This window comes from Rhineura floridana, chromosome 4, assembly GCF_030035675.1.
Source record: "Rhineura floridana isolate rRhiFlo1 chromosome 4, rRhiFlo1.hap2, whole genome shotgun sequence".
Taxonomy (NCBI): Eukaryota; Metazoa; Chordata; class Lepidosauria; order Squamata; family Rhineuridae; genus Rhineura; species Rhineura floridana.
This window is the reverse complement of record NC_084483.1, coordinates 103,343,227-103,487,405: the sequence shown is the minus strand read 5'-3', so window position 1 is coordinate 103,487,405 and position 144,179 is coordinate 103,343,227. Positions and strand designations below refer to the sequence as shown.

The window sequence follows — 144,179 nt, the reverse complement described above, 5'->3', positions numbered from 1 at the left end:
CAACTTCTAGAACGTTTGCCATTCCTTCCTTAGTAGAACTAAGGAAATTTCCATTTGACTGTCATTTCACAAGGGTTGTAAAGCTTATGAAAGTCTTTGAGTAAAACTGTATTTTTCTGAGCTTTTTGTTTATTATTTATTTATTTATTTATTTAAGATCTTGCCCTTCCTCCCAGAAGGAGCCCAGAGTGGCAAACAAGCAACAAAACACTTTAAAAAAACACTTTAAAACATCTTAAACATATTAAAAGCAAAACATATTTTAAAATAAACTTTTAAAACATTTAAAAAACCAATTCCAAAACAGCCACAGTGTGGGATAAGGTCTCCACTTAAAAGGCTTGTTGAAAGAGGAAGGTCGTCAGTAGGTGCTGAAAAGGTAACAAAGATGGTGCCTGTCTAATATTTAAGGGGAGGGAATATTTAAGGGTAGGTGCCACAATACTAAAGGTCTGCTTCCTATGTTGTATGGAACGGACCTCCTGATAAGATGGTATCTGCAGCAGGCCCTCACCAGCAGAGTGCAGTGATCGACTGAGTATATAAGGGGAATGATTATCTTTTATCTATATGAAAATGTAGTGGTTATAAATATATAGTGGCCTTCTTTTGGGGTTTGTGGTTCATTGTACACTGCTTTGAGCTTTCAGAAAAATGTTTTACCCTCCCAGGCATAACCCTAGAACTCAGGGACATCCAATGAAGCTGAATATTGGAAGATTCAGGACAGACAAAAGAAAGTACTTCTTCATGCAGCGCATAGGTTAAATTTTGGAATTTGCTCCCACACGAGACAGTGATGGCTACCTACTTGGATGGCTTTAAAAAGAAGATGAATTTATGGATGATAAGACTATCATGGCTACTAAGCCTTATGGATATGTTCTACCCCACTGTTCGAGTATGCCTCTGAATACAAGTTTCTGGGGAGAGTTCTCTCGCTCTCAGGTCCTGTTTGTGGGCTTCTCATGGGCATCTGGTTGGCCACTATAAGAACAGGATGCTGGACCAGATGGGCAATTGGCTTATGCAGCAGGCTGCTCTTATGTTCTTATAAGCTCAGCACCTCACATTCCCAATACATTTTTTACTGCATAAAAAGTGATAAAAATATCAATTTTATTATGTATTATGTGGGGTGATTGTCCTGATGCGCAACCTATACTCTGGACAAGAGGCTACTGTAAGGACAGAGTATGGAGAAACCGATTGGTTCCCCATCAGAAAGGGTGTGAGACAGGGTTGTATTTTATCACCCTATTTGTTTAATCTATATGCAGAACATATCATACGGAAAGCGGGATTGGACCAAGACGAAGGAGGTGTGAATTTGGAGGGAGAAATATCAATAATTTAAGGTATGCAGACAATACTATACTACTAGCAGAAACCAGTAATGATTTGAAATGAATGCTGATGAAAGTTAAAGAGGAAAGCACAAAAGCAGGACTACAGCTGAACATCAAAAAGACTAAAGTAACAACAAGATTTATGTAACTTTAAAGTTGACAATGAGGACATTGAACTTGTCAAGGATTATCAACACCCGGTACAGTCATTAACCAAAATGAAGACAATAGTGAAGAAATCAGAAGAAGGCTAGGACTGGGGACGGCAGCTATGAGAGAACTGGAAAAGGTCCTCAAATGCAAAGATGTATCACTGAACACTAAAGTCAGGATCATTCAGACCATGGTATTCCCGATCTCTATGTATGGATGTGAAAGTCGGACAGTGAAAAAAGCAGATAAGAGAAAAATCAACTCCTTTGAAATGTGGTGTTGGAGGAGGGCTTTGCACATACCATGGACTGCAAAAAAGACAAATAATTGGGTGTCAGAACAAATTAAACCAGAACTGTCACTAAAGTGATGAAACTGAGGTTGTCATACTTTGGACACATCATGAGAAGACATGATTCACTAGAAAAGACAATAATGCTGGGAAAAACAGAAGGGAGTAGAAAAAGAGGAAGGCCAAACAAGAGATGGATTGATTCCATAAAGGAAGCCACAGACCTGAACTCACAAGATCTGAACAGGGTGGTTCATGACAGATGCTCTTGGAGGTCGCGGATTCATAGGGTCGCCATAAGTCGTAATTGACTTGAAGGCACACAACGACGACAACAACAACATTGTAATAAGAAGCTACTACAGTTCTGGATCTCATTTTATGTACCTGTGAGTCTGAGATACTAGTCTGTTATATAGACTAGGGATGTAGAACCTCAGGCCTGAGGACCAAATGTGCCCTCCAGACCTCTATATCTAGTCATTGTGACTCTTCTTAGGCCACACCCCTCAAGGGCCCCGCTCTTCCCCATCCTCATGTGCTTTTTCCTGTCCTTGAACTGCGATGATGCCTCTTCCTTGCTTAGATAGAGAGATGTGTGCAGGGTGAAGGTGTATGTAGAAACCTCTCACTTTTACTGTGCAAAGGAAAAAGTCAAACCTGTTCCTCTACTCACTTTTTTCTCATCCTACTCACCACTGTCATGTGATCCCCCAAATGCTGCCCATGAGGAAAAAACAGGTTTCCTATCCTTTTGTACAGGCAACAGACATTTGCCTGAACATGCCAATGCTTTATCCATGGTTGAGGGCAGGGATAAACATGTAAGCCCTCTCCCCAATGTCCCCAGATGTGTGGGTTCCTCTTCAGACCTTCACAAGTTTTAACACAAAGGTCTGAACAGATTTTCAAAGGGTACCAACACACTTGCAGTTTTGCTGTCTTCAGTGCATCTTCTGTAGCGCACTGCATGTGTAGGTGAGACGTAGTATGAGTCCAAGAGCCGTTTAGAACAGGAATAAGACAGGCCAGGCAAGTTTCATGTAAGAGTCTTTACTAGGCAAAGACATTAGAGACATCTTCCTCCATTGACAATTCTTCCCCCACACCCGAGATCCTGCCAGTTCCCAGCTTATCACACACTCAGCTAGCCACACTGACCTTGATTGTCTGGAACTCTGTTCTCACAGTTTAACCCTTCTGCTTCAGGTTTCTCTCTCTCTGCTAAAAACCTTGTCTGTGAGTCTCACAACCTGCATCACTGACCAACAGCCCCCACCTGAGACTTGCAGACTTCAAAACATCATGTTACAATTATTACATTTCTACAACATTAACTTTTCATTACAAATACATTTCAGTACATGGATTCTTACAGTTTCTATTTACAGTTTCAGTTCAGTTCAGTTTCTCTTTATTCTTTATTTACACAAGTTTCACAGATTCATGTTTGCTTTTATTTGATGATACAATTATATTTCATTCTTCAACACAATACTTCCACATTAGACCCATTGTTTCTTTATCTATAGGCCCCTCTTTTTCCCATTCCTCTGGAATTTCATCTGTTTCATTATTCTGTTGTGTAACATTAAATGCAAATCTCTGAGGAGGTTGACCTTTCGTTTTTCTCTCTGATCTCCTGACATTATCTATTTCCATTTCTTCCTCACTTTCAACTTTAGTTGGACCAGCACTCGTACTTGGCATTTCTGTATCATGTGTTGTCATGTCTTCACTTCTCAGCCTTTTAACAGTACGTTTGCCACTCTGAATCAAATCTGTTAATGCAGTTTTTAATGGAATTTGCTGCCCGAAAGGAACATCTGCAGCTTCCTGTTTGTTTTCACTCTCTAAGATCACTGTTTGGCTGTGTCTCCAAGGTTTATCTATCACTTTTATGTTTCTGCTTAACACTACTTGTTGTTTCTCAGGTAACCAAACTCTGTAATATGAATTCTGAAATCCCAAAATGCGTCCTGCTTGTGCTTTTGAGTGTTTTGCAACATGTACCCAGCATTTTGCCCCAAAACGTTCTATGTGTGTCACCCTGGGTTTTCTCCCAGTCAGTTTCTCATAGGGAGACATGCCTATTGTTCTGTGCATTAGGCGGTTCTGAATATAAACAGTGTACAGAATACATTCACCCCAATAAGTGTTATTCAAATCAGCATCTGCTAGCATTGCTCTCAATGAATCCTGCAATGACCGGTTCCTCCTCTCTGCCGTGCCGTTGGAGGATGGGCTGAAGGGAGCGGTGAGACTATGAATTATTCCCTTGTTTTCCAAATATGTTTGGAATGAATTACTGGTAAATTCGCCTCCTCTATCTGATCTGATATTTTTGATAACAGCCCCATGTTGTGTCTCTGTTTTCTGAATGAATGCCTTTAATTTCTCTTCTGCGTCACTTTTCTTTTTCAATAAGAACACATGTGTAAATCTGGAAAAATCATCCACAATCACTAAATAAAACCTTGCTCCACCTTTTGAGCACTGAAAAGGACCAGCTAAATCCACATGTATAAGCTGATAGGGTTCTGAAATCGTGCTTTCACAGCTCTTATTTACTGGCTTCACAGTCATTTTTGTTTTATAACATACCTCACACTCATCCACATGCTCACAGTGTGTTAACTTCAAATCTTGACTATATTTTGGGGTGTTTTGTATCTTTTGAAAATGTCCGTGTGCTAATTTTCTGTGCCATTCATGGACACAATTCTCACGTTTCTCTTTATTTACTGCTATCCAAGCACACATGTCTTTATCAATCTTGCATTCAACTATAAACATTTTGTTCTGTAATTTCCCTTGCATGCATATTTCACCATCTTTTCTCACAAAACATCTATCCCCTTCAAATGTAACTTTACAACCTATTTGAGCCAATTTTCTCACTGATAGAATGTTATATTTTAAACCAGAAATCAATAATACATCTGTTAAAATTCCCAAATTACCCATCTTCAGCATTCCTCTTGCTGTCGCGTCCTGAGTAGATCCGTCAGCCAGATAAAGCTTCTCCTGCGTCGGCTTTGAAGTGTAAAATAAACTAGAGTCTGTGATTAGGCAATTAGACGCTCCACTGTCAAGAAGCCACTTAGAGTTAATCAGTTTATTGCTTTCCTTAGAAACAAAGTTCACGCTTGCCCTCTGACTTTCAAAGTCTCTGTAATTCCTCTTCTTTAAACAATGTCTCTGTATATGCCCACGTGACCCGCAAAAATAACATGTTTTAGTCTCTTCCCTGCTTCTTTGATTTCGTTGTACAGACACAGTCTCAGCCTCTTTTAAGTCCATTTTCTTGTTTTCTTGTCTCCTACACCATTCTTGTTGAAGTTTCTGTTCCACAAAGTCCAAAGATAGAGTCCCGTCAGGTTGACTTTCAAGACCAGCAACCAGCACGTCCCATTTTTGATCAAATGAAGATAACAGGAGATAAACCATCTGCAAGTCATCATGATGGACGCCTCGATCTTGCAGGTCTGCATTTAATCTACGAAATTCAGCCAAATGCTCTTCCATAGTCACATCATCAGTAAAACGCATCTGATAAAGCTTCCGTGCCAAACACAGCCTGCTTCCCGCAGTTTGCTGTACATGTGCAGCTCTTAACTTTTCCCACATCTGATTAGCAGTCGGCTCATTACTCACCAGCAACAGTTGTGAATCTGATAGCCCCAGAGTAATAAAAGCCTTCGCTTTCTCGTCTTGCTTCAGCCACGCTGCTAAAGGAGCTGCCGGAGGGGGGTTTTCCACGACATCATTTAAATCCTCTTTAATCAGAACTGCTCTCATTCTCCACTTCCAGCTGGAGTAATTTACAGCATTCAGTCTCTCCATCGGCATCCCGGAAGACAGATTTACAGCCATGTTGCTCACTCTTACTTGCCTCTCACTTGCGTTTGTTTCTCTCTGCAACAATGCCACTTCACCAGCTCTCGAACCCGCTACAACGCCTCATAATCTGGGCCCATAACCCCTGTAGCGCACTGCGTGTGTAGGTGAGACGTAGTATGAGTCCAAGAGCCATTTAGAACAGGAATAAGACAGGCCAGGCAAGTTTCATGTAAGAGTCTTTACTAGGCAAAGACATTAGAGACATCTTCCTCCATTGACAATTCTTCCCCCACACCCGAGATCCTGCCAGTTCCCAGCTTATCACACACTCAGCTAGCCACACTGACCTTGATTGTCTGGAACTCTGCTCTCACAGTTTAACCCTTCTGCTTCAGGTTTCTCTCTCTCTGCTAAAAACCTTGTCTGTGAGTCTCACAACCTGCGTCACTGACCAACATCTTCACCTCCATTTTTTGAATGTGGGGACACATGACACTAGTAAAACTCCTTCCCGTTTACTCCAAAATCTCAGACATTGCAGCTCCAGCGCACTTTATCTTGCAGTCAGCTTCACACACACTTCAAAACTGATTGGCCATCAACTTCGTTTTCACTCCAGGTTCAATGCAAACACTTCTCTGTAGGTTCAGGCAGACACAATGATTGGCCCAACCCTTTCCTGTGGGTGGTCCTAATCAGCAGTGCGGAAGGGAGCTGTGTCCAACCATGGGCAAATGCATTTTAACATGTTTTAAACTGAAACCAGAGAAAATATTCTGGCTGCTTTTGAAGCACCTAGCATATCTGCAGCCTAAGTGTGTTCTGCTGAAGGTACCAAAAATGAGAACAGGTTTGTATGTGTATTCAACGGAACACGTTTAGGGACCCTCTTCAGATCTTCATGTTGAACTTGTACAAGTCTGAAGCCCGCACTCCTGGGGATGGTGGGGACAAGGTTTGCATGTGAGCCACTGCCCCTGTTGAAAGCCTTCAAGCTAATATTGAGTATGAATCTGGCTTTAGTCCAGATAGCAATCCTGTGATTAATTCACTAATAGGCAAAAAATCTTGGGGTTTAAGAACATACCTATAGCCAACAGATCTCTCTATCCAACTTGAAAAAGCAGGGAAATTGGGCAGCTATAGTGAATGCCCTTCACTATCCAATTCTTCCAAGCTACACAGGAAGTGGATTGGATTGTGAAAGACCAACCCAAATTGTGTTTGCATTTTGACCAATTTGTAGGACAGTACAATATCTCAGAGAGAAGGTCAGGTCTCCTACTCCACTGGTGCATTCACTATAGCTGCCTAATTTCCCTGCTTTTTAAAGTTTGATATCTGTGGGCTATAGGTAAGTTCTTAAATAGCAAGTTTTTTTGCCTATTAGTGATTTCTATTATAACAGCATTTCTAAACCACTAACTCTGTGTCTTTGTGTGTATGTAGGGATTTGGAGAGAAATTAAACTGAGTTCACATTTAAAGGTGCATCTATCAAATGTGCACATTCTGAAACAATATGGGAACCAAAACACAGCGTCCTTCAAAATTCCCACTTATCCAAATGTTGTAATGCAGTTCTCCAATCAATGTTTTAAAATGCATATATTAGGGGAAGTGTGCATAAAATGAATATATTAGTGAAAATAACATACAAAATGTGTTATATTAGGAGAAATTGCTTTCAAAATGTGTACATTAGTCAAAATTGCATACAAAATGTGTTTATTAGAAGAAATTTGCATGAAAATGCTGTTGCATTTTCACGAGGATTTTTAAAGGAAAAAACAAATTGCTGGAGAAATGTGGAGGACTGAATTTAAGACTGGAAAAATAAGAAATGGAGAGAACCATAACTGACAGCTCCTTTCACTCCTAATATGTAGGTATACAATAAAATAATTGAAACATCATAAAATTACAAAATCATAAAACACAGAACAGTAACCCCCAGTGAAACATTGCTTTGGAAGAGCGATGTCTGGAAGCTCCCTAAGTGCAAAGCTCTCTGTTGAGCATCTAAACCAACTATTTAAAGTTCTTAACTTTAAAAAGCATCTTTCTCACGTTGGTCTCCCCAGCTGGTTATTTTGGGTGAAATTCTAGTTCCAGAATTCCTCAGCACATCACCCTTTACACTTTATTATGAGTACAAAAAGAGCATTATCTGTCACAATGGGGCTCAAGGTTTACAGGTGCTGGGTTCAACATATATTAAAGTGGATGTGCCTCCCAAACTGCAAAGAGATGGGTCACTTACATTCATCTTCATAGACTATAACTTTGCTAATCACTCGTATTTCCTTCCTCCTTCCCATGTAGTCAAGTTAGCACCAAAATGTTGTTTTTATTTTACCATGCAAGAAAATATGCCACAGGCTGTCTTCTGGAAGTTTTGTGAGAAGGTGCCTTTGTCTTCAACTAAAGCAGATTAGGGATAAACCTAACATTGAAATATTCTGGAAAATTTTATGAGACAAAATAATTACATGTTTGTCTTCTAATCTGTTAGCAAGACAGCATCTGTCAGTGCTGTCTCTGGGCTGTAGTATTTATGCAGCTGTCTCCTAAACATTATGCATTTTTTATTAACCACCACAGCTCTTTTTGAAAAGCAAACACAACAGGTTTCTCATAATGAACCTAAATGATATAAGAATCGCAAGATACATAAGATCCTTTCATTGTGTGAGATGGTTTAAGCATACAACTTCTCCACAGCATGGCATGCTACTTAACCTGCCAAATCTAGTGTCCCTGAAAGGTTTGGGGTTTAAGTCTTTTATTAGTGTCTTTTCCTGGGGTGATGGGGATTATATATGTCTCTGTGCTTGAGGTGGGGTGCTGTTGCTTTTTGTGGGTCATCATGCCCATTCTGGTGTGTGAATAATGATAAGAAACATTATGCCTAGAGGAAAACTAGGCCCACCATTTTGTGTGGATTTTGGAATAAAAACAAGAATTACACTGCTGACTGTAAAAAAATCTTCTTAATGTCAATGTGACTTGTGTGATGGTCACATCCTTAGTAACATCAAAAGTAATGTTACAGTTTAATACGTTTACGGCAGCAGAGCAGCTCACCAATCTTCTGCTTTTTCTTATTCCCAGAGAGCATTTTAGTGCTTTTTGAGAGCAGTTTGTAACTTTGAGCTTTAGTCCACTAGAGGTAGATGCATGAGACTCTTGGCTATTGATTTCCTCCTCCTCTCCTCAGCAACTGCAGCTTTCTCTGACTCTGGCTGCAGCTTTTTACCATAAACCTCCATCATCTTGAATTCGATTATCACTTGCACATCTGATAGTCAGCTGTGATGTAACCCATAATGCAAAGATGAATCAAAATAGTCACTGGACTTTTGGCAGAAATCTCCTTCAAATTATTGACTCCTTGCTTGCAGTGGGCTGGTCACTCACACAGGTCACACAATGCACAAGTCCAGGCTTTTCGCATGCACTTGCAAATCACCCTCAGTGGCCCAGTTCTCATGACACAGTGAGGCTTGTTTGTCTTATCCCTGCAGGTGTATGGAAAAACCCAATCCCTGGTTCAGTATTACATTGCTCCAACAAACCATGATCAGTAAGCCAAGAACAAACCTTGGCTACAGATGGTGGTTTGTTAGGAGTGAAACAAACTAGAATCCCTGGTTCAGTTGTAAGGCTAAGCCAAGGACTGTGGTTTGTTTCTTCCAGCGGAAGTGGAGAGGAACAAAGTGACTGAGATCAGAGCATTCACAGTAAAGCATTAACTATGGTTTACTGTAATGTGCAAATGAGGTCAATGTGGATTGGTACTGGTGAGCTAAAACCAGTTGTATTCATGGTGGCACTTCCACCTGAATGTCTCACCAGAAACCAATATTTACAAGCAATTTTGCTCTGGCGGCAAAGAATCTTAGAGCCAGGCATATTAAAGCTTCCAATTAACTTAGACGCTAAGTTTATAGAATTTTTTTAACTAAATATGCGTGTATAGTACTACTAAATGTTTTTTGTATTTTATTGATGTTTTTTAATGACTGTGTTCCTTCTGTAACAGCCAATGGCTATGCACAGATTTAATAAACTAAAAAAAAAAACTACAAGCAGTTTCCAATGGCTACCACACACTCAATTGATTCTATGAATTAATACTCATTTAAGCTGAAGTTGGAATGTGCATAAGCCTTTTTAGGGTCATCCACTAGCATGCATTAGGCTAATAGATAAATATTTCAGCTTAGCCAAGTTGTGAGTTAGGTTTGACTTCAAATCATTATTATTATTGGACTTAAAGCTTCTACGGGTTATAGCTATCATAAGAAGGAATGAAGAATTGGAAGGGGCTGCTAACCTCTTTTGAACTTTCTGGATAATAGGCTAATAACAATGAATAGTATATAAAAGTTGTAAGTAAAATACATAAATAAATTTCAGAATCACTGTGGCCCTTGGGTCTATCCAGTTCAGTACTAATAACATGGACTAGCAGGATTCCAAGGAATAGTCTTTTCAAGAGATTGAATTTTGGACCTTTGCATGCAAAGCATGTGCCCTACCACTGAGCTCCAGCCCTTCCCCTGTTTTAGAAAAAGTATATTTTTAAACTGTTCTATTCAATTCACTAATGAATACATAGCACAATAGGGCAGATCCACACCATGCATTTAAAGTACATTCAACATACATTTGAAGCACATGAATCCCCCTACAGAATCATGGGAACAGTAGTTTGTTAAGGGTGGTGGGAACTATAACTGAGGGGGAAACTACACTTCCCTGGATTCTTTGGGGAAGTCATGTGCTTTAAATGCAAGTTGGATGTGCTTTAAATGTATTGTGTGGATCTGCATTACTTCATAAACTTTTTCTGGATATAAATAATTTTAATTAAATGTTAAAATGGAAATAAACTGCAAAGTTTACTGGGTGACCATGGGCTACTCACCATCTCTCAGCCTAATCTGTTCCTCAGGATGAAAACAATAGAGGGGACCGTGGCCACCCCAAGAAAGAAGGGCACACTTGCAATGTAGAGGAAATAATAATGTACAACCATAGTGTGAAATCACATATATATCAGGACATAGTATGAAGAAAAATTCATATAAGCATGAATGTCAAAGATGTTTATTATTTACACAACCTGTAAAGATATTTATAGTGCAATCCTATGCATGTTTACTCAGAAGCAACTCCCAATGTATTCAGTGAGACTTAACTAAGCAGGGAAGCATGCACAGAAGTGCAATTCACTTACCCAACTCAAAATTCAGAATCATGCCACTTTAAGTTGTTTTGCAACTGTTTAATAGTTGTTTTATGGTTATTGGATTTTAAATGGCTTTATTTCTTGTTGTGAACTGCCTTGGTTTCCAACCCTACCTCACAGAGTCGTTGGAAATATTCTACATTTACACACATTGGAGATGTTAAAAAAACACTCAATATAATAGTTTACTGTCAAAACCAGTTAGTCATGGCAGAACATTTTTTTAAAAAATCAGTATTAGTTTCCTACCAAATAAAAGCAGTGACACGTAACTAAGCCCTACCTAATTGCTTTTAAAAAAAAGAATTGGAGGGGGAGAGAAAGTTTTACAACACAATCCTTTGCTATGTTCACTCAAAAGTCCCAATGATTTACAGCACAATCCTAACCATGTCTACTCAAAAGTAAGTCCTACTGAATTCAATGAGGTTTACTCCCAGGTATGTGGAATTAGCATTGCAGCTATATTCCCAGAAAAGTGAGTATAGGATTAAAGCTTCAAATTGGGAAGGTTTTCAAAACAGGCTATGAATAAGTCAAATGAACTGCCCTCTTCAACAGTCCAGTAAAATTTAAACTTGTTTTACACATTATAATTAGAAAGGTATAACACATTGTAATGGTATCACAAGCTACAGCATGTACACTTTTTAAAATTTCTATTCAAAAATTATTTGAAAGATATAAATGTATAATATGCTATTTTTGTAAGTAGTTAAAAAACCCTGCATCTACACTTTTATTATGATCATAACTGACCATTTTTCAATTTAAATTGTTTACTGTGTATGCCTACCAAGATCCTGCTGTGATCTTCTGTTCTAGTGCAGTCCTATGCATGTTTACTCAGAAGCAAGTCCCAATGTAGTCAGATTTCTTGTACAGAGAAAGTATTCTTTATGCTGCTGAAAGCTATAAATTTACTGAACTCCTGATGTACAGACAAGCAGGAAAAGGAAACTGTTTTCAGAACTTGGAATAGAGTTTAGCTATTGCCTGGGGGGTCAACAAATCCCTTGTCAATCACAACCCTGACTTCATTTATTGGCTAAAAACCTGAAAAGGCGGGGATTAGAGCAGCCAGTATTAACGTAAGTTGTGAGGGTGGCAGCTGACATTTTGGTGTATATCCTTTGAACCAGACCACCTAGAAACTCATTTTTTAAATGAAATTTAAGGGCCTGGAGATTGGAGTGACTCACCTGGAGACCTGGAGAGGACCCCCAAAAATGAATCTCCAGGCAAAAATTGGAAACCTAGCAACCCTAGGTTTGGGGGACATTTTGGAAAGGCCTATGAGCTGTGGCCTATGGAGGTAGTTGGGAAACTGGTCGAAAATGGGTGAAGGTAGCTCTCACAAGCAACTTCCCATTCGCACATTTCTGTTTGATTTTTGGCAATCTTTTCTCCCACTGCAGCCCAAGGCCACATCTCAGGTCTTCTTGAAGTCCCCCCAACCCTCAAGAGGGAGCTGCAGTGGGGAGGAAGCAACAGGAAATCCTCATTGCACAACTGGACTTGTGCTGCCATAATGGATTCAACACAACAGTTCTCTACCGTTTCTTTAAAAATGAAGCTTAATAAAAATATTTGTTAAAACTAACTAAACAAATTAAGCTTCTTGTCATACATTTATTTATCTGTGATTCTATTATGCTGTATTTTAAAATTGTTGCAACCTGCCCTGGATTCTTTGGGTGAAGGGCAGGTAATAAATGTTGTGGTGGTGGTGGTTGATGCTGATGCTGCTAAATAATTTAATATGAAGATCACCAAGTAGTCTCTATTGCCATGATAAAAGTACCATGGCTAATTTTAATTATGTACTTAACATTTTCCTCAATTTTCATGGTTTGTGTTTAAATCTCATATAAAATATCCTTTACTTATTTTATTACAAAAATAATTTTCTTTTACTCAAACTTATACAGCATAGCATATTTGGAACTGCTGCATGTGAACTACATTTGGTAGATTTTTATCACTTGGATGTGGAAAACATCCAGGAACATTTTAATTTTGATTTAATTGCTGATATCAAGACTGGGAAAATTAGGCTTCCTATTCAGATTATAGCTTTGGGGGTTGCTAAAAGGCAGGGTCTGGCTTCTGCTGCTTTCCATTAGAAGGAGGATTGAGCTGGACAGAAATAGAAATAATAATTAATGCAAAGAAGATTATGTTCTTGGGCTCATATCATCTACAGAACATCCCTCAAGGACTAGTTGGGGTTACTATGGTTTCATGTGCTGAGAATTCCCAAGACCAACATTTAGTTCAGGTCAAATGACATGTTGCATGGCAGATGATGTGTAGATCTGACATTTTTTTTCAAAAAAACTCAAAATTCCATGTGTGGCCTGAGGATGCTGCAAGTTTGAGCAGGGAAGGGAATAATGAGGGAAGGAGCTTTCTTTTCCTCTCCAGATGGTTTGTCACTTACAAATCTGCCAATATGATTAAAAAACATTCCTCCTGAACATGCAAACAACTTCCCCTACAGTTATGTCTACAGTTTTTAGCAGAAATATAGTCAGAGGGGAAAGGGTTAAGCAGCCAATTCCCCCACTCAGACTTGCAAATTCCCATGGATTTCCTTCATCTAAAAAATGGGAGGACTCTTACACATGTAATGTGTAGTCCAGCCTTCCCCAAACTGGTGTCACCCAGATGTTATTGGACTCCAGTTCCTATCAGCCCCAACCAGTGTGGCCAATAGTTAGGGGCGATGGGGAATGTAATCCAACAACATCTGGAAGGCACCAGGTTGGGAAAGGCTGGTCTAGTCTAAAGCTCAAATTAATAAAAAAAGAGATTGTTCAGGAGGGAAGGGGAAAGCCATGATGTTCAGATCAGCAGTCAAGCAACCAATGGAAGAACCATTCAGTCAAGCAAAAGAAGGACAAATGGGATGGACAGAAGGAACTGTTTCAGAATGACTCTGGCTACTCTCTGTCATATACTTCTAAGCTGGGTGTGGTGGTAGACCAGGGCCTGTGTTTCAAACACAAAGGAAGTGGATTCTGCTGAATCTTTTCACCCTGGGGTGGCCAATGTGGTGACTGTGGGTGCAATGGAGCTCTTCAGGACTTCCCCTGGTGCCCACTAAGCCTCTGCTCCCGGCTCACTGCTCTATTTGTCATGACAAGGCAAGAGAGGTTAACTTTCTCCCCCTTAATAATTACATGGAGGAAGAGTAACCTCTCCTTTCTCTTTCAGATCTATGTGCTTTTCAAGGCTCAGATAGGCTTCTGAGAAATGAACAGAATTTGGAACAACCCAAGCAGGTAGGAAGTAAAGAGGGGAAAGTAATAGAGAAAAGGAAGCAATCTGGGAGGCTGGGAAAGATGGAGTGATCAGTTGGGAGATAGGGGGGAGAAAGTGAGGGGTTGCAGGAGTCAGAAGAGAGAGAATGAACTGAGTGCAAGAGAGAGAGAAAGAGCACATACACACACACACACACCAGATGTAGTAAAATGGATCCTCTCAAAACTATACCTTTTATACAGATTTCCCACCACCATAAAATCACAGACCACATCCATTGAAATTCACACTTAACCTAATTTTGCAATGCAGTTCTCCAACCGACGTTTACAAAAATGTGTATGTATGGCGAAAGTGTGCATAAAAATGAACAGTGAAAACACCACTCAAAAATACTTTATATTAGGAGAAATTGCTTTCAAAAATGTGTACAATAGTCAAAACGTTTGTAGTCCTACTGGTTATAGCAGATAGTGGTTAGGTGGGAAGAAGCACAACGGGACAGTAGAGAACTTTGAGACGTATTTTATAACTGCTATTAGACATATTTTACAATTGTTATTTTGTGTTTGCTTTTTTGTTCTGCTTTTGATGAACTGTATATTGTTTGAGATTTATTGTTCGGTTTATGTTTATAATGTGATGTATGATTTTCTTTTATTTTTGTAATTGTTATATTTTGTTTTTGAAGATATATATATTGCTTGCGATTTATTGTTCAGTCATGTTTATTTAAAATGTGATATATTCATTTTCTTTTACTATCAATTGTACCAAATGTGATGGTATATTGCTTTTATGTTGTAAACCGGCCACAGAGCTTCAGCTATGGGGTGGTATAAGAGTGTAACAAATAAGAAAATAAATAAATAAATAAATAATAAAATCACCATCAAATCATTGGAAACATTTGTGTCCACAGATATGGTGATGTTTTTGTTGTCACCTTTGGCAAAAGCCATGAAACTCCATAAGGATTCCTGCCTTAGATCGATGTTTTTGTTATACTGACAAGCTCCAGATCGATGATCTTTACTATGCAGGCTACACTGTAACTCAGCCTTTCCCAACCAGTGTGCCTCCAGTTGTTGTTGGACCACAATTCCCATCTTTCCTGACCATTGGCAATGCTGGCTGAGGCTGATGGGAGTTGTGGTCCAACAACATCTGGAGGCACACTGGTTGGGAAAGGTTTGATGATAGTTTTGGGGGGATCCTATGTAAAATTATTCAAATTCAAGAGTATCTTTTTAATTCTACTGGATCTGACCAAGAACCCTGTGTGTGTGTACTGGAACACAAGCAGCTGGATGGGGTAGTGCCTCTGGCACTCTTTCCCAAAAAAGTTGGCAACACCTCCTTTAACCTTTTAGGCTTCAATTGAGTTTGATGAATAATTTATTTTTCTGGCAATAGATTTGCTCAATCATTCTTTTACTCCCACGTTGTTCTTGCTTAATGCCATTGTAACTTCTAAGCTTCCAGCAGAGTTTCTTTTGTACCTCTATTAGATGTTCAAAATATCTATCCCAGGAAGAAACAAATGCAGAGTTGGATATTTTCTGTCACTTACACACCCTAATTCCTTTTTGTTAGTTTTAATTATCATTATTAAAAAGGGTAAGTAAGCAGGCTTGGAGACCTGAATTGAGAGAGAATACTGAATGTTTGCAATGTTTGCAAATTCTCCATGTCATCACAAAAATATTTAAATATACTCTCCACCTTGTAGGATCAATGCTGTTCTAACTTGTCACAATTCCCTTTTTATGCTTTACATCTCAGTTCTACAGACACTCTTAGCATGACTCCCATCTTATTGTAATCAGTGATGTTTTAATACTGGCAGGTCAATGAGAATAACTGGAATCAGTGGAGATTTTTATCTTCTCCAGACATATTGGTCACATTTTAGTCAGAGCTTGGAAGATTACTTTTAAAAAGTAATAAATTACAGTTACAGTTACATGGCCCCAAAAAAGTAGTAATTACAGTTACAATTGCAGTTGCTGTGAAAGTAACTGATTACTTTACTTTTACTCAAAAGTAATTGCTACAATTACATTTTAGTTACTTTAAAGAAAAAATTGCCTACATGGTGCTGGTCTTGGCTGCTGCACATCTAAGTAGCCTAAAACAACATTAAAAATAAGCACACACACACACAGAGGGTAGTAGAATTTTCCTCCCATAAGATTAACATAATGTCATAACAGAATCTCACATCCCCTCACCCCACCCCCAGCAATGATGATACCCCAACACACATATTTTTTCTATATATATATTGCCTCCAGCTCTTTTCTCCTTCCACTCCTGTCAATTTGTAAACAATTGTTTTCTCCATGCCGTCTCGCTCTCCACCTCCTCCCTCATTGCCTCCTAAGCACCCACAGAGCATGAAGGAAGAACAACGCTGTACAGAAGCCCAATTTGAAGCACATGATTTTTATTCACAAATCAAAGAAGCAGAAGACTTCCCCTGCTCCCCCCCCAAGTAATGCACAGAGGAAATGCTGGAAACATTACAATTACTCCCCAAAAGTAATGAAGTTACTACTCATTCTATTACCAGCAAAATGTAATGAAGTTACCCACTCGTTACTCAAAAAAGTAATAAATTACAAGTAATTCATTACTTGTAACTAGTTACTTCCAAGCTCTGATTTTAGTGCACAGCTATTTATCCATAACTCCAATTGAAATTAGTGTTATTTAAGCATACCACGCTCTATGCTAGAATGCAACCATATGATTTATGCAGTTAAGAAAACATAGAGAAAATGCCTTATATTACACTATTGGTCTATCCAGTTCAGTAGTGTCTGCACTGACTGGCAGCAGTTTGTCAGGGTTTTGGACAGGGATCTGTCCCTGCTCTGTCTGGAGATGCAAAGCATGTGCTCTGTTGCTGAGTTATGGCCCTTTCCTTTTAACTGCATACAGGTAGTGTACACACCATACATTTAAAGTGCATGCCCCCCCAAAGAATCCTGGAAACTGCAGTTTACCATCCTCCACTGATCTACCATTCCCAGCATCCTTAACAAACTACAGTTCCCAGGACTCTGTGGGGAAGCCATGTGCTTTAAATGTATGGTGTGTACACAGCCTGTGTAAGTCCCAATAATTTAAATGGATTCTGTGCATATCTTAGACAAAAGCCCAGTATAACAAACAGGCTGTCTAGTCTTCTAAGTCAATTACAAGGTAGGGCCACTGAGATATGCCCTTTGTATAATTTACACAAGAGTAGTGCCACCACCTTCCACATTTTAATACCTTAGTCTGAAAACATGGTAACTCAATACAGTATCTTTAAACAGAGAGAGAGCAACAGAGCGCTGCATCAGTTCTACTCCTAGAAATTAAGTAATGTTAGGCAGAGCAGTCATTGTGGGCAAGACCATCCAAGTAAAGGAACCTTATTCAATTCCAGTTGTCTTATACAAGATTTATTAATCATTCAAGAACAAAGTGAGTGAGATAAAATAAAACAATCAGTATTTTCTAACTAGTGCTTACACTGGATATAGATTTTAAAATTAATTTCAGTTTAATTAGTGTCATGTTTCAGGAAAGGGGGACCTGGCTTGGGGAAAGCCAGTATTCTATCAAACAGGATTCTGAGTCTCTCAGGCTTAGCACTGACACATGACACTGATATTAAACCCACTGCTTTGCTTGTGGAAGAAACTTTAAGAGTTGTAAATCTGAGGAGACAGGATCCCAGGGAAACCATTATCTTATTTTTATGGAGGGATAGGGTTCTTCACAAGACGGTTGAGGCATTACATTCCATTACTCCATAAAAGATGACCACATCCCAACTGATCATTGTGTTCCACAGGAGAGGACATCCTGCAAATACCATTCTGATAGGCGATCCATTCTGCATGTTGCCAGAACTGGGCCTTTAGTGTGGTGGCACCTACTCTTTGGATTGCTCTCCCATTTCATATCACACAGGTGCCTTCCCTATTATCTTTTCAGCACCTACTAAAGATGTTCCTCAACCAATAAACTTTCTAAAATCTTTATCCCAGATGGTATCCACACTGAATTTGCACTGATTTTATGTATGTGCTATTGTTGTTTTAAATGGTTTTTATATTTATCATTGTTTGTTTTTAAATTGTTTTATATATGCAATTTTAAACTGTTTATATATGTATTTGTTTTATATATGTTACTATATTGCAAGTTGCTTCAGGATGTCTCATAAGAAGTGATTCATAAATTAAATTATTAATAATATACCTACTGACTTGCCAATTGCAGCCTTAATTGCAGTTAATTGCTGCATTGTGGTCTGTTGCTTTATTTATTAATTTTTGATTACTACAATTTATTATTTATTTGTTAAAAGCATTTATATCCATTTTCCTTTTTTAAAAAAATGCTCAAGGTGGCTTACCATACTGGGAATTAAAATGATCAACCAACAAAAATATTCTAAAACTAAACTTATTAAAAGCAGAAAAAACCAGCACATAAAAATTCATTGAATTTCCAGAGAGTACAAAAACAATCAACAGTCAAAATAAAAAAAGATCCTCATGAGGTGGCAGAAAACTATACAGTAGAGCACCGCTTTACAGCTATTCGCTTTACAGTGATTTGCTAATACAGCGGTCTCAATTAGACACAATTAGACTAAAGCCCCACTCATATGGTGCTTGTTCCACTTTTACGGCAGCTTTCAGGCATCGCACGCCATTCTATTCAATGGGTTCCGCTTTACAGCTGTTTTCAACTTACAGCGGGGGTCCAGAACGTAACCCGCCATATGAGTGGGGCCCTACTGTAGTTTACAAAATTAGTTACATAACTAGTTACAAAATTGCCATGATTTACATTCCTGATGTCACCCGTTGCAGCTCAACGGATTTCTCTTGAACTGCAGTCCATTCTCTTTTCTGACTTGGCTTTCCTACTTCTCATTTCTTAATCAGCAAAGTCAAAACCTATTATATTCTGGAAATCAAGTGCTGATGGTAGTGCCACATCTTTGCTCTGGGAAAGAGTCACGGTTGGATTGATTAATGGTTCATTGAGAATGTAAAGATGAAGCATTGCTAATTTTTAAAAGTATACATTTGATTGCTTTTTATGAAACTAATGCAAAGTTGAATTTAACTGGCAGATAGCCACTTCAGTTCAGCTGAACCTTAATTCACACACACAGGACTTTAATTCATTTCTGTTTCTTAAAAATTAAGCCCCATGGGATTGCTTGGAATTCTACTAGCCTAATCCATAGCACACTCACATCAAAGTACTTGGATAAAAAACTGATTTTTGGACAGTTCACATTACCATATAGGGTGTGCCAGGAATGTGGTTTGAAGGGATCTGTGCAGAGTTCTTTGTACGGTTGACAAGGTTGGCAGATTGATTCCCTGCATGGGCATGCACAGTTTATCATCATTCAACTCACATTTTTTTTGCCACTTGGCAAGAATGCTAAAGTGGTTTGTGTTGTTGTGACACAATTGTTGTGGAAAATGTATGTGAGCTGGATGCACTGAAAAATAATTACATAACTTTTTTTGGTTTGGAAAGCTGAGTGTGATATTAAGGAGACCCAGACATTATGCAGTAGATGGTCAGATGGGCAGCAGTTGAATTCTAACTGTAGAGACATGGTAGATAATCCCCTTTTTGGAAGTAAATTTCCTACTAGATTTATGTTATGGTGATTTTTCTGAAGACATTTCATGTACTAAAAATGCAAATATGCACCAAAAAAGGTATTAGTGCAAGCCTTTCTGCAGTTCAGTTCTAAAAATAGTTTTATCTGCTTGCTGCCTTGCAGGTAAAAAGGCAGCCTATACATATTATAATAAATAAAATACAAATAAATTTTATTTATTTATTAAATTTATATCCCACCCTTCCTCCTAAAAGGAGGAAGATGAAGTTAACGTGTTCTATCTTCAAATGTTTATTTCTAATCTAATATTTTATTACTACTGTTTAAAAGTCTGAGCTGAGCAGTGTTCAAGCTGGCATTTTTTTTCCAAGCCAGTGCATGTGTGTTTGAGTGACTAGCAAAGAAAAGCAAGCCCCTTCACTCATTCAACTGGGGAAGCAGGGTTGCATCTGCTCACAGCTGCAGGCTTCACCCCACAGAGCTGCTCAGATGAAGGTGAGAAAGAACCTACACAGGGCTGGTGCCAGAGGGCGACCAGGTCGAGCCCTGGCTAGGGGCCCCTGGGTCCCAAGGGCCCCCTGAAGGGCCTCTCCTTAGAGTGGGTGGGTAGCACTCACTTAGGGTGGGTGGGTGGCATCAGCTCCTGACCCTGCCACGGATTGCGAGAGGGAGTTCCCAGGCACTCCCCTACTGCCACGCAGGCCTGTGACACCCACCTGCATTCCCCACCTACGTCTCCCTTGATCTAAATGCTGGTTGCACTGTGGGCACAAGCCTGCCATCAACCAAGATGGTGGTTGAGGTTTCTCTAAGGGGCTCATGCCCCTGCCACCATCTTGGTTGATGGCAGGGATGTGCACGCATAGCATGTATGTGTGCCATCAACCAAGATGGCAGTGGAGGCATCAGCCCCTTAATGAAGCCTTGGCCGCCATCTTGGTTGATGGCAGGCATGTGCGCACAGCACGGGCAGCATTCACTAAAGGAAAGGTAGGTAGGTGGGGCATGCATGTGGATCCCGGGGCCTGGGGCAGGCTGGTGCTGGCCCTGACCCGACACACATACAAACAATGTCCATGTAACTTCAGACCCCATTTGAGTATCTGTAATCACATGGACTACAATTTGGCAAGTTGTACATGCTTAGGCTCTTTCACACCTTCACCTCAGCATGCACACAGGGCAGGAGAAAGAACAGCAACTGCAATCCTATTCCTTGCCCAACAAGCATATCATTGGAATGTGCAGGAGGGGCTAGGCAGGGATGGGGAACCTGTGGTCCTCCAGATGTTGTTAGATTCCAACTCCCATCAGCCTCAGCCATCATGATCAATGTTTGATGGGAGTTGTAGCTCAACAACATCTGGAGGGTCACAGGTTCCCCATCCCTAGGCTACAGGGAAAAGAAGCATAATACATTATGACTGAAGAGCAACCTTCAGAATACATTTTGAAGCTGTTATGTAAACATAGGAACAGGTGGTTGTTGTTGCTGCTGTTGCTGCTGTTGCTGTTGCTGCTGCTGCTGTTGTTAATAATAATAATAATCTTCTTCTCCTTCTCTGAATCAGCATGGGTGTGTTTGATAGCTGGCTGCAACAGTGGTTCATATGATCAACAGAAAATAGGCTTAGAACAAACTACCAAGGAAGTTGTGTAACATTCTGGGTAATCTCTGAAATAATGAGACTCCCACAGCAATATGCTGTGACTGAAAGGAAGAATCCCTGAAGAGACTTCCCAGTTTTGTGTGCAGAAGCTGAGCTAGAATATATATACCATAGATCAGGAGAGGTACCACAAAAGCCCAGAAGATACCAGCATGATTAACAAGCAAATTATTAGAAGCAAAAAGGCTTCTTTCAGAAAATGTCTTGCCCAAATGAGGACAACGAAAAGGAACACAATCTTTGGCAAAAGAAATGCAAGCAGACAATAAGGGATGTGCACAAATAAATAAATAAAAAGCCAAGTATCGTATTCCTAAAAAATAAAGATCAACAATAAAAAAAACTTTAAATACATTAGAAATAGGAAACTGACTAGGGAAACAGTTGGACTTTTGAATGACAGGAGCATCAAAGGAGTAAAAGGAGATTGCAGACAAGCTGAACGAATTCTTTGTCTTCACTGCAGAAGACATGCTTGAACTAACTTTCTCAGATAGAAAACCTGAGGAAGTGAGGTAAATAGTTCCAAGAAGAGATGTTCTAAGCCTTACTGACAAATTAACAATGAACAAATCATTGGATCCAGGTGACATCCACCCAAGAATTCTTAAAGAACTCAAACGTGAAAATGCTGATCTTCTAATGAAAATATATAACTTGTCCTTAAGATCAGCTTCCATACTTGAGGACTGGAAAATGGTCAAAGTGATACCATTTTTTAAAAAGGGATCTGAGAAATTAATTAATAAACTTGAATGTTGAAAGATTCAGGACAGAAAAAAATGAAGTATTTCTTCTTCACACAGCACACAGTTGAACTATGGAATTTGCTAGAACAAGATGTCATGATGGGCACCAATTAAGGTGTGTACTATCTCCAGTATGCCTCTCTGAGTACTAGTTGCTGGGAAACACAAGTAAGGAAAGTTTTTTTGCACTGATATCTTGCTTGCAGGTTTCCTATATACATCTGGTTGGCCACTGTGGGAACAGGATGCTGAACTAGGGCCTGTGGTCTGGCAGCAAATGGCATTACAGAGTCAGAGAAGAAGCATACTGTGTTACTCAGTGTCTGTGGGCCGGACACTTTTGAGCTAGCCCAGGCCCTCCTAGCACCAGCAAAACTTGCTAATACATCTTATGAGGATATCCTGAATGCTTTATAAGGACATTTCTCTCTAAAACTGTCTGAAATAGCACAGCGTAATTTTTTCTACAAACAAAATCAGAGAGTGTGTCACTGTATGTTGCTAAACTTAGATGCATGGCAAAACACTGCAGTTTCCCCAAGCTTGAGGGGATGCTGCATGATTGCCTGGTCTGTGGGTAGCATGATGAGGGCCTGCAAAAGCGTCTGTTTGCAAAAGGACAGCTCACGTTCAAGACTGCATTAGAGGAAAGCTCTGGCTACAGAAGCAGCAGCAGCAAGCACCCAAGAAGTGCGCTTGGGAAGAACCTCACCCTGTTCAGAAACCCAGCTGGCTAAAGATTCATATCAATAACTTCTAGAGATCCACAGGCTGCAGTGCAAATGCTCATCAATCAGAGCAGGTGCTGCAGGACCTCTGAGATCCAGACAAGTTTCTCCAGTGAAATGTAAGAGCTGTGGGGGATCCCATGAATGGCATGCCTTCCGTTTCAGAGGGGCACAGTGTCGGTATTGTCAAAAAGTTGGGCATATTGAGCGAGTATGCCAAGCCAAAGCAGAAGCAGCCGCCCCCAGAAATGTGGTGGAAGGGAAAATACCATCATGGACACAAAGCAGTACCACACACACTGTACAGAAGTTTTCCACATATGACACCGCAGAGGATGTGATTAACCACATCAAGCCAGGGTTGCAGTACTCTGCCAATGTGAGGAAGGTGAAGGTGACAGTCACCATCCAGGTCACTCCATGCACCATGGAAGTTGATTTGGGCTCAGGTTATACTATCATCTCATAGGAAACCTACCAGCAAATATTTCCTTGTGGTGGCCCACAAATTGTCCCATTCCACTCCAGACTTACTGATTACCAGGAAAATCAGGTTCCAATAAAGGGCGTCTGTGAAGTTGAGGTGCATTACCAAACTTTCCATGGAACGTTACAGTTATTGGCTGCTCAAGGGCATCGTACCAGTCTCCTTGGCTTAGTCCGGTTTGAGCCACTGGGCATTGCTCTCATGGGGGTCCACCAGACTGGTGAATCATTATGGGATAGCATCCCAAATGATTTCAAAGCTGTTTTTGATAAAGGTCTTGGGAAATATAAGGGGCCTCCTATTTCATTGTTCTTGGATCCTACTGGGCCCCCCATCCATATGAAACCCTGTCGTGTTCCATTTGCACTGTGAGCAAAGATTGATGCTGAACTTGATCACCTCATAGAGCAAGGCATCTTGGGGCCAGTGACACACCGTACATGGGAGACACCCATTGTCACCCCATTGAAGGCCAATGATGACATCCCATTTGTGGTGACTACAAGTTCACTATCAATAAAGCCCTGCATCAGCATCCATATCCAGTCCCAGTGGTGAGTCATCTTTTGGCATCACTGTCACAAGGAAAAGTTTTTGCAAAGTTTGGCCTGGCCTAGGCCTATCATCAACTGTCTGTGGATGATGCTACTGCTGATGCTTAGACTATCACCACTCATTGTGGAGCATTCAGAGTAAAACGTCTCCAGTTTGGTGTTTCTGTGGCCCCTGGAATTTTTCAGAGCTTAATGGAGGACATTCTCAAAGGAGTACCAGGTGCCATACCATATTGCTGAACTTGCCTCATGGGTGCGAGATGTACTGCACCGTTTTGCTGTTGCTGGTCTCCGCATGAGAAATGTGTATTTGGTGTTTCCCAAATTGAATTCCTTGGCTACAGAATTGATGCCACTGGCATTCGGCCTACTCCGGAAAAATATAAAGCAATTCATGAAGCTCCAGTGCCCCGTAATAAACAGGAACTCCAAGCCTTCTTGGGAGTCTTGAATTTCTATCACACCTTCTTGAAACATAAGGCTACAGTGGCAGAACCATTGCATCGCCTTCTTGACAAGCATGCTGCATGGCAGTGGACAGCCTGGCATGATAAGGCTTTCTGTGATGTAAAACACCTGTTATCATCTCACAGTGTCTTGGTGCACTATGATGAACAGAAGCCCTTGATTCTCACGTGTGATTCATCTCCATATGGTATTGGAGCTGTCCTGAGCCACCAACTTGAGGACTCTCGTGAGGTGCCTATCAGTTTCTACTCCAGAATAATGTCTTCAGCAGAATGGAATTATGCCCAAATTGATAAGGAGACCCTGGCTATTGTGGCTAGCATAAAAAACGTCCATGACTATGTCTATAGTCAACCATTCACTATTGCTACTGACCACAAGCCGTTATTGGGATTGTTTGCCCCTAACCAGCAGACGTCACAAATATTATCTCCACGCATGTTGCGGTGGGCAATTTTCCTGAATGTGTACGATTACACATTGCAACATCGGCCTGGCAGGAGCATTGCACATGCTGATGCTTTGAGCCGCCTTCCTCTCCCTTCTGTTGGGGTTGATGAAACCCCTCCACTGGACGTGCTGTTGTTAGAGTCATTACTGGAACCACTCCTCCATGCTGGGAATATTGCCACTGCATCATCCAAGGACCCAGTTCTTGCCCGTGTTCTCAACTGGGTGTGGAAGGAATGGCCATTAGGGAAGCTTGAGGAGAAATTCAGACCATTTTTATCCAAACAACATGAACTATCAGTGCACAAGGGATGCCTCCTGTGGGGAAATAGAGTTGTCATTCCTACTGTGTTGAGATATTGGGTGTTGGAGGCCCTACATGTTGGACACCCTGGTATAGTGCGAGTGAAGGCTGATGTGCAGCTATGTATGGTGGCCCAGGATGGACAGCGAGATTGAATAATGAGTCAAGAGATGTGAGAAGTGTCAGGTTTCAAGACCAGCTCCACCATATGCCCCAGTGCACCCATGGGAATCGACAAAAACATAATGGTCACAGCTTCATATCAACTTTGCAGGCCCCTTCCAGGGACAAACCTTCTTGTTTGTTGTTGATTCATACTCCAAATGGTTAGAAGTGGTTCCGGTATCATCAATGACATCGCGTATTGTTATCAAGACTTTACACAGGCTTTTCACAACACATGGGTTGCCAAACACCATTGTCTCAGAGAATGGGGTCCAATTCACTTCTGTGGAATTCCGCACATTCTTGGATAATGGACTGATTCGGCATGTCACTTCAGCCCCTTTTCATCCAGCAATCAATGGCCAGGCTGAGAGGATGGTCAGGACCACAAAGGATGCATTGAAACAGATTGTAGAAGGTGACTGGGACTGATGCATTGCAAGTTTTCTCCTGACACAACACATCACACCTTGTGCCACAACTGGAAGGAGCCCAGCCAAGCTATTAATGAACAGATGACTAACGACTCTGCTTGATTGGTTGCATCCTGACTTGAGCAAGGACTGACCAAGGAAGTCTGTTGCAGTTCAAGAACCTGCATGGGTGTTCACCTCAGGTGACCCTGTGTATGTCAGGAACTAAGGTGCTGGTGAAACGTTGATTCCTGCCACTGTGACCCAAGGAACGGGCCCATTGTCCTACAGGGCTCAAACATCAGACGGCCATGTGTTACGTTGACATGTGGACCAGATGAGAGGACGAAGCTCAGCTCCATCAGTTCTCTCTGAAGATGCTGGAAATACTCAAGTGGAAAGAGAAAATGAGCCAGTGGCTGCTCCTGATGCCGGACAAGAGCAGTTGCACCTGGACTCTGAAGTGGACCAGCATCAACCAGAGCCAATGGGGAACTAGGGGAGGCACTAGCAACTTCAAAGCAAAATTGTCATTGATCAACCCACACCCGGACTCGTCCCAAGTATCTTCAGGACTATGAGATCTAGGGGGAAGGGGTGTAGTGTATTGGCCCTCCAGGCTTGTCAGACCAGGAACTGCTGAGTCAGCCCCAGGCTGTGGCAGTTTCAGTTCCAGGCCTGCCTTACAAGTAGCACAATGCTGTGGGCCTTGTTCTCTGTATATAATTAGTTATAGTAAAGTTCTTGTTATTGTTTAGATTCTCTGTGCAGCCTCTTCCTTCACAATACTTTTCAGTACATGCAAATAATAATTACATTGAAGACAAAACAGAATAATATACAACTTAACTTTTAAACTTAATTCTATGCAGAATATAAACATGCAAGATTTTTTAAGAAACGTTTTTAAAGGTGTTTTGTTTTAATGTGTTTTAAAGTTTGTTTTTATGATGTTTTAAAGTGTTTGTAGTGCTTTTGTTTGCCGCCCTGAGCTCCTGCTGGGAGGAAGGGCGGGATATAAATCAAATAATAAATAAATAATAAATAAATAAGATTAAAATTAACTACAATTAACTGGTTTAAAACATGCAAGATTAATATGAACTGCAGCTTAACTAGTGCTGATTCCTATATTGGCCCACTTAAACTCTACCAGCCCTCTAGTTAAACCTTACAACCAGCTGTACAAACTACCTAGCCTTTTAGTTTAATAGTATAACATAGCTACCAATCTGGAATGAAATTTCTGGAAACAGTCTGTCTTAGATGCATATTAATAGAGTTCAATCTGGTATCCAGGATATAGGATCCAGGAAGATCCAAACAGAAAATTAGTCCAGGAAATATTATAATTATAAATTATAAATGGAATTAAGAAGCAAACTTCTCTTTTGTGTGTGTGTATTACAGAGAAGAATTAAGTTACAGCCCCGAAGGACATTAGGAAAAGCTAAGATGGAGTCCAGAAGAGAAACTGCTACTTCTCTCTGTTCCCTATTCCAGAAACCTTTTTCTGCTTGTTGATTGGTTCCTTTTAATTCTTCCGTTTGCTCATTGCTAACATTTGTTCTGTATTGGTAAATGAGAAGACATGGGGTAAAACACCTGCAGAAAGTTTTCCATTGTTTGAGTGGCCGATGTGATCCCAAACCTTATCATCGTATAGGGAGTCTCAGGAACGTCACTCAGAGCTGCTAATGAGGCTTGTATCTTCACCATGGTACATGACCTCAGCCTGACTAAACCTTTGCCAACCAAGCCTTCTGTTCTCATGTTCCAGCACACGGTCCAGGCAGACAGATATTTCTGCCCTTAATGTCGACATTCAGGTCTGCTTAAACTATTAGCTAGAGTATTCTTGATCAAAGTTTACTTCTGGGGTGATCCCCTTACCATGCATGCAGATCCCCCCCTCCCCATGAACTGAAATAGCAGTAGGAGCATGCAATAATATAATGAAACTGCCCACTTTAATTTATTCATTTATTAACAATGTTTATATACTGTTTGATTGTCGTAACACCTCTAAACTGTTTACATTAGGTGTTAAAATTATCAGTAAAAACAGTTAAACAAGTAATTAAAAACATTTATAAGATCATATAAGATCATCGGGTCCTGCTTGTGGGCTTCCCCCAGGCACCTGGTTGGCCACTGTGAGAACAGGATGCTAGACTAGATGGGCCACTGGCCTGATCCAGCAGGCTCTTCTTATGTTCTTATGTTCTTAATCATAGAGTTGAAGGGATGCATAAGGCCATCGAGTCCAACCCCCTGCTCAGTGCAGGACTCCAACCCGGCAGGTGGCTATCCAGTTGCCTCTTGAAGGCCTCCAGAGTTGGAGATCCTGCCACCTCCCTAGGTAATTGGTTCCATTGTCATACTGCTCTAACAGTTAGAAAGTTTTTCCTGATGTTCAGTCAAAATCTGGCTTTCTGCAACTTGAGCCTATTATTCAGTGTTGTGCACTCTGGGATGATCGAGAAGAGATCCTGGCCCTCCTCTGTGTGGCAACCATTCAAGTACTTGAAGAGTGCTATCATATCTCCCTTCAGTCTTCTCTTGTCAAGGCTAAACATGCCCAGTTTTTTCATATGGCTTTGTTTCCAGTCCCCTGATCATCCTTGTTGCTCTTCTTTGAACATGTTCCAGTTTGTCTGCATCCTTCTTAAAGTGCAGTGTCTGGAACTGGATGCAGTACTCAAGATGAGGCCTAACCAGTGCCGAATAGAGGGAAACAAATACTTCATGTGATTTGGAAACTATACTTCAGTTAATGCAGCTTAAAATAGCATTTGCCTTTTTCGTAGCCACGTCACACAGTTCACTCACATTCAGCTTGTGATCAACAACAATCCCAAGATCCTTCTCACATGTAGTATTGCTGAGCCAAGGACACCCCCCCCAATCTTATAACTGTGTGTTTGGTTTCTTTTTCCTTGGTGTAGAGCTTTGCACTTATCCCTGTTAAATGTCATTCTGTTGTTTTCAGCCCAATGCTCAAGCCTGTCAAGATCTCTTTGAATTTTGTTTCTGTCTTCCTGGGTATTAGCTATCCCTTCCAATTTTGTATCACCTGCATATTTGATAAGCATTCCCTGCACCTCCTCATCCAAGTCATTAATAAAAATGTTGAACAGCATTGGGCCCATGACTGAGCCCTATGGTACTCCATTTGTTACTTCCACCCAATTTGAGAAGGAACCACTGATAAGCACTGTTTGAGTACAATTCTGTAGCCAACTGTGGATCCACCTGATAGTTGTTTCATCCAACCAACATTTAGCTAGTTTGCTAATCAGAATATCTTGGGGCACTTTGTCAAAAGCTTTGCTGAAGTAAGATATAGTATGTCCACAGTATTTCCAGTTTATGAGGGAGGTTACCTGAACAAAAAATGAGATTAGTCTGTCCGGGTTTGTTCTTGATAAATCCATGTTGGTTCTAGTAATCAGCACCTGTCGGGTATTCTTTAATTTGGATTCCTGCATTGAGCAGGGTTGTACTCAATGGCCTTATAGTCCCCTTCCAACTCTATGATTAATCACTGCATTGTTTTCAAGGTGTTTACAGATTGAGTGTATTATAATCTGCTCCACAATTTCCCCAGGGAATGATGTCAGGCTGACTGGTCTGTAGTTCCCAGGTTCCTCCTTTTTGCCCTTTATGAACATTAGCCCACCTCCAGTCATCCAGCACTTCATCCATCCTCCATGATTAAAATTAATAACAGTAAAATTAAAATTAACAGTAGACTAAAAAGAGATTAAAACACATCAACATCTACATATCTGCCTAAACAAAAAGGTTTTAAGCAGGCACCAAAAGGAATACATAAAAGGTGCCTGTGTGATTTAATAGGCAGGGAGTTCCAAAGTAGGGATGGAACGATCTGTCTATTTTGATTCTTCAGTTTCTTATTTTTCTAATCTTAAATTCGGTTCTCCACATTTCTGAAGAAATCTGCGAATTTTTCTCTAAAGAATATTCTTGAAAATTCTTCAGTATTTTAGTGCAAATTTCTCCTAATAAACACATTGTTGTATGCAGTTTTGACTAATGTGCACATTTTTGCCAGTGCTATCTCCTAATACAATGCATTGCTGTATGTGATTTTCACCAATATATTCATTTTGTGCACACTTTCTCCTAATATATGCACTTTTGTAAACATTGCTTGATTGGAGAACTGCATTGTAAAATTTAGATACATGCAAATTTTAAAGGATGGCTGTGTTTCGGTTCTCATATTGTTTTGGAAAGTGCAAATTTGATAAATTCAGCTCTAAATGTGAACTAAATAAAATTTCTCCTCTATCCATATTCCAAAGTTTATGTGCTGCCACATTAAAAGAACTGTTTCTTACAAGTGTAGAATGACTATTATGTGGCACTTGTAACAGTACCAGTTCCAAAGATTGAAGTGGTCAAATGGTCACATATGGGGAAGGCAATCCCACAAGTAAACTGGTCCCAATCTGTTAAAGTCTTTGTATACCAATAGTACCAGTAACAAACTGGCAACCAATTGAAAGCTTTGAGCAAAGGCGTGATATGTTGAAAGGGTCTTACTTATGTCAGCAAGCATGAGGTTGCATTCTGAACTAACTGCAGTTTCCAGGTCAAGTGCAAGGGAAGCCTCACATAGAGAGCATTGAAGTAATCCAGTCTTGACATCGCCAGTGTCTAAAGTACTGTGGTCAAGCTATCACAGTCCAGAAATTGTCATAGGTGTTGTATCAGGTGCTTCTACCAGGCAACTTCTCAGACATGGGAACCACTTGCCCACAGTGCCTCCATCTTGCCAGGATTCAAGCACAGCTTATTTGCACAAAGGTATATTGTTGAACTGCCTGGTTCCACCAGGAATTACAAAAGCAATAACCTATCATGTACCAGGTGGAAAATAAACTAACTTGCTATGCTTATGATATTTTGTGCCATGGGAAATAAACAAGATACAGCAGGAGAAAGGGCAAGCTAGGGAACAGCTACAGACCAGCCCACTTTCCTCTCCTCACCTCATCCCCTGGTCCCAACAGTTGTTATGCCTCAAACCTGCTTGTGGTAAGCAGGGTTGGAGGAAAATATACCCTTCTCCAAAGTGTGTATACAAATTCCCAGATTTTCTAGTTGAAAATGCTGCAGGTTAGCTAAAAGGATAAAACAATTTTCATTCAGCATGATGGGAATTAAACCAGTAATATTGTGAAGCTCTGAATGTAAATTGGTATGAGTCACTTAAATTAAATCAGTGTCCTTAGGCCATAATCTGCAAAATGGTTGTGATGATAGTACCACCCTACTCCACAGTAATACAAACTTCTCATTATATGGAGAACCATTAAAGTAGAATGAAAGTTTTCCTCTCATGTGAAAGTTAGACTGTGGTTTAGTATAGGCAAGTGTGGTCATGCTGTCCCTTCTGTCAGGCCAATGTCTGCTTTCAAATTACAAAGAACTCTTGATCAAGCAGAATAAATAGTTAATTTTTATTCATTTATTTATTTGCAAATATGTTTATACCACCTTTCATTTAGAAAATCCCAAAATGGTGCAGATTATTAATATAAAACAAATAAAACTACATTAAAACAGAACACTATATAGAGATAGTAAAAAAACTAGCTGCATCTTGAGCATCAGCGGCATGAAAATGCTTGAGTGAATAAAAAAGTTTTTTTAACAGATGGTAAAAGCACACTACAGTTGAGGAACCTGTTCTAAAGCCTAGGTGCCACCACAGAAAAAGCTCTCCTCCGGGTTGCCACAAGATGGACTAATACATGTCACAGCACAAGCAGGAGGGCCTCCTCCGAAGATCTTAGCAAAGGGCAGGTTCATACAGCAGAAGGCACTTTTTCAGATAACCTGGCCCCAAGTTGTTTATGATTTTATAAGTCATAAAAGAACTTTAAACGTGGCTCAGTAGCAAACTGGCAGCCAGTTCAGGTCCTTCAAAAGAGGTGTCACATGCACTTTATAGAAAGCCCCAGTTAGCAACCTACATTGTGCACCAACTTCAGCTTCCAAACCAACCTGAAGGCCAGCCACACACAGAGCATATTACAGTAATCCATTCTGGAGATTAAAAATGCTTGGGTCCCACAGTGGACAAACTGTGCCTATTCAGAAAGGGTTGTGGCTGGCATTTACCATAACATTTACATTGCTTTCTTTATGACAGTGATTAACTTTGCAACTGCATTACTCAAAATTTACATAATAATATATCAACCTAAGTTGGCCATCTTCACCTAATCCTTCTCCTAAATCACCCAACTAGTGCTCAGAGCTTGTAGTGAATTCTAGAAGGTAGGAAATGGAATTATTTTGGTCACTAGAAATCAAGACCCAGTTTTGCAATGGAATCACTGGATGACACTCAGCAAGACACTCAGGTTCAGTTTCATTTCTTTCCTCCCAAGAAGAGAGATAATAGTGATATATATCATTTCAGACAATCAATGAAGCTAAATGAATGCATGTGGCAGAGGGAGCAGGGTTGTAGTGGCAGGCCCCACACCCCTATCAATGTACATTCAGTATACTATGAAGACATACACAAGGCATTAAGAACTGTAAAAGCATAGGCTCTATATGTGCAATCTAGACCTGCAAAAAGCCTAGAAAGAGGTTATCTGAAAAAGCTATAATCCTGGATAAATTACAACAACATTTATAAGAACTGTGATTACTGAGAATTAATGCACTCAGTAGATCCTTCTATAATCCAGGCTTCATTTTAAAACCCCTTGGATATGCATTGAATATATCCTCTTATAGCCAAGTCAGTTTAGCCTTGTAACTCAGTGAAAAACATACTCCCAAAATTAGGCACTCCTGATACTAGCAGCAATCCAATTTGGACTAAACAAAAAGTGGAGTTTCCTTCTCTTCACTAGCTTAGAATTACTCCTTTTCACTTTTATTCAAAGTTCTTTTACGTCTTCTCTGTATATAGTCCTGTAAGGCTTGCTAACTTCCAAATGCATTAGCCCACAGGCCACTGATGGATATAGGAGTTTAAAACTAGGGATATAAGTACGTGAGAATGCCTGATAGCTTGGAGGCAATGCTCTCTGAAGGCTCAGGGGACATTCAAGTTTTGAAGACATTTTTAGAATATCTAGCCCACTGAACCATGAGGCATGACGGAAGGTGTTTGAGATGAAGATGTGAAATCTGAAGCAGGAACTGTTTCAGCTGGAAATGTCTGCATAGCACAACTTTTAAGCGAAGATTTAAAAAAGTTAAAAGGCTACATGGAAACATGTGGTCTCAACCCTTAATTTAGCAGTGTGGTGTAGAAAGCTCTATTTGTGAACTACACGCCACACAGTTGGCATAAAAAATACCCACTCATTTCTAAAAGTTGGCTGCTTTCCTTCATTACATTATTTTGCTTAATAATGGATTCCATCACCTTAATTCTATGATGCCATCATTTCATTTACAAAATGAAGTGTGAAAAGCATACATTCTGGTTGGAATAAGTGGCAGTTTCCCCTTTTACTTTCATACAGCATCATGCACTTTTGTTGCCCTCTTTCATGTGGATTAGACCCCATTCTTCACACTGTCCTAAAGTCTAAGGACACAAACAGAAAGAAAATATAAATGTCCTTCAAAATGGGATGTAAGTCCAGAAGACATTGTGTTTGGATGATAGCAAGGATCAGTCAAAGTGTGACCTTTTTGGAAACTCTTTAGAATTCCCCTGCTTTTTACCAATGGTATGCAGTTTGTTGTTATGGCTACTTAAAAGTGGGCATAAAATATCAAGCCTCTCCACACGCTTTTCATTTACAGTGAGTGGCCTCTTTACTGTGTGCAGAGACATAGATTCATACAGATAGCGGCTTCCACCACAACTGAGCTAGCACCAAAGTGCTGTTAACTGTATCTGAATTAATTCCTTAGCCACTCATTTTAATTATGGTTTTGTACTGCTTTTAAATATGTTTATGTTGCTGTACACAACCCTGATGTTTTGTGAGCGGGTGGTATATAAATACTTTGATAAATAAATAAACACCCCACCTCACAGTTGCTAAAAACCAGAATCCTGATTTTATCCATAAGCATGCATAGAAAGGGTGGTAAAAATCCACCCTTCTTCATCTTCATTGTAAATATGACAAGGGTTGTTAAGAGCATTTAAGTTGATTATGCACCTATCAATGGCTTTGATGTCCTTTTTAAATTTAAAACCTTTGGGAAACAACTTTCACTATTGTTGTGACCTGCCCTTAGCCCACAAGAGCTCAATAATGGATGTTCCTGACTTCCCAGGAGGATCCCTCCACCTGTGCTGCCTCTGAGACGGGCTCCCGTCTTGGATGAAACTTATCCAGGTTAAATTCAGTCAGAAGGCTCTTTTCTGACTGGGAATAATTTATTCCGGTTAAAGAAGAAACGTGAGATCTCCTACATAGCTTTGTTTTGATTGTTGGAGTCTGGAATTCGTCAGAATTGTCTGTCTTCCAGCAGCCCAGACAGAGCGAGGATTTTTATGCTAGCTCAGCTGGATAAGTGACCCGTTTTTTTATATGGATTAACAGGCAAACATCCTCCTGTGTGCATTCATCATTTTCTTATCTATACAGCTAAAGAGATTTGTCAAAGTAACAGCAATTGAGATAACCTAGGTGAGGTAAGACTTTCCTTTTTTTATTCACGGAACTAAGGGGGAAGAAAATATAAATAGCGTATCTTTTTTTTATTGCAAAAAGCTGACATGGAAAATAGCATCTAAAGATTAAACGGACGAGAGATTTGTGATTGGAAGAGATAAGAAATCTTTTTGATTTACTGGCTGGGACTATTTTTCTTGATCTACTTTTTTTTTGACGAATCTGCTCATTCTCTCTGCTACTAGCTATTTCGACGCTGTGAACTAAAGCCGTTCTTACACTTCTGGGCAGATAAGAGATAAGGGCTGTCTAGCGTGTGACGTTAGTTTGCTGGAAAGATTAACTCCTTTGTAACTGGTTAAAGAAATAAGCTGCTCTTTGTTTGGGACATTGAAAATTGAAGGAGTTTTGTTCCTTTGGCTTTAAGAATGACAATTAAGAAGATCATGGATGTACAAGAAGGGACTTTATCTCTAGACATGTTTCAGAAAATAATGAATGGGATTAACTCAATAAAACAAGAACTGAGAAATAATAGACAAGCGTGGAGAATTGAATTTCACGAAATGAGACAGGAGCTGAAAGAAACTCAGGATTCTATGAGAAAGGAGAATAAAGATAGATCTGGAAAACAAAAAAAGGATGAAAGAGAAATTAAAGGCAAGGTTCAAACTATGGAGATTGGCTTAATTATGGACATGAAAAAAGATTTGGATTTCCTGGCTGTGATGGATTCTGGAGACAAATATTATAGTTTGGAATTCAGCGCTGTCCTTGAAGGAATTGAAGAGATTGGAGATAAAGATATTATCGGTTCAAGAAAATTCTTGGACTGGAAAGATTTGATGGAACTTGAAATGGAGAAAGTTAACAGAATTAATCCCTGTTTTGTGTCAATGGAAAAACCTTCAAGAGATGTGCTAGTGTATCATGTAAAAAAGAGGAACAGAGATGCAGCTTTGCAACAATACTTCAGTGATACGTTTGGATTTGATGGCAAGAAAATATCTGTGATGGAGGAAATTCCTATCAGACTTTTATTATATGACTATGACAGCAAGATTTTTGGGTGCGTAAAGATGGAAGATGGACCCAATATGGATAATGACAGAAGAGCGATTTAAAATTACTGGACTTAGTAGATTTGATGAGTTGGATTAATTGGCATGTTTATTTAGAAAAAAAATTGATTGACATATATCTCAAGGATTGGAAACTTCTCTTCGACTTTTTGTGGAAGATTAAAATGATATGATGTTAATGAGATTTGAAACCAACTAAGATAACCGTTGGAGGAAGGTGATTTTATAATCTATTAAGAGATAGGTTTGTTATATATTATAGATTTATAGCTGAACTATGACAAATCGGAAGTCAATATTCTTTTTTTATATATATATATATATATATATATATATATATATATATTTCTTTCTTTTTGTATTGTACTAGTTATTGATTTGTGTTGTTTTCTTTTTGTATTGTTTTGGTTTTGAAAATTGGAATAAAAATTAATTGAAAAAAAAATAATGGATGTTCCTATCCTACCAATTGCATGATACACTGAGACCTGTCCAGACTGCAGATTATACCTTGTATATTAATTTTTTCTTATATTTATATTTCACTTCTCTTCCATCATGGAACCTAAGACAACATACATATCGTTCCTAGGAGGTCACTGATGGGACCCAGAGCTGCTTAGCTTCAGCAAGGTGGTAGCCTTATGCACTTTCAGTCCATGTCTGGTTCAGTGCTGTGGTGCTAAACTGTGTGGATGGCAGTGGGGGCGATGGGGCAACCAAATGAAAATGTATCATTTAGCCAGTGTGGTGTAATAGAGTGGTGGACTAGGGCCTGGGAAACCAGGGTTCAAATCCTGGGTTAGCCATGAAGCTCACTGGATTAACCTGGGCTAGTCACTGTCTCTCAGTCTAACCAACCCCACAAAGCTGTTGTGAGGATAAAATTGGGAGACGGAGAATCATGTTTGCATGCCTCCTTGGAGAAAAGGTGCAATATAATCAAATATAGTAATAATAATAAATACAGTGTGGGTATTTTGTGTTATGGCCACTCTTTTGGACCACCATGCACATTGTTGTGGTCCAAACCTGATGCTGGTCTGCTGGTTGGATTAGCAAAAAAGGGATAATCTGTAAAGGGCTAGCTGCAGCCCCCATAAGCATCAAGTGTGCCAAAGCAGTGCATCAACACTTGAAGAAGCCTCTGTGTGGAAGTGACATTGAGGACACAGCAATATCACAAAAATCTTATGTGACAATCCCATCGCAAACCAGTGCTTGGACTCTGCCATCTGGTCTAGTGGTGTGGAGACCAGGCTGTGAACCAGTATTGTCCTTCTGAGGTTTACAGGCGTTGGGTGCACCGAATCCACTCACCTGATAAGAACATAAGAACATAAGAAGAGCCTGCTGGATCAGGCCAGTGGCCCATCTAGTCCAGCATCCTGTTCTCACAGTGGCCAACCAGGTGCCTGGGGGAAGCCCACAAGCAGGACCTGAGTGCAAGAACACTCTCCCCTCCTGAGGCTTCCGGCAACTGATTTTCAGAAGCATGCTGCCTCTGACTAGGGTGGCAGAGCACAGCCATCACGGCTAGTAGCCATTGATAGCCCTGTCCTCCATGAATTTGTCTAATCTTCTTTTAAAGCCATCCAAGCTGGTGGCCATTACTGCATCTTATGGGAGCAAATTCCATAGTTTAACTATGCGCTGAGTAAAGAAGTACTTCCTTTTGTCTGTCCTGAATCTTCCAACATTCAGCTTCTTTGAATGTCCACGAGTTCTAGTATTATGAAAGAGGGAAAAGAACTTTTCTCTATCCATTTTCTCAATGCCATGCATAATTTTATATACTTCTATCATGTCTCCTCTGACCCGCCTTTTCTCTAAATTAAAAAGCCCCAAATGCTGCAACCTTTCCTCATAAGGGAGTCGCTCCATCCCCTTGATCATTCTGGTTGCCCTCTTCTGAACCTTTTCCAACTCTATAATATCCTTTTTGAGATGAGGCGACCAGAACTGTACACAGTATTCCAAATGCGGCCGCACCATAGATTTATACAACGGTATTATGATATCGGCTGTTTTATTTTTAATACCTTTCCTAATTATCGCTAGCATGGAATTTGCCTTTTTCACAGCTGCCGCACACTGGGTCAACATTTTCATCGTGCTGTCCACCACAACCCCGAGGTCTCTCTCCTGGTCGGTCACTGCCAGTTCAGACCCCATGAGCGTATATGTGAAATTCAGATTTTTTGCTCCAATATGCATAATTTTACACTTGTTTATATTGAATTGCATTTGCCATTTTTCCGCCCATTCACTCAGTTTGGAGAGGTCTTTTTGGAGCTCTTCGCAATCCCTTTTTGTTTTAACAACCCTGAACAATTTAGTGTCGTCAGCAAACTTGGCCACTTCATTGCTCACTCCTAATTCTAGGTCATTAATGAACAAGTTGAAAAGTACAGGTCCCAATACCGATCCTTGAGGGACTCCACTTTCTACAGCCCTCCATTGGGAGAACTGTCCGTTTATTCCTACTCTCTGCTTTCTGCTTCTTAACCAATTCCTTATCCACAAGAGGACCTCTCCTCTTATTCCATGACTGCTAAGCTTCCTCAGAAGTCTTTGGTGAGGTACCTTGTCAAACGCTTTTTGAAAGTCTAAGTACACTATGTCTACTGGATCACCTCTATCTATATGCTTGTTGACACTCTCAAAGAATTCTAATAGGTTACTGAGACAGGACTTTCCCTTGCAGAAGCCATGCTGGCTCTGCTTGTTCTTCTATGTGCTTAGTTAATCTAGCTTTAATAATACTTTCTACCAGTTTTCCAGGGACAGAAGTTAAGCTAACTGGCCTGTAATTTCCGGGATCCCCTCTGGATCCCTTTTTGAAGATTGGCGTTACATTTGCCACTTTCCAGTCCTCAGGCACGGAGGAGGACCCAAGGGACAAGTTACATATTTTAGTTAGCAGATCAGCAATTTCACATTTGAGTTCTTTGAGAACTCTCAGGTGGATGCCATCTGGGCCTGGTGATTTGTCAGTTTTTATATTGTCCATTAAGCCTAGAACTTCCTCTCTCGTTACCACTATTTGTCTCAGTTCCTCAGAATCCCTTTCTGCAAATGTTAGTTCAGGTTCAGGGATCTGCCCTATATCTTCCACTGTGAAGACAGATGCAAAAAATTCATTTAGCTTCTCTGCAATCTCCTTATCGTTCTTTAGTACACTTTTGACTCCCTTATCATCCAAGGGTCCAATCGCCTCCCTAGATGGTCTCCTGCTTTGAATGTATTTATAGAATTTTTTGTTGTTGGTTTTTATGTTCTTAGCAATATGCTCCTCAAATTCTTTTTTAGCATCCCTTATTGTCTCCTTGCATTTCTTTTGCCAGAGTTTGTGTTCTTTTTTATTTTCTTCATTCCGACAAGACTTCCATTTTCTGAAGGAAGACTTTTTACCTCTAAGAGCTTCCTTGACTTTGCTCGTTAACCATGCTGGCATCTTCTTGGCCCTGGCAGTACCTTTTCTGATCTGTGGTATGCACTTCAGTTGAGCTTCTAATATAGTATTTTTAAACACTAAGAAGTCCTCCATCTCTACTTACCCTCCCCTCTCCATAAGATAGGTGCCATCTCTCCCCACCTCCCCACCCTCAGGATCTCAGCAGGGTTCCTGTTAGCAGTGGCACAACAGAGGAGCACCTTGAACATCTGCCTCACAGGAGCCCTGACAAGGGAGAAAATAAGAGCCTGCTGTATCAGGCCAATGGCCCATCTGGTCCAGCATTTTATTCTCACAGTGGTCAACCAACCATGGAGGCAGAGCATACCATTATGGCTAGTAGTCATTCATAGCCTTATCCTCCACGAATTTGTATAATCATCTTTTACATCTCTCCAAGTTGTTGGTCACCGCTGCCTCCTGTGTGAGCAAGTTTCATAGAAGGGGCGGGAGGAACCCGCGGGAGCCCTACTTCCTCGTTCTCAGAAACATGTTGCCCTCATTAGCCTTTGCTGAGTTGCCGGCCAACCTAGTCGCTTCCCCTCACTCTCTTTCCTCAGAAACTTCGCCTCGCTTCCCCTTCTGCCGTTTCTTCACCTGCCTCACTTCAGGGCTTCTTTCCTGGGTTGTGCTATCCCCGCACGCCGTTTCCCTCAGCCTTCGAGGGGCGCTTACTCCGGAGGGGCGGGGTGAACGGCTCCCGTCCTCTCCAATTAGCAGGCGCAGCGGCGGGCGGAGGCGCCGAGAGGCAGCGGCAGTCTCAATTGCTCAGTAACAGTTCAGGGCTCCGCTAACACAGCGCTGGCGGCGAAGTGCGCGCTGGCGCCGAGTTAGCCTCTGCGTACTGGCGCGCTGTGTGCGGGGCCGGCGAGGAAAATGGGCCCCTGGCCGCTGCTTCTGCTCCTCTTCGGGGGGTTGCTCGCCGTGTCCGGGCGCCACTATCCACACAGTGCCGTGTTGGACGGAGCGTCCCGCTACCGGCTCTCGTGGGCGCACCAAGGCAGCTCCATCGCTTTCCGTCTGGAGGTACGCACTCAGGGCTACGTCGGCTTCGGCTTCTCCCCGACGGGAGCCATGGCTTCGGCGGATATCGTGGTGGGCGGATTCGACGGGGGCAAGCCCTATCTGCAGGTGAGGCGAAAGGGGCGCCCTTGATGGTGGATGGGGAGAGCGAAGCAGAGCAGAGCAGGCTTGCTGGGCGGCTTGCTGACTGCCTCATGAGCAAATGATGTGCGTTTTGCATTAGGGGACAAGTAAGTAAAGGAAGAGCAGATTCATTAGGTTAGGCATGCCCAAGTGCTAATATGTGAAGACGGATCCTGTGGCTGAGTGACGACTGATCCTTGCAATTTAGGAACCTGAGTTCCAGTTCATTGTCAAGGGGAGTAATGTACTCTGCTTATGCACAAGACTTGAGGGCTATTAATAAAATGAATAGTGCATTAAAGGGTGACAGGACAGCCATCACATTTATGACAAAGGGATGATAGGGAAGTGATTGAAAAGCGATGCACTAGTTTGTTTTTCCAGTGTAATCATTTACTACATCAATACCTGGTGCCAACATTTCCTGAGGCATAGTCTTCAAAAATGGGGTTTAAAAAAAAATTCAGTGAACTTTACAGGAGGTCAGTAAAAAGAAATAATATGATAATAAATGAAAGTATGTGTTATCAGCAGTGAAATATGTAGTGGAGTTGTTCTGGAATGTGTGGGGTGTATGTGTTGTTGTTTTTAAGGGGGATCTGTAGCCCTACTCTAGATAGAGAGTAGATGGCTTTAAAGGGTTTTTAAAAATCTGATATGCTTTATGAATAGGCTTATCTCCCAGATTTGAATTCTGGTACTGAAGCTGGTTCTGAGTTCACCAGTTTTGGGGCTGAGCCTCGAGCAAGACTTCAGAATCTGGATGCAATAGATGAATGACTAGATGGGTAGCTTACCAACTGGAGGATTAGGCATAGTTAGCACTGACTTTCTATCACTCACCTATACATATTTCTACATTTCTCATCTCACATTAACAGAGCAATCCTGTGTATGTTTACTCAAAAATTAATGTGACTATGTTCAGTTGAGCTTATTTATAGGTAAGTGTGCATAGGATTGTAGCCCTAGTTTTAGTATTTCAGTGATAACAAGCTCTGGTGTTAACTTGACTGTGTTTCCACTTCATGTACAAAGATTTGTGAAATAATACATATTTCAGAAAATAATATACTTAGTAACAGAATATGGAATATTTGCCCCTCTTTTAAGTTCTTCAGATTTCTACATCAGCTTGCAATTATTATTAAAAAGTTCTCATGAATATTAGCATTTTAGTGCAAATTTTCCTAATATACATCTTCTGTATGCAATTTTCCCTAATATACTTTTTTTGTAAAGCAATTTCCCCTAATATAGTTACTTTTGTATGTTATCTTTTACCAAGATATACACGCTTTGCTCTAGCATATGCATTTGTGGCTGGACAACCATATTGCAAAATTTGGAGAACTGCACGTTTCAAAGCATGGTTGTGTTTTGGTTCACATATTGTTTCAGAATGTACAAATTTGATAGATTCACCTTTAAATGTGAACTGAATCAAATTTCTCCCCTGCCAAACACATTGAATGTTGGTGGTCTACAAATGCTCTTACAAAGGAAAAAAAAAACTAAGGGTTCAGTCCTATGGGTATTTATGCAGGGGTGAGGGGAATTAGGATATGGCAGATCTCCGGTTGAGCCGGCTGGGTCCCAGCTCAGCCAGGCTACCCTGGTTTAAGTCCCTCACCCTGGCTAAGCCAGCAAAACTCCACCCCTTCTGGCTCAGCAAAGACAGCGTAGGTTTAACTGCTTAAGTCCCCAAAAGGGGTGTTCCGGGGGTGTGGTGAGGGGCTGGACTGCGGGGAAAAGATTTATGCTGTATCCTACATCTGTTCAGCTCAGTTATGTGATTTTCAGTCCCAGTTTAAATTAAGATGGGGAAAAGGGTGGTCTCAGTAAAAACACCCAAATAATTTTGGGTTTTGCTGCTTGTATTTTCTCTCCACTGATCTTTGCCAGCTGAGCTAGCTTTCTCCCCTCCTGAGGGCTCCTGAATGGAGTTAGGATCTGGCATACATTAAGCCACCATACCTTCAACCAGATTAAGTTATGCTGGTTTCCTTGATGTAGGATTGCTCTGTAAGTGTGTGTTTGATTGCAGATTTATTGTTTCTTGTTTTGGTGCAATAGCAGCTTGGCTTGATACCCAGTTCTGCTATTCTAGGAGTTGTCAACAAGGTGTAAACTAGGTAGGTTCACCTTTAAATGTGAATTGAATTTCTGCCCCACCCCTGCCCCTCTGACCCCAGCATTCTTACATCTCTAAATACTCCTTTTTGCCAGGTCCCTGCAGCCCACCTCTCTGGCATTCTTTTGCATTTTGCCATTTCCTATGGAAAGTTCTCTCCTCTAAAGGTCTGGGGTGGCAGATTAATTGAACTGTGCCTGTCATATCTATTTTATAGTTGATTGGCAAAAACATAAATGACTGAAAGAAAGGATGTGATAAAAGTAATATATACAGTAATATATGTTACTGGTAATATATAGGAGTCATCATTTTGTAGCTCCGTAATTCATACTTCCTGTGGAGTATTCTGTACTGTAATCCTTTTAACATCCTCTGAGTCCTAGATACAAAGGTAGTGTCTATTGCATGGTATCCTAGGAATAAATATCCAGAGCAGTTCCAGTGTTTGCACTCTGCATGATTTCTTAACTTATCTGTGATGATCTTGTCCATTCCATTGAAGGCAGCAGTCATCAACTCCCAAAATGGACTAACTTAACAGTATCTGGATTCTATCTGAAAAAGTTTGAACAGTTCATGTACCTGTCAAAGCCTGAGCAGCATTTACACTGCTTCTGATGCTTCTATTCATGCAGCAACACTCTTCATTTTAAATTAAAAATTAACAAATCTCTAGGCCTAGATGGCATTCACCTATCTAGAATTCAGAAAGAGCTAAATTGTGAACTGATTTTTTTGAAAAAGGGTCATATGGCTATAGCTTCTTTACTAAGGGTGCAATCCAACTCATTGGAGGCTGGTGGAAGCGGAGCTGGCAGAAGGGGCCTCCATACCCAATCTCCATCCAGGAGCCACTGAGAAGGAAAGATGCTGGCTATGCCAGCAGGGTGTGGCAGAAGGAAACAAAATGCATGATTCCTTCTGCCCCCCCTTTCCCCAATGTACTGGCTGCCAGGATGGGGGGGCTGCAGGACTGAACTGATGTGGCATAAGTCCCCCTCCCCTCAGTACCTCCCTAACACACTCCTGGAAAGCCCCTTTTTTGGGCCTTCCACCAGCGCCACTTGTGTTGGTCTTGGCTGAGCCGGCTGCACCCTAAAAGTGTGGAAGTTAGGTGATACAGTTTTTTTAAAAGGGATCCAGCAAGTTGCAGACCTATTGGCCTAAACCTTTCTCAAGTAAATTGGTAGAAACCTTTTTTAAGGTTACAATATATTAAAAAACAACACTTGAAGAAGAAAAATAATCAGGACTTCTGCAAAGGCAGGTTTGTCTCGCTGATCTTTTGAAGCGTCAACAAGCATTACATTAGGGGCGATCTGGTTGATATTATACAGTATACTTGGGCTTCCAAAATGTTTTTGATAAAGGCCCTCACAAAATACTCATGAGTAAACTTAACAGTCAGCCATGTGATAAAAGATCATAGGACTGTAGAAACTTGGTTTATATCATCTAGCATTTATAGATTAGTGCTCATCAATAGTAAAATATAGGCGTAAAGGTTCACTTACCACAGATGTGTCGCATAGATAACTAAATTTTAGATCTTGTAGATAGTTGGTTTTCATGGGTGAATATTTGATGTGTCTGAAATGATCAATATCTGTAAGTCATTGGTTGCAATGTAATGCTGAATTCTATATGCTTAAGCACATATAGATCAGTGGGATTTGCATGCATAAATATACTTTGGATTATGGCTATTCACAGTAATCACCTAGATAACCTTTTCAAAGTAATTATGTTTTCCTTTTAGTTATACCTGTTTGCCTATGTTTATCTTCTTAAGTGAGGCCACAGTGAATTATTAATATTTACAATGACATTGATATCGTGCTTTACATGGTTTTATAAGAATAAAAAATGTTATTTACCCCAAGAAACTTGCAATTAATATGAATATTTAAATAAAACGACTTTGCCTTGAGAATATAGATCAGCATTTAGCTGATGGATCTGTGTAAGATCACAGTGAAACAGAGTGGAAGTATGTCTTCGTAGAATATATAAGAAATATACACAAACAAGCCAGTGTTTTCTTCTTTTATAGTTTTTTTTTAAAAAAAAACCCAAAAACCTCCAGAAACCGATTTCCCATATCCCCACCCCAAAAAGAAATCATTTGCCAAGTACTAGAGTTCAGGAAAACTTTTAAATGAAAACATAACGTAAAATTATTCTTTCTCTTTTTGTTTCTTGATGTTACCTGGGGCTTTTCCTTCAATATCTGGTATGATGGAACTTGAAAGATGATTCTACTAACTCCTTGTAAATAGATCAATCAGAATGAAGGGTGTAATTATGTTGTGGAGACAGAAAGACCAAAAAAAAAAAAAAACTTTACAAAGGGTCCACACATTCTTTAAAAAATATGGCTGAGCAGAGAGTGAGCATGCATTAGTGGCCAAGCATTCCAGGAGTTCAGAGATTACAGTGGGAACCCAGCACTAACTCTTTGGAAAGTGCAAGACTCATGTCTAAATAAGAGTGGTCTCTCAAGCATGCTTAATAGCTCTTCTGTGAGGAGTGGGAAAAGAGTGAGTTGAGCTAAAAGGGGGGGGAGAAAACTCATCGCAGACACATTTGAGGCTAGTAAAGTAGCTGCAGACTGGTGGGTCTATTATTATGAATATGTTTAAACATGGCAAAAGCACATGCACCCCAGTGCAGTGAAGCAAACATGCTTGATGGAGTAAAGATAGGTGCTGCCTCAGAGAAATTGCTCAGTCTGTTCATGTTAGCAGTTATATCACCATTGCCAAAGTAAGTTTTTCAACATGTTACTTGTCATGAGATTGCCCAAGGCAGCTCTAACTTTTGCATCTAACTTTGTTTAAAAACTCTCTTTTGTGCTCCTGAATTGACACAGCTTGCATTTTCTTGCTCAGTTGTAGGCCTTCTCCTTCGTCTTCACCCTGTCTGGAATTGTGCATCCCCACCCGCAGAACATAGTAGCTGAAAGATCCATTTTGCAGAGAGTAATCTTTCTTTATGAATGCTTGTTTTGTGCAAGTTATACGAGAAGGTTGTGCTGCAAAGTCCTTCTGTTGAACTCTTGCACAAAAATAGTCCTTATTTGAAGCAGAAATCCTTTTGTGAATAGCTCTTCATTAATACTTGAAAGTGCTGTATTCATTATAAGCCTTGCTTGTTAGCTGACACCCAAAGTAAAGAATATCTGTTTATCAAATGTATCCTATATAATTAATTTTGAGATGTTATGGAGGAACACTCAGAATAGATTTTAAAAGGCCAGAAAGTAGTGAGCAGAACTGTTCGCTGCTTTTAAAAGCATTCATGCCAACAGAAACAAAAAAAATGTTTAGAAAACAAATTGAAAGGGACCAAAGGGAGACATGTCAGTGTGGTGCACACTTCACATCTCAGCTAGTGTTTGGCTGGAGGCATTTCATGCCTTTGAGTAATTTGAGAAAATCGTTATATCTTTAAGAAGGCCCTCTTGGCATGTTAGGGTTGGGCACATAGAGACCAAGTTGTATATAGTGGGTTGTATTCAGCAAAATTGTCATGTTAGTACAAGGAGTTCCATCTGTCCAATACAACCTCCTCGCCCTCTCATTTAGACCAGTACTTTCTACTCTGGTTGGCAGCAGCTCTTCAAGGTTTCAGGTAAAGGCCTTTTTGAGGCCTGCTACTGGAATCCTGTTTGCCAGAGATGTCTGGGACTCTACCACTCTGTTCCAGAGACCATGTACTCTTCCACTGAACTATTCATCCTCCCTTTCAGAAATGCATTCAGTCTTGAATTCCACACTGCCCTGTACTGTAATGTTTTGGGAGACAGCTTGAAAATGTTGCTGAAGAGATTATGCTGCAACAACTAGTGAGTGTGTATATGCATGCTGTGGAATGATAAGCTATATATAGCAGGCATGTGAGGATGAGAATTGAAATTATTCTGAAGTTTCCTCTGGAGCAGATTTGAAAAGTGTATATGTGTGTGCAGGGGCCTCATAGGGAGGGGAGAGGAAGTCCCAATGTGTAAGCAGACGTCCTTGCACTAATGGGACAACTTTGTTGGATACAACCCATTGCCACTGGCTGGCTACCATTGAACCATCTGTTAGCAGTGCCACTGGGATGGGGGAAGATATGAAATGCTAACTGTCAGGTTTTGATCCTGTCATCTGTTGTAAAACATTCATTCCTGTGATTTGTGAAAAGGATCAGATAACATTATTTGCAGTTCTTCCTAAATTTGTGAGAGATCCTATACTAACAGGACATAATATTTTATGAGTGAATTAATTTCTTAGGGACATTCTAAGAAAATGCAAGCTTATTAAACTGAAAAGCTTTTTGTAATATTTTGTACAGCTTTTCAAACTGGCACATTAGGTCCTGGGAGTAAAATTCTCAAAAGTATGTGAATGACAACAACACAGACTAAACTCTTTAGCTATGCTTGATAGTTTCTTCACAAACGACAAGTCAGTTTTTTCTCTTTAAACCAGAAGTCATTTTCATATGCCTAGATCTTATCTCAGGGTTCTTCCTAGTAACTTACTGGGAATTGTAAACTTAATGCTGAGCCGACTCTTTGGTCATTTTCAAATGTCACAAAACATACTTTGGAGTGGCTATAATATGAAGCCTCCCTGTAATGATGGTCTCAGGCTATGGTGTGAAGGCACATGAGTCCAGCACAGGGGCAGATGTGGTCAGTGCCTGGATTGGAGACTGCCTGGGAACCATATATAAGCCGCCTTGGGTTTCTATCATGAAAAGAAAGATGGGGTATAAATGTAATAAATAAACAATAAAATAAATAATGATTCAACCATGAGGCAAAAAAATCTTAATTTTACATATATGCTCTTGAACTGGCAGTGACTGACCAGAAATGAGACCTTGGGGTTGTAGTTCATGGTTCAATGAAGATGTCAACCCAGTGTACAGCAGCTGTGAAAAAGGCAAATTCCATGCTAGGGATCATCAGGAGAGGGATTGAAAATAAAGCTGCTGATATCATAATGCCATTAATACAAATTTGGCATACTGTGTACAGTTGCGGTCACCTCACCTCAAAAAGGATATTGTTGAGCTAGAAAAGGTTCAAAAAAGGGCAACCAAAATGATCAAGGAGATGGAGCAACTCCTCTGTGAGGAAAGGTTGCAGCATTTGAGACATTTTAGTTTAGAGAAAAGGCAATTAAGAGATGACATGATAGAAGTTTATAAAATTATGCATGGCACAGAGATAGTGGAGAGAAAGAAGTTTTTCTCCCTCTCTCACGACACTCGAACTCGTGGACATCCAATGAAGCTGAATGCTAGAAGATTCAGGATAGATAAACTACTTCTGCACTCAGCCCGTAGTGCAGCCATGAAACTTGCTCCCAGAGTAGGCGGTGATGGCCGCCAACTTGGACAGCTTCAAAAGAGGATTAGACAAATTAATGCAGGATAACAGTATGAAAGGCTGCTAGCCACAATGGCTATGCTCTGCCTCAACAATCAGAGGCAGTAGGTTCTGAATACCAATTGCTGGAAACCATGGGGGGCAGAGAGAGTCCTCTTGCACTCAGGTCATCCTTGGGGACTTCCCATGGGCAGCTGGTTGGCTACTGTGAGAACAGGATGCTGGACTACATCGGCCACTGGCCACATCCAGCAGGCTCTTCTTAGGTTCTTATGAGGTAATTTTGTAATTACGTAGTGCAAGAACATTCACACTTGAGAAACCAGGAATAGGCATAGTCATCTGCCCATCAGGCACTTGCCATCTTGCTCTATATCCAGAGGCATTCCACACAATCCTTGTAGCTCAAAGCAAACCTTTTTTTCAATATGTGCTCAAATCCGCTTTAATCCAACAAGTCCCTTGTAGAAGTGTGAGTATAGATAGCAATTTTCCACACTGCCAAAATACTTCTATAGCAGGTGGAATGCCAAATTGTACATGTTTGTGAAGACACTTGGACACTTTTTGAACGTGAACTGAAAAAGAACAGTGTGGTCATGGGCTCAAGGGTTGTGTGAATTGACTCTCATTCTTGCAACCCAAGTATCACTTAATTATTCAGGCATCAAAGACAGATTATGCCCCATGCCCAATTCCACAGGACCCATTCTGCCCCTTTCAGGGCTTGAAGTCACTCTTCTACCACCCTGTGTTCCTTCTTCTGCAAGCTTCCACCCACCCTTGTTGGGAGTCCCATGCCCACTATGCTCTATATCAGTAGATCTCAGCTTTGGCCCCAAAACCCAGCATATCTGTACACAGTTTGCCCAGCAGGGCTCTTCTAACAATATTATCTGTAGCTTTCATAAGTACTTGTATCAAAATTAATACAACTGTATTTAAGAAAATGAGCCATAAATCTATCAATACTGGATAAAAAGCAAGTAGTAATATTGGTCAATTAAAACAAAATCCATAGAATATTGTATTGGTGTTGGTTCCTACAGTCTTTGTATCATTAAAAGTAAGCAGGGTAGGCTTGATAGCTAAGAGAGCTTTGCAGGGCACTAAAGTTGCAAACTTCTGACCACTGGAAGTGTCTAAGTCTTCAGGAAATATGAGGATACCATTTCTTAAGTTTTATTATCTTACCGTGGATTCTAGAAACAAGTTTTATTTTTTAAAAATCCACAACCCCATTTCCAACTTTTACACAGCTGTGTCAGAGATACACAGAATAGCCACAGCCCTTGATAGGACCCCCTACTATAGTTAGTCAAGCCCTGCTGATAGATACAATGCTCTGTGCTCTCTTTTGTTATAGGTCTTTCTTATTTTCCATACAGTTTAAACAAAGCAAATTAGAGGATCATAAAGACCTTATTAAGCTTCCACTTTTAAATGGTTCCTTAACTAAAGATGCCTAAAGCAATTTTCCATTGCTAGATAGTCCTTGAACCTCTTCAGTTGCCTATGACTGAATTTTGCTTTTACATTTGAACCCTTCCAAGGAGCTCAGACTATCATTTTACCCTCATAACAATCATATGAGCTGAGAGCAACTTGTGCCGTCATTCCAGTATGACTCGGTGATACAGAATTACATCTATCAGCCATAACTTGCATTCACTTGAAACATAATTAGCATCTCAGAAACATAATGGCCCATATGCACTGATACAATTGGATAATCAGGCTATCAAATAATCCTGTAATCCTTTGTGTTGGAGTCCCCCAATATAGTTGAAAATCTTATTCTCACTTGCTTTATTAATGGAGAGAGGTAGCATCAGCTTGGAAAAGTTACTTTTTTGAACTACAACTCCCATCAGCCCAATCCAGTGGCCATGCTGGCTGGGGCTGATGGGAGTTGTAGTTTAAAAAAGTAACTTTTCCAAGCTCTGCACATCTTGCAGGTTGTCAAGTAGTTGGAGGGTTTCTTATCCATAAAAACACCTGTTCAAGGATAGGATGACAGCTGTGATCTCCCCTCCGTTAAGGTTCCTTGTGTAGCTCTGCTTACATTTTTCAAGGATAAAACAGCTTATTTATGTCTTTTTACTACATCCATAAGAAATTACTCTCCCTGCCATTTTGTATAGCACTAATCAGAAACCATATCAACTGCAAATCCCTTTTGAGAGAGTGAGAGCAGGGTCAACAGCATGTGAGGAGCAATTCATCATCAATGCCTTCATCTGCAGGAAATTATATACCATGTCTTTTATGATCCATAAAATCAACTTACCATGTGTTGCTTCAATTTTTAAATTACTTCCAGTCCATGAAAGACATTTAATTGTTTGGCTCCGCCCAGCAGCCTATAATTGCTTGCTGTAGTTTTTTTTTTTTAAAAATGCTGATTTTAGACAGTATATTATTTCAAAACATATTAAACTTTGTCATAATATAAATAGCCTAAATCCAGGATGATCACCACGTTACCTGTGGTCAGCAGTAATCTAAGGCCCTATTTGTTTACACAATACCTTGAGCTGACCTAGTACTTGCCATTATTGTAGCTCTTACACTCATATATCTTTTACCAATGAGCCTAGGACAGACTATGGTTATATACAATGCTGGGTGCTGCCAGCATGATGCAGAGCCACGCAATCTGCTCTCACATCATGGACGGAAGATAACACATTATTGGAGCAGCTATGGTGATGGTGACAATAATGTAATTCAAAGTAACATGTAAACTTGACACAATTTTGCCTCATAACAGGCAGGGGAGGAAGGTGGGTGAACTGACTGAATGCTAATACTTTATTGATCTGTTACATGGAGTGGCTCTTGCTGACTGGTTCTCTGCTGACATCTATCTCTGCTTTCTTGCAGCTACACGCCTTGCGTTGTCCACCTGAGTCATTTTTGTTTTGTTTTTATTTTGTTTATTTATTTGGTCCACTGGTTTCTTTTAAAAAATATTTTTATTAAATATATAATAAAACAGAACAAAAAAACAATATATCACAATAAAAATGCTCATTGCTTAAACATGACATAAAATGGATCCAGCCCTTTAATAACAAGTGAGTTCAACCAAAAAAGAAAAAACAGCTCCTTCCACCCCCCACCCCACCCCCCATTATGGTAGAAACACAGGAGGATTGCCCTTGTAAGGGGAATCATAACAGTAACCAAAGAAAGAAAGAAAGAAAGAAAGAAAGAAAGAAAGAAAGAAAGAAAGAAAGAAAGAAAGAAAGAAAGAAAGAACCAACGCAGGGCACCAATTACATCATCGGTTACAGAGTGGTTGCAAATTAAACCACATTAATCATCATGCATTCCAAACTCTGGCATAATAAGATATGCCATAATAAGGTCCCATGTTCCTTTGGGTTTACATAAATCACACAAGAGTACCATAATTGTAGAAATGTATCACTCTTAGTGGTTCCTTGAGCAACCTGCACTTTAGCTGTTAGCTTTTCCATAAAGGCTAAGTATCAAACCTTCTGGTACATTGGTCCACTGGTTTCTCCCCCTTGAGTTACCTATACTTTTTTACATTATCTTTAATAAAACTCAATACATATGTTTTTAAAAAGAAATGATTGCTGGAATAATGAGTCAGAAAGCATAGCAGCTACAGTTAACTCAACAGTTCATATCTGAGTTAGAATGGGCAAGCTGATTCTGAGCAAAATAGGAAACAAATGCACAAAGGGCCTAGAAAGCTCAGAAGAGAAAATTAGACTATATTACTACCCTAGTCTCTGAGCCTACAGTAGGCGAATGAGCACCACAGAGTTGGTTTAAGTCAGTAACAGGACTTATGGTGACCTAGAGAGAAGGCAGAAAGCCAGCTGCACATTATGACAAAGAATTCAGAATCGAAGAGGTTAATAACACTACATCATTGATGCAGCTTATGCATTATATCATGCATCTGCTACATTGAGAACTAAGATAATCTGTCCTCAAAAAATACTAAAGCATTCCTGGACTTATCACATGAAGAGTGTGCAACAATATCACATTCTTATTTAATATTTCATATGCACGTACAGAATAAATGAATTCAGTTTAGAAAAACTTGTTCGCTTACTTTCTTGTGACTAAGTATATGGACTGAGAAATAGATGGAGGAAGTTCCATGGAAATAAATGGAATTAACAAAATGGATTTAGGATTCAGGAGACTTCATTTCTTGATTTTAAATATGGAATGGAAGAGGACATTGGACTAGATGCACTTTAAAAATATTGTAAAAAATTGGTTTATACATTCTGTAATAGCAAAGCAAAACCAAAATAGACACATTTCTAACAAGTGTAATACAAAGAAGTAAAGAGGCAAAGAAATATCATCTGTACAATAAGTTCATATGGATCTTTTAATGTAACTTTTGTTTGAACATATTTTATGCTTTTGTGATTACAATATTGGGAAATTTGGTTGGTTTTCTTTTGTTGCACCCCCTTTTTTGTAAGGTACTCAGATAAATAACGCATGTACAGGGAAAATAAATTGTGCCTGTATATTTACATGTTTTCCTAGTTGCTAAAGTAAAATATTTCTCTAGAAAATTACATGTCCTTTTACACTTTCTTCCCAGAAAACTGAAAAGGTTGTGGAGTCAAGATCATTAAAACATACACACAAACATAACAGCAGGATGGTGTTTTGGTTTGTTTCCTCAACAGGATTATTTTACAAATGCAGACCGAACATTGAAAAAAGACCCTCAGCAGGACTACCATCTGGAGTATGCCGTGGAAAATAGTACCCATACGATACTAACTTTCAGCCGGCAGCTTCACACTTGTGACCCCAATGACAAGAGTATAACAGTAAGTCGTTCTTCATAAATCTGACTCAGACAACAAGAGAAATAAGACTTAAATCAAGATTGAAGAAATAAAATTGTTTGCCAAAAGTAAAGCTATTGGTGGGTTTCTCATTCCCACATTGATTAACGATTATGCTAACTATACTTTATTACATGGCCCATGTTACTCTGGCGCATTTGTTTATCTGTAATTTATAGAGGGTCAAACTACACGTTACATTAAGCATGCTTTTTAAAAAAATATTTTTGGTGCTGACAACATTCTGTTTTCAGAAAAAATACCACATGGGCCTCAGTCGAAACTGGGGCTTCGTGCTTGGGGAAGAGAAGTTCAACCATTTCTCCTTCTTCATAATTTCCCCACTGAAAATATCTCCACCAACACTCCACTGCTGTTTTTCATCAAAGGCGCAATAAACAACACCTTCAGAACAAATATTAGCTTCAGGGGTCAATTTAAACTGGAGGCCATTCTTGAGAGAAAAGGGTTAAACCTCTCCTTGAGATTGTGATCTGGATGGGGGCCTTGCATAGCTGCTTTTTCTGAAAAAAAGAAAGTGGCCAGTACTAAGCACACTTCAGGAAAGAAAAAGCATTTGTAACACAACAGATAGTTCGACCCTGAGAGCACTTGTGAGTGGAAAGACAGTGTTATCTGTTCTGCTTGTTTGGATTCTTTTATACTTCTCTCAAACACAGAAGTGACTTTATTATAATATGGCAGAAATGCTGTTGTTACAGAATCATAGAATCATAGAGTTGGAAGGGGCCTATAAGGCCAGCCAGTCCAACCCCCTGTTCAGTGCAGGAATCCAAATTAAAGCACACCTGACACGTGGCTGTCCAGCTGCCTCTTGAATACCTCCAGTGTTGGAGAGCCCACCACCTCCCTAGGATATTGGTTCAATTGTTGTACCACTCTAACAGTTAGGATGTTTTTTTCTGATGTTCAGTCGAAATCTGGTTTCCTGCAACTTGAGCTAATTATTCCATGTCCTGCACTCTGGGATGATCAAGAAGAAAACCTGTCCCTCCTCTGTGTGACAACCTTTCAAGCACTTGAAGAGTGCTATCATATCTCCCCTCATTCTTCTCTTCTGAAGGATAAACATGCCCAGTTCTTTCAGTCTCTCGTCACTGGGATTTGTTTCCAGTACTCTGATCATCCCTGTTGCCCTCCTCTGAACCTATTACAGTTTGTCTGTCAGTGTCCAGAACTGGACGCAGTATTCAAGATGAGGCCTAACCAACGCCAAATAGAGGAAACTATCATGGTGTGTGTGCGTGCGCGCACGTGCGTGCACATATACATGGTTATTTATGTAGCAGGAGTATTTGCCATGCTTTTGATCTAGTGTTGGAAGATTCAGGACAGACCAAAGGAAGTACTTCTTTACTCAGCGCATAGTTAAACTATGGAATTTGCTCCCATAAGATGCAGTAATGGCCACCAGCTTGGATGGCTTTAAAAGAGGATTAGACAAATTCATGGAGGACAGGGCTATCAATGGCTACTAGCCATGATGGCTGTGCTCTGCCACCCTAGTCAGAGGCAGCATGCTTCTGAAAACCAGTTGCCGGAAGCCTCAGGAGGGGAGAGTGTTCTTGCACTCGGGTCCTGCTTGCGGGCTTCCCCCAGGCACCCGGTTGGCCACTGTGAGAACAGGATGCTGGACTAGATGGGCCACTGGCCTGATCCAGCAGGCTGTTCTTATGTTATGTTCTTATGTTCCTCAAAGCAGCTTTTTATCTCATAAAAATTAAAAATTAGAACATAAAATAACATATGGGGAAATATATATATTAAATCTTTATCAAATAATAGAATTTCAAAACCCGTGAAGTTAAAGTCAGCAGCACTACAATAAAAGCAATCAACTCCATAGCCATAAAATGCATGTGAGAAAGGTGTTTAATAACTTTTTATAAGAAACTGAATGGACCTGTCAGATCTTTTCAGAGGGACATTCCGTAATACTGGTTTTCCACTGAAAAACTCAGTGCCTAGTAGAAGTTAGTTTAATTAATAATACTGCTGGCACCTGAATGATTAACTCCTCAGAAGATCTCAATTCCACAGACATGGTGGAAGATGGACCCTGTTGTACAGAACACTTAGGATTGATGAAAGGAGTGTGCTTCAATTTTTGTGTCTGTGTCTATGACTTGATTTTATTTATTTTAAATATTTATAGGTCACCTTTAAGCCCCAAGGCTGTCAAGGCAGTGTATAAAGGAGACTTTAAAACAATTTTAAGCAAAACAAGTTTAAACAAAACAGAATTAAGAGCAGAGCAACAGAACTTCAAAAAGAGAAAAATACAGCTATCAACTCCTTATTTTTTTATTAATTTTTATTCAAATTTTCAGACAAAAAAACAAAACAAAACAAAAACAATTAAACAATAAAATAAAATGTTGACTTCCGATTTGTCGCAGATCAGCTATAAGTCTACAATATATAACAATCCTATCTCTAAAATTATATTATAAAATCACTTTCCTCCAGTAATTATCTTAATTAATCCTCAAATCTCATAAACATTATTTTATTCTTTCCACAAAAAGTCAGAGAGATTTCAATTCCTTGAGAGATATATCTTTCATTTTTTCTCCAAATAAACATGTCGCTTAATCCATCTAATTCAAATCTGTTAGGCCCAATAATTTCAATAGCCATTCTTCCATTATCTATATTAATTCCATCTTCCATCTTCAATAATCCTGTTAAGTCCAGTAATTTCAGTAGCCATTCTTCCATTATCAGTATCCCATAATACCGTATATTCCGGCGTATAAGACCCCCGGAAAATCTTCTCCAAAGTCGGGGGTCGTCTTATACGCCGGAATATACGGGTACTTCGCCAACTGAGGCATTGCTGTCTTCTACAAGAAACAAAAGTGGGCGGGCCAAGGAAGGGCTCCCAAACTGACCCCGGAGACGCTTGGCGGGCACGTGAGTCTAAAACATTGTCTATGGCCGCAAATGCCGCCGGAGTATCGCCGCGCCTTACACCCTACGGGTGGCGCAGTGGTCCAACACAACTAAGGGAGGAAGAAGCCAGCCAAGGAAGGAAGGAAAGGAAGGAGCGGAAGTGGTTCACGCGCCTGCGCGTAGGAGGCGGGGGGGCAGCTTGCGGCTGCCTGTGGTAGGGAGTTAAAAAAAAAAAAACCAACCACAAACCGGCTCACCGCTGTGAGAGAAAAAAGCACCGGGTGCCTTGGGCGGTGGTGGTGGAGCTTTCTCCTCCTCCTCCTCCCCGCTTCGGCCATGAGCATCACAGCGCTGGTTTCTCCCACGCTGCCACCGCCGGGGCCTCCGCTACTGCCGCCCCCGCCTCCACTGCACTGCCCGCCGGCACGGGCCCCGCCGCCGCCGCTGAGAGCTTCGAGGAGGAGGAGGAGGAGCTGGACAGCCCCGCTGACGAAGAGGATGGAGAACGCAGTGGCCGTGCGCGGGATTCCGACGAAGGTGAGGCTTTCTCCTTGTCTCTTTCCCGCCGATGACCGGTGGCCCCGATCCGGTGTCGCGCCGGCCTTCTCAGGCCGAGTTCTACCTGGCTTGCTGCCCGAGTCAGTGTGCCTGCGGGGGTGCCGTTCGGCCCTGCTTCGTCCTGACTCGAGAGTAGCCCCATGGAAACTAGTAGAGGTAGCTGGCTTAGTTGCACCAATTTCAGTGGGTCTCTTCTGAGTAGCGTTGGATGCAGCCCTAAGCACCGCCCGGTACCATTGGGTTTACTCTTGAGTCAGTGCACACATAGGATTTTATCCAGTGTTAGTTCTACCCAGAGTAGACCCACTGAAACCAATGGGGCCTGTCTAACTGAGGCCCTTCAGTTGGTTTATGCCAAGTAAGGGCCGAACCCAGGAAAATCTTCTCAAAAGTTGGGGGTCGTCTTATACGCCCAGTCGTCTTATATGCCGGAATATATGGTAATCTTGTTGTCATAGCCATAGTCCAAGTAAACATATCAATTAATCCATCTAGTCAAATCTGTTAAGTCCAATAATTTCCATAACCATTCTTCCATTATCAATATTAATTCCATCTTCCATCTTCAATAGTCCTGTTAAATCCAGTGGTTTCAGTATCCATTCATCTATAATCAGTATCCCATGATGATCTTGCTGTCATAGCCATAGTCATATAACAAGAGTCTGATGGGAATTTCCCCCATCACAAATATGTCCTTGCCATCAATTCTGAATATCTTGTTGAAATATTGTTGTAAAGTCACATCTCTGCTCTGGGTGCATCTCTGCTCTATCACATATTTGTAGTTAATTCCATAATTTTTTTCTATGTCAAGCCCCATCACATCATTCCACTCAAGAATTCTGAATATGTTGCTGAAATATTGCTGCAAAGTCATATCTCTATTCTTTTTTACAAAATGCACTGGCTCATCTCTTAAGAGTTTCTCCACTGTCACATATCTGTAGCCAACTCCATAGATTTTTTCTATGTCAAGCTCCATCACATCATTCCAGTCCAGAAAATTATCCAAGACAGTGATAACTTTACCACCAAAATCTTCATTAATTTCTTCAGAGACAACGTTGAATTCCAAACAGTAAACTTTATTTCTATCATCCATAAACTCCAAATCTTTTTCCAATTTCACATTAGTTCCAATCTCCAGGGCTTGTAGCTTCCCTATCCCATCAAACTCCTCTCTCACAGAATCCACTATTTTTTTAAGCTCCTGCGTCATTTTATTAAATTCAATTTTCATCTCCTGTCTACCCTGTCTCAGGGTTTGTTTCGTTATCTCAATCTCATCCATTATTTTCTGAAACATAATTTCTTCCATGGTCTCAATCACTTTCCTGGCTGCCATTCTTAAAACCACAGAAACAAAAATTATTTCAGCCACAATTGGGTTAATATTCCAGACTTGCTTATATCAGTGTAGACAATACAGCCTGCCTTATCTCTATGTGTTCAGGAATACAAAACAAACTTAGTTCCCAACATCAAAACAATTAGTGGCTTCGTGAACAAGCAGATTCGTCAAAGTGAAATAGACCAAAATAAAATTAAAAAAAATTTTTCCCCCCTCCTCGAAATAGAAATCCCTCTTCCGTTGGTATCTTTAGAATGCACCTCCAGGACAGCTTTTTGCGATAAACAAAGATAAGCTTTTTCGATTTCTTTCCTCCTTAATTTCATTAGTGAAAGAGAAAAGCCATAACTCACCTAAAAAGTTCTTCACAGCTGATTCATTGACAAATCTCTTTTTTTTGTGGCACCAATTTAAATCAAGTGAAAAAAGAAAAAAGAAAGAAGGATGCTTATCTGCCTGTTAAAGTCCGTTATTCTTTAAAGAAAAGATAAACGTGTCGCTGTAATCAGCTAGAGCTTGATGAAAGTCCATCCGGCATTGCAGTTTGAACCTTCTCTCATAAATAAATGAAATCCAGTCCTCCCCACAAAAACAGGCTTTGTGGTTAATCTCTTACGTTTCTCCCTGCCCGGGAGAAAATCTTTATCAGTCAAAAAGAGCGTTGTGACTGATTTTATAGCTGAAAAAGCTTCTTCTGAGACAAGAGCTCGGCTCAGAGGCAGCACAGGCAAAGCAACCCTTCCCGGAAGTCCAGCTATCAACTCCTTATTAAAGAACCATCAAATGCTGAGCAAAACAGAAATACCTTTACCACCTGCCAGAAGTGAGCAATAAAAGGGCCGTCCTAATTACCAATCAACTCTTTCAGTGAAGAGACATAAAACAGAACCTTAGAAGATAGTTTACTGCAGGCAGGTTCATATGGAATGAGGTTGTCTTTCAGATACCCTGGTTTCAATCTATGTAGAGCTTTCTGGCTAAGAACCAGCACCTTGGGTTTGGACTGCAAACCACCTGGAACCAAAGCAACTGATGCAAGGTTGGTGTAATTTGGTCTACAAGGTGCATACCAGAAAGCAATGTGGTTGCAGCATTTTGCATCAGCTGCAGTTTCTGGTCATTCTTCTGTGGCAGCTCTACAGTGCCATCTTCTCCAGAAAAGTGCACCAAACAAAGAAACTCTTGGCACAGCTGATACCTAAACATCCAGGAGCATAGAATCATAGAATAGTAGTGTTGGAAGGGGCCTATAAGGCCATCAAGTTCAATCCCCTGCTCAATGCAGAAAACTTAGTTAAAGCAAACCTGACACTTAGCTGCCTCTTGAATGCCTCCCTTGTTGGAGAGCGCCCCCCTCATAATTGGTTCCATTGTTGTAGTGCTGTAAGAATTAGGAAGTTTTTTTTCCTTATTTTCCAGCCGAAATCTGGCTCCCTGTAACTTGAGCCCATTATTCCATGTCCTGCACTCAGGGATGATTGAGAAGAGATCCTGGCCTTCCTGTGTGTGACAACCTTTCAAGTACTTGAAGAGTGCTATCATATCTTCCCTCAGTCTTGTCTTCTCCAGGCTAAACATGCCCAATTCTTTCAGTCTCTCCTCATAGGGCTTTGTTTCCAGTCACCTGATCATTCTTGTTGCCCTCCTCTGAACCTGCTACAGTTTGTCTGCAGTGTCCAGAACTGGATATAGTACTCTAGATGAGACCTAACCAATGTCAAACAAAACTAATACTTCTGTTAATGCAGCCTGAAATAGCATTTGCCTTTTTTGAAGCCACATCACTCTGTTGTCTCATTTTCACATTGTGATCAACAATGCAATGCTGGTTCTAGATCCAGGAGCATCCTCAAGCTGCACATCTGATCCCTCAGACCAAGTGCATTCCCATCCGGAGCAGGCAGTACTCCCAATCCCATATCAGAATGTCTGCTGACTGACAAAACTATGTTTCATCAAGATTTACTCTCACCTTGTTAGACCACTACTGAATTCAGGTAGTGGTTCAGGATTTCCACAGCCACTTTGGTGTCAGTTGAAAAAAGAGATATAGAGCTGTGTATGATCAGCATAGTAATCCAAGTGGAGAATATAGGAGTCTGGCATATGAGTTGGAGTGGTTTTAGCCCACAGAATATGATTCAGCAGAGAGCCTCTGTGACCATAAATCTATCACGGCTCATCTACTAAATGTAGATGTTTCTACAGTCATGCTACTTGAAACCTGTAAACATCACTCAAAGAACCCCAGGTCAGGATCTGAGACTAATAACGACCCTTTAGAAACACAGGTTGATATTGTAGACCAGCCATCCACAATCTGGTGCCCTTCAGATGTTTTGGACTATAACTCCTAACAATCCTAGCCAGCTGGCTGGGGCTGAGGGGAGCTGTAGTCTAAAACATCTGAACAGTTCCAGCTGGGGAAGGCTGTTATAGATGGAGAATTGCTTCTGGTAAGTTGTGATGATAGGCTGAGATTTCTTCCTGCATATCTAATGAGCAAAGTTTTCCCCCCCCAGGAAAGCACAGTGAGGGTGATATGGGCATACCATGACAGAGACTTTAGAGACGGAGTTCAGAATTATCATGGTTCAAATCGAGGAACAAAGAGTCTTCGTTTATTGAACCCCGAGAAAACTGCTATTATCGCTCCCTCCTTGCCGTATTTTGACTTGACAAACCAAGACGTAAGTTTCTTTGGGTTTTCCTTTTATTGTATATTGGAGTAAGATAGATATAACTGTTAGCTGCACGTACAGGGAATATTATAGTTGCCTTTTCTTTTCCTTTTACTAAGACAGGTGCCTATACCAGACAAAGACACAACATATTGGTGCCAAATGTTTAAGATACCTACTCTGCATAAAAAGCATCATGTGATAAAGGTAAGTCATCAAGTAGATAGAGAGATATAATTGAGTTATTTATTTATTTATTATTACATTTATATCCTGCTCTTCCTCTCAAAGCAGCCCAGGTCAGCAAACAAGAAGAGATAAAACAATAAACACATATTTTGCTGTATTTTCTCCAAAATACACACTTTTTGCTGTGGCTTTCCTTTTTGTACATGAATTTTGGAAATAATGAAGATCCTTGAAATATAAGATCATATTTTTAGCATCTAAAAATCAGCACTGCTGCATTAGCTTTAGATCTGTTTTAATTGTAGATAAGTAAAAAAAAAAAGGAGGGATTGGGTTTGTTGTATTTAGGGGGTAAAATATGAACTGTGCAATTAGATAGCTAAATATCTATCAGTTTAGAAGCAAAATGAGGATGCCCAAAAAACTGAGAGAGTGGTTTCTTAGATTTTCCACCAAGGTATCCCTCATGGCAACTGCACGAAACCAGCTATTCAGACTGACACTGGTTCCTCTGTGGAACAGAAGGTTCCTGCCACTTTGGAATATGATGATTTGGAGTGCTGAAACAGTGTCCTCCCCAGAGTCCCCCAAATAAAACCATCTGGACAAATTCTAAGAAAAATTAGAGTTTTTGAACACATTTTTTAAAATTACTGCTGGTTATACTTCTTGCTTCTTCAAGAAATATGATGGAATTCCAAGACTTGCAGTGCATGATACTGTATGCCAACAATTATGACAATTTAACGTCATAAAATTGAGTTATGCTGGCATTGCAGACAGACATGTTGAGGCTAGTGTGTAGAATCTGGGCAGGCAGTTTGGTGTAATCTATGAATCAAATTATGCAAATATGGGTTTATGGAATCTTTACAGTTTCTTTGGGTTTTGCCAAAGAAACTGTAAAATTACGTAAAGATCTGCTTCTTATTCTGAACTTCTTAAGATGCCACTTTTATCTTGGAAGTAGATGCATGTCCAGCAAAATATGGGACTGTTATAAAAATAAAAGATTAGTTATGGATTATGAAATTCCACAAATCTTGAGACCCAAGGTATATGCAACTTTCGCATGGGAGCCATTACACTTTATTATGACTGCAAACATGTCTTGTGGCTAGATGTGCACTTGCATCATGCTTTGGATTGCTTAAGTTGCAGGACTTCACAGATGCCGAGGGCGGAATTCTATGCATATAATGTTTGCCTATATATAGTATTAATGTCCTGAGTGTTCTAAAATAAAAAAGAAATCACCCTATGAATTATGTATGTCACTCAAGTCTTTCTAAAATACTAGTTCCCATGTTCTGAAAATTAAGATTCTGAAGTCCTTCATGAAAATGATTAAATAGTCACTATTGAAAATATTGTGTCTGCTTCTCCTACTGCTTTCTTGGACATCAGTTTAATTTAAATGTACATATGACGACTGCAAAATTGTATAATTTTTATAGATATCAAATGAGGGAATATAATCTATTAGGAACCACAGGAATTTTTGGAGTGCCTCTGAGAACAGTTTTAGAAAGCTCTGATTGTGCTCTTTGTATGCCAACTAAAGAAGAGAGAAGTGTCTGGTATGGCTGGCACAAATAGCATTTGTGGTGAAATAATATTTTATTCCTCCATTCTGGGCTAGAGACTTCTTTTGTTTCTGGTACCTAGATAATAAACAGATATCAGGAGTAAATTTTAATATGACACAAATTATGAAATATAATAATTTCACATTAGTTTACATGGCAAAATTATGTAAACCACATCTAAATGATGTGAGTATCCCTGTTACATTTCAACACTTGTTCAGTCGTGCATTAGAGAGGGGAAAAGGATGGGTAGAGCAATCCAAACTCCTGATCCAGCATGCCAGAGGATGTTTGGGTGAGGTGGAGGTGTCCTTCTGTCTAGCTCTGCCAGTTAGAGAACTGGCACTGGCAGATGAGCATTGCCAGCAAGAAGTGTGCCCACTGCACCTAAACCAATGGTAGATAGGGTGGAAGCTACAACTAGTGGTATCCTTGCTGGTGGTAGGTAGCGGAAACTCCTAAAATGGAGTGTTTCAGGGTTGGTCTGGCACAGCATACACTGGATCCTGAGCTAGCCCTGCTGCCATCACATGACAGCAATGAACCCAGTGTGGGCCTCTTGTTTGTGCCAGCCAAGGGGAGGGGACACACAGAGAGGTATTTTTCTTCCTGATCCTCCTGCTTTGGCCGGTGCCAGTGACACAGCTGTGGATACAGTTATGGCTACATTGCTCCATCAAGCCCCACCATTGCCAGCCAGAGGTTTGTGTTGCTCTGTAAGATCACTATAAATGGTAATAGAAATGTAAATAGATTCCTCCTAATCAAAGTAACAAACTTCTGCTGCTGGCTTGGTTGCGTAAGGGAGAAAATCTAACCCAAACAGGAGGTGTTTATCAGGAACTCCATTCAGTTTTATGGCCAGTAACTACAACCAGCTGTCAAGACTGAAAACTCTGACCAACTAGGTTTAAAAATTGCTTACCCTAATCTGTACCTCCCTAGTTTTGGTAAGTTCCTTAGGTCAACAAATGTCATGACTGTTCTTTGACTTGTTTTAACCATCCTAACTACAACTATCCAGATGATCTGGAAATAGCAGATGTTTATTCCTTCATAGTTTCCAAAAGAATCCTTTATTTCTTTCAACCTTCCATTTTGTACTCCTGTTTGGCCCATTTCAAGTTAGTCTATATTATCTTCCAGCAGGAGGCCTGCGTGTGCAAGTATCTAGATGACTACCACAAACGCATGTGATACTATTGGCAAATATTAGGATACATAGTTGCAATTGCTTTGAGGACTACTTTTATATTTTTAGTTACTCAAGTGGGCTACACTGCTATATTAATAGTAAAAGGGGGGTTGTTACATTTTAAATGTAGTGTTTTCTTTTTAGTTCCTTCTCTGGTAAATCTCTTTTCTTTGTGAAACCATCACAGGTATATCTGAACCCCCTCCAATTAACATTCCCCTTTTCTCAGTAGCCAATAGATCTTGACTTGCCTTACTAGCCAAACTCTTGACTTGTGTTGCCATTGACTTCCCTGAGTCCTGATAGATGCCATGTGCAGATTCAAGGAAGGTGGGTACTTGCCTTTGTGCTGGATTTTTGTAAAAGGTGCAAGCAGCATCTCATGGCTACTGCCTCTGCAAAATCCACACAGGAAGGGATACTACATGGAGGGGAGGGAGAGTTGAGGTAGTGCCTTTTTGTTGCAAAACTGGCTATAGGGAAAAAAAAGTACCAGCAATTTGTCCTGCTGCTGCTAAACAAAAGCCCAGTGGAAGGAAGAGGCGGCAGCACGGTATTGCACAAGTCCAATCTCCAGGAAAAAAGCCACCTCTTCTTTCTTCCCCAGTTTTTGTGGAAGGTAAGACTGGTGGGTTTTCTCCTGTGAGTTCAGCATTTGGAGAAGGTGTCACCAGCACCTAGCTGCTGCTGCTTTCTGAATAAAACTGAATTAAAGGGAAAGAGACTGTCCCTTCTGACCTCCACACTGAAGAAGGGGGATGTGGGTTATCTTCCTTCTTGACCTTGCAGGAAGAAGCCATGAAGTGGCCCTAATGCATTTTGCAAAAAGCCCAACTTGCAGAAGAAAAAGTGCCTTCCTTCCCTGGAAAACAGGGGATGACAGGAGAGGCAGATTAATACATGTAGCAGGGCTTTTGATGGAAGCCCAGCAATGCTCAGCAGATGCGGGAGGGTCCTAGCCACTGGTGAGGAGTGATTTCATTGAACATTGCTTTTTCTCTCCACAGTATTTTCTCTCTTCTCTTTCTGCATCTGATGCCACGCATTCTGTTTTCTCTCTCCTTTTCTCTGCACCACAGTTCTGTGGCTCCCTCCCTTCTCAGCTACTCTCTTTCTTCAGCCACTGGTCTTATCTGCTTCTTGTAAGTTTCCAGTCTGCACTTAAATATCTTTATGCTCTGTTTCTTTATCTGCCTTCCTACCAGCTTTATCTGTACTCCTGCTTGCAGAGTTTGGTACAACAGAACACAATGCTATCACTCTCTCCCAGCAATTCACATGCCGAATAGCCATTCTGAATCTGGAGAGAAGAGGAGCAATGCAGACATAGTGAGTCACACAGAACTCCTCTGATCCCTACGCTCATTTGGGGGAGCTTAATATCCCATAATGAAATAGGAAAGAGCTGGGAACAATGAGTACTTGGAATTGTAAAGTGACATTATGTTGCGTAGGCCTGGTTTAAAGATTAATCAGGGCTGTATCATTGAATATGAGTAGTTAGTAACATAGGAAGCTGCTCAAGTCAACCATTGAGCTGTCTACCTCACTAGTGTGCCTCACTGACTGGCAGCAGCTCTGTGGGATTTTAGGTGGAAGCCCTTCCCTGATGATGCTGAAGAGTGAACCTGGAACCTATGGGGTTGGCAGGGGAGTTGCAGTTACCTTCTGAACTTAACAAGGTGGCTTGCAGTGGTGTGGGGCTCTTTGAAGATAGGTTTCTATCCCAGCAGCACTTCCTGGGATGCTGGAGGCGTCAAGAACTGGGAGCTAGGTACAAATGGCAATAAGGATCTGAGAGCAACCAGGAGAAAGAGTTAGAGAAGAAGCTAAAAGTCAGGACCAAAAACCAACCAGGATCAGACAGCAACCCAAAGGCAGAACTAGAGAATAAGTCATGAATCAGAAGCAAGCAAGCTCAAAGAATGAACCAGACAGCAGAACTGGAGAACAAGCCATGAATCAGGACCAAAGACCAGCTATGCAATACATGCTAGAGCTTAGGTAGGCCTTGTTGTTCAAGCAAGGCTCAGCTGGAAAAGAAGTCTTTTATATTCCTTCCTGCCCAACAGGTGCCAATGGCTAGCCTGGGTGGTGGTGGAGCCAGGTCAGATCTGAAATGTACTTTACTCACCACCACTGAGTGACTCAGAACATGGGACACTGATCAGCAGAAGCTATGCTAAACAGAGGCTTCAAAGTTTCTTCTGTCTGTTAGGGGGTTTGCAGTTGCTCAAGCAGCAGTCAACTTCTCTGACAAGATCTAACAACGCTTTCAACAAGGAAACCAAGGATGCCATATGCAGAGTTGTTATTTCCATAGCATTCCTAGGGATGCCTTATTAGATTTTCACTTTAAGCCAGATCCTTGGCCTCCAATGTGGTAGCCTCTGAGTACAGTAGGGCCCCGCTTATCGGTGCTCCACTTACCGGCGTTCCAGCTTTCCTCCCCTCTTTTAAAGCCGCTTTTGCCCCTTTTGCGGCATTTCCATATCATTTTCGTGTGACGCGCCCCATTAAAGTCAGTGGGGTTCCACTTTACGGTGATTTCCGCTTTACGGCGGGGGTCCGGAACGGAACCCGCCGTATAAGCGGGGCCCTACTGTATGCAGTTGGAGGCAGGTCAATGCAAAGGCCAAGTTCAGTTAGTTTCCCTTTCTCAGAGAGGCACCACTTCGGGGATTTCTTAGAAACTACCCTGGCAGAAACTAGAGGTGTGCACAACCCCCCCTTCTTCTTCATGCCCGATGTTCTGCTCCCTGACAGTCTTGGCATGCTTCCGGCAGCCCCACCCAACCAGTGACAGTATGGGCCTTTCTCCTCTAACTTGGACGAGCCCTGGATCGTCCCAATTCAGTTTGGGTTTTGGCCAAATCTGGTGCACAGACAAGAAGAGAAGTGTGTCTGATCCACATAAAAAAGGAATAGAAGACTCCCAAAGAGCCTTGTTTCTTTCATCCTTCCAAAACTGCCTGTCCCTCCAAACAACCTTCTGGTGGCTCCATGTCCAGGTGGCACCAACAGCCCAAGCCGATGTCCAACTTTTAATCTCACTGGACAAACAGGAAGTCCAGTTTTACATGACTACCCCTCATGTCCCTAGTACAGGGGCAGCTCCTTAAATTCCAAGAGGTTTGGAGGGACTCCATGATTGATTGGTGGGTTCTGGAGATGGTGAATAAGGGGTATTCTCTTGCATTTCATAAGCTTTGTAGGGACAAGTTCTTCCCTGTCTCAGTATCCAGCAACCTCCCAAGCATTGGAAGATTACAGGAATTCAACAACTTCTGTAAAAGACTATCAAATCAGTACCTCCCTGTGATTGAAGTTGAGAGCTATTTGGTTTTTTTCCTCACTGTCACAAAAAGGAATAGGGTTGCCAATTCCCTACTGGCCTCAAATGAATCAGCCATCATTTGCATACAAATTCTGTATGGACACCTTGAACTCTATCTTGGCTTGTCTCAGATAGGGGGTAGTTCCTTCATTTCAGCTGTGGGGAAGAATTCCAATTCTCATCCCTTCTATTATAGCCTTTTTCCACTCCCAGCATCTCCACCAAAATCCTGGTCACCCTATATATATCCATATTGCAACAATTTCCTAGCCTGGTCCTCCACTCAGTGCTGGTGTTGCCATGATATGGCCCTGAACATCTTGACACTCTAATGACATGGCTTTGTCAACACTAACACTAATAATAATAATAATAGCACCATTCTTTCATCAGGGACCTTTCTTCACCTGGGTGATTCTCACCACCAAGAAATAGCGTGTCTCTGACTTGTAAATGCCTGTAGAAGAAATCTGAAGAAGGGCTGTGGCTCAGTGGTAGAGCATCTGCCTTGCATGTCCCAAGTTCAACTCCCAGCATCTTCAGGTAGGGCTGGGAGAGATTTCTACCTGAAATTCTGGAGACCTGCTGCCAGTCAGTGCTGAGCTAGATGGGCCAATGGTCTCTCAGTGTAAGGCAGCTTCCTGTGTTTCTATGGCTAGTTTTCCAGTATTCCTCCCTCTCCTGGGGACTGATTCATCTGATCATCCTTTTAGCTATCAACAAAGTTATGTTGTACTTCCACCCCAGGTGTCTGGATTAAGTTTGTCCACTCTGTGGTTTTTCCTTATCTTTTTTGGGGGGGGGATTTGATCCCTCCTACTTCCTTCTGTGGTCTGGAGGTTGCAGGGGAGGATCCTCTTCCTCCTCTGGAAGTGACACAAAGACTGCAGTTCCAGCCCTGGAGGAGGGGCCTTTCCCCATGCCAACTGATCTCCTTCCCCTGAGAAGAGCAGAAATTATAAGTACAAAATTTCTGTTGTCTGTAGTAGATAACATGTCCTGTAACCTTCCCAGTGCCACCCAATACAGGCTTCTGTCTTTGCTACATGTTCTATGCTGCTTTCATACGTTTTACTGTTGACCTGTTTTATTGTTTGTATTTTGATTAGTTTTTATTTTTGTTGTGAGCTGCCCTAAGAACTTCATTATTGGGTAGAGTATAAATACTTTTAAATACCGACAGACATGCAGTGTGACACTGACTGGCGCCAAAAACAAATTGCCAAAATACTTTATCTGCCCTGGAACAGGCTAGTCAAACATTTTTATATTCATAGTAGATTCATACTATGGGTAACTAGACTTTTTGACACAGGAACATATTACTAATACCAAATCCCACAGCGTGGAAATACAAAGGGGCTCCAGTTTGAGAGCATGATTGATCAGAAGCCAAAGGGGTAGCCTCACCATTTGATACTTAATGGGAGGACTGTTTCTTATCTTGAATGATAGACGATACCTATTTATTATCCTGTGGCCTGCTCTATGTTTTGCATGATGCCAATTGCATCCCTTTTTCTGAAGAGGACAATAAAAAGTGACAAGAAGTGTTGTATTCTAAACATTTGCTACTTGTTCACAGCTTTCACATGTTACAACCTGATTCACAGACTTGCAAGATTATTTATTATTTATTTGAATTTATAAGTGTTTCCTCACACTTGGTAACTTTTTTACTTTCTGGTGACCAAATTTTCTAGCGAGAATTTTTAGGAGATGAGATTAATGTTGGGTATCATTTTCTGACTTGGATAATTTTGGGCAAATAGTTTTTAAACTCAGAGAGAGGGGGGGAGAGAGACTGAGACTATAGCTCTAACTTCCAAAGAAAGGAAGCAAACACAAAGGGATGGGACATAGTAATAAGCAAAGTTTATTGACTTTTGGATGAGTTGTCATTCTGGGAAGGAGTCTATGTACACTTTAAGCCATCTGAATTTTCTTTTTGTTTAAAGGCAAATTCCTGTTTGTATGCTGTACTTGTTGTAATCATTGCTAAATCTAGTACCCATTCCAGCTGACCTTTTAACTGCTTTCTTTTAAAATATTGATCCCATTCAGTATGTCATATAGTATTTAGTAACACAGAATATAAGGAACGCTATAGCATGTACCTTGTTACTACCATTATTTTGTCTGTAAGCATCCCAGAAGATAGAAGAATGTACTTTGCAAACTATTATAAAGTAGAGGATGTGAGGAAAGACTTATTCTGATTGGACAGAAGTAGTTTTGCAAAGGACATGATACTAGAAGAATGGGCATTATTAACTTGTTTGAACTCTACCGTTTTTGTTTCCTGATGCTTATTGTCTCTATTAAGTTCCTGTTTCTGCTTTTTTGGGGAAGGGGTACATTATTAAAATGATGACAGTGTGCGTTTTCATCCTTCAGGGATCAGCTCCCTGTACAGGGTATGTAGAAGTTAAATCAGATTGGGTGGAAGCATCTTTTCTCTAGTGCACATAGAAATAAATGTATCTGTCTGAATGGAGATTAAGGTGCCATACAGTGCTGAGCCTGCCACTTTTCACATGCTGTGACTGCTGAGATATATTTTGAACTGCTGATATTACTGCATTACAATTATGCCTTTCAAAGGTATCTTTAACCAAAAGAGCCATTACTCTGTTGCCTTTTAAATCAGACAGGCTAATGCTTTCTTCAACCTGGTGTCTCCCAGATGTTAAAGACTACAATTTCTATTCTGCATGTCCAGTGTCAGGAATGATGGGAGTTGTAATATAAACAGGAACATGGGAAGCTGCCTTATACTGAGTCAGAACATTGGTCCATCTAGCTCATTGTCTATGCTGACTGGCAGTGGCTCTCCAGGGGTTCAGGCAGGAGTCCATCCCAGCCCTACCTGGAGATGGTGGGGATTGAACTTGAGACCTCCTGCATGAAAAGCAGATGCTCTACCACTGAGCTACAGCCCCTTCCTCTGATATTATTTGGAAGACACTAGGTTGGGGAAAGCTGACATAGAAAGTTAGAACACAGTGTACAGCAGGCACTGAAGAACCTCCACTGATGTGTAACAGTGGAAGGTGAGGCACTTGCAGTTATCATTGATATAACAATGGGAACATTCCAGGCATATACCTATTCTTGCCTGTGAAATGTTGGCTAGTATGTATAAAGGAGAAAACATAGAAATGGAGAAATGTTTGTTGCTTTTGAATGGCTGGGTTAGTGACAACTGAAAGTAGCTTTTCCCCTTTTTACTATTGAATGGATTTAAGAGAGGATTAGACAAATTTATGGAGGAAAAGGCTAGCCATGATACCTATGCTCTGCCTCCATTGGTGGGAGGCAGTATGCTTTCAAATACCAGTTGCTGGAAACCACAGGAGGGGAGAGTGCTCTTTGCACTCTGGTCCTGCTTGCAGGTTTCCCATGGGCAACTGGTTGGCTACTGTGGGAACAAGATGCTGGACTAAATGGGCCATTGGCCTGATCCAGCAGGCTCTTACCATATAGTCTTCACAAAAAGATTTTAAGGTTGATAATTGCAGTTGAGGAATTAGGTGTTGACCTTTTTCTCTGCCCTTGGACAGGAAGATCTTGTGCTTCTTAAGGCCCCTGGGACGCCCTCCCAGGGATCACAGGATTATAGGGCTAGTTTAGTTAAAAATAACAAACAATAAGGATTTTTTTTAAAAAAAATCTTATCATTTAAAGGGGTTTTAATTCTGTCTGCTGCTGAATAACAGTTCATACCTAATCTCTCATAAAAAGGCTTATCATGCAAGACAAATAACTAGACTTCTGGCTGTTGTTTTTGTTTCTCATTTTGTATGTATGTGAAGGACTGTAATTTTGATGAACTGGCCAGCCATACAAACATGATTTCTCTTTCTCTTCTGTAAGCAGTGTTTATTACAACCCATAGGGCATAATTTCTGGTAAAATGTTGGATACATGTGCCTTTGGGAATGTCTGCTTGTTATTCCACATGTGCCTTTGGGAAAGTCTCCCACTTGTTGTTTCACAACCTCTTTGAAGTTGGAAAAATAAAATAGTTGTGGCAGATAAATTATTTTGTTCTGAGAATTGTATTGATTTATAACATTACACGGCATAAAGCTCTGCTAAGGCTTGTGTTTTCTGTTGGTTTTAAATAATGGGGATGGGGTGGGGTAGGGTTTCAAATAACTGCATTATTGCAAGGAAACAAAAATACATAAATTTTGTGTCCTCTGTATGTACTTGCAACTTGTTGCCTCAGTTGTAGCTCCAGTTGCCCTGGATAAACATGTGCACATCAACAGACAGGTCTCATCAATTTAATGAGGAGCAGAGCATCATCATGCAAATGTTCACCTGAAGCCCCATTGGCTATAAACATACATGCCTGATTGCACACACAGATCTGCATTGTGGGTTTTTCCTTTGGCTATCTTAAAGGATAGCCCCTGGCCCCTTTGCTCTTTACATATAGGAAGGTGTATGGAAGCTCTTATTTTTTAAAAAAATCCTTAAGTAACCACACTCTTTTAACAGATATTTCCTGAGTTATTTATCATGTGGGCTGACTTGCTTGAGCATAGGGTCTGGCAGGATGCTATGCACCCCAGTAGGATAGATGGGTCTCGGCACTGGGTTAATAGGATGATTAGACAACTGATTTTGTCTTTGAGGTGGGTGTTCATCCCCAACAGTAGGATATCATCTTTGTGGAGAACCTGTGGTTAGCTCTGGCAGACCTTTTTTCTTTGGCCAGAAGTGATCAAGCTGCAGCTGATTGAATTCAGGAACATGAGGAAAGGGGGGGTAAACAGCTGGTATACTGAGGCATTCTTGGGTTAAGGGCACTCTGTAGGGAACTGCCAGTGATTTATGCGTGGTGGGGATCTGGAGGGTGTCTTTGTGTTTCCGATTTGTGCAGTAGGGTGAACGTCAGTATCTCAGGACCACTTTGCACAGTTTGGAAGCACACCCTTAGCTCTTCTAGCAAGGAGGGAGAATTTCATCCTTGGCTGGGGAACCTCAGTTGGTGGCTGATCGGCATGCCCAGGGGACTGGGGGGAAACTTCCCTACCAGATAGAATTTAATACTCACCTGCCTGAATAATTTGAATTTGGTTAATTTGGTTTAATTGGACACAGGTTCTCCAAGGTTGTTATATTTTCCATAAATATAACATTATTCCACATTCTGTGTCACAAGCCTTCTTCATGAGTGTGGTGGCAAAATATACTTTGTTCTTTTCATATAGGAAGATGTATGGATGCTCTTATTTTATAAATAAACTTCAGTAACCACACTCTTCTAGCAGATGTTTTTGCATTGACACAAATATGATTTCATCACTCATGGCTGCAGTATGTAAAACAACTTAATCAGAACAAGTGAACAACTATTTAAAATTATTCACACATAAATTTGAGGTGTCTTAGAGGAAAGAAAGTAAAAAGGCTTGTTTAATACTCTGACTCCTTTAAATTTATACTGATAGTAATTTTGATAGTAATTGTTTGAGGGTCTCAGTCCCCATGTTTGTAGTGTGAAGGAATGTCAGGCAGAAACATTCTGGTTTCATATTACAATATCTCTTATATATATGTTCATGAAATGGAATACACTTGAACTTCACAGCTGCTTTTGTCTTGCAATTTTAGCAACATACAGAAAGCAAAAATTATTCAGTGAAAGCAAGGGGGAAAGTGTAATGTTGCAGGTAATTTCAGTGGGGAAATTATTCATTCTAAATTCAAATAAAAATATTCAGTGATATATAAAAATCAACAAATATAAAAAAATATTGCAGCTTAGGAGGACTACTATATTTTTTTTTACAAAATCAGTACAATTCTGTAGTGCTGGTTATCATGCTTAGTCTCTATTTTGTTTAGTGTTTTCCTATTTTACATATTTTTTTTATCCAGGATTCATGTTGTGGATCATGAAAGTATGCTAAGTATAGATTGATTACCAAATTCTTATTTTGTTTGATTAGCCCACATGATTTCTGAAATGTAATCCATACCCATAAAATCATTATTTCTTCTCAATAATAAAATTAAATATAATTATTGGAATAGATATCCTCTAGGATGCACACCTTAAAGTGGTGAGGGGTCTGAGAATATCAAAAAAGCTGAGAGCAATGCTATCAGGAGTGTTAGACCAAGAGGCTAGACTCCTAGCAGGGGCACCCAAGGCGGAATGATCAAAGCTGAGACACCAGACTAAGATGCATCCAAACTCAGAGGAACGCAATGGTAAACCACCTCTGAATACCTCTTATGATGAAGTTTTTATGAACAGAGTATCCAAAATGCAACACAAGATAGTTCTGGAAGATGAGACTCCCCAGGTCAGATGGCACTCATCAAGCTACTGGGGAAGAACAATGGAGAAGCACAAGTAGCGCTGTGGCTAATGACGCAACCGAGTCAAAGCCGAAAGGAAGCCCGGAGGCTGATGTGCACAGATACGAGAGTCCAGAGTTGTATGACATACACAATAGGAACATGGAATGTGAAAAGCATGAACCAGGGAAAGTTAGAAATTGTCATTTTGGTTGCTGTACACCACCCAGAGAGCTTCAGCTATGGGGCGGTATACAAGTGCAGTAAATAAAGAAATCAGAAAGAAATGGAATGTATCATCATTACAGTACTTGGAAGTGAATTGAAATGGACAGGAATGAGACATTTTCAATCAGGCAACTACAAAATATTTTAGGTAGGAAATGAGAAATTAAGAAGAAATGGGGTTGCTTTTATAGTGAGAAGTAATGTAGCAAAAGCAAATAGGAGCTGTAATGCAAGATCTGAGCGAGTGATATCAATGAGATTAAACGGGAAAGCTATTAACATAACCATAATCCAAGTCTATGCTCCAACAACAAATGCAGAAAAGGAAGAATTTGAGAGATTTTACGCAGAAGTACAGGAAGAAATGGATCACCCACCAAAACAAGATGTGCTGATAATCATGGGGGACTGGAATGCAAAGTAGGGAACAGAGAAGAACTAGGAATTGTGGGGAAATGCGGCTTAGGAGACAGAAATGAAGCAGGAGAAAGACTAATTGAATTCTGTGAAGCCAATAATTTGTTTCTCACAAACACATTTTTTGAGCAATCGAAAAGATGACTGTACACATGGACATCACCAAATGGTCAATATAGGAATCAAATTGATTATATAATTGGTAGCAGAAGATGGAGAAGTTCCATACGTTATGTGAAAACAAGACCAGGAGCAGACTGCGATACACATCATGAATTGGTCATATCGAAAATCAGAGTAAAGCTAAAAAAGAACAACAAAGCAATCATAATGCCAAAATACAATTTAAATAATATCTCAGAAGAATAAAGATCAAATAAGGAACAGATTTGAGTCTTTAAACTTAGTTGATAGAGAACCAGAAGAACTATGGGTAGAAATCAAGAGAAATTATCAGGGAAGAATGCAAAAAGACAATACCTCTAATTAAAAAGAGAGAAAGACCTCAATGGATGACTGAAGAAACTCTTAAAATGGGAAAGAGAGAAGGAAAGCAAAAAGAGACAGAAACATGGTCAGAACCCTAAATGCAGTAATACAGAGACTACTACGTAGGGACAAAGAGAACTATTATAATAGTTATTGTATAGAAATAGAAATATTGTATAGAAATAGAAGAGGACAACAAAAAAGGTAGGGCAAATTTAAACCAAGAATAGGGATGCTGAATAATCAACAGAGGAACACACTGACTGACCAAGATGAAATAAAAGGAAGTTGGAAGCAATACACCAAAGAACTATTTAAAAGAGATGCAAGGATGACAGATTCATTCACGCAGGCACCATAGAATGAAGAACCAGCAATTTTAGAATGTGAGGTGAAAGCTGCTCTTAAAATACTTGGAAGAAACAAATCACTAGGAACAGATGTCATACCAATAGAGTTGCTACAAGTTACTGAAACTGAATCTGCCCAAATTCTGACAAAAATTTGTCAACAAATATGGAAAACGAAACAACACCCACAGACTGGAAGCTTTCAATATACATCCCAATTCTAAAGAAAGGGGATCCCAGGGAATGCAGTAATTATCGAACTATTGGTTAATATCCCATGCACGTAAAGTAATGCTCAAGATTCTATAACAAAAGGCTCTTACCATATATGGAGTGAGAAATGCCAGATGTCCAAGCTGGATTCAGAAAAGGAACATAAGAACATAAGAAGAGCCTGCTGGATCAGGCCAGTGGCCCATCTAGTCCAGCATCCTGTTCTCACAGTGGCCAACCAGGTGCCTGGGGGAAGCCCGCAAGCAGGACCCAAGTGCAAGAACACTCTCCCCTCCTGAGGCTTCCGGCAACTGGTTTTCAGAAGCATGCTGCCTCTGACCAGGGTGGCAGAGCACAGCCATCATGGCTAGTAGCCATTGATAGCCCTGTCCTCCATGAATTTGTCTAATCTTCTTTTAAAGCCGTCCAAGCTGGTGGCCATTACTGCATCTTGTGGGAGCAAATTCCATAGTTTAACTATGCGCTGAGTAAAGAAGTACTTCCTTTTGTCTGTCCTGAATCTTTCAACATTCAGCTTCTTTGAATGTCCACGAGTTCTAGTATTATGAGAGAGGGAGAAGAACTTTTCTCTATCCACTTTCTCAATGCCATGCATAATTTTATACACTTCTATCATGTCTCCTCTGACCCGCCTTTTCTCTAAACTAAAAAGCCCCAAATGCTGCAACCTTTCCTCGTAAGGGAGTCGCTCCATCCCCTTGATCATTCTGGTTGCTCTCTTCTGAACCTTTTCCAACTCTATAATATCCTTTTTGAGATGAGGCGACCAGAACTGTACACAGTATTCCAAATGCGGCCGCACCATAGATTTATACAACGGCATTATGATATCGGCTGTTTTATTTTCAATACCTTTCCTAATTATCGCTAGCATGGAATTTGCCTTTTTCACAGCTGCCACACACTGGGTTGACATTTTCATTGTGCTGTCCACTACAACCCCGAGGTCTCTCTCCTGGTCGGTCACCGCCAGTTCAGACCCCATGAGCGTATATGTGAAATTCAGATTTTTTGCTCCAATATGCATAATTTTACACTTGTTTATATTGAATTGCATTTGCCATTTTTCTGCCCATTCACTCAGTTTGGAGAGGTCTTTTTGGAGCTCTTCGCAATCCCTTTTTGTTTTAACAACCCTGAACAATTTAGTGTCATCAGCAAACTTGGGCACTTCACTGCTCACTCCTAATTCTAGGTCATTAATGAACAAGTAGAAAAGTACAGGTCCCAATACCGATCCTTGAGGGACTCCACTTTCTACAGCCCTCCATTGGGAGAACTGTCCGTTTATTCCTACTCTCTGCTTTCTGCTTCTTAACCAATTCCTTATCCACAAGAGGACCTCTCCTCTTATTCCATGACTGCTAAGCTTCCTCAGAAGCCTTTGGTGAGGTACCTTGTCAAACGCTTTTTGAAAGTCTAAGTACACTATGTCCACTGGATCACCTCTATCTATATGCTTGTTGACACTCTCAAAGAATTCTAATAGGTTACTGAGACAGGACTTTCCCTTGCAGAAGCCATGCTGGCTCTGCTTCAGCAAGGCTTGTTCTTCTATGTGCTTAGTTATTCTAGCTTTAATAATACTTTCTACCAGTTTTCCAGGGACAGAAGTTAAGCTAACTGGCCTGTAATTTCCGGCATCCCATCTGGATCCCTTTTTGAAGATTGGCGTTACATTTGCCACTTTCCAGTCCTCAGGCACGGAGGAGGACCCGAGGGACAAGTTACATATTTTAGTTAGCAGATCAGCAATTTCACCTTTGAGTTCTTTGAGAACTCTCGGGTGGATGCCATCCGGGCCCGGTGATTTGTCAGTTTTTATATTGTCCATTAAGCTTAGAACTTCCTCTCTCGTTACCACTATTTGTCTCAGTTCCTCAGAATTCCTTCCTGCAAATGTTAGTTCAGGTTCAGGGATCTGCCCTATATCTATATAGAAGAAGTACCAGAGATCATATTGCAAACATATGTTGGATAATGGAACGGACCAAGGAATTTCAGAAGAAAATCCCCCTGTGTGTTATAGATTACAGCAAAGCTTTGATTGTGTAGATGCTTTAAAAGAAATGGGGTTGCCACAGCATCTGATTGTCCTATATTCTGGACAAGAGGCTACTGTAAGGACAGAATAGGGAGAAACCGACTGGTTCCCCATCGGAAAGGGTGTGACACAGGGTTGTATTTTATCACCCTTTTTATTTAATCTATATGCAGAACATATCATACAGAAAGTGGGATTGGACCAAGATGAAGGAGGTGTGGAAATTGTAGGGAGAAATATCAATAATTTAAGATATGCCGCTGATACCATACTACAAGCAGAAACCAGTAATATTTTGAAACAAATGCTGTGAAAGTTAAAGAGGAAAGCACAAAAGCAGGACTACGGCTGAAGGTCAAGAATAATAAAATAATGACAACAGAAGATTTATGTAACTTTAAAGATGACAATGAGGACATTGAACTTGTCAAGGATTATCAATACCTTGGCACAGTCATTAACCAAAATGGAGACAATAGTAAAGCAATCAGAAGAAGGCTAGGACTGGGGAGATCAGCTATGAGGGAACTAGAAAAAGTCCTCAAATGCAAAGATGTATCACTGAACACTAAAGTCAGGATCATTCAGACTATGGTATTCCCGATCTCTATGTATGGATGTGGAAGCTGGACAGTGAAAAAAGCAGATAAGAGAAAAAGCAGCTCATTTGAAATTTACAGAGATCGTGGACCGTGAAAAAGACAAATAATTGGGTGTTAGAACAAATTAAACCAGAACTATCAGTAGAAGCTATAATGATGAAACTGAGGTTATCATTTTTGGACACATCATGAAAAGACATGATTCACTAGAAAAGACAATAATGCTGGGGAAAACAGAAGGGAGTAGAAAAAGAGTCCTGAACTTACAAGATTTGAACAGGGTGGCTTATAACAGATGCTATTGAAGGTCACTGATTCATAGGGTCACCATAAATCGTAATTGACTTGAAGGCACATAACAACAGCAACAACAAATTGGAATAGAACATGTTAATAGAAACAAAAGCTAGTGAGTTTTGTCAGTTTCATCTCCTGGAAACCCTAGATTAGCTTTCATTATGTGTTCTGTCAACTGTTGAGAACCGAAGGAGTCAGTCTGTCTTACTTTCCTTCCTGCTTTAAAACATTTTCTTGTAGTTTGTGGTTGTTATAATTTGTTGCTGTTATATGAAAACCACTTCATATACCAGGCTGTCTGGAAATCTAGTACCCACAGTGGTGTATTAGATTCACAAAGGCTTCTAAACATCATCTTCCAGTAATTGATTTTCCTGTCAACTTGTATACACCACATATAGTAAAGTACTGTAAATACCAGGAATTTAGGTGGTTTCTCCCTGAAAAGCAAGCTAACACACCCAGTGCCTTAACTACTGGTTAAAATGAAAACTTGCTTATTAAGAAGGGAAACATGCACTCAAAAGCATTCCAAAGGGTAAATCGTACAGAATCCTAGCTTTACCTCAACTGTTACAGATTGCAACAGCAAGGTCTGTAATATTTGACCAGCTTGTGTAGATTGAGATAAATTTCAAAAGAATATAATGTATACTAGCTGTTATACATAAATAAAATGCACCGGCTCTTGCCTGTGCACCCATAATTTGAATAACCCAAGATGTTCCTGGGCAGATGAAGGGGTAGAGTTATACAGAAAGGAGCAGATTTCTCAGTTTTCAGTGGGTCACAGTGTCAGGGTTGTCAAATGCCAACATTTGATTACAAATATTCCTCTACCTGGGTGAGCCTTGGGACAGGTAGAGGGAGAGGTCCAGACTCTGGCAAGGCACAGAATTAAGAACAACACATGTTTGTTCTAGAGGCTGTGTGGGCAGAAATTATGTAGTGAGTCTGTATTTGAGTTTTAGTATGGCATGAAAGAGTCATGGAAAAAAGTCACTGTGTAAGCACTCTCCACAGCTGCCACTGCACTACCTCCTGCTTTTACTTCTGCAGCTAAGGAAGATAAGGCACTTTAGGACACTGGTGAAGGTAAGAGCAAAATGCACTCTCCATCACTCTGTCCCTCTCCACCAGTGACTGAGTCGCCCTGCAAAATGTATCTCTTGTGATATTCAAACTTTCCCTACCCTCCCACACACCACTTGTCGTTGCCACATTTCATCTATGCTCATATTTTGCTGACCCAGGTTTCACTATGCCTCTTTCTGGCCTTGGGAGAGGTGCCGTAACAGTTAGTGGTCTTCGCCATTTGCTCATATTGCTTATTCTACAAAGGATGCTCACACACTGGAAGTGCCTGAGTGATCAATATGGCAATGAGTGCAAAATGCATCACTCAGATGCTTTTGATACTACAACTGTGGAGCAAGCTCTGTTTCTCTCGGTACTTGTTCTGTGTTAGCAATAGCCATGCAGTTAGCAAAGAGACAGAAGGACTGCCTCTGTCATTCTGTCTCCCCATCATTGAATCTATTCCTGCTCTCAAGGCACAGACTTAATTTGAATCTATGAAGACAGAAAGAGCTATGGTAGTTAGAACTGGATAATTCACATGGACAAAAGTTCTTTAAAGTTCTTAACGTCTATTTAGATAAGGGTCAACATGTATATTTTGCTTTCATAAAATCTAGCATATAACCATCAATAAGATTAAAAGGTTCTGTCAAAGATATTGTACATATGTCTCTGTAACCCTAAAGCAAAAATGGTCTCATTTTATTATGTACTGAAATTCTCACTATAGTTATCTTAGTCTAGAAAGGATTTTTTTTGTCAGTGCTGTTTCTTTTTATGAGTAATGAAAATTATATTCACAATGTATGTGTGCATGCATTTTTATACAAGTCAAATGAAATATGGAGTTATTTCCTACCTCTTATTTCAAGTATCCAGATGTAGAGGCAGTGATTCGTCATTCCATATAATTATTACCAGATTAAAGTACTGACACTTCTCATGAGTGTTTATAATTTTTTTGTGTGTGAAACTACAAAGCCTCCACAAAATGTATCACAAAGACAGAAGGCAGTTATACATAAACTGTTTATTAGTGGGAGGTATTTTCTTTTTTTAACAGAAAGGGTGCTGAACAAAAGAATGCTTGTTTGAATTAATGCTAATGTTTAGGAAACTAACAATGAAAGGATGTGGACTGCTAACTTTGGTGCTGACCTGTTCCTTTGAAAAAGGGTTGGTTTTTTTAAAAAGTTTTGAGTAGAAGCACAGCAGGTGTTGGTGTCCTAGAGAGATAGGTGGGTGTATCACATGTTTGGACAAGTCCTCCATTATTCCAAGCAGAGCTTAATAGAACATTCTCATCGTCATTTTACTGATGGCTTTCTTGTTTTATTTGCATGTTCTGCACATCAAGTGTAGGTGGATTTTGTTTATACTGTGGCAATCGATGACAAAACTACGATTGATTTTAGGGCAGCATGATTGCAGCTTTCATTTATGCTTCTACTCTTCCTTTTTCTGATAGCTCAGAAAGTAGCTATAGTATGAAAACTTCTTTTTATTCAAGGACATGTAAAATGAGAGAGCAGCATCAAGCTGAGATGCAATCCTGCATCATTACAGGGTTTACTTTAAAACAAAATCATCAGAGTATAAAAACTGATTGTGGTTTATTTTGCTACGATAATAGGAGCTGATTCTTCAAATGCTCTTAACTTTTGTTAAGGTTAAACAGAATTCAATTAATTTTAGACTTATGTTAACAGGTTGAACCACTGATACAGAAGGGCCATGAAAACATGGTGCATCACATTCTACTCTATCAATGTAGCAGCAGTCTGAATGATAGTGTATTGGATTATGGTCATGAGTGTTATCACCCAAACATGCCAGATTCATTCCTCACCTGTGAAACAGTCATTTTTTCTTGGGCCATTGGAGGAGAGGTAAGATAAATAGCAATTGCAAGTTATTTTTCTAACAGATATTGTGAGTTGGATCCAAACTTAGAGTAGACTCACTGAAATCAACGGGACTTGTTAATCATAACTGACTGACATTCCATTTATTTCAATGGGTTTATGTATGACTAAGTTAAGATCCGACCCTATATAAATGTGTTTTGAGGCATTGACATTCTGATTATAGCAGAAGAAACTGTAGGAGGTATTGTAAAATTTTGATGAATTTCATATGAAAGAGGGCAGCTATTTTCAATATTGATGTGATTAAATCTAAAACCCAGTTGCTACTTCTGAGTGGTACAGAGATCTGGAGGTTTCAGATCTCAGAAGCAGGAGCCGGCATGGTAGAGCTATGTTGTACCATTGCTGCCACTTACCAGGATGGAATGGGCACAGAGCAGTGGTAAGTCTTGGCTGTGGAGACACCATGGGCAAAACCAATCTAGCAGTCTCACCAGTGTATCTGCATAGCCCTGACCTGACCTCACTGCCACGCTGTCTCACCCCTGCACCGTCCTGTAAGTGGCAGAGACACCACTGTTGGGGAGAGCAGTGGCATCACCCCACCATGCCAGCTATTCCTGCTGAGATTATTTGAATTGTTTCTAATGTAGTATGTTAGGTACTATCATGGGAATGCCTAGATATCACTGTATTTGCGATTGGAGACATGGTCCTTTTCTTTGTCTGTGAAAAATTCTCAGCAGAGCTATTAGACAAAACGTATTGGTTTGCTAGGTCTAGCCCAAAATAGTTACATTGAGCAAATTTCCCTTTGCACAAGCTTACCAGCAATGTGGTGCATGGGACAGTGTTAATTGGCTGCCGCTGTGCAGAGGTGGGATGGTTGGCCACATCTGGACTGAGGGTGTTTCCAGGAAGGGAGAGATAAAGCCGGGCACACTGTGGGCAGTGACAAAGAATCATATTGGCAGCAGCAACAGAGGTGCTGGCAGCCAGGCTATTAAGGAAAGAAAAAGGTAAACGTCAATAATCTTACTCCCTGCCCCTTTCTGGCTGAAGCTACCTTAGAGGTTAATTTTTTTACACTAATTTGCTGTTGATTTGATTCATGGGACAGTGTTAATTATGATGGGAAGAGAGAAGCTGGTCACACTGCATGCAATGCGCTGCCAACTGATGTGCCAACAAAGTGGGGGTCACCACAAGGGGAGACACCACAGGGGATTACCTTGTGGTGTATTCCCTTCTGAAACACCACTGGGGGTCAAGGACTTCATCCACATGAAAGTGGCAGACAGAAGGAGGAAGAACCTGTGTGAGAGGCAGGAAAGTGAAGATCTCCCAGGATGAGAGACTGAGAGAGGAAAGGAAAGCTCCCAGGTGAGAGCTAGGAGGATCTGTCATTTGAGGACAGGAGAGAAGAATTAAGCATTACTTTTGTATTGAGAATAAATTGTGTACTTGTACATTGTTGTTATATTTTATGTATCCTGCTCTTGATTTCCCCTCCCTTATTTCGTAGGCTGTTCCTGTTATATGCGTACTATGTTTTACAGTTGTAACTAAGATTTTGTATTTTATTATATATTTCTTATTATAATTGCTTTATTTTTTGTATAGTATAGATATTCTGTTAAGTTTTGGCATGTATTATTTGTTATTTTTTATGCTGTAAACCATCCTGGGGTCTCTTGATGAAGGGTGGTATATACATTTAATAAATAAATTAATTAATAAAATTGCACTTGGTACCAAGGAGGTTAATACATTGCAGCAATATTTAATCCATCTATTGAATAAATTTGTATATTCTGAGAGTTACCTTTTCCAATGTAAACAAGAGACAACAATGAAGAATTCTGAAATTATAACCCTTTATTCAGAATGATATTATTTCTCTGGTATAACCTATTTAAGTATAAACCCAGCCTAGTTTAAATATAAACCAGGCAAAGATTTATCCAAGTTTAGCAAATTCCAGTTGGAAAGTCGCTTTTACAAAATTTCAGACCTTTGCTATCTGTTTTTGCGGTCATTGTGGGAGTAATGAAGACCTCCGTTGTTATTTGTCTGATAGCTCATTAACATAATGAGTGAGACAAGCGTCCTGTAGATATTTTGAGGAAATGTTATTATTTGTTTGTATTTTAGATTATATCCTTTTAATAATTATTTTAAGATGATGTGTAATAGAGCCGCTACATTTTGAATGGGATTAGCAAAACCACAAGCCACTTACATTGTACCTAATATTTTTGAGTATAGTACTAGAACGTGATAATTTTATCATGTTATTTTATTGTCTGGTCATCATTATTTTTCTGGATATGTGATGGCTAATGGTGCAAACAATAACAAAAGTGAAACTTAACTGAACCGTTTTAAATAAGCATTTTTTACATTTGCCAGCTATTTTTTATCTAAGCCAAGGAGACAGTTGAAAGGGAATTTGGGGAGATCTGCAGATTTTGATGGATATTTGCATCTGGTTCTGAACAAGGTTGCATTCCCCAGAAGGGCAAAATATGCATTCTGGGAGTGCTCCTGAACTTGACACTATCTATGGAGACACAGGTGGCATTGGTGCTTAGATTGGTTTGGCAGCTGCAGCCCTATCTAGGGAAATATGACAATTCCAGGAACAAATTCTTTGGTAATGTTCAGGCTAAATTACTGTAATGTGCTCTACAGGAGCTGTCTTTGAAGACTGTTTGGAAACTGCAATTGGTACAGGATATGGTGGCTAATAAGCTTGTGGGAGCTAGGTGTTCAAATCATATTACACCTATTCTGTTCTGATTACATTGGCTGCCTAGGCTTTTCTAGACAGTCCAGTTCAATGTGCTAATTTTGATATAAACTGAGACCAAATTATCTGAAGGACCTTCTACAGCTTGTATGAGTCTGCCTGAGTGTTTGTATCGGAGGTCCTGCTTTCGGAGGTCCTGCTTTCTGGCCCTTGAGTAAGAACTGTTAGCTCAGCAGGTAACAGTGATAGAGCCTTCTTAATTGTGACACCACACATTTGGAGCTCCCTCCTCAGGGGAATACATATGACTGGAAATGTTTTTATTCCAGTCTACATTTGATTGATTATTGTGCTGTGCTTAAAAAACTTTAGCTGTTGATAGTTTCTAAAGTAATAATTAAACAGTAATTTTAAAAAAATGTTTAAAATTTTGTGAACTGACAAAGTCAGGTTGTATATCTTTGGATGGATGGATTTGGATCCCACTGGTCCTGGGCTTGCTCCTGTGACATATGGCTCACCATTCCTACACAGTAGTGGTCAATGGGGTGGCCAAGACAGGGAAGTGTCAATCCTAAGGGATCTGCTATTTTCTGCAGTTAACATATCAACTTAGTAAAAAAAAAGTTCCAAACAAAAGTATTAATTGTTTTCATGTTTCAATTTCTAGGGCTTTACATATCCTCCTCATGTTGGCTTATCCATTGGGACAGCACCAGACCCCCAGTATGCGCTTATGGAAGTCCATTATGACAATCCATCATATGTGGAAGGTATGTTTCTTCTCTCCATTTTAACTTCTAGAATAGTAAAATGTGCTTAATGCATACGTTTCCTAGCCTGCTTATTCAAAGTAAGTGAAATAACTATCTGGAGATGAAATTCCACATTTTCTTAGAATGACAATGCTGGTGAAAATCTTCTGTGTGAACATTCTAGGACTTGGATTGGCCTTTGCCCATTTTCATGTGGGGAAAGTAGTGTATGATGTTGATTGAAGTATATGCCTACTACTATACTTCCAAATACAGTACTTAGATTCCTTTTGGAACCATTGTGGTCAAAGGAATTGTTGAAATCATATGTGACTTTGTTGTTGTTATGTGCCTTCAAGTCGATTACGACTTATGGTGACCCTATGAATCAGTGACCTCCAAGAGCATCTGTCATGAACCATCCTGTTCAGATCTTGTAAGTTCAGGTCTGTAGCTTTCTTTATGGAATCAATCCATCTCTTGTTTGGCCTTCCTCTTTTTCTACTCCCTTCTGTTTTTCCCAGCATTATTGTCTTTTCTAGTGAATCCTGTCTTCTCATTATGTGTCCGAAGTATGATAACCTCAGTTTCATCATTTTAGCTTCTAGCGATAGTTCTGGTTTAATTTGTTCTGACACCCAATTATTTGTCTCCTCCAACACCACATTTCAAATGAGTTGATTTTTCTCTTATCCACTGTTTTGACTGTTCAACTTTCACATCCATGCATAGAGATTGGGAATACCATGGTCTGAATGATCCTGACTTTAGTGTTCAGTGATACATCTTTGCATTTGAGGACCTTTTCTAAAATAATAATAAATAATAAAATTTTATTTGTTAGTCGCCTATCTGTCCGAGCTAACGGACACTCTAGGCGACTTACAGCAATGCAAAGTACAGTATATAAATCAATATACAATCAACAAACCATAACATCAGTTCATCTAAAACCATCCTTCAATTAATACACCATAAAAACTAGTCCACCCCAGAAATCCCATAGGCCTGCCTGAATAGCCAGGTCTTTAAGGCTCGGCGAAAACCCATCAGGGAGGAGGCATGTTGAAGATCCAATGGAAGCGAGTTCCAGAGGGTGGGGGCCACAATCGAAAATGCCCTCTCTCTGGTCCTCACCAGCCTAGCTGTTTTGACCGGTGGGACCGAGAGAAGGTCTTGTGAGGCTGATCTTGTTTGGCGGCATATTTGGTGATACTGGAGGTGTTCCTTCAGATAAACTGGGCCAAAACCGTATAGGGTTTTAAAGGTAAATACCAACACCTTAAATTGGGCCCGGTAAACAACTGGTAACCAGTGTAGATCTACCAACACTGGGGTGATATGATCCCGGCGACGGCTCTGCTTTATCAAGCGTGCCGCCGCATTCTGTACCAGCTGCAATTTCCAGACCGTTTTCAAGGGTAACCCCACGTAGAGCACATTACAGTAGTCTAAGCGAGAGGAGACCAGGGCATGTATCACTCGTGTTCTAGTTCTCTCATAGCTGCCCTCCCAAGTCATAGCAGCCTTCTGATTTCTTGACTATTGTCTCCATTTTGGCTAATGACTGTGCCAAGGTATTGATAATCCTTGACAAGTTCAATGTCCTCATTGTCAACTTTAAAGTTACATAAATCTTCTGTTGTCATTATTTTATTCTTCTTGACCTTCAGCCGTAGTCCTGCTTTTGTGCTTTCCTCTTTAACTTTCACAGCATTTGTTTCAAAATATTACTGGTTTCTGCTAGTAGTATGGTAGCATCTGCATATCTTAAATAATTGATGTTTCTCCCTCCAATTTCCACACCTCCTTCATCTTGGTCCAATCCCGCTTTCCGTATGATATGTTCTGCATATAGATTAAATAAATAGGGTGATAAAATACATCCTTGTCTCACACTTTCCTATGGGGAACCAATCGGTTTCTCCCTATTCTGTCCTTACAGTAGCAGGGAAAAAAGGAGGGGAAAACAACTGGAAGCAAAACCAAACGAACCCCCCAGTCACAACACACACTCTCACAGCAACAGAAGTTAAACAGTAAACTGTAAGGAAAACAGAAAATGCAAGGTGAAGGAAGAAGAGGGGGGGAAACTGGACACAAAACTAAATGAACCCCCCTGTCGACACACTCGCACACACAACTTTCACAAGTTAAACACTAAAACCTTCACAGTATGCATTGAAATAACAGCCTTGGATGAAGGCAAGAATGAATAAGAAATGGACATGGAACAGGTTGACTAGAGGCCTATTCCCTGAAGTGAAGGTAATCATATTTGTATTTAATAGGTTGTTAGCCTCATATGTAAATATTATAATTACATGTATTCGTAAATAAAATCTCTCTCTCTCTCTCTCTCTCTCTCTCTTTTACAATATATATATATATAGAGAGAGAGAGAGAGAAAGAATGTGGGGGGGCAACTATGCTTTTGCCCCGGGCCCCGCACATGCTAAGGGCGGGCCTGTTTAGGTATGCGTATATATCTGGTTAACATGGGTACTGCCTTTATGCACAAATGTTGATAAGTCCAAGCCTAAAGGTATAAATGATATTTGGCAGTGGCCTCACATATGTGAACTGGCCAGTGTAATATTTTGTGCCCTGCACAACTGAGCCTCCATTTCAAAAGAATACAAAATCTGTTTCCACAAAGAATTCAGGAAAACATACAGATCATTTAGCCATGTATGTCTTAGAAGTATGATGGATGGTTATATTTCTGGATGTTTTCAAAGTAATTTAAACTTTTTACAGATCAAAATTTCAATCTATGTATGGTCTTTTAAAGTTATACTATTTGCTATAGAGCATTATAAACCTGAACATATTCTAAAGAAAAAAAAAATCTTATTTGATAATCACCCAACACAGGGCAGTCACAAGACAACTTCAAATCAAGTTTAAAATTCTTCAAATACCATCAATTTTTGTAATTTTTTCTTTGCAGAAATTCTGAGAATGTGTGAAGTACTTTCCCCTTTCAAAATATGCTTTGTCACCTCTTTGGGTGTTATGGAACTGGATTTTCCATGCTTCAAACTTGACCTTCCTGTCTGTGGTAGCAGGTACTATACTGATACTTCCAGTAGCCACTTGACTGAGAAAGAAGAGACTCGGGTTCTCCTCTGGACTGGCTGTCTGACAAACTCTTTTGCAGAGCAGCTGAGAGATTAACATCCCCAGGGCAGCTCGCAGCATCATTAAGATAAATAATAATCAAAACAACAATTAACTATTTAAAAACATTATCTTCCAAAGGCTAAGATTTTAAAAGATTCATGTTAATGAGCAAAGGCTGTCTGGGTCAGCAGAGATAAGAGATTTTGTAACAGCTGAGTAATAACTATATGTTTATCATGGGAATTTAGAAAGGCCCTTACAAGGGGGGCAAAAATCAGCATACATTTTCTGTACAGGTTAGAAAAGTACAGAAATCAGTGTTCTCTGTTTAACCACTTTCTTATGATAATGCCTTATTTACAGCTTCCCCAGTTTTTCTGAAGCACAATTCCTCCCTTATGTTGTTTGCAGTTGAGGGGTGAAATAAAACACAGAGACGTCAGCTTGGGTTGAACAAGGGCCACTTTATTTAAATTATAGTAAACAAAACCCAATTTAAAGTGACCTGCAGAGGGAAACCTAGGTGCGGGAACTGTCTATAAGCAAGTAGCTTGCCATACAGCTCTCGGGCGACCAGCCCCTGCTGGGGCAAGGGCAAGCCCATCTGCTTACCCTTTACCCCAGCCACACCCTGCAGGTGAGTAGGGGGGCCTTCCCACATCATCCCCACCCAGGGCCGTATAACCCCTGGGTAGATGAGGATAAGTTGGCCCCAGAAGCAGCCCATATCCTGCCCTCGAGCCGTAAAGCCCTGAGAGACAGGCCTCTGGAACCGCCAATCACCTCCAAAGGTGCCTAAGGGGGCCACCTAGCTGTCCTTACCTATTTCCCTTCCCGCATCTTCCCGCCACAAAAGGGGGACAAATCTCTATTTAGTCCCCCTTTACCCCACTGCCAAGAAACATCTCTCGCAGACACCCCTGCAGGTCGCCCAAAATAAGTCGTTACCTGCATGAGACAGGTGAACGCCATCGGCCCTGTACAGTTCACCCTTCCAGTGCTGAATGCGGAGATGTGGAATGGCCAACCCCCCCTGCCCAAGAAGAGCCCACCGAATTTCCCGGTTGACCTTCTTCCATGCCTGATCAATTCCAGCTGGATCCCATATGCCGCGCCATGTCTGACCACATCAGACGCACCAAAGGCCAATGCTGCCTTATCACTTGCATGTCCTTACATGCCTGTACACTGAGGGCCTTGCCCTGCTTCACGCCGCGGTCATTACCACCGAGGTGGATGACCATTGCCTGCGGAAATATCCGCACCACACCTTGCTGGAACAGAGCGGGTAGGAGCCACTCCCCATGCATTCCTTGCCGGTCCAGCCACTGCACAACAGCCCCTCTACTGAGGCACAACTGCGAGCCCATGCTCGAATTCGCTGCCCTCCAGGGTGCCCGGAAGACCATGCTGTGGCCGCATATTAGGATGTGCATCTGCTCTATCCCTGTCCAGCAACCTGTCAAAACAATGAAGATTGTGAGGCCGCTACATTCCCTTGCCCTCTAAAAGTGGGAAATACAGCCCTTGTACGCATCAGAGGACCAAAGTCCCACGCCCTGTACCAGTGCCTGTGGGAAACTAAAACCTGCTGCCATAAAAGCAGCCCCAATTCGAGATGAATAGGTTCCAACTGTAAGGTGTCGTATCCCAGCCCCTACAATGCTCGTTTGTGAGGCCGCCACATCCCCCTGCCCTCTAAAAGGGGGGAATATAGCCATTATATGCATCAGAGGCCCAAAGTCCCACATCCTGTACTAGTGCCGGGAGGAAACCAAAAACCTGCTGCCATAGAAGCAGCTCCCATTTTAATTGAATAGGTTGCAGACTGGAAGGGGTCATACCCCAGCCCCTGCAATGCTTGTTTTGTTAATGCCAAAACTGGTATTGTTGATCCAGATAGGCATATATGGCCTATAGCTAGGGGGTCCAGATTAGCCTGGGTGAATAAATATCCTTCGGCAGAGGTTGGGCGCTGAGGCAAGGTCAACCGTACATGCCTTCCCTTACACCTCTGGTCTGTTCTAGACCTTCCACATTGAGCAAGCATAACCCCCCCTCCCTGGAAACATCAAAACTGGAGGGCATGTCGAGAGAGGTCTCACGTAGAGCCAGCCACCACCTTTCTCCTGAAATCCCCAAAACAGTGTATGAGCCACTGCCTGGAATAGCTTGGGTCTTAACTGAAGGCACAGACCGTTTCCCACTGGTCCACTACACCCATAAAATGTCCAGCGAGAAGGGTAGATGGGGATAGGGGAAAAAAAAACGCCAGCCTGGCTAAGAAAGCTTACCTCGAAGTGTTCACACTGCCATGCCCCTTCTCCTGCCATGCCGTCTATCAGGAATATCAGCAGGTGACTCACCAGAAAGGCCACTCTGGCATATAGCCCTTGCCGGCCCAGAATTCCTGAATACCTGTTTTCTAGAAGCTGGCGAGCATGCTGGGGTAATGTAACCCATTGAACCCAAGGGAATTCCAGTGCGCAGCTCACGGGATTAGCCCCCCTTCACACTGCCCCTGCTGCCCTATTCTGCATTCTGATAGCTGGTGATCATGCTAGGGCAATAGATAGGCTTATGGCCTTCTCAGACTCCCTGCATAAACTTATCCCAGAACAACGGGACAGGCAAGGGCCATGAATCCTAGTGTTCCTAATTATAAAAGAGTTATGAGACCCGACCCTAGGCCATGAGCCCTTCTGTCCAAAAGTCGCCTTCCAACCCCGGAAAAGAGTTAATGAAAGGTAACATTCATAGTTAAAACCCCTTCCCGAATCCAGGCTTGCAACCGCAGGAAAGGGAGCCACACGGCCAGGTCGGTACATAAGGCAGCCATAACCCTGAATTCATAGTATGGGTGTTCAAGCCCCATCATAGCATAATAACCCCCTTAAAAGACCCCTAACATCAAGAGGGCCGAAAGGAAACACTTCATGGTCCCAATCCAGGATCTCATCTGGGCCGGTTCAAGCTTGCCCCTGTGCAGCTTTCAGCTGCCATACCTATGAACATCCACTCAGACAGATAGTGCCCCACTGCTTAGGAGCCCACTTGTCTCCTGACTGCCCCCTCATGGAAGGCTCTGAAGCACTCCATGTGAGAATTATAGCATTCTGTAGGTAATGTTCTGCCACTACAAATGCATAAGGCATATGTGCGCACTATGATGATGGAGTGCAGCTCACTGACCCTAGACTAACTAGTGTGAACCCCTCACTGCCTGCCCCTTTGAATAAGACTGGCGTGACCAAGTGTACTTCTGTACATTCTGACCACAGCCGTTATTGCCATGATTAAACGGGGTGAAGATTGTAGGCCATGAGGGCCAGCCGTGAGTTGGAGGCCATGAAGGCCAGCCAGGAGTTGGGGTATGAGACTGGGAAACAAAAGGCAAACACCCTAACATAACAAACCTCCCCTTAAACCGGGTAGCCTGCTAACCAAGTTCATAGTACCCGGAGTCTAACTGGGGAAGGGACACCTGTCCCTAAGCAGCCGGTAGCTCCTTCTTACCCTTTTGAAGGCCTCTTGCCTCCTATCTCCCTGTTGCCCATATCCGTCTGCAAAAAGGAAGGAAATCATTTATGAGTAAGTACACTTTACCAACTATTAGTTCATTGCAGCTCACCCAGTTGTGCTAAATCACGGAGACTAAAGATAGCCCTGTCCCAGCCTTGGTCCCCCCTGCCGCAGCTTTCTCTTAGCGGGTGTCAAACGCCAATCAAATACAAGTATCCATGTAAGGGTTGCATGTTATGCATGACATCAAGTAATTGTGGTGAGAAATCCCACACAGAAAGGTTTTGTTATTGTGAAATCCTCAGGAAGGGGTGAAGAGTCTGCCTGGATCTTAAAATGCAGCCTCCGCATCAAACAGCATCTAAGATTCTGTCAAGGTAACACATGTTTCAGAACGTCTAAGATCCCGTAAATGATCAGAATCCGATAAGTATTCTGTCTTTTCCTCTGTATTCCTGTCTACTGCTCCAGCCATACTATCGTCTGTTAGACCTTCAAATCCCTGCAGACATTTGCATGTCCTTCCTTAAATATAATTAATGCCATAAGCTTTGTTGTTGATATGAGCCCAAGTTCTTGGGACCAAATTCGAATAAATGCCAGTTCTGCCACAGAGTTAACAAGGAATGTGTAACTGACACTTGAAAGGATCACTGTCCTTTCAGCCACCATGTAATAAAATTAATAGCACAAAGTACCTTGAACCTAATATAAGCCTAACCAAATAGAACTCACATCCAAAGGCTTGTGCCGCCTTCTCTCTCGTAATTGATTCCAAGCCTACAGCTGTCGTATGGGGGGTGTGGTTCAAAATTGCCCAAAGGCCTGCATTTTATGAGGGGACCTTTGACCCCCCCTTTTCCTGTCTTGGTGGCATTACTGCTTTAAATTATTATCTTTTCGGCACCAGGTAAAGACCTACCTCTTTGCCCAGGCATTTTAAATGCTAAATTTTAAATTTAATCTATTTTAATTTTAATTTTTTGTCTTAATTTTGTTTTCAATATGTTTTCATATTGTATTGTACCCACATCTGTATTTTAATCTGTTTTTATCTTGTTGTACACCGCCCTGAGAGCTTGTTGCTAAAGGGCGGTCTAAAAGTGCAATAAATAATAATAATAATAATAATAATAATAAATCCACCCTTGACTTATAATTATAACATTATTATTATTAATTTTATACCCAATGACTGTATGTGATTCCCTCATTACCAGTCCTTGGCTCCCACTTATAACTATGAATTCCATTATGATAGTATTATTATTAATAATACTAATAACATAAGCCATCGACTGTCCTGACCATAGAATAATGGATACAATTACAATCATTAGTCATAAGTATTATAAACAGTGCATATAAAGTAGGATTTCTCTAATTAAAACCCCCCCAGCTCCTGTTATCCAATCCTTAGTTCAAAACCACATGTACATTATTATTACTTATTATTATTATTAGCCACAGAAAAGACAAGCACAATTTAATATTAGAAACTACCAACTGTAATAAGTCACTGCCTGCAAAGTATGATTAATCTTGCAGCTCTTTCGCTTAAAATTATTTTGGTTACTTATACTACTGTAAGTGTGTGTAATCTTGCTTAACCAACTGGCTAAATTATAGTTATAATATAATTACCTATGTGAGGACTATACTAAGTTAATTACTGTAAAAGTATGAGCCACCACCCCTGAAGGTGTGATCTTGCTTAAACTAGCTGTTACCAGCAGCCGTGAAGCCAGAAGCCTCAAACCAGCCGTTGGGGGGATTGTTATGATCTTGCTTAAACCGGCTGCTAAAAGCCGCCGGGAAACAGAAACCTCAAGCCAGCAGGGGGTGAGTGAGTTCCATCCCTGTCAAGCCTTGCAGGCCTCGCTCACGAGGCCCGCTCCAGCTGCAGCCGCTCCTTCTACAGCACCCCCAAGCCGGAGCCGGCTCCACCCCCCCATGGGGAAGCAAAGCAGCTGAAATCGGCCCCTAATGAGGCCCATGTGCTGCAGAAACCAAGCGCCTAAAATGGCGCCGACCGTGCGGCCTTAACAGAACAGCCGCTGCCGTTTCACCGCGCTGCGTTCCACTCTGTCCCTCGTCGTCCATGTCGTCCACGTCGAGCAGCAGAAGAGGAAGGTGGAAGGGGCGGCTGGACTTAAATAGTCCTATAGTCCCCGCCCCTTATGCTGCACGTCGCGCTGACGTCACGGGCGCGACGCGCGACGTTGCCCCATTAACAGATGGGGGCAGCGTCTTCACCCCCACCTGCAATCATGCCCCGCTCGTCAGCTGCGCGGCGAGCGGAGCTTCATTTTCTTGCATAAACTTGACAAGTGGGTCCCAAAGCGACTTAAAAATGATAGGATATCTTATGCTGATATATTGCTCTTTTGTTCTTAGGAATGATAGATAACTCTGGACTGAGGTTATTTTACACTCCAGATTTAAGGAGCTACGATGCTGGAGTTATTGAAGCAGGTCTTTGGGTCAGCCTTTTCCACAACATCCCACCCGGCATGCCTGACTTCATGTCAGAAGGTCACTGCACTCTGGAATGCCTAGAAGAAGTATGTATCGTGCCTTGCACTATTCATTGTAATTCTCTCCAATAACTGAAAATAGCACATTTAAATTGCTTTCTTCTGAATGACATAGTGAATACTGATGTAGGTGTTACAGTGTGGTCATTTGCAGTACAGTAGGTCCTGGATTAAAAGATGGGGTACATGAGTCAGAACTACACATGTTGCTGTACCTTTAATTTCATTTTTCTCTGTAGGAATTCTAGCTTCCAATGGACACCCCATATTATTATTATTATTATTAGAATTATTAGAATTATTATAATTATAATTAGAATTAGACTTTATTACCAGCCCTTCACCCAGAGGTCCCAGGGTTGGAGAAATATGGAGAACTGAATTTAAGAATGGAAAAATGAGAAACTGAGAGAACCAAAATGGACAGATCCTTCCATTCCTAGTAGTAAGATGGGTGTTCTGACTGACAGAGATCTAATTTGTTAAGAAAAAATATTGTTGATGAACTCATAGTGAAAATAACTGCTTCTTTCAGTTTAATACAAATTCAGATTATGAGCACATTTTAGTGACTCAGTTCAGAGTATTATATTAGACAACACATTGTTTTGATAAGATACCTTAAACTTGGGAAAGGAGAAGGTTTTTCCTGACTTTTTTCCAAATGTACCTTGAATCTAAATTTACTTTCCTGCATCACTGATTCTAAATGTAAAGTTGAGGATTTGGGCTTGATGGTACTCAAAACTGGAGGCGGGAAGAGTAGTAATATGTTTTGTGAACCTGAATTCCACATGAAATAAATCAGCCAATAAGGAATCCAACATCTTACAGAACATTTCGTTCTAAAATTTTATGCCCAAAAAATTCTTAAAATTTGGGAAGCAGGAAATTGTGAAAGAGAGATGTTGTCTTTTTTGAGACTATCTTTCATGCTAATCATTACAGAATATGCTGTAAAACGGACTTGCAGTTAATAATGTTGACTTGAATTCTGCAGTAGTCTGTTACCAGCTTTCTTGCAGCTGGGCAAACATTTTCTTTTCAGTCATTGACAACAATTCCTGTTTTCTTGGGAAAGAAAGTTCCTCCTTAAATAAATGGCACATATACAAAACAATGAGTGAACAATGCTATTTTAAAAATTACAAGTAAAATGCCCCCCTTCTGTTAAGGCTTCTGTATAGTGAATGATAGTTGTGTTTGGAAATCTAGTAGAAACTCATGAAAAAGCATAGACTGGGGAGGGAAGGCTGATAATTTTCTAGACCTCTGGATTTCCCTACGCACGCACACACGCACAGGTCTGAGGGTTTTATGAAAGCACAAGCAGATTTAAAGAGGGTGCTGCTGGTCAGCCATCATAGGAAATGTTGGGGGGGGGGTTCTTTTTCCCCCTTTTGCAGAGGCTCCTGTGCCTTAAAATTATTACTTTGTAAAATGTAATGCTCCTAGCTATGGTGAAGGATTGAATGAACTATATGTCTGCAGTAACTATTTTAACATTCTGACTACACTCTGTGTGTGGAGTGAGGAGACAATGGGTCTTGCAAGCATAGTAAAATGCAGTCTATGTTCTCTTCTAATATTGAATGTTCCCTTATGTTTTGTTTTTGGTAATCTGGTAAGTTTTACTGATCCTTTTCAGGCCCTGGATGCTGAGAGGCCAAGCGGGATTCATGTGTTTGCAGTCCTTCTTCATGCACATCTTGCTGGTAGAGCTATAAGAATGCGTCATTTCCGCAAGGGAGATGAACAACAACTTCTGGCCTATGATGATGATTTTGACTTCAACTTCCAGGAGTTTCAGTACCTAAAAGAAGAAAGGACCATCTTGCCAGTATGAATTAGTGTTTCTTCCGTTTAATAATGTTGTTGCCATTTAGACATATCTTCATGCCAAATTGTCCTTCAAGTTTTCTCCCCTTGCATGGATCAAAAGTTCATGTTTGCCATTACAAGACACAAATCTTGTTCCACACAGGGAGAGAAGTTACTAGCATTTGGAGTAAAGAAATGGCAGAAAGAGAAAGGGTTAAGCACTCTGCCTCCTCACTTCTCATCCCAGTCACCCTATCCCAAAGTAGCTTTTCTTATTAAAATGGGTAATTAAGCTATAATTACATACATTTGCATGTAATGTTAGTTTGGCCCTCAGTGCTGTGGCTCATCTGTGCAAGTTATTAGATCATATTCCTATAAACCTAATGTTTACATTCATGAATCATTCTTGGGTTCCATAGTTTCAATTCCTAATATGCTGTTCACAACATTCTGTTTTTATTTGATTTTCTGTATAAGATAAGCTTTTCCTTTGGGCCTTTGCTGTTTTTGTTAAGATGTTTGGCTTGCTACATAAATTAAAATATTAATTACACAAATATGAGACTGAAAGGCTCCTCACCATATAAATCTGTCAGCATTTGTCAGTTGCAGCCTGCCTAATCGACCTCAGGGCTCTGAACAGGGCTAGTCATGACAAATGGTGCTGTGCATTTGCAACATGGAAAATTCACTGCCTGTAACAACTTTATTCTTGTGAGGCTGTCAAATATTACTTCAAATATTCAACTTAAGTCCAATATAAAGATTTATTCACATGACCATCCAGCATGTGCTGGCCACTTTATAATCCTCCAAGAGTTATCTGCCTGCTTTGGGCCAGCTGTTTTGTGATGCTACTTAATACTGAAAAAATTGAAATGGACTGCCTTCAAGTCAATCCCAACTTATGGTGACCCTATGAATAGCGTTTTCATGGTAAGTGGTATTCAGAGGTGGTTTACCATTGCCTTCCTCTGAGGCTGAGAGGCAGTGACTGGCCCAAGGTCACCCAGTGAGCTTCATGGCTGTGTGGGGATTCTTACCCTGGTCTCCCAGGTCCTAGTCCAACACTCTAAGCACTACGCTACACTACATTACATTTAGTTAATACTACACAGTATTAAACTTTTCCCACTCTATTACAAATGAATATTTAAAAGTATTTGCAGTGACCTACAAAATGTTTAATCGTTTGTATGGTGATGACTGGATTGGCTGTAGGCAAGTGCAGTTGAATTAGCTCTCAGACACATATATTGCACAGTCCCACTAAACATCCATTTGATGTCCCATTTTTTCCTCTTTCTTATGCAGTGGTGTGCTCCAAAGTAATGTATAAGAGGGGACTCAGTTTGAATAGGATTGCCTCACTCATTGGATACCAATGAGAAAGAATCCATAACCACCTCCAGATCAGGGAGGCACCCCATCCCTATTCCTAACCCAATTATTACCGCTCTCTGATCAGGAAGAAAGTCCTGTCTTCATTACTCTACTTTGTAAAGTTTTACATGCATCTCCTGGTATATTTACACATCAAAAGCATAGTTGTCTCATGGCTGAAATAATCAATTCATTTCTGCAAGTGATAGAGTGAGAGAAGTATTTTCATTCAAGAGTGCAATCCTAACCTGGCAGTAGACTTGCTACTCCTCTCCGCTGGATTGTTCTGCAAGTCTCCTACCATCTTAACCACATCCCGAAAGGATATTCATAGCAATGAACAACACTTCCTTTCTGTAGTGTTTGCTGCTTCTGTTTTGGTATTGAAGAAAAAGAACAATGGTATACTATGAGTAGGATTGATGTAATTCAGCAGTGAAATGTAATTGCCGCTATTTATTTATTTATTTATTGAATTTGTATACCGTCCCATAGCCGAAGCTCTCTGGGCGGTTTACAGCAATCAAAAACATTAAAACAAATATACAATTTAAAACACATATTTTAAAAACAATTTAAACACAATTTCAAAATTCAAAACAACATAAAAACAATTTAAAAACACATGCTAAAATGCCTGAGAGAAGAGGAAAGTCTTGACCTGGCGCCGAAAAGATAATAGTGTTGGCGCCAGGCGCACCTCATCAACAAGATCATTCCATAATTTGGGGGCCACCACTGAGAAGGCCCTCTCCCTTGTTGCCACCCTCCGAGCTTCCCTTAGAGTAGGCACCCGGAGGAGGGCCTTTGATCTTGAACGTAGTGTACGGGTGGGTTCGTATCGGGAGAGGCATTCCATCAGGTATTGTGGTCCCAAGCTGTGTAAGGCTTTATAGGTCAAAACCAGCACCTTGAATCGAGCTATTTGACCCATGAATCCAGAGAAAAGCCATGATTTCTGTGATTGTGTTACTTGTAGCTTTGGGTTCTAAGGTGAAGTGAATGTATTTTCAATACAATGTATTTTAAATTTCTTTTAATTGTTGCTTATTTTTTTACTGATTAATATAATTTTACTGATATATATAATTGCCATTTACAGTGATTGTCTTAAATGTTGTGTTTCAGGGAGATAATTTGGTCACCGAATGTCATTACAGTACCCTAGATCGATCACATATGACTTGGGTAAGAAACTTTATGGCATGGCAGAATGAAAATGTCTTCAAATAAAAATGTTGCAGAAAACATTGTTTTGCTGTTAATACCACCCCGCTCTCCGTGCAGCTGGCGAGCGAGGCATAGTTGCTGATGGGGGTGATGCTGCCGCCGCCATCTTACAGGGGGGCAACGTCGCTCATTGCAGCAGTTATGATGTACAGCGTGGAGGGGCAGAGCTAGGGGGCTTATTTAAGTCCCGGCTGCCCCTCCTAGCCTCCTCTTTGGCGCACGACGCCCACCCCACCCTCCCTCTTTTATGGTGTCTTCATGGATCGCTTCGGGGCTGAGTAGGAATTTTTATCCTAGTTGGCGGGCAGGTTTTTTGCCTGCTCCACCCTGTGAGAGTGGGAGGGAATCGGGTTAGGGGGCATTGTGATTAATAGGTGATTTTGGCTAATTTGACTAATTTGACATATTTAAACTGTTATTGCCCTACAGAGGGCAGTTTATTATGGCACGGGTGTGGGAAGGGAAGTAGGTTAGGACAACTAGGTGGCCCCCTTAGGCACCTTTGGAGGTGATTGGTGGTTCCAGAGGCCGGTCTGTCAGGGCTTTACGGCTTTAGGGCAGGATATGGGCTGCTTCTGGGGCCAGATTACCTTATCTACCCGAGGGCTGTACGGCCCCAGGGGGTGGTGATGTGAGAAGGCCCCCCACTCACCTACTGGGTGTGGCTGAGGCAAGGGGTAAGCAGATGGGGCTTGCCCTTGCCCCAGCAGGGCTGTTGCCCGAGAGCTGCATGCTTGCTTATAGACAGTTCCCGCACCTAGGTTTTCCCTCTGCAGGTCACTTTAAAATGGGTTTTGTTATAATTTAATAAAGTGGCCCTTGTTCAACCCAGGCTGATGTGTCTGTGTCTTATTTCGCCCCTGAGCTGCAACTAACATTCAGACATTCTTGGGAGATAGTTGCATGGCTATGATAGTTCTGCTGTAGGTGTTCTAGTAATCTTATAAAGCTGATTTGATGTCAGAGAAATTGCATCTGGCCCTCTTTGCTCCCCATAATTCCCAAGTGCTAATAATGGATCCAACCAATATTAGATAATTATGCATTACATATTACATTGACCTCATAGTTGATTATTACCCTGAGTAGCCTGTACCTCAGTTACTGGTGATCTCTTGTTGTTGTTGAATTTAGGGGGCGAGGTCAAATGTATGAATGATTTTTCAAACTATTTTTAGTTAATAAAGAGTAAAAAACATGAATAGTGGGGTCTAACTTTTATCTTTTCTACCCACAGCCAATGCTTCCACAGTAGAGCCCGTTAGCATTTCTGTTGGCTCCATGTCAGTGGGGCAGTGGAATCTGCTCCAGGCTTTAGTCTGAACTTTCAAAGAGCTATCCAATCTGCTGAAGCAATTTGAACAGCTCCTTGAAATTTGTACTAAAACCCAGAGCAGATTCCACTGTCCAACTGACAATGGAGCCACCAGCTGCCACTGAGAAGGCATTGCTTTCCCACAGGTAGCTGAAGGTTGAATTAAAACATTGATTCCATGTAGCATTTAAACTAGTGCAATATTAACTATCAGTGGACTTTCCCAGGGCAAGATCCCTGTAAAATGATTTGCTTGCTAGCAGTTCTGATTCAGCAAAGGTCTTTTCTGATCTTAATTAAAACAAGTTCACCTGTTTTATTTCTTCATGTTCAATGTTACAGGATCAGTGATAAATTGCCCCTTTAGTCATTTTCTATTTCCTGTAGGAAATGATTGATTTTGTTGCATTATTTTCCCTCATTTTTCTTTCCATTATAGTAAAATCATGCTATTTTGCTATTGTGGAAGAAAAAAGAAGAAAGAATAATGGAAAGAAGGTACTAATTTATCACTTCCTCAAACAACAAAAGGAGCATTTAGGTGCTTATTCATCACTAATCTCCAAACCACTGAACAGGAAGCAATATAAAAGGCAAAACCTGCCAACAGGAAACTTCTTATTAAAGACACAGAAGTCCTTAAAAGCTTCAGTAATGCTTTGTCCACACTGGATGGTCTGGCATTACAATTAAATTTGATAACCAAAAAAACTGTACCACAAGTCAAGCCTAAAAAATATAGTATGACAACACAGAAAACACTAGAATATAATTATTTGGCAATCATGTTGTGTGGATTCTCTATAAAAAGCAAATTAACAAAGGATGTAGTGCATGCAAGCAACTGCAGAGTAATTTAAGTATGCAACTAGATATTACACAGGAGAGCTCACATGGCTAAAAAGCCCCTGTATAGCTATGAGTGGAGGCATGAATCAGAATTGAATCATGCTGTAGGAAAAGAGGGGGGTGGAATACAATGATCCCTTACACCATTTTTCAGATTTAAAATCTCTCTCACGCACACACTTGTGCTTCCACCTCTTTCTTCACAATATATTTTGATACAGAAGAATTAAAATGAAAACTAGTTAAGGCACTATAGGTTGTTCAGACATGAGTTCTCATTCAACACAGTGTAATACATAGTTTGAGTAAAATTATGATATGCAATCAAAATAAAATCAGAATTATATCTCTTTCAAAAGATCAGTTACTGAGGTAGGCACTTTTTTATCATGCATGTTCTGTTCACAGGGTATTTGGTAAAAACAGCATAACCACTACCAAGCAGAAGCAAAAACCTTATATTTGGTGTTGAGGGTCCCTTCTGAGAATTTGCGAAGTCATGTGATAGAGCATGGCGCTTTTGTTTATGTTCCACCTTTCCAGTTCAGTACTTGGTATGAAGTGGATAAAAATAAGCCATGCCTGAGTCTGTAGCGGATCAAGTCTGGGATTGCACAATTGGAATTTTCTTTTTGCAAAATATAGCCTAAAACAGTCCTCCAGCCTTGTGCCCTCCAGATATTTTGAACTAAAAATCATTCCCTTCAGCCCCATCCAAAACATCTAGGAGGCACCAAATTATTGAAGGCTGACATAAGGCAATCAGTAACAAAGCCAGCCATAAATGGAAAAACAATACAATAATTGGAAGGTCAGCCTCACCTGTGTATTATTTTTATGCCAACTATTCAGTAAACAAGATTAACCTCCCTTTAGCATTGTTTTTGATTGGCTTATATGTTCCATACTGAGGCTCAGTTATTTACTTGTGGATTTGGACCCATGGAATCCAGCTCCCACTTTGAGGACTCAGATACACAGAACAAGGTTATTTTGGTAGGGATCACAACCACCAGCAGAGGGCCCTTCTCAACCAGGTTTTGTTTCTGGCCTCTGGTTCTTTTTCTGTCCAGTGCTATTCTCATTGTATCATATCACTTCTAAATTCTCTAGGCCTTTCTTCATAGATTATTTCCACTGATACAGTGTCTTCCTTGGGACTGTTGAATACATGGTATTCCTTCAAATATTACTTCAAGCACTCTTGAACCAATGTATCTCTTTATCTGAGCCTCTCTCCTTTGAGCTACCTTGTGTAAAAAATCTTCCCAGCTGAGCAGCTACATGCTGCAGGCGTAGCTCTCAGTATCATCAGAACACAAAATTCCTCACCACAATAAAGAGAAAATGCCACTAGGTAGATGTGCCAATCTACTAAGGGGAACTTACTGAGGATGGTGATAGAAGTAAGGCTCTTTATAAGGGTAGATATTCAGGTTTGGAATCTGGGAGTTTGGACAAGTCTGACATTTTTCCTTTTGCTATAACCACATTCATTCATAGACTTCATGTTATTGTCCCATGCCCTGTGCCATATTTCCTTACCTGCTACTCCTTTTTCCTGCAATCGTTTCAGTGTTTTGTGCACATATGAACATGGTGGTGGCGGCAGCTATGATGGATATATAGAGACAGCACCAGAGGGCAGTAGTAGCCAGGTCTGGAAACAAGCTCAGAGACTTGGATTCAAGAAACTGAATTCTCTCTCCACGCTAGGACTTACCAAAACTTGCATGCATAGTCATTGTTAGGGGAATAACACAGCAGGAAAGCTTCTAGAAAAAAGCATTTAAAAAAAAAACATTTTCCTGTCATTTGGCAGCACCTGCTGTGTATATCCTGCCTCTTTATTATACAGTTTTACTTCAGCTGTAGTAAAAAAACAACAAATGTTTCATAACATGCAAATAAATAACAATGACTTGTGTGCCGTTCATATGGTTTATGGTTTTATTTGCGGTTCCTAATTTGTACATTGCATGCATTCGTAATTCTGGGTTTCTTGTAATTATTGATGATAATAAGAATACTTGTAGGAAACATTCTAGATGATACCCTAAGACACCAAGACATCTGAAAAATCCTGAGGCCTACACTGTTGATCTGTTTACATTTTCAGGGTGGTCTTAGCACCAGGAATGAAATGTGCCTGTCATACCTTCTCTATTATCCAAGAATAAATCTTACCCGATGTGCAAGTATTCCAGACATAATGGAGCAACTTCAGTTTATTGGCGTTAAAGAAATATACAGGCCAGTAAGGTAAGGAGGGTGGTATTGTGGCTGTGTAACTGCAAAACCAAATTGCATTTGGTATATCTTCTTGAAACACCAGTATTATTCTTGGATACTGTTTTCTGGGTTATCTAATTATTAATTTAAAAAAATTATATGTCACCTTTTATGTGGGAAGGAGTTCAATGAGGTTTACAAAAATTAAAACCAACTAGTAAAATAGCCATTTATTTTATTTTACTTAAAATATTTCTTAACTGCTGTTCATTAAAAAGATTCCAGGGCAGTGTACAAAAGTATGTGAATAAAATTAATATGGTTTTAAATTGACAAACAGCAAAATTTAACAAGACAAAATAACTCTTTTAAAGAAACAAAACTAAAAGCTGCCTAGAGCACAGTTCTAAAAATGTTCTAAAATCTAAAATGGCTAGGCAAAAAGGGAGATCTTGTAATGTTGGCACCAGACATACCTGGACAGGGATAGTCTAGCCATGGAGATCCATGCTATGGTAATCTCTCGGCTGCTTTTCTGTAATGGCATTGTATTTGGGCTGCCTTTAGAGGTGTCCTAGAAACTTCTGTCGGTATAGAATTCAGCTGGTGGAATTTTGGCAGGTCACTGCTCACAAGCCTCCACATTGTATGATCTCCTTCGCACCACCTTTGCCAGATAAGACTTAGAAAAGAGAAGAAGTGGGCTCCTTAATATTCATTGGGGCAGGGAGATATCTAGTAAGGCTGTGCACCAGATTCAAGGCCCGAGACTCAAGCCAAATCAGGCCTCTTTGGAGGGACTCAGGCGTTGGAGGGGAAGATTCTGTATAGTGTGGGGAGATTCTGCAGGATGTGGATGATGCTCTGCAAGAGGCTTTCCTGAAGGAAAGTTGCTTGCTGAGGATCATCCATGCAGAATCATCCCCTCTGCCCAACAGCTGTTCGACTCTGCAGCATGCAGATGATGTTCCGCAAGCAGCTTTCCTTTAAGAAAGCTGTTTATGGAACATCACCAACAGCTGTTCGGAGAAGGGGTTGATTCTGCAAGGTGCTGCAATGCCTCCCCTGCCCCCCCCAAGATCTGCTAAGGCATTGATCCTTGGGGGAGGGGAGGCATCAGAGCACGCGGCAGAATTGGCGTCTCGGGGAGGAAGAAGATGCAAGGAAGTGGGGGGAGGTGATACCTCTGCTGGCTATATTTTTAATTAGGGGTTTACAACCCTAATTAAACATTAGCCCCGCTCCCAAACTTATTTGGGTCTGGAGGCAGGGCAGGGTGGGGGTGGTCCCCAGGTCAACTCAGGAGGGGTCAGCCTGATGCCTGATGGATCCTGATGGATCAGAGCCATGGGGTGGATAGAGGGGGGCTGTGCACAACCCTAGTATCTAGGCCCATTCTGTTACTAACAACATTAGGAGGACAAATTGGCTTGAGCTTTTATTCTTTAAAAAATATCAAATAAAACAAAAAGAAAAAAAGAAATGTCACCAGCTCACATTAACAATAAAAACAATCCATCAATCCTGACTTAAACATATATTGTAATATAAGCAGTCCATACATCCAAGTAGATATCCAGTTGTCATGGATGCTTATAAGATATACTTTCAAATGTAGAAAGGGTAGTGAGATCTTCAGGCCACTGAGTAGTGGATGGTGGGTGTTATCCTTCCATCTTTGAAGTATAAGTCTCCTTGCAACCATAGGATCCACATTCATTGTCCATCTGTTAGTCCACACATCACAGGAATATAATTTAAAAGTGCATAAGCATCCACAAATATCGGGGATTTTTCTAAAACAAAGTCAATACGAACAATAATTTCTGGCCAGAAAGAATGCCACAAGATACAAATGAGCCTAAGCTTTGGAATGGGTTCAGAAATAAAACAATTTTCAGATACATTTTTTAAAAATCTACTTTTAACCTAAGCCCACTGTTAATCAATCTCTAAAGGCAGTCACACATATAACACAATATGTAATCAGCATTTGTTCAGTTAATAATTGTCCGGACAATGTGATAAAGATTCCAAAATTGTAGTATTAAGAAGACTCAGCGGTGCTCAAATCAGGTGAGTAAACTAGTCACTAAGCAGCATTTGTTTAAATGTTTAAATGTTTAAAAGTTTGGAGTTCTATACTTCAGAAGAAACGTTCTAGTTGGCTTCCAGTGATGCTTCTGTTTTCCCCCCTAGAGCTTTGCACTATAGAATGTTAACAGGTGGTTCTAAGAACTCTTTCAGAGACCGACATCCTCAGAGTATAATATCCTCAGCCACTTTTTTTGCTGTCTTTTTGTAAGATCTTCTGACAGCTAGGGAAAAAAAAAACATGTTCTAATTTAGAGCTTGCAAATTCATCTTTCTGATCTAAGAAAATATGTTAGCAACAGAAGTGCTGTTTTGAATGTTCATTCATAATAATGTCCTTAGGAACAAAATGCACATTTGGCCCTAGGAAAAGCAAATTGTTTGAATAGCTCAAAAATGCAAATTGCACTTCTCAAATAAAATAGACTAGGAATAGTTCTAGCTTGGAAGACTTAATCTTATCTCTTATGTACACCGCCCAGAGAGCCTTTTTGGCTTAGGGCGGTATATAAATTAAATTAAATAAATAAATTAATTAATTAATCTGAAGTTTTTGTTTTGCAAGTTGCTCTCCTAGATACACGATAGCATTTTATTTTTATTTTTGAAGTCTGCAGAAGTCACTTGCACATCTTCATACCATATTCTTAATTATTTAATGTATATTAAAAGCACCTAAAACAGGAGGCAAAACTTGCCAATTGTGTGATATGTTAACTAAGAACAGTGCACTCCTTCCATCCTGTTATTCTTCAAAAGCAGGGTTTGGTGTGCCCTGTGCCATGTTCTGCCTCTCCTCTGAATTGGAAAATTCCTATATTTGTTTAGAAAAATGCATATGTAGTTTTCTTTTCTTGCTGCAGGTTTTTGTTTCGTATGTATGGGGTTTTTGCCCTTATTGGTAAAACATTGAGCATTTTTGTGTTTCTGTTTTTTGATAGCATCTGATTATGTGCACGATTACATCAGGATTCCTTTTAGTTAATGGAATGATCCCAACTTGTTACCATAGCTCTTACTGCACATTTTCTCTCATTCATTTAAAGGTTTGGAGGCCATTTAATTTTTTTGTAGAAGTCCATTTGCACAGATCCTTTTTTTTAAAAAAATTGAAAACCATTTGGGTCTACGTAGTGCTGGCTTTTCAGTCCTTAGTGCAGGATCTTAGGAATTAACACTATTTTCCAGTCACATCTTTCTTTATATAATACATTCAGGGGACATTTTGATATTTGTTTACATAATAAATTCAAGGGATATTATGAAGACTCTAATAAGCAAAACAATTAAAATATAATCACAAATGTGAAAACATAGAGATAGAAAACATTACAGAACAATAAAACAACCATGCAAAATAAATAAAAAAACACTACCACTGCTACTTTTGTAAGCAACAGATGAAATTCCAAGCTAGCAAATGCCAAATAGTAGCAGGCAGTTAAACCAGATTACTTATTTGTGAATAAAGCTTTCTTTGCTTGGTGCTTAAAGCTCCTAAGAGTAGGTGCTAGCCACTAGGTGTATAGACATAGTTGGGGCATTTCAGAGATGAGATTCTACCATGGAGGAGACTCTGGTTTAGATCATCACCTGCCTAACCCCAGTTATTTTATTTAATTTATATTGTACCTTTCCTTCAAGGAGCTTAAGGTGGCATACATGGCTGTGTTGCGCTGCGATCGAAAGTTGAAGCGTAGTAGCAGACCACCCGCTCAGTAGCCCAGTAAGTAGCCAGTATATATCCACATAGAAAAGTGAACCCTTTAAGCTCCCTTGTGAACACACTTTGTCCTCCTTTCTTATTTCACAGATCCCACATTTAAACAATACATCATACCCATGGCATTAAGTTTTGTTACTGATAAGATGTTGTTTTCCAGACCCGGTACAAACATTATATTAGTCATAATAGTTTGCAAGTTACATAATTTAACAGTACCCTTCCCAAGTACCTGTCTTTGTGTACCATCCGCCAAAAGTACACCTTCCGTTGTGGGAATCATAGTTTGGAACATAGTTCTGTCTGCATCCATGCTATGCGTTGCCCCTGAATCGATTACCCAATATCCACAGTCACTGTCTTTGCAGCTTTTGCCAACACTCACCAGCTGCACATACGACTGTTTTCTTCCTTGTACTCTCCTTCTCGACCCACAGTCTCTTTGTAGATGCGAGTAAGACCCACAGATGTAGCAGGCTTTTACACCAAACACTCTTGTACCTGCCTCTTTGAATACAGTTCTGCTTTCTTTTCTGTTGCTTTTCCCCACGTGCTCTCTGTCGTTTCCTGACGTCTTTCCCATTCCTGGATCAGTTTTCCAGACACGTAATCCGCCGTCAAATTTTCGTCTCTCATGGCTTCTAACGAACTCATGACAGGATCCCATGATGTGTTTAACGATGAAAGAATGATATAAACTTTTTGCAGGTGTGTGTGTTCCACATTTCTCTCCTGTAACTCAGCAAATAGCTTCTTCAGTGCTAGTAAATGTTCAGACATAGTGATCTCTTCTGTCAGCCTCATTTGATATAATCTACGTGCCAGACGTATTTTGCTGCTGGCTGTCTTCCTCACATGTATATCATTTAGAGCAGTCCATATCATTTTAGCTGTCGGCTTATCATGTAAATAAATCAATTGCGAATCATCCACTCCCAAGATCAGAAACGCTTTCGCTTTCTCCTCACGCCGAATCCATTGCTCCGGAGGCGGCACGGCTGGGGGGTCATTAATTATCACTTCCCATACATCTTCCTTCATGAGAAATGCTTGCATCCGTAATCTCCAACTCATATAATTAGTCTCTGTTAGCCTTTCAAGAGGCATGCCTGCAGAAAGTGAAACTGCCATATTTTCACAGCCTTCCGTCACTTTCCTGCTTACCAGCTAAGCTTTCTTTTTCACTGCTGCTTGCCACTGGTCTTCTTCGGATTCTCTTTCCTCACTGCTGCCGGATCCTTGGCTCACTGTTCAGTCCGGTCCTCTAGGCTTTTGGACTGGCTGGACTGCTGGGCTGCCTGGGCCCATAACCCTTGTTGTGCTGCGATCGAAAGTTGAAGCGTAGTAGCAGACCACCTGCTCAGTAGCCCAGTAAGTAGCCAGAGTAAAGAAGCTTCACAACAGGATCTTGTAAAGAGAATCTTTTACTTGATTCACAGTATACACGGTACAAGGCTCTTTCTCCTACAAATCTCATTCCCCCACACTGTTGCTGTGTTGCTCAAGGTTTTTAAGCACTTTCAGTTCTGTTCCAGCTGCCTTGTGCCCTTGAACAGCTCTGTACAATATTAACCCCTTCCTTGTCTTTGTGGAAACCCATGGAGCTTTCCAACAGGCAACAGTCCCCACCTTTCCATAAAGACATCTCTTTGTGCATATGTACATTTTACAGACTTTTACACATTTGGTTACATTTCATGAGCATTTGTTTTTCACACATTCTAGGTACAATGTTTCCCATTTTTTCTCTTCTTCGTACCTTTCTTTATTATACTGTTTACTCCCTTCTGGAGACCTTTCCCTTCCATTTGTGTTTTGTGCTTTCAGCTTGCTTACTTGAAAGCGCTCTGGAGGTTTTCCCAGGTTTGCCCTTTCAGACCTCCTAAGTGTGATTTGAGGCTCAGCTTCTTGTTTGCTGTGACATGCATCAACAATAGCCTGTTCCTCTTCCTCTGCTTTTATTACTTGCTCTGTCTCTTTTTCATGTGTGTTTCCCAGTTCCACATATTCAGATTTGCCCCAATCCTGTTCCTGGGCTTGCACACTTCTACTGAGTACTACCCTTCTTTGTTTTGGTAGCCAAACACGATAATAAGCTTTCTGAAAGCCAAGCATATACACCTTCTCTGCTCTAGGTGCCAATTTTCCTTTCCTTTTACTTTGTGGGATGTGCACCCAGCACTCTGCTCCAAATCTGATAACATGTTGTAGTCTGGGTTTCGTGTTGTGCAATTTCTCATACGGTGTCATGTTAATTGCTCTATGCAGTAATCTGTTCTGTATGTAACATGCATATAATACACATTTCCCCCAAAATGCATTTGGTAAGTTAGAGTCCTGTAACATGGCTCTCGTTGCTTCCTGCAAAGACCTATTTTTTCTTTCAGCTAACCCATTCTGAAAAGGGGAAAATGGTGCAGTTAATTCATGTTCTATGCCTTTCTGAACCAAATATTGCTCAAAGGCTTTGCTAGTGAATTCCCCACCTTGATCTGAGCGTATTCTCTTTATGTGTGTGCCATGTTGCACCTCCACCTTTTGCACAAATAGTTTCAGCATCTTCTCCGCTTCATCTTTTGTTTTCAACAGATAAACAGTACTGTATCTGGTAAAATCATCCACTATTACCAGATAATATCTGGCTCCACCCTGTGAGTTCTGAAATGGACCGGCCAGATCTACATGAATAGTTTGATAAGGTTCATTAGTTTCACTCTTAGCTTCTTTGTTTATGGGCGCTACTGTGGCTTTCGTTTGTTTACATGTTTTACAGTCTACATGTTTTCTGCACTCCTTTAATGTTACATCAGCACAATGTTTTGGTATGTCTCTTATTGTACCATAGTTAGCATGCCCTAACTTTCTATGCCACAAATGAATACAGTTGTCATGAGGCTTTGCGTTTGTTATCAACGCTGTTTTCTTTATTGTGCCCATATCCACATAGAAAAGTGAACCCTTTAAGCTCCCTTGTGAACACACTTTGTCCTCCTTTCTTATTTCACAGATCCCACATTTAAACAATACATCATACCCATGGCATTAAGTTTTGTTACTGATAAGATGTTGTTTTCCAGACCCGGTACAAACATTACATTAGTCATAATAGTTTGCAAGTTACATAATTTAACAGTACCCTTCCCAAGTACCTGTCTTTGTGTACCATCCGCCAAAAGTACACCTTCCGTTGTGGGAATCATAGTTTGGAACATAGTTCTGTCTGCAACCATGCTATGCATTGCCCCTGAATCGATTACCTAATATCCACAGTCACTGTCTTTGCAGCTTTTGCCAACACTCACCAGCTGCACATACGACTGTTTTCTTCCTTGTACTCTCCTTCTCGACCCACAGTCTCTTTGTAGATGCGAGTAAGACCCACAGATGTAGCAGGCTTTTACACCAAACACTCTTGTACCTGCCTCTTTGAATACAGTTCTGCTTTCTTTTCTGTTGCTTTTCTCCACGTGCTCTCTGTTGTTTCCTGACGTCTTTCCCATTCCTGGATCAGTTTTCCAGACACGTAATCCGCCGTCAAATTTTTGTCTCTCATGGCTTCTAACGAACTCATGACAGGATCCCATGATGTGTTTAATGATGAAAGAATGATATAAACTTTTTGCAGGTGTGTGTGTTCCACATTTCTCTCCTGTAACTCAGCAAATAGCTTCTTCAGTGCTAGTAAATGTTCAGACATAGTGATCTCTTCTGTCAGCCTCATTTGATATAATCTACGTGCCAGATGTATTTTGCTGCTGGCTGTCTTCCTCACATGTATATCATTTAGAGCAGTCCATATCATTTTAGCTGTCGGCTTATCATGTAAATAAATCAATTGCGAATCATCCACTCCCAAGATCAGAAACGCTTTCGCTTTCTCCTCACGCCGAATCCACTGCTCCGGAGGCGGCACGGCTGGGGGGTCATTAATTATCACTTCCCATACATCTTCCTTCATGAGAAATGCTTGCATCCGTAATCTCCAACTCATATAATTAGTCTCTGTTAGCCTTTCAAGAGGCATGCCTGCAGAAAGTGAAACTGCCATATTTTCACAGCCTTCCGTCACTTTCCTGCTTACCAGCTAAGCTTTCTTTTTCACTGCTGCTTGCCACTGGTCTTCTTCGGATTCTCTTTCCTCACTGCTGCCGGATCCTTGGCTCACTGTTCAGTCCGGTCCTCTAGGCTTTTGGACTGGCTGGACTGCTGGGCTGCCTGGGCCCATAACCCTTGTTGTGCTGCGATCGAAAGTTGAAGCGTAGTAGCAGACCACCTGCTCAGTAGCCCAGTAAGTAGCCAGAGTAAAGAAGCTTCACAACAGGATCTTGTAAAGAGAATCTTTTACTTGATTCACAGTATACACGGTACAAGGCTCTTTCTCCTACAAATCTCATTCCCCCACACTGTTGCTGTGTTGCTCAAGGTTTTTAAGCACTTTCAGTTCTGTTCCAGCTGCCTTGTGCCCTTGAACAGCTCTGTACAATATTAACCCCTTCCTTGTCTTTGTGGAAACCCATGGAGCTTTCCAACAGGCAACAGGCTGTCCCATATTATTCTCTCTCCTTATTATCCTCACAACAACCCTGTGAGGTAGATTAGTCTGAGAGCTGGTGACAGACGCAAGGTCACCCAGTGAGTTTCATGATTGAAATGGATATTTGAACTCTGGTCTCCCCAGTCTTAGTCCAGCACTTTAACCACTAAACTACACTGGCTTATTAATATCCCTTAATAACCTCAAAGCATGGGATCATACAGTCCTTGAGATGAGTAATACTTATCACAGTGTGCCAAAACCTGGAGGTGTGGACAAGATGCACCATGCTTAACATGCCCTATAGAAGGACTTGCCAAACATTTTGGACCAGTGAGAGCATGTTGTGAATTCCAGTCACAAAATGGCTGTCATGGGGGGCATAGCATAACACAACAACATGTCTGGTATGAGGGGCATGACATGACACAAAATTAGAGAGAGTGCAGTCATTGCTGCTTCATCCTCAGACAACTTCATGGTTACCATGGAAAGTTATTTATGTCCTATTGGTCCCAATTGTGGAGATCCAGCTGTTGAAGTCACAAGAAACCTGTTTTCGCCAATGCCAACCCTAAAACAAAGCCTGGGCTACCATCCTGTACCCACTTACCTGAGAGTAAACCCCATTAAATACAAAGGCTTGCTTCTGAGTCAACATGTAGCCAAAGCCTAGGCTGCCATCCTGTTCCTATTTACCCAAAAGCAAGCCCCGTTAAACCCAAAGAGACTTACTTCTGAGTAGATATGTATACCATTGTACTATAAGATAACTAATCAGTGAATACTTAATGAGTGTCTTACTTTACCCTACACAGGAAGAGACATACCTAAGCCTCCTTGCAAAGTTTTCACATTTTGCATTTACCAGTTAGCAAGGGGATTCTGTAAAATCCACCTGTACTTGCTGTGTAGTAGTATTGCCAAAAACTAGCTTCTAAAGAGTACCTGATGTCAGATGAACCAAACATCCTGGTTACTATGAAAAAAGAATGAGCAAACTATGGAGATTCCAAGGACTACTTAAAAATAAGATAGAAACAGGAAAACTGCACTAAAGGGGCATGGAAAACAGCAGCTCTTCGGGAACCAGGGATTCCTATTGCCTGGTGTCCAAGCAACTCACTTATCTATCACAGCTCTGATGTTACTGACAGATAGCCACGCTGGTTCATTTCACAATAATAATTTAGAATGGTACCTGCATGTTTTGCATAACTCTGTTTCTAGGTCGGCTAGAGACTTACTTTTTAAAAGAAAGAAAGAAAAAGAATGCCGGGCTAGTGGCCCCTGCCTGTGTGCACCAATGAAGGCTCTTGCAGGTGCCACATTGGTGACCACTGCAGGATCCTCTCTTCCATGGGTTGGTCTAGGAGCTGGTGTGCAAGTTTCCCTGCATAAGGGCTGGCTCGCTGGAACTCTTCATTCAAAATATTGTTGAGGATCAGTGAATTAGTCATTTAGTTGTTGTTACAGTAATACCTCAAAAATTAAAAATATTTTTCCTTCATAGGGATAGCATCCTAAAGATTTGATTTAGGGATTGTAATAATAGGATTTTTTTTTAATTTAGGACTTGGCCATTCATTATCAAGAGTCCAAAACAATACAAAAATCTGTCTTTCATGGATGCAATGAACAAATTTAAATGGTCCAGAAAACAGGGTCTTTCCTACAATGACTTTGTTCTTAAGTTGCCAGTGAACGTAAGATGTTCCAAGACAGACAATGCAGAGTGGACAGTAAGTTTAATTCTTCTTTTTTAAAAACAACAACTTTGTTTGACCTACTGCTATGTGTAGATTGTAGAATTTGTGGATACTATTAATACTTCATAGCTATATGTTTAGAAGAGGGATTGGATTGTATCATTTATTTATTTATCACCACAAACCATCACGGGGAGGGGTTGTAGGTTGGTAGTCAAAATTCATAACAATGTAAGAAATGACTTGCCTGGTCAAACCAAAGCACATCTAGTTCAGTATTCTGTGGAAGAACAGTTATCCACATGCTTCGGGAATGTTATAGGCGGGATAAGATTTTGATAACTGTCCCCTGTTGTCCCTCACTGTATCCCGCCAGTATCTGGTAATCAGGGAGATATTAGCCAGATTTGGGTAATTATATGAACAATATACAACAAGTTATGAGCAAGCCTTTTGAGCATACACTTAGCCCCAACAGTCCTTCCTTTGCTTGGACGAGTGAACAAGCCAGAAAGTCTTCCATTAGCTATTGTTTCCCATTTCCTCCAAACAGCAAGCCAGGATATGAAGCCATGTTTTGAAGCTGGCTTCACATCCTGGCTTGTTTGAAAACTGTGAACTATCATTTGCCAGTTCAGACAAAATGGGAAACTATAATTAATGGAATACTTCCTGGCTGGTTTGTTGGCTTGCAGAAAGACTGAAGCAAAGGGGCTGTGTGTGCACTTTAAAGGGCTCACTTTTATCTTGGCCAATTAAACTGAGATATAATTGTCTGAATGCAGCTTCTGATTTTGTAAAATACAAAAATATGGTGCCTCTGAACATGACGTTTTAATTTAGTTCTCATGGCTCAAACCTTCAAAATTGTAGTTTTGTTTATATTCCTTCCTATTCTACACTCTCTTCCCATGCTGAAACAATTGGGCAAGCTACTTCCCTGTTTTTATTTTTGAGATTTCTGGAATCAGAGCTATGTCTACACTTCTGTATTACTCAGGCCCAGGGGCCAAATGCGGCCCTCCTGGCCTCTCTTCTGGACCTGTAGGACTCTCTTCAGGCCACAGACCCTCCCAAGAAACTCCACTCACCACCCCTGCTTTGCACCATCCTTGAGTGTTTTTGCCTGCCTAGAATGTGTCCTTGAATTCTGATAATGCTTCTTGCTTGCCTCAATAGAGAGGAGTATGCAAATGTCTGTAGAAACTTCCCTGCTGTACAAAGGTAACACTTATATTGCACCATCCAGTTTTGCCACTGGCACCACCCAGCACTGGCATATGATCCCAAGAAGATTGTGTAGAAGAGAATGAAGCCATCAGACTCAAAAGGGCTCCCCATCCCTGCTGTATAAAACAAGCTGCATATCGCATTAGCAAAGAAGTTACTAATTTTATTTCCATCTGTACTAATCAGATCACATAACATTCACCCTTATCTAGCAAGAGTGATGATCCATGTATGGAAGCAGGTTGGTTTGCTCAAGTAAGATTGCGCCTCAGATGGAGTCCCATACAAACAAAAGGGCCCGTGACTGTCCACAGGGTGAGTCCACTGACTCAGATCTACATAAACATCCCCTGACAGATGATCTGCACAGTTGGCTTTGATAGACTCCTGTCTGAGGAGTATTTGAACATCCAGCTCCCCTTAAGTCCTCTCTCCCCTATGAACGGTTTGTTGGTGCTATTCATGCAGCACATATAATCTCTGTGATGAAGGCACAGTAACAGATTCATGACTGAGTTATTTCAGGTTTAGACTGATTAATAGATGATTGTCCAACTGCATTTATATGAATGAATATGTAAGAATTGTCATGAGGATTTTCAAAGTATGTGAATAGTGATAAATTTCTATAAAGGGAAGACATATGTGCAAAGCAATATTGTGAGCAATACAACAGACACATAATTACACTATCTACGAGGTTTAAAGGATTTAGATAATAGATTCTAATTATATGGTATTAAGTGCATTGAGAAAGCTAATATTGTGGAAGACAGAAACAAAATTCAAAGGGATCTTGATAGGCTGGAGCATTGGGCTGAAAACAACAGAATGAAATTCAACAGGGATAAATGCAAAGTTCTACACTTAGGAAAAAGAAACCAAATGCACAGTTACAAGATGGGGGATACTTGGCTCAGTCAAACGACATGTGAGAAGGATCTTGGAATTGTCATTGATCACAAGCTGAATATGAGTCAACAGTGTGATGTGGCTGCAAAAAAGGCAAATGCTATATTAGATTGCATTAACAGAAGTATAGTTTCCAAATCGCCTGAAGTATTAGTTCCCCTCTATTCAGCACTGGTTAGGCCTCATCTTGAATACTGTGTCCAGTTCTGGTCTCTGCACTTCAAGAAGGATGCAGACAAACTGGAACAGGTTCAGAGAAAGGCAACAAGGATGATCAAGGGACTTGAAACTAAGAAAGAACTGGACATGTTTAGCCTGGAGAAGAGAAGACTGAAGGGAGATATGATAGCACTCTTCAAGTACATGAAAGGTGGTCACACAGAGGAGGGCCGGGATCTCTTCTCAATTGTCCTAGAGTGCAGCACATGGAATAATGGGCTCAAGTTGCAGGAAGCCAGATTTTCACTGGACATCAGGAAAAACTTCCTAACTGTTAGAGCTATATGACAATGGAACCAATTACCTAGAGAGGTAGGGGGCTCTCTGACACTGGAGGCATTCAAGAGGCAGCTGGACAGCCATCTATCGGGAATGCTTTGATTTGAATTCCTGCACAGAGCAGGGGGTTGGACTTGATGGCCTTATAGGCCCCTTCCAACTCTACTATTCTATGATTCTATGAAATGGTTAATAACAATACATACTATCATAATTATATATTATTGTATTGTTGGTGTTAGTGTTTACCTGGATGATAACACACAAATAATGGGTTGTATTCAGCTATGGCTTATTTAGAGTAGACCCACTGAAATTAATGTACCTAAATTAGTGATATTTCTTCCTTTTAATGGGTCTACTCAGAGTAGGACTAGCACTGAATACCACCCAATATAATGATACAGGTGAACAAATACCGGCTAAGGTCAGACCAGCTACTAAACTTATTATAGGCTTTTGTAGTATATGCAGCAGATAATTTTTATTTCATTTTAAATTTCAGATACAAGGAATGATGGCTTCACTACCTGAAATAGAAAGACCATACAGGACAGAACCAGTTGTATGTAGCTCAACTTCCTGTTTAAACTGCAATCTATTTTTAATTCTTTTGATTGTTCTGTACATATCAACCACTGCTCCAAGGAACAGTGGTCCTTTTGTATAGTAATTCTGATTGTACTCACTTATTTTTTGTGCCATGCAAGTCCTGAAATGTTTGCACTGTTGCTCTTGCAGATTTATTTTTTTACATATTAATAAACAAAATTTGTTTCAAAATAGTGTTCACTTCATTTGAAAAAAAAAATTCTTTAAAAAATACAGTACATTATGTACATAAGGTTCACTGGTGTGCAGCCTAAATTGATTGATACAGTTTCATTTTATTCCTCTTGACACATCATTTAATGACAAAAGCTGCTCTGTATTTGGATAGCATTATAATAAACTGAACTTTATCTATGTAACCTTAATAATTATGAAGTCTATTGAATTATTTCACCTCTGCACTTGAGAAATGTAAGTTATGAAGATGATTTGCTGTAGAGCTAGATCTTGTACATTCCATATTGGTTGTGCAAACTTTTATACTCTTTAAACAAAAGCCATAAAAAGTTATACAGATCACAAACTTGAATGTAGTGGAATTCTGGAAGTCTGTGTGGCCCTGGCTGCCTGTCTACACTGGAGGTCCTCTGTCACTGTGAAAAAATCCTTTCCTCAGATTAGCAATTTCCCCTAATGTTCTGGTCTGCCAATCTGGGATAATTTCATAATATGCAACCTCAGGCAGGACAAGTTGTCAGCATTATTTGCATGATAAATACAGTTTGCTTTTACCACATTATTTATAGCATTTGATCATGAATGGAAATTCTATTTTAATGCCACTTTTATTAAGATTTACTTGGAAGGAACCACATTGATCTGAAATAAATTCAGTAATAGGCAAAAGATCCCCTTGCGGTTTAAGAATTTACCTATAGCCAACAGATATTTCTATCAAACTTTGAAAACACAGGGAAATTGGGCAGCTATAGTAAATGCACCAGGGGAGCAGGAGACCTGACCTCTCTGAGATATTGTACTGCCCTACAAATTTGTAAAAATGCAAACACAATTTGCGTTGATCTTTCATAGTCCAATCCACTTGCTGTGTAGATTGGAAGAATTTGGTAACGTGCCTCTGAACATATGGTGAGTGGTGGCAACATCTGCAATCAGGACTACAAGACGTACTTGTTACCAAATTCTTCCAAGCTACACAGGAAGTAGATTGGACTGTAAAAGACCAACCCAAATTGTGTTTGCATTTTGACAAATTTGTAGGGCAGTCCAATATCTCAGAGGGGAGGTCAAGTCTCCTGCTCCCCTGGTGCATTCACTATAGCTGCCCAATTTCCCTGCTTTTTAAAGTTTGATAGAACCATCTGTGGGCTATAGGTATGTTCTTAATCCGCAAGTTTTTTTGCCTATTAGTGAATTAATTTCAACAAATTACTAGACCACTGAAAGAAAAGAGTCCAACGGGGTCTGGATTTTCTTTCTCTTGTTTTACACTTTAAACCATTGCTTCTCTCTGAGTGTTTTGTGTATCACCATGAAAACTTAGAGGATTGTTAAGCAAGCATTTCTGAGTTCATGTAAGTTTTGTTAGGTTTTGATATGAAATGAGTTTATGGGAAGCAGCAGAATGGCATGGGGGCTATTTTCAATTTAACATTGCAGAACACGAGAGTGGCTGTATATTACATTTCCCAGTAAATATGCTTAACCGATTGCAACCATTTAAATAAATATTTTCACTTGACTTTTCTATTGGTTTTGGAGAAATGTATACTTTAGATACCCTACCTTCAACATCCAGTTTACTTTTCACTTTTTATTTCTTTAAGAGCTAGCCATGTGAGGAGCAAAACCTTTTGCCTTTTCTGAATAGCTATGTGAATGGTTATGAAGTTGGTGATTTTAAAATTAAATATTGGTAGTTAGGGTGTGTTCTTCCAAACAATATGGCTTTTCATTGCTTGGTGGATTTTGTGCGCTTATGGCATAAGGCCGTTGTTGACTTGGTTTGGAATAAATATAACAAAGCCCCTTATTTTCTCATTGGCAGTCAAGCTAATGAAATATGAATGAATACAAGTTTGTTGTTACCAACCATTCTGTTTTGGTTCTGAGACTGTGAAAAGCCAGCCAGACAAATTGTGTTGATGAGATAAAACTCGTAACTATTATAGCAAGCAGCATTCTGAACCAGATCACTTATGCTTTGCTGACATCAGGCTTTTCTAGACCACAGTCAGCATACAAATAAAAACTCTGAATCAGCAATAAATACAAACATGTACGAAAGTTATAAATCAAGGGTGTTTCTAACGAAAGAATATGGAAGAAAATGTGCACATACTGAATTGCTAGCCAAGCATGCAGTGAGGGAAAATAGCTGGAAATCAAAATGCAGATTGCCAAAAATCAAAACCCAGGCAGAAGTAGAAGACATCAGACCTAAATGCAACAGTGAGAAGAATAAGGTAAGAATTTGTGACCTCATATCTGTTAAGTATTTATATCTTACTAAATTTACATTTAATCTTTATAACTGTGAGTAATTACTTTTCATAAATACTGTTCAGAAACATTGCCTAATTTTCACATGTTCATGTGTACAATTATCATAAATAGACTTATGTTTCTCCACCCCTACTGGGCACTGAACCCTACTGTCGAGTAGCATGGAGGGCAAAGTACTAGAGATCTCATCTGAATATTCATGTCATACCTATACTGGAATAACATACTATACCATTACAACAACTTGTGTCACTAGAACTATGTGTTCTGAATTTAATTTCATTATCAGTCATTCATATGTCACACACGAAGTAAATGTTTAATAAGGCTCCTGATTTAGAAATGGGGGAACTGAAGCTGAGTTGAATTGCCCAAGGTTTCCATGTGAGTCTGAAGCTAAGCCACAATCTGAATCCAGATTGAGAAAATGCAAGTTCAAAACTACCCTCTGGGCAACACTGGATTTCACAAGATTGTCACCATGTGAGTCCATCAGATCATTGTTTAATATGTATAGCTTCTTGTTTTTTTATGCATAGAGGCAATTCTATTTTCTTTACTTATGCCATTACAAATAAAAATGGGTGCAGAAAACTAGGAACACCACTGGATGTCTCTTTCCAACTTGAAAATCCACCTTGATGTATCGTTTTCCATTTTCGTCCCTTTAGCCAATTTCTTAAGCATGATCACTTCAAGTAGGCTTTCCTGGTGAGCCCTGTTCCTCTTTCTTCCTGGCACCCTACAATTTTTACCTAAATCATGGCCACCATAGCCTTTCAAAAACAGCACCTAATGGGTCTTCACAAAAGATAAAGGTCTGCCTCCCTCTCTCCCCCCCCCCTTATTTCAAGCACAGATCTGGAGTAGAGATTAGTCTCTTCCCCTGCTCCTGTAGTTGAGGTTGCGCATTTTGAAAATGAAAGATAGAATAAAGATACAGTTCCCTAAAGTGTACACTTTCATTCCTTAATTCAGAAACAAAAGTGGCACAACTGTTTCGATCAGAGGCAATGTTAAAACAAAAGAATCATGGGTGTCATCTTGGGGAAAATGCTGTCTTAAGTTTTCTTAAAAGTATTGTTTATCCCTGGCCCATGCTGGGGACAGCTTGTATGCTGCCATAGAAACAAACTGGTCCTCAGAGAGAGGCTGGGATATGTGACAAATACACCTGTGATAAAGTACCAACGTTGTTTGCTGTTTAGAGCCTCTGACTACATCCTCCTTAAACCTTAAATTCTTGTCAGAGTGTCAGTGAATATTACTTATAATAATTCATTCTTTTCCTTTCAGATTTACAGTTGCTTTTCCTATTTGTGGGGAGATATTTCAAGGTATGGTTGTGATAATGCAATATTGTTCATATTCAAGACTAACACAGTGTTTGATACCTGCTGGGACACAGGAAAGGGTCTTCCCTGTAGCCGTGCCTCTATTGGGAGGCCAGTTTGATTCCCCCCCCGCCCCCTCTGTCCTGGCTTTCCGCTGCCTGGCCAAGGCTGTTCTACTCTGACATGCATTTGACCTACAAGTTTCTTTTGTGGCTTATTTCCCCACACACATGCAGACACACCCCTTTTAAAATTGATTTTATCTGCTGCATTGTCTCCAATTTTATTGCTGTTTTTATTTTGATGGTTGATTGATTTACACTGGATTTTATTATGCTTTAACTATTTTAATAAGTAAATAATACTCATCTAGTCTTTGTTATACCTATAGTGGGGGTTCCCAACCTGTGGTCCATGGAACACTCGTAGTTCACAATCTTCATTCAGGTGGCCTGTGGCATGTCTATGGATTTGTGTTTCAAGGGGGGAGATGGCACATCCATTGCATTTTGTTGTTGTTGTGTGCCTTCAAGTCAATTACGACTTACGGTGACCCTATGAATCAGTGACCTCCAAGAGCATCTGTCATGAACCACCGTGTTCAGATCTTGTAAGTTCAGGTCTATGGCTTCCTTTATGGAATCAATCCATCTCTTCTTTGGCCTTCCTCTTTTTCTACTCCCTTCTGTTTTTCCCAGCATTATTGTCTTTTCTAGTGAATCATGTCTTCTCATGCTGTGTCAAAAGTATGATAACCTCAGTTTCATCAATTTAGCTTCTAGTGACAGTTCTGGTTTAATTTGTTCTGACACCCAATTATTTGTCTTTTTTGCAGTCCATAGTATGTGCAAAGCTCTCCTTCAACACCACATTTCAAATGAGTTGATTTTTCTCTTATCCGCTTTTCACATCCATACATAGAGATCGGGAATGCCATGTTCTGAATGATTCTGACTTTAGTGTTCAGTGATACATCTTTGCATTTGAGGACCTTTTCTAGTTCTCTCATAGCTGCCCTCCCCAGTCCTAGCCTTCTTCTGATTGCTTTACTATAGTCTCCATTTTGGTTAATGACTGTGCCGAGGTATTGATAATCCTTGACAAGTTCAATGTCCTCATAGTCAACTGTAAAGTTACATAAATCTTCTATTGTTGTTACTTTAGTCTTTTTGACGTTCAGCTGCAGTCATGCTTTTCTGCTCTCCTCTTTAACTTTCACAGCATTTGTTTCAAATCGTTACTGGTTTCTGCTAGTAGTATGGTATTGTATGCATATCTTAAATTATTGATATTTCTCCCTCCAGTTTTCACACCTCCTTCATCTAGGTCCAATCCGGCTTTCCGTATGCTATGTTCTGTGTGTGGATTAAACAAATAGGGTGATAAAATACACCCTGTCTCACACTCTTTCCGATGGGGAACCAGTCGGTTTCTCCCTATTCTGTCCTTACAGTAGCCTCTTGTCCAGAGTATAGGTTGTGCATCAGGACAATCAGATGCTGTGGCAACCCCATTTCTTTTAAAGTATTCCATAGTTTTTCATGATCTACACAATCAAAGGCTTTGCTGTAATCTATAAAGCACAGGGTAATTTTCTTCTGAAATTCCTTGATCCGTTCCATTATCCATCGTATGTTTGCGATATGATCTCTGGTGCCTCTTCCCTTTCTAAATCCAGCTTGGACATCATTTCTCGCTCCATATATGGTAAGAGCCTTTGTTGTAGAATCTTGAGCATTACTTTACTTGCATGGGATATTCGATAATTACTGCATTCCATGGGATCCCCTTTCTTTGGAATTGGGATGTATATCGAACACTTCCAGTCTGTGGGCCATTGTTTAGTTTTCCATATTTCTTGACAAATTTTTGTCAAAATTTGGGCAGATTCAGTCTCATTAGCTTGTAGCAACTCTGTTGGTATGCCATCTGTTCCTGGTGATTTGTTTCTTCCACATATTTTAAGAGCAGTTTTCACCTCACATTCTAAAATTTCTGGTTCTTCATCATACGGTTCCTCCATGAATGAATCTGTCATCCTGGCATCTCTTTTATAGAGTTCTTCAGTGTATTGCTTCCATCTTCCTTTTATTTCATCTTGGTCAGTCAGTGTGTTCCCCTGTTGATTATTCAACATCCCTACTCATGGTTTAAATTTCCCTTTCATTTCTCTAATCATTTGGAATAGGGCTCTTGTTGTTCCCTTTTTTTCGTCATCTTCTATTTCTAGACAATAACTATTGTAATAGTTCTCTTTGTCCCTACGTACTAGTTGTTGTATTGTTGCATTTAGAGTTCTGACAGTGTTTCTATTTCCTTTTGCTTTTGCTTTCCTTCTCTCTGTAACCATTTTAAGAGTTTCTTCAGTGATCCACTGAGGTTTTTCTCTCTTTTTAACTAGAGCAGTGGTTCTTAACCTTTTCCACTGCCAGCATCCATTGGATTTCCACAATATGCACTCGCACCCCCTGAAAAAATACCATTCATTTTTAATTTTAATTTTATCTTGTTTTATTTTAATGTGTGTTTTAGCCTAACTTAGCTAAGATAAATGATAGTTTTCAAAATCTTTGGTTGGGCCTTGCACCCCTAGAAAAAGTGTATTCTACCCCCAGGGTGCGTGCACCCTAGGTTATGAACCACTGAACTAGAGGTGTTGTCTTTTTGCATTCTTCCCTGATAATGTCTCTGACTTCACTCCAGAGTTCTCCATTGCATTAATATTCATATTGATCTTTTATTTTTATTGCTTATTACTTATATTGTATTTTATTGCATCACAATTGGAATTCCATGGAATTCAAGTTGTAATACAATAAAATACAATATATAAGAAATAAAAGAAGCAATAAGAATAGAATTTAAAATCATATAGCATTCAGCAGAGGGCATTACAGTTGCTGCAATAGGGAGAAAAATCATTAAATGGTCTGCCAAGACCCTCAGCAATTTTCAATTGACAGGCAAGGAAAAAGTTTTAAAATCACTGATTTAAAGGTTTTTAAAAACCAGTGAAGGGAAGTGGCAGGGTATTCCTACAGTACATGGCTTTTCTGTACTACAAGAATTGCTGCTAAGTTTAGAATTATGGGAAATATAAGATTACAATTCATATGATTGACCTCATTTGTAAGATGAAATTAGTATGTTTTCAACAAATCCGTTATGATGCATTTTAAGACCTTTTGTTTCAATTTTTTTAAAGACATTTTGTTTTAATGTATTTTAAAGTCTTTTGTTTTTAAGATGTTTTAGAGTGTTTTTAGTGGGGTTTTTTTGCTGCCCTGGGCTCCTCCTGGAAAGAAGGGCAGGATATAATAATGATAATAATGATGATGATAATAATAATAATAATTTTAAAAAATCAGCATGCATTATATTATCCTGAAAATATCAAAATGACAGTCATTTTTACATCTTTATTTATATATTAGCCAACTACATAGCAACATTTTATGTTATATACAGGAATATCTGATTGTTTTGTAATACTACTTATACGGCAGAAGGAAAAAAGGTTCAAGATAATTTTGTACAGTTTTAGTTGAATTTAAGCCTTTCACAATAACCCTCTAGATTAATTTTCTCTTTTTATTATTCTGCACCGCTTACAATTTTGTCAGGATTCAAAAGGTTTATCAGATTCCTGTCTGTATTTATTTAAGCTATACATAATTCTGAGGATAGCATTAACATTAGCTCGAATTAAGTCAAATGCCATTTGTGCTTTTAAATCAGAAATTCTTAACATATGTATTCTAAAGCTACTTGTCATGAGGCGTATGCTGGAGTGCTTATAGGATTTTCTTTGTGTGACTATATCCAGTAGCAAAGCACACAATTTGAAAGGACTCACCAGATATTTTAAATATATTCACTAATAGGCAAAACCCCTTGTGGTGTAAGAACATACCTATAGCCAATAGGTATTTCTATCAAACTTTAAAAAGCAGGGAAATTGGGCAGCTATAGTGAATGCACCAGGGGAGCAGGAGACCTGACCTCCTCTCTGAGATATTGTACTGCCCAACAAACTTGAAAAATGCAAACACAGTTTGGGTTGATCATTCACAGTCCAATCCACTTCCTGTTTAGCTTGGAAGACTTTGGTAACCCAACCCACCATTGGCTACTGCATAAACTCCACAGGGCTCCCACCTTTTCCTCTTGTAACGGAGACACTCTCTGTCTTTAACAGCTACATGATAGACATAAATGTAACTGGTGATGCTTTCCCCCATCATATCACCTCCAAATAGAAAATACTGCACCTGTTGAATGTATGCATTGTCATGTCATTGTTAAAGGTATAGACATGATGCCAGTTAAAACCACCTTAATTTCAGTTCATTACTCTGCTCCTGAAATCTCAGCACTTTGACATTATTCAAGTGTTACTTTAAATGTTAGAGTTGAAACATGCTTAGAATAGGGAAAAGAATTTGAATTTGAAGAATTTGAAGTAATGTCTGAAAGAGTTATGCATGTAGGTGTAAGCAGTGGAGTCAGCAGTCTCAGTCATCCCACAGTCATGTTCAGAGAGGATCTGAACCTGTGAAATTATGGTGACTGTAATATAGGGTTGCCAGGTCAGCAGCAACTCAAACCCTGAGATTTCAGGGGTGGGTCTTATTGATGTCACGGGGGTGGGCCCTAGTGATGTCATTAAGCATGATACATTAAACATCAACCACAGTTGCTTAGAGCATACCACTCAAACAAAAAACATTGTCTGATTTGAAATTAAGATAGAAATCTTAGATAAATGAGAGTATTTCTAGGTCCAGCTGAAGTGATGGGATCATTCCTTCTCACCTGTTTAGAGAGCCTTGGTAAGGAACATTTCATCTAGTCTACTTGCTTCTGGAAAAAATGGTTTAAGTGCCCTCAGGCCAGTCCAGTCCAGTCACCAGAAGGCCATTGTAGGAAGAAAGCCTAGTGTTGTGGAGATGTTAGATGGGAGCACTCAGGATTAAAGATGGATGCCCCTGAAGGCCGCAATTCTAAACACACATACTAAGGGACTAAGCCCCTCAGAACTCAACAGGACTTCTGAGTAGTTATGGTTAGGATTGTGCTGTTGGTAAGGCTTGACAAGGGATCCTCTGCAAAGATATACATATCAAAGCAGGGTTGGCAACCCCCTGCCTGGAACACCCTACCTAACTTTTAATGTGTTCCAAACTTCTTTACAGACTTGACTCTTCATTGCAGAGGGAGGTTTAAGAAATGAGTAAGAGTTAAGAAGATTCTCTACTCTTTCCTACCTACTCTGTGGGCTGCTATAAACTCACTTTGAGTGAGTACTCAATTCCAGTGAGTAATAATTGACACACATGAGTTGGTCAACCTTCACAGGAGGTAGATTGAGAACAACTGCAACTGAAGCCACACTTCCCAGTATGTGAATTCTCTTTTAGCACTACTGGGCAAGAAACAAACCATCATGCAAATAACAAGGTGCATCATCAGTGGGTTTAAGGGAGTTGAGCTGATGCCATGGAACCACTGTTGTTGCTTCTTTGGATGTAAGGGAGTAAGGTCTGAGGTAAATGAAATGCAAATAGAAAAAGAAAACCAAAAGACAGTGGTGATTTCCTAAATCCAATACCATACCAAACACAACAAGATTCCTATGAGTAAAACAGAAAACTCAGCATCCCATAATCAGTCAGGGTTCCTAACCAAAACTAAAAACAATTCTGGCAGCCAGTCAGCCAAGGTCACAGAAATCACCATGCAGCAGAACCTGACCTGGAGTCTGCAGTTGAAGCAGAATGTTGCAGCACGATTGCTGGCATGAGTGAGATGCTTTCTGCACAAAGTACCTCTGCTCTGAAATCTGCACTGGTTGCATAATCCCCATCATCGTCAGGCCAAAAGGCTCCGGCAAGGATGGGCCTTTGCAGCCATGCTGGGGAAGACCTGGCATGGCTTCAAACCCCATTTTGGCGCAATGTGGCCACGCGCACCTGTTGCGTAAGGGGCGGAGCAGGGTGACTATTTAAGCCCTGCTCCATCTCCCCTTGGCTTCTTTTCGGCCTTATGTGATGCCTTATGTGACACCCTCCCTCCCTCCCTTCCTCCCTTCCTTCCTCCCTTCCTTCCTTTAGGGCAGTACAAGTCTAACTGGTTGCTTCAGGGCCGGGTAGGAATTTTTGGCTCGCCAGCCTTTGTTTGCTGGCAAGTTTTTTGCCTACCCTGTTCTCCTAATTTGGCTAATTTGTTTAATTCATTTGGCTTAATTTGATTTGGCTGATTTGTTGCCTGTCCTGTTAGTTTAATCTGTAAATAGGTTATTTGGTCACATTAAGCGGATTGTGGTGGAAGTTAATAAGGTAGGGTTTGGTGACCACCCTTAGGCACCCTTTAAGGTGATTGGTGGGTTCTGAGGTCTGCCTTCCAGGTTGTGCAGCCGGTTGGCAGGATAAGGCTCACCTTTGGGGCTAACCTGTAACACCCACTCAGAGGTTGCGCGGCCCTCGCGGGGGTATCTCAGGAAGGCCTCCCTAACCACCCTGTGGGGATGGGGCCTGGAAGAAGGAATTGAGCTTGGCTCACCTCCCTTTTCCCATGGCAGGGTGCCCTCGCCCAGTGGGGAGATATAAGTTCCACAAGGGCTCTGCAGATCATTCTACCATGCAATCAAGCATTTAATTGGCTTCATTCAATAAATGTGGCACTTGATTTACCCACACCTCACCTTGTCTTGCCTGTTCATTTCCCAGCTATGCGCTGCAATACCTCTGCTCTGAAATCTGCACTGGTTGCTGATTTGCTACGAGGCCAAGTTCAAGGTGTGCTTTCCATGTTACGGGTTCCATATAGTACTTGTTCTGTTCTTGTAAGAAATCAATCTGTTAGTGTGGCAGTACCTATGCTTTGGAACACCCTGCCTATTTACATCAGGCAGGCTTCATTGTACTCATTTTGGCACCTGCTAAAAACCTTTTTTTTCTAGGCAAGCCTACCCAGGCATGCAGAAGCTATTATTATTTTTATCTGTTTTTAACTCATTGGTTGTTTTTTTTAAATTTTGAATGTTTTTAAATACCTGTTTTTAACTGTTTTTGCCAATGCTATTGTTTAAATTCCTTCTATAAACTGCTTTGAGGTTTTTTACAATGAAGCAGTATATAAATGTTGTAATTAAAATACATAAATTAATTTTGGAGGCACTGTGGCCCTTGGGTCTCTTTCTTCTTTTATACTGACTCTGGCCATTTGGTACCATCTAGCTCAGTACTGATGACATCAACTAGCATTGGCTCTCCAGGATTCCAGGCAATAGTCTCTTCCAGAGATTGAATTTTGGACCTTTGATGCAAAGCAAGCACCCTACCACTGAGCTACAGCCCTGTTTAAAAAAGAATCATTTAAGATTGTTCTTTTCAATTCACTAATGAATGCACATGATGCTAGGGCAGATTCACACCATTCATTTAAAGCACATTCAACATACATTTGAAACACATGAATCCCACCACAGAATCCTGGGAACTGTAGTTTGTTAAAGGTGGTGAGAACTATAACTTTGAGGGGGAAAACTACACTCCCCAGGATTCTTTGGGGAAAGTCATGCTTAAAATGTGAGTTGGATGTGCTTTAAATGTATTATGTAGATCTGCATTACTTCATAAACTCTGCCTGCATAGAAATCATTTTAATTACATTTTAAAATGGAAATAAGCTACAATGTTTACTGAGTGACCATGGACTATGCACCATCTCTCAGCCTAATCTGTCCCCCAGGGTGAAAAAAACAGAGGGGGACCATGACCACCCCAAGGAAGAAGGGAATACTTAAAATGTAGAGGAAATAATCATTTGTAAATAATAATTTACAACCATAGTGTGAAATCAGATACATATCTTACCTTATACAAGTCTTATTTTGCTACCACCATTAGATCATCCCTTTGCCGCCCAGCGGAGCTTTTTAGGGTGGTACGAGGGCTCCTACATTCTGGCCCTCATGATACTAAGGAAACATCGGAAGCCCGCTGCAACGAATTTGCGGAGCACTTCCAGGACAAGATTGCATGCATCCGTCGGGACTTAGACTCTGATGTTATGACAGATGAATCCATTGAAGTGTCCAGAGCGCGGCCTTGTCCTTTATTATTGGATGAATTTCAGTTGGTGCAGCTCGAGGAAGTGGATAAGGTGCTTGGAATGGTGCGGGCGACCACATCTGCTCTGGACCCCTGCCCATCTTGGCTGGTGAAGACTGGCAGGGCTGTAACCACCGGCTGGGCCAAGGAGGTAATAAATGCCTCCTTGAGAGAGGGAGTAGTCCCTGGCAGTCAAGGAGGCAGTAATAAGACCTCTTTTAAATAAACCTTCTTTGGACCCAGATGTTTTTTTTTTTTTTTTCAATAATTTTTATTCAGATTTTCATAAAACATACAAGACAAAATCATAAAACATTCAAAGACAAAAAACAAAATCAAAAATAGTTAAACAAAAAAAAAAAAAGAAAAAAAAACAAAAATAAAAAATAAAGAGTAAAATATTGACTTCCCATTTGTCAAAGATCAAATCAGTTATAAGTCTATAATATATAACAATCCTGTCTCTTAAGTCATATTATAAAATCACTTTCCTCCAGTAGTTATCTTACTTAATCATCAAATCTCATAAACATTACTTTATTCTTTCCACAAAAAGTCAAAGAGAGGTTTCAATTCTTTAAGAAATATATCTATCAATTTTTTTTTCCAGATAAGCATATCGATTAATCCATCTCATTACTAATTATGATAATCTTATTGTCATAACCATAGTCAAAATAAACATTTCAATTAATCCATCACATCAGAATCTGTTAGGTTCAGTAATTTCAGTAGCCATTGTTCTATTATCCCTATTAGTTCCATTTTCCATCTTCCATCTTCAGTAGTCTTGTTAAGTCCAGTAATTTCAATATCCAATCTTCCATTATCAGTATTCCATAATAATCTTGCTGTCAAAGCCATAGTCATATAGTAAGAGTCTGATGGGAATTACCTCTATCCCAAATATTTTCTTGCCATCCATTCTGAATAGGTTGCTGAAATACTGCTGTAAAATCATATCTCTGTTCTTTTTTTCAAAATACACTGGGTCATCTCTTAAAAGTTTTTCCATTGTCACATGGCTGCAGTTAATTCCATAGATTTTCTCTATATTGGGCTCCATCACATCATTCCAGTCCAGAAAATTATCCATGCCATTGATAACTTTATCTCTAGAATCTTCATTAATTTCTTCAGAGATAACATTGAGTTCCAAACAATAGATTTTATTTCTAAAGTCCATAGACTCCAAATCTTGTTCCTGTTCCACGTTTGTTCCAATCTCCGGGATCTCCTCTCTCACAGGGACCCCTGTTCCAGTCTCCAGGGTCTCCTCTCTCACAGGGACCCCTGTTCCAGTCTCCAGGGTCTCCTCTCTCACAAGGACCCCTATGTCTTTAATCTCCTGTGTCTCCAAACAATAGATTTTGTTTCTAAAGTCCATAGACTCCAAATCTTTTTCCTGTTCCACGTTTGTTCCAATCTCCGGGGTCTCCTCTCTCACAGGGACCCCTTCCAGGGTCACCTCTCTCACAGGGACCCCTATATCTTTAATCTCCTGCTTCATTTTACTCAATTCAATTTTCAGCTCCTTACAACCCTGTCGCAGGTTTTGTTTCGTTATCTCAATCTCATCCATTATTTTCTGAAACATAGTTATTTCCAGATTCTCAGCCACTTTCTTAATTGCCATTTTAAAAGAAAAATATAGGAAAACCACTTCTTATTTCAGCAACAATTGGGTTAATACTCCAAACTTGGTGACATCACAGTATAAACAGAGCAGACAGCCTTATCTCTCCATGCTTAAGTAAACAAAATGCAGTTCCCAGGATCGAAACAATTAATGGCGGTCGTCAGAAAACAGATTCGTCAAAATAAAATAGACCAAAAAGAGAGTAGTCTCAGACAATATAATATTCTTCAAAATAAAAATCTGGAATAGAAATCCCTCTTCTGTGTATATCTTTAGAATGCAAATCCAGGACAGCTTTTTGCAACAAAAACAGAGATAAGCTATTAATTAGTGAGTAGCAGAGAGAAGTTATGGCTCCCCAGTGAGATGTCAAAAACCGATCAATCTGGCAAATCTCTTTTAAACAGCAACAATTTAAGTCAAGTAAAAGAAAAATATAGAAAGAAGGGTGCTTGCCTGTTAGTGCGTTCTCTCTTAGAAGATAAGATGAACGTTCGCTTTATCAGATAGAGCTTGTTGTTGAAAATCCGTCCCACCTTCGTCGGCTGGACCTCGTCCCATAAATTAATGAGATCTGGTCGTCCCAACAAAAATAGGCTTTGAGGTTAATCTCTTCGTTTCTCCCTACCCAGGAGAAGTTTAATCAGTCAAAAAAAAAAAAAAACCTGACTGATATATCTGAATAAGCTTCTTTTGAGGCAGGAGCCCGTCTCAAAAGCAGGCACAGGCTAAGTCACCCTTCCCGGAAGTCTGGACCCAGATGTTTTGAACAACTATAGACCGGTGGCGAATGTCCCTTTTTTGGGCAAGGTTCTGGAGCGGGTGGTCGCTGGCCAGCTCCAGGCGCTCTTGGATGAAACCGATTATCTGGATCCGTTTCAATCCGGTTTTAGGTCTGGTTTTGGCACTGAAACAGCCTTGGTCGCCCTGTATGATGACCTTTGTCGGGAGAGGGACAGGGGGAGTGTGACTCTGTTGATTCTCCTTGATCTCTCAGTGGCGTTTGATACCATCGACCATGGTATCCTTCTGGGGAGGCTCGCGGAGTTGGGAGTTGGGGGCACTGCTTGGCAGTGGCTTTGCTCCTACTTAGCGGATCGTCGCCAGAAGGTAGTGCTTGGGGAACATTGCTCGACACCCTGGACTCTCCATTGTGGAGTCCCTCAGGGGTTGGTTTTGTCCCTCATGCTCTTTAACATCTACATGCAGCCTCTGGGTGCGGTCATCAGGAGTTTTGGAGTGCATTGCCGTCAGTACGCTGATGACACGCAGCTCTACTTCTCCTTTTCACCTTCTTCAGGTGAGGCTGTTGATGTGCTGAACCGTTGCCTGACCGCGATAATGGACTGGATGAGAGCTAATAAACTGAAACTCAATCCAGACAAGACTGAGACACTGTTGGTGAGCTCTTTCCCTGCCCAGATGGTGGATGTTTATCCTGTTCTAGATGGGGTTACACTCCCCTTGAAGGAACAGGTTCGTAGTTTGGGGGTCCTTTTTGACCCTTCCTTGTCGCTCGAGGCTCAAGTGGCCTCGGTGGCACGGAATGCATTTTACCACCTTCGCTTAGTAGCCCAACTACGCCCCTATCTGGACAGTGATGATCTCACCTCTGTTGTCCACGCTCTGGTAACTTCTAGATTGGATTGCTGTAATGCGCTCTATGTAGGGCTGCCCTTGAAGACTGTTCGGAAACTTCAGCTAGTGCAAAATGTGGCAGCCAGGCTGTTGACGAGGACCAATCGGTCCGCGCATATAACACCTGTCCTGGCTCGCTTGCACTGGCTACCTATTTGTTTCCGAGCCAGATTCAAGGTGCTGGTGTTGGCCTATAAAGCCTTACATGGTGTGGGACCGCAATACCTTGTGGAACGCCTCTCCCGCTATGAACCTACCCATTCACTTCGTTCAGTATCTAAGGCCCTCCTCCAGGTACCAACTCACCAGGATGCCCGGAGGACTGTTACTAGATCTAGGGCCTTTTCTGTGGTGGCCCTCGAATTGTGGAACAGCTTACCGGAGGAAATATGCCTGGCGCCTACGGTTCTTTCTTTTAGGTGCCAGGTTAAGACCTGGTTATACTCCCAGGCATTTTAATGTTTAATGTTTTATGTTTAATGTTTTAGTTTAATGTGTTCCTCTTTGTTACTGATTTTATTCTATATTGTATTTTAATCTCGTTTTGTACACCGCCCAGAGAGCTATCAGCTATGGGCAGTCTAGAAATGAAAATAAATAAATAAAATAAATAAATATCAAGATATAGTATGAAGAAATATTTATAGAATCATGAATGTCAAAGATGTTTATTATTTATACAACCTGTGCAATCCAATATTTATAGTACAATCCTATGCATGTTTACTCAGAAGCAAGTCCCAGTGTGTTCAATGGGGCTTACTCAAACATATAAGCATGCACAGGACTGCAGTTCACTGATAAGGAACTTCTGTCACCCAATCCAAAATTTGGAATCATGCCTCTTTAAGATGTTTTGCAACTGTTTTATGCTTGTTTCATGGTTATTGGATTTTAAATGGATTTATTTCTTGTTGTAAATTGCCTTTGTTTCCAACCCTACCTCACAGAGTGTTGGAAATATTCCATACACATACACACACTGGATATGTAAAAATACATACACCCCATATAATAGTTAATGGTCAAAACCAGTTGGCCATTGCAGAACTTTTTTTAAAAAATAGTATTTGTTTCCTGCCAAATAAAAGCAGTGACACCTAAGTAAGCCCTGCCTAACTGCTTAAAAAAAGGATGGGAGGGGGAGAGAAAGATTTACAACACAATCCTTTTCTATGTTCACTCAAAAGTCCCACTGATTTTCAGCACAATCCTAACCATGTCTTCTCAAAAGTAAGTCCTACTGAATTCAATGGGGTTTACTCCTAGGTATGTGGAATTAGCATTGCAGCTTTACTCCCAGAAAAGCTTCATATTGGAAAAGTTTTCAAAACAGGTAATGAATAAAACAAATAAGCTGCCCTCTTCAACAGTCCAGTAAAATTTAAATTTGTTTGACTCCTTAATTAGAAAAGTATAACATTGCAATATGAACACTTTTTAAAACCTCTGTTCAAAAATTAAATCTTTCACGTATAATATGCCATTTTGCAAGTAATTAAAAAAATCCTGCATGTATCCTTTTATTATAACTTAAATTGTTTACTGTGTATGCCCATCAAGATCCTGCTGTGATCTCCTGTTGTAGTGCAATCCTATGCATGTTTACTCAGAAGCAAGTCCTAATCCTGCACAGAGAAAGCACTCTTTATCCTGCTGAAAAGCTATATATTTACTGGATTCCTGATGTGAGACAAGCAAGAAAAAGAAACTGTTCTCAGAACTTGAAATGGGGTTTACGTATTGCCTAGGGGTCAACAAATCTTGTCAGTCACAACCCTGACTTCACTTATTAGCTAAAAACCTGAAAGGACAGGGATTAGAGCAGCTGGTACTAACAGATGTTGTGGCTGACATTTTGGTTTATATCGTTTGAACCAGATCACCTAGAATCTTTATTTTTTAAATGAAAGCTAAGAGTCTGGGAGATTAAGGTGACTCACCCAGAGACCCAGACAGGACCCCCCCAAAACTGGAGTCTCTGGCTGAAAACTGTAATGAGTGTTGACTAAGATGCACCCCTGCCAGATGAACATAAGAATATAACTGTGGGTTGCTAGTCCAGAAGGAAATAAATCTCTAGCACTTTCTTTTGTGCCAAAGTATTTCAATGTTAAAATAAACACACTTCACAAATAGTTACTCAGCAACAGCTTTCTCACAATTGAGAAGTGTATTCAGTCTGTTGCTATTTAACTTGCTATTACATTGTTCTATTATTTCCCAGTGGATATTATAGTAACCAGCCATTATCAATACTCCATCTACAAATGCAGAAACTTTTATTGCCTTATAAAAAAGCCAGTGGTTTTTATTTCCCTCGACAATGTTTCTCTTGACTGCATTTATGTTGCTTTTCTGCTATAATGTCATTAGACTTTAAATAATCTCTTGCTGAAAGGGAATCTTGAAATTCAACATTGTTTCCATATATGAATTATTCAAATTCCACCCAGGGTTATATCCAATGCTAGTCCGGTCAGAGTAGACTCATTGAACTTAATAGACAGGACTAACTTAGGTTCATTAATTTCAGCGGGTCTGCTCTGAGAAGGACTTAGTTGGCTACAACCCCTGCCTGTCATTGAGCATTTGGTATTTGCTGGTAGGGCTGCTATGTTCTTGACAGCAACTTGACACCAAGAATTTTTTCTACAAATAAAGTTTTTCTTGGCAGGGGTGGGAAAACAGTACCTGTTGTATGATTTTTCTCTGTGTTATGCAGCTGCAAATGGAACAGCCTTGCAGCCAAGCTTCATCTGACAATACAGCTGTGTGTGGCATTAATTTAACAGCTGTCTCTCTGTTTCAAAGCATTCCTGGGAGAGGAGTGAGGGTGATTTGCAGCAGGGAAGCAGTGAGAGAGGCGGGTGCTTAATCCCCCATATGCTGTTTTCTACGGAAACAGAAACAGAGAGAGAGTGTCTTACTATATCCAGGGTTTCTGGCCTGTCTTTACTTTAGAAATACAGGGCTTAAAACCAGGGAGCAGGTTAGGGGAAGGGTTCAGAGGAAACAGTGAAGCAGGCAAAATGTTAAGCATCTACGTTACTTCCCCACAGCCCAGGTCTAGTGATACGGATCAGCATTATTGTGTGTTTGCTAAACCCCATCTCAGAAGGGGCCGGGGCCCCTCTGCTGGCCACCAGAATGCATTGGTCCTGTTGCTGAGTCTTATATCATTGCTTCTTGCTCACCTACTCTTTCCATTGGGTCCCAGAAGGTGATTGCCAGGAAGCAGTTGAGAACGAGCAAAGAGAACAGCATTTGCCACCACCTCCTGACTTTCTGCCCATATTCCCTGCAGTGTTAGGGACTGGAGACAGAGAGAGGGACAATTTTACAGTGAAGACAGAGCCAACTGACCTTGTAGTTTGTAACTTGCCATGCTTTATCCTCTTTCAGGGAAATAAAGTGACAAATCTACTGGTTAAAATAACTCATTTTGCCAAGAATAGGAGAACAACCACAGGATGAGCAAACGAAGCTGCCTTAGATTGATTCAGATCATTGATCCACCTGGCCCAGTATTGTCTGTTCAGGTGGGCAGAGCTCTGGCAGTGGTCATTCCCATCATCTGCTACTAGGGACGGGTGAATCTGTCAATTTTGGTTTCTCTCCCTTTCTCATTTTTCCAGTCTTAAGTTTAGTTCTCACATTTCCACATCAGCATTTTAGTGCAACTGTCTCCTAATACACTAATTTTTGCAAAATAATTTTACCTTCTATAATGCATTTTGTATGTTATTTTTACTAAAATATACAATACAATATACAAATATACAACACACACACATTTGCATGCTTTACCCTTGTGTATGCATTTTTGTATACCTTACTTGGCTGGAGAACTACATAGCAAAATTCAGAGAAGTACAAATTTTGAAATATAGTTGTGTTTTTGTGCAAATTAGGAATGAGCAAATTAAGTAGCTTTGCCTTTAAGTGTGAACTAAATGGCATCCCCCCCCATCCCTATCAGATAACTAATCCTTTTAATGGGAGATCCTCGGGATTTAACATAAAGTCTTCTGGATTCAAAGCAAGCCTCATCCCATATGGAAGTGCAAGTCTGAATCATGTGCACAAATATCTTTTTAAATAATTGGGTAACCATGATCTTTCTCTTGTGCTGTCTGTTTACTCAGTTTTCATTTCTGTTTTGAATGGGTCAGGAAGCTAATTGCTGCAGAGATCTTCCACCTTTCAAGATCAATGCAATGAGTTGTAAAGGCTCAAATACACATTTTAGTGTAGAAGTCCAGAGTTTGTTTGTTTTTTAAATGAGAGTTGAACATGGTTTGAAAGATTTCAGTTTCTCATTTTTCCAGTCTTAAATTCAGTTCTCCACGTATCTGCAGCAATTTTCACATTTTTTGAAAAAAAATCCTAATGAAAATTCTTCAGCATTTTAGTCTGAATTTCTCCTACTAACCATATTTGTATACAGGTTTGAGTAATGTAGATATTTTTGCAAGCAGTTTCTCCTAATATAAAGCATTTGTGTGTGTTATTTTCACGAATGTATTAATTTTTATACACATCTTTCCCAATACATGCATTTTTGTAAACATTATTTGGTTGGAGAACTGCATTGCGAGATTTGAATAAGTGTGAATTTTGAAGGATGGCTGTCTTTTGGTTCTCATATAGTTTCGGAAAGTGAGAATTTGATAAATTCTGCTTTAAATACAAACAGAATTGAATTTCTCCCCCATATCAAATTGGGATACCCACACATTTCTTGTATCCCACTGCTGTCTTTAATCAAACAGATTTGCTAGATTTTGAAACACATCAGGTCTGATAGTTTTTGTAGTATCAGAGGGAGATGAGCAGCAAACCCTCTTTGAAAATATCTTCAAGTCCCTGAAAAATTGTTCTCTCTCTCCAACCTTGGTTTGACAGTGTCTTTAAGTATTGCATCATGCCCTTGCTTTTCATGACCTTCTCCCCTCTCTGGGGTGCATTACTGGACCATCTTAGATCATGCTGAGGGGTTAGAAACAGATGCAAGATAGGGAACAACAAAAAGTTCTGCTTCCTGCCTTTTCTTTTGATTTCAGTGACCTCTACATCTGGGAAGCGAATGAGCTCCATCAGCTGTGCAAGCCTTGTTTTGTCTCATATTCCTATCCTAGAGAGTTACCATATCTCTGCAGGAAAGAGGATAGCCTGTGCTGATCCAGTGACAGCAGCATCCTGTGTTAGGCAAGTGTTTTGTCAGTCACTTGCATTCCAATTGTAGCTACACACTACAACTGCAGATGCATAGTTGTGCTGAACATGGTTGCCACTGTAGAGGCTGGAGGCTATTTAAGCAAACAGGTATCTACTTCTGACACCAGGAGTGTTGACATGTTGCATTCAACAAGGGTATAACCTGCGTACAATTGAGCTGTACATATCAAGAAGTGTACACTCTTGTTCACAAACACTTGCACATGTGTAGAGACAGTTTGTATCTGTGTTTAGTGCAACGTGTGAGCAAACCTGTTATTCTACCCCCATTTCTATATTACACAGCTGTGATATTGTGTCTTGGGATGTAGTTATTCATGTAGTACCAGTAATGCTGACGTATCTTGTGCTAGCATAATATTGTGCCCTCCGTGATGGTTTTTCATCAAAGTCTGAATACCTTTGCTTTTATGATTCTAGTTGGTGATTCTAGTGAACCTTGCTTATTAAAATTTTAATGCTGTTACTTTGGTTTTATCTTTCTGGTTTTTGTTCTGATTTTTTTTATATCAGTAATAATAGTAATATTATGAACCTGCCCTTCAACCCAAGGATTCCCAGGGCAGTGAGCAACAATCCATTAAAATAATAATAATAATAATAAATTTTATTTCTGAGTCTCCTATCTGGCCGAATCAACGGCCACTCTAGGTGATGTACAATTTCATCAATAAATACAATAAAACCACAAAAATCATAATAATAATTAATAATATCAGTATTAAAACTAAACCACCCCAGAGGTCCCGTAGGCCTGCCTGAACAGCCAGGTTTTCAAGGCCCAGCGGAAACCTATCAGGGAAGGGGCATGGTGAAGATCAAAAGGAAGGGAATTCCAGAGGGTGGGGGCCACAGTTGAAAATGTCCTCTCTCTGGTCCGCACCAGCCTCACTGTCCTAACTGGTGGGACCAAGAGAAGGTCTTGCGTGGCTGATCTCGTCAGGTGCCATAATTGGTGATGCTGGAGGCGCTCCTTCAGATAACTGGGCCGAAACCGTATAGGGCTTTAAAGGTCAATACCAACACCTTGAATTGGGCCCGGTAAACAACTGGTAGCCATCTGTGCAATATAAAAACAATAAAATCAGCATTACTTATCAGAAATCCAACAGCAAAAATATGACTCTTGACATTGGCCTTCTCCATAGTCCTGAAGAAAATGATATATCTTAACTTCACGTCTGAAAACAATTAGCAAGAGGAATAGGCATATCTCCATATGAGGACAGAATTCCACAAGTGGAGTGCCATAACAAAGAATGCCCTGTTCTATACTGTCACACCTCAAGATACAGCTATCAATGGAGCTATTAGCAGGGCCTCTCTCACAGAACTTAAGGCAGAGGTGGGGGGATTTATGGCCCTCTAAGTGTTGCTGGGCTCTCTCATCAGACCCAGCCAGCATGGCCAATGGTGAGGGATGATGTGGAGGGCCACAGGTTGCCCACACCTGTCTTAAGGCATGGATCAACAGATAGTGCGAGAAGTGGCCCTTCAAATACATGGGCTTGCATCCAAACCTAGGCATACTCTGAGGAGATACACTAAAATTAATAAGTCCCTTTGAACCCAAGTCCCATTACTTTCAATGGGTCTACTCTGAGTAAAATTTAGTTGCATACAACTGTAGTCTCCAAACATTGATGTTTTAATGTTTCATTGTATCTTGACTGTTTCTAATTTAATTGTTATCTCTCTGTATTTTATTTCTTTTTCTTTGTTAGCTTTCTAGAACTTTTTAGAATTGTAGGATAGAAATGTTCCCGACAAACTATACAATTCATAAAATCCTGAAAAAGTTGGGCTCCTTTTGGGAGAAAGGGTGGGATATAAATGTTATAATAAACAAATACCTTAAGGTCTGTCTGATAACATATCCCCCACCTCGATCGCTAAGATCCTTTGATGGGGCACTTCTAGTGGTTTGGTCAGCCTTTACTGGCAGGCCCAGTGCTGTGGAAGTCCCTGCCAGTAGGACCTCGGTAGGAATCCTCCCGGCCTTCTTTTAGATAGCTCCTGAAAACTACTACTCAGACATACCTTTGAAACATGAATTTATTTTCCCAACCAGTTTTTATTGATGTTTTAATTTATATTATTATAATTTTGTATGTTGTATACCTGCCTTGTTACATTTTCATGAAAAGTGTGGACTATAAATACATACATATATACTATATCCTGATTTGACTCAAACCCTCTTCAGGTGTTTCCCTGTGTAAAGTAAACATAGAGGGATGTGGGGGTTAGTGTACTAGCCCTGCCCTCTCATTAGAAATTAGGCAAAATTAGGGATTTGAAACATGTGGGAAGCCTCCACAAGTAGAGGAGGGTGCCCACTTCATATGCTTGCCTTCCAGCTCACAGAGGGTGATTGGAACAGCAGTTCCAATCTTTTCGGCAGAGCTCATGAAACTCATCCCTTCACATGTTCACTTTATGCAGGATACCCCTATCTGGAGAGGTCTTCAGATTCCAGTTGCATACCTGTTCAACCTGTGGTGTGTCCTACTGATGCATCAGTTCTAGTACTCAGGATTATGGACTTATTTGCCAACACAGCAATTTGTACAATTAACACAGTAGCTTTAAGGATTCCACTCTTCCCCTCCCTGCTTTTTAAAATATGCATCATTTTAAACTATTGAGAAGCATGAGAACACTCCCCATTGCAGGATATAATTTAAAACTCTTCAAAACCATTTTTCCAGCTGTATAGCCCATTAATTTTTTCCCCCTTCCCCTTCAGTGAGTACAAGCCCCTCCATCTTACATATACACGCCTCATTTATTTTGGCCAATTTGCCATTTGACCTTGAGGGATGCCTGTGGCAGCAGCAGCTCTCACAAACTTAAAGTGCTACCGATCCCTGGGTGAGTGAGTGGAACAACCAGCCTTTGTCTGAAATAGTGCACTTATAAGCAGTCTGTCAGATATTTTTGTGAAGCAGCGTGACATAATCTGTCTCCCCTGCACTTAGGCTGATGAAACCAGAATTTCCATTGTAGCTGTCTCTGAGTCTGAATGGAAAGGCAAATCTGTTAATTGGCTTGGTGGACCGGACAAGAGGAAACAATGCCCCACATAGTTTAACCCTCCATTTCCTGATAATGATGATTTGGTGGTTTTCGGAACATTGGAGCTATCAATAAAAATGCCCTAGAATTCTTCCTGGGGATTGGACATAAGGGGAGTGGTTCTGAAGAAAAGTTATTTTCACAGAAATGTCATCAGTTTAGGCCAGGAAAATTATGTAATTTTGGGGGGCAGGTAAGGAACTCCTAACCATGGCAATGAAATGCATAGCCTGCTGAGAAGCTGCAAATATCACAGTATTATGGCATATTGCTATATGGTACAGTATTGAATTGCAGTAAAGGAAAGGTTTTATATGACGCAGCTTTTTCCCCTAACAATGTGGCCTTTTTTCGTCATGCTGGGAAGAATGATAGCAGTATCCTATATCTGCTAGTCTGCTAACTGGTGATATACATAGCTGAATAACCCATGGTGAGCTGTAACTGCTTTTGCAATTTTAGATGTTTTTTAAAAAACCCTAATTTCTGATATTTTTGTGTGGTATTCTTGACATGTTTAGTGTCTGGTATAGGGCAGGATGACAACTGTATATAAAACAACTGAATACATATTAGCTGAGCGCCAAGGTCTGACCCTTCACCACAATCTTTATGAACCTTTTTTTTATTAGTGTCCTTAATTTTTCTTGCCTTAAAATTCTCTTTGATTCCTGTTACACAACTTCCAGCCAGAGCTGTAGCTAAAACAGTGCAGGGGTGGACACAAGATCCATGCTGGATAATAGTAAGATCCATCTAGTCTAGAGTTCTACTTCCAACAGCGTGGAGACACTTCCCAAGTGGTTTGCCAGCATCTGGTAATCAGAGAGACATTTCATTTTGCTGCTTCTTTCAGCCTGGTCTCAGTGTACTCTTAGTTTCTGTCATGGAGGAAGAATAGGAACATGGGAACATGGAAAGTCCTCCTGCACCAGGCCCATCTAGACCACCATTCTGTTCTCACAGTGGCCAATCAGATGCCTATGGGAAACCAGCTAGCAGGACCTGAGTACAATGGCATTTTCCCCTTCTGAGGTTTCCAGCAACTGGTATTCAGCAATTGGCTCTTTACCAAAGACTCCTGAGTAAGCTTAGCAGTCATGGAATAAGAGGAGAGGTCCTCTTGTGGATCAGGAATTGGCTAGGAAACAGAAAGCACAGGGTAGGAATAAATGTACAGTTCTCCCAATGGAGGGATGTAGAAAGTGGAGTCCCCCAAGGATCAGTGTTGGGACCTGCGCTTTTTAACTTGTTCATAAACAATCTAGAGTGAGGGGTGAGCAACGAGGTGGCCATGTTTGCTGATGATACTAAATTGTTCAGGATGGTTAAAACAAAAAAGGATTCTGCTGCAAAAGGACCTCTCTAAACTGTGTGAATGGGTGGTAAAACAGCAAATGCAATTCATTGTAAACAAGTGTGAAGTGATGCATGCTGGGACAAAAAACCCTTCATTTTGCATGTATACTTATAGGGTCTAAACTGGCAGTGATTGACCAGGAGCAAGACCTTGGATAGGTCATAGTGGATAGGTCAATGAAGATATCAACCTAGGGTTGCCCAGTGGCATATTCCATGCTAGGGACCACTTAGATCTTTCAGACAGTAAGTTGTCTATAAATGGAAATAATTAGGAAAGGAATTGCAAATAAAACTGCTGATAATTCCATTATACAAATCTGTGGTGCAACCACATTTAGAATACTGTGTGCAGTTTTGGTTGCCTCACCTCAAAAAGGATATCGTAGAGCTTGAAAGTGTTCAGAAAAGGGGAACCAAAATGATCAAGGGGATGGAGCGACTCCTCTATGAGGAAAGGTTGCAGCATCTGGGGCTTTTTAGTTTAGAAAAATGGTGAGTGTGAGGTGACATGACAGAAGTGTTTAAAATTATGCATGGCATGGAGAAAGTGGATAGAGAAATGTTTTTCTCCCTCATAATTCTAGAACTTGTGGACATCCAATGAAGTTGAATGTTGAAGGATTCGGGACAGACAAAAGAAAGTCCTTCTTCACTCACTCCTCCTGCAGGCATCTTCACTTCTGACTTTCAGGCATCTCGAATAGGCCTATGCAGCTGTTTAAAATATTTTTGAGTAGACAGGTATTTTAATAATTGTTTTGCATTTTTAAAAAATGTTTATATGTTGCTGTACACTGCCCTGATGTGTTGTGAGAGGATGGTATATAAATATTTTTATAAATAAAAAAAATAGTTAAAACTACGGAATTCACTCCCACAGGAGGCACCAACTTGGCCACGAACTTGAATGGCTTTAAAAGAGGATTAGACAAATTCATGGCGGAGAAGGTACTCAAGGGCTACTAGCCATGGTGGCTATGTTCTGCCTCCACAGTCGGAGGCTTTTCTTCTCAATATGAATTGCTGGAAACGGCAGGAGGGGAAAGTGCTCTTGTGCTCAGGTCCTGCTTTGGCGGCTTGCCATAAGCATCTGGTTGACCATTCCAACCATACAGGCAGAGCACTGCTGCTAGTACCCAGTGATCGCCTTCTCCTCCATGAATTTGTCTAATCCTCTTTTAAAGCCATTCAAGTTGGTGGCCATCACTGCCTCCAATGGGAGTGAATTCCATCATTTACCTTTGAAGTATGTGAAGAGGTCCTGAATCTTCCAACATGTAGCTTCGTTTGTAAAGGAGAAAAAACTTTAGTCTGTCCACTTTCTCCACACCATGCACAATTGTATCCATCCCTATCCTGTCTCCTCTTGCTTGCTTTCCCTCTAAACTGAAAAGCCGCAAATGTTATAACCTCACATAGCGGAGTTGTTCCATTCCCCTTGATGATTTTGGTTGCCCTTTTCTGAATCTTTACCAGCACTTGACACAGGGAAATTATTAAGGCAAAGTGCAGGTATAGGAATGGTTTGTATTACATTTTAGACTACCGTGGAAGTGGAATCCAATATGAAATAACAGTTGACAACAGTTACAATTTGCAAGAAGTCCATTGTGGAGCTTTACAATTTTAAGAAGTTAAATAAGTGAGATAACATGTCAACACATAAAACTGTTGTCTCTTACCCAGAGTTTGGAAAAGTTACTTTTTTGAACTACAACTCCCATCAGACCCAGCCAGCATGACCACTGGATTGGGCTGATGGGAGTTGTAGTTCAAAAAAGTAACTTTTCCAAGCTCTGCTCTTACCCATATCTTTACTTAACTCTGTTTGACCATTTTCATCTAAACTGTGAGGTTAACAAAATTATCAATGCTGACACACTCCCTTCCTACATTGAAATCCTGCCTTTCCTCCAGGGAGTTCAAGGCAGCATACATGGTTCTTCCTCCTCCATTTCTTTCTTTCTATATTATATTTTTGTAAATGTCACATTACCCGTGAACACTTCTGCACAGGTGTGTGCCCGCACTGAAGTGTTCACAGGTAGTGTGACACAGGCGAGGAGAAGCAGACCTTGGCTGCAATGGCAGTGACAAGGGGGACAGTGAGGGGGTGCAGGGTGATGGCAGCAAGGAGGTGGCAAGGAGGAGGGGACGGCAACCATGATGAGAGGGGTGGCAGGGTGGCGCCTAGCCAGTGGCACCTGCTGGGCAAGCGAGCAGCAGCAGCAAGGCCATAAGGTAAGTGGGGGGCAGTGGGAGAGCTTTGGAGATCCATGGAGGGGTGGTGGGAGAGCTTTGGCTTCCAGTGTGCATGTGGGGGGGCTGTGGTGGCCCATGTGGAGTTGGTTGGTGATGGGGTGGAGGTAAGTCTAGGAACACATGGCAGAGGCAATGGGGGAATGCTAGGGGGTGCATGGCAGAGGGGTGGGGGAGGCCTTGGGGGTGCTGTAGGGTGGGGTATAGATGTGGTTGGTGAGCAAAGTGAGCAGGGGTGGCAGCCCCTAGTTATCCTCATAACAACTCTGTGAGGTAGGTTAGCTTGAGAAATAGGGAGTGGCCTAGGTCCCCCCTTGAGCTTCATGGCCAAGTGGGAATTTGAATCTTGGTTTCCCAGATCCTTATCCCCAACCACTACATCACTTAGATCCTACTTTGTCCAGTTCTGATCTTCCAGGTGCTGTCTTTTAGTACCATTTAGTAAGGTTTTTTTATTTTCTTTATGCTTTTTCCTAACCTGCTATAGAGGTTTAGTTGTCTGGGGTCACAGGAGTCTCTGCCAGATCCCCATATATGAACCAATCAGCATGAAAAGGGAGTGTGAGCTACCAAGAGAATCCTTGTCCTTTCTTGCTGATTGGAGCACTTCTGAATTTGTCCCTACACTACTGATGCTCTTTGCATTGGCTTCCTTCTGTCAGCCGTGTTTTTTGCTCTCACATTTGCAGGTTGCTTTCACTCTAACCCCTTCTCCTCACCCGCTGACTGAGTGTTGCTAGGGATGGGCTCGTGGAGCATGGGCTCTGAATCTTTTTCTGAGTGTTTCTGGGTGGATAATGAACTTGGGGGGGAATTGAATTAGGGAGCAATATCGGTTACTAGGTAGGATATTCATTGAGGGAATAAATTAATTTTATATGACTTTACCTGGAGATGATTTGGTTAGGGATAATGAATGGGGATAACTAAAGGAGAGTTTGAGTTGGAGCAGGATCAGTTAGGTAATTAATTGGGGTAAGTGAATTAAAGAGGAATTGATTTGGGATGATCTGGGGTGGGGTGCACAATAACTGAAGAACTTATGTGGGATGATTTAGATGGAAACTTGGCTTGCCTCCTGTGACACTAAAAGTTTAAATTTGCATCTGCAGATATAAATTAGCTTTTATGCATTTTATGCAGATTTGTCACTATGTGCCAATGTCCCAAATCTCTCTAATACTACCTAGCAATGCCCCAGCCAACTTATCTGCTTGGATCACTATCAGTTCTAACTCAACAGTTTTATGCTGGAGTTTTCTTTTCAAGTACTTTAGTTAAAGAATGGCAAAGGCTTGTCTGGGCTTCTGTTTTCCAGAACTGTCCCACTGCTCACCCTAAATCTTTATTCCACAAAACAACGTTTTCCAAAGGAGGGATAAGTTAAAGCTAAGCTATCCCCAATGAAAACCTGTGAGGAAGTGGGGGAGGATTTGTTCAAACATTACTTGGCACAGGAGCTGAGTTTTGTGAGCAGATGCTGCCACCTTAGGGTAGCAGAAGGGAATAGTTATCCAGAAAGTAAAATGGGAGCAACAACAGTTTGCTCTACCTCAGTTTGTAGTATTTTTATAAACTAAGAAATGCAATCAGCTGGATTGGTGAAATATGTTTGTTCATAGAATCATAGAATCACAGAGTTGGAAGGGGCCTTGTAGGCCATCGAGTCCAACCCCCTGCTCACAGCAGGAAATCCACAGCTAGAGCATCTCCCGCAGATAGCTGTCCAGCCTCTGCTTGAAGACATCCAGTGAAGGGGATCCCACCACTTCCCTAGGCAGTCGGTTCCATTGCCGAACTGCCCTTACTGTCAAGAAGTTCCTTCTAATGTCCAATCTGAATCTGTGCTCCTGCAACTTAAAACCATTAGAGCTAGTCCTACCCTCTGGGGCAGCAGAGAACAAATCTGTACCCTCCTCTATGTGACAGCCCTTCAGGTACTTAAAGAGTGC

General features: G+C 40.6%; 1 protein-coding gene across 3 annotated transcripts; it reads left to right on the top strand.

The window, feature by feature from the left end:
- Positions 1 to 39,619: 39,619 nt before the first annotated feature.
- MOXD1 (monooxygenase DBH like 1) lies at positions 39,620 to 115,421 on the top strand. Of its 3 annotated transcripts, none has more exons than XM_061626328.1 (12): positions 39,620 to 40,110; positions 52,346 to 52,492; positions 59,861 to 60,028; positions 60,143 to 60,226; positions 80,101 to 80,280; positions 83,682 to 83,784; positions 92,812 to 92,978; positions 94,600 to 94,791; positions 97,287 to 97,346; positions 101,672 to 101,805; positions 111,709 to 111,877; positions 114,990 to 115,421. In XM_061626328.1, exons 1-12 carry the CDS (start codon positions 39,856 to 39,858, stop codon positions 115,152 to 115,154), a joined length of 1,824 nt encoding a protein of 607 aa, XP_061482312.1. In that variant the 5' UTR covers positions 39,620 to 39,855; the 3' UTR covers positions 115,155 to 115,421. The 3 variants fall into 3 exon arrangements, with proteins under 3 accessions (XP_061482312.1, XP_061482313.1, XP_061482311.1); XM_061626329.1 differs by having other exon boundaries at positions 39,620 to 40,005; positions 101,672 to 101,814; positions 114,990 to 115,420; XM_061626327.1 differs by having other exon boundaries at positions 39,621 to 40,110; positions 101,672 to 101,814; positions 114,990 to 115,419.
- Positions 115,422 to 144,179: the final 28,758 nt, after the last annotated feature.

Coding starts and splice junctions, on each gene's coding strand:
- MOXD1 (XM_061626327.1), top strand. CDS start 39,856: ATGGGCCCCTGGCCGCTGCTTCTGCTCCTCTTCGGGGGGTTGCTCGCC. Junction 80,281..83,681: donor CTTGGGCCATTGGAGGAGAG/GTAAGATAAATA, acceptor TTCAATTTCTAG/GGCTTTACATATCCTCCTCA. Junction 83,785..92,811: donor CAATCCATCATATGTGGAAG/GTATGTTTCTTC, acceptor TTTTGTTCTTAG/GAATGATAGATAACTCTGGA.